General features: G+C 40.4%; 7 protein-coding genes and 1 pseudogene across 11 annotated transcripts; 5 read left to right on the top strand and 3 right to left on the bottom strand.

The window, feature by feature from the left end:
• The first annotated feature begins 1870 nt into the window (after positions 1-1870).
• rnf180b (ring finger protein 180b) lies at positions 1871-27507 on the top strand. Of its 2 annotated transcripts, none has more exons than XM_052099485.1 (7): positions 1871-1925; positions 18691-18789; positions 19959-20051; positions 20197-20868; positions 24368-24581; positions 24960-25085; positions 25203-27507. In XM_052099485.1, the coding sequence occupies exons 1-7, from the start codon at positions 1896-1898 to the stop codon at positions 25394-25396; spliced, it is 1428 nt and encodes a 475-aa protein (XP_051955445.1). In that variant the 5' UTR covers positions 1871-1895; the 3' UTR covers positions 25397-27507. The 2 variants fall into 2 exon arrangements, with proteins under 2 accessions (XP_051955445.1, XP_051955446.1); XM_052099486.1 differs by lacking the exon at positions 1871-1925 and adding an exon at positions 18061-18227 and having other exon boundaries at positions 25203-27506.
• On the bottom strand, positions 15152-16393 carry LOC127624666 (5-hydroxytryptamine receptor 1A-beta-like). Its single transcript, XM_052099495.1, has 2 exons — positions 15856-16393; positions 15152-15825 (listed from the first exon to the last, which is right to left on the bottom strand). The coding sequence occupies exons 1-2, from the start codon at positions 16391-16393 to the stop codon at positions 15152-15154; spliced, it is 1212 nt and encodes a 403-aa protein (XP_051955455.1).
• A 15861-nt stretch (positions 27508-43368) lies between the features above and the next one.
• Positions 43369-56034, bottom strand: LOC127624658 (succinyl-CoA:3-ketoacid coenzyme A transferase 1, mitochondrial-like). The gene is made up of 17 exons (XM_052099480.1): positions 55847-56034; positions 54662-54773; positions 54322-54412; positions 53044-53179; positions 52073-52222; positions 51740-51846; positions 48176-48236; positions 47953-48060; positions 47704-47818; positions 45684-45778; positions 45536-45584; positions 45309-45381; positions 44995-45070; positions 44786-44875; positions 44615-44695; positions 44174-44275; positions 43369-43929 (listed from the first exon to the last, which is right to left on the bottom strand). Exons 1-17 carry the CDS (start codon positions 55943-55945, stop codon positions 43894-43896), a joined length of 1581 nt encoding a protein of 526 aa, XP_051955440.1. The 5' UTR covers positions 55946-56034; the 3' UTR covers positions 43369-43893.
• A 1447-nt stretch (positions 56035-57481) lies between these two features.
• Positions 57482-83801, top strand: LOC127624656 (growth hormone receptor-like). 4 transcript variants are annotated; one of them, XM_052099473.1, is made up of 9 exons: positions 57482-57757; positions 68542-68613; positions 73943-74078; positions 74318-74496; positions 74726-74910; positions 80462-80603; positions 80699-80789; positions 82136-82205; positions 82301-83801. In XM_052099473.1, the coding sequence occupies exons 2-9, from the start codon at positions 68550-68552 to the stop codon at positions 83171-83173; spliced, it is 1740 nt and encodes a 579-aa protein (XP_051955433.1). In that variant the 5' UTR covers positions 57482-57757; positions 68542-68549; the 3' UTR covers positions 83174-83801. The 4 variants fall into 4 exon arrangements, with proteins under 4 accessions (XP_051955433.1, XP_051955436.1, XP_051955435.1 ...); XM_052099476.1 differs by lacking the exon at positions 57482-57757 and adding an exon at positions 59145-59188; XM_052099475.1 differs by lacking the exon at positions 57482-57757 and adding an exon at positions 60676-60734.
• Positions 83802-87509: 3708 nt separating this feature from the next.
• LOC127624679 (coiled-coil domain-containing protein 152-like) lies at positions 87510-88216 on the top strand. Its single transcript, XM_052099511.1, has 3 exons — positions 87510-87633; positions 87868-87963; positions 88070-88216. The coding sequence occupies exons 1-3, from the start codon at positions 87532-87534 to the stop codon at positions 88193-88195; spliced, it is 324 nt and encodes a 107-aa protein (XP_051955471.1). The 5' UTR covers positions 87510-87531; the 3' UTR covers positions 88196-88216.
• A 1106-nt stretch (positions 88217-89322) lies between these two features.
• On the top strand, positions 89323-99543 carry LOC127624664 (serine/threonine-protein kinase NIM1-like). Its single transcript, XM_052099493.1, has 4 exons — positions 89323-89683; positions 89955-90245; positions 90420-90688; positions 98706-99543. Exons 1-4 carry the CDS (start codon positions 89674-89676, stop codon positions 99459-99461), a joined length of 1326 nt encoding a protein of 441 aa, XP_051955453.1. The 5' UTR covers positions 89323-89673; the 3' UTR covers positions 99462-99543.
• A 943-nt stretch (positions 99544-100486) lies between these two features.
• On the bottom strand, positions 100487-102051 carry LOC127624676 (growth arrest and DNA damage-inducible protein GADD45 gamma-like). The gene is made up of 3 exons (XM_052099509.1): positions 101643-102051; positions 101312-101519; positions 100487-101191 (listed from the first exon to the last, which is right to left on the bottom strand). The coding sequence occupies exons 1-3, from the start codon at positions 101783-101785 to the stop codon at positions 101078-101080; spliced, it is 465 nt and encodes a 154-aa protein (XP_051955469.1). The 5' UTR covers positions 101786-102051; the 3' UTR covers positions 100487-101077.
• A 2671-nt stretch (positions 102052-104722) lies between these two features.
• Positions 104723-105690, top strand: LOC127624681 (growth arrest and DNA damage-inducible protein GADD45 gamma-like; annotated as a pseudogene).
• Positions 105691-130539: the final 24849 nt, after the last annotated feature.

Raw genomic sequence — 130539 nt, 5'->3', positions numbered from 1 at the left:
GGTCTGTGCTGAAATAAATACAGTACTGTACACAAACAGATATTTACATTAATCAGAAATGTCAATGGAGTCAAATATATTTTTAAAGCGCTTTTCACAACAGGCGTTGTTTCAAAGCAGCTGTACATTAAATTATGCTATAACAGAAAATGAATAAATATAATGCCAATATTAGTTATTTACTGAATGTCTAGAACTATTAGTGGTTAAAATGAGTAAACTAAGTAAGTGTTGTGGGCCAATGGTTAAACAAAATTATTTTATATTAACTATAAGTTTTAGTTTTAAAGTCCTTGAAGTCATCCCGAATTGACTGAGGAAATACATGTAGATGCATTGTCCTTTGATTTTGGCAGATGAAGGCTTTTGTTAGTGGTTAATTAATTTCCTATGTAGTTCTTTTTTTTTAAGAGAGTGGTGTCCCTCCTTTGGCCAAGATGATATCGGTATCATTCAGTGAGGAGAATCTCATCCTCTGTGAAGTCTGTCTGTGGCAGCGTGGGCGTGGTTAAGTGCTCATCCGGAGAGAGAGAGAAGCAGTAAGGGCACTTACACCTGAGCTAAATTACAGTCAGGTCCATAAATATTGGGACATCGACACAATTCTAATCTTTTTGGCTCTATACACCACCACAATGGATTTGAAATGAAATGAAAAAGATGTGCTTTAACTGCAGACTTTCAGCTTTAATTTGAGGGTATTTACATCCAAATCAGGTGAACAGTGTAGGAATTACAACAGTTTGTTGAAAACAAAAATAAAAATTCTCTAATAATTTACTGACATTCATGCCATCCCAGGTGTGTATGACTTCCTTTCTTCTGCAGAACACAAATTAGGATTTTTAGAAAAATATTTCAGCTCTGTAGGTCAATTCAATGTCAAAATTTTGACAATCCAAAAAGAATATAAAAGTATCATAAAAGTAATTCATACAACTCCAGTGTTTTAATCCATATTTTCAGAAGTGATAATATAGTGATATGTGAGTGTGAAACAGATTTAAGTCCTTTTTTTTTTATTGAAATTCTTCTCCCTGCCCATTAGGGGGCAATATGCATGAAGAATGTGAATCACCAAAAGGAAGAAAAAAAAAGAATGTAAAAGTGATCTGTTTTCAACCCACACCCACAATCATATTGCTTCTGAAGATATTGATTTTACCACTGGAGTCTTTGGGATTACTTTTATGCTACTTATGTGAGTTTTGCTTCAAAGTTCTGATCATCATTCACTTGCATTGCATGGACCAAAAGAGCAGAGAAATTCTTCTAAAAATCTTCATTTGTGTTCAGCAGATGAAAGAAAGTCATACACATCTGGCATGGCATAAGGGTGAGTAAATGATTAGAGAATTTTCATTTTTGGGTGAACTAATCCTTTAATAATTTAGCAGTAAGGGACTTACAAATGAGGAACATCAGAAGCAATTATACAAAAGCCAACAATTTTCATGGTAATACAAAGCCATACCATTTCAAAAGTAAACAAGCGAAGTACAAATGCTAGAGGAGAAGATAAGAAAAGAAAGAACAATGAGGTTTTTAAAAAATGCCATTGTTAATGGAGGTTTAGTGAAGTGATGGTACAATATGGTACAACATTACTTGTAAAAAAAAAAACACTCAATCATACACTATGGGCTGGGCACCTGCTGGCAAGCCTGCATATTTTTGATAACTCTGTTCCTTCCTTTTACAGGAAAAGGAAGCGATACATCCTTTGCCAGATTCCTGTAGGCTGTAACCATAGAGATAGTCTGTTCAGCCATCCCCAGCCAAAACTCTGTGGACTGGTTTCCTGAACTCTCAATGAATTTCCTTCCCTAAGAAGATTTCTCTTCCTCATTATAGAGCCAAAGCTCTTTGTCGTTACACTCACTGGGAATATTTCTATGGAACATGACATTTTTTCTGGGGAAAATGTGAGTTTTTAATTTAATTTAAAGCTCAGTTTCTTTTATTACACAAATATGTACTGGTCTCAGAAGTTGTATCTGAAATTTACTATAAACTGTGTACTATACACTACAGTATGTTCTGCTTAGCCATCTGGTGTATGAATTTTCAAAGCTTAGAAATCATCTCAATTCAACAATGGACCCTTTTCACATTGGAATGCAGAAGTAAACTATAGAGGGATAAGCTTCTATTGTGGTGAATGGGAGACCAGAGCAAATATATATATTTTTTAAATTCCAACTTTCTCTAACAGCATAAAAAAAAAAGACTATTAGGCTTCCACGCCTTTCTTAATGTGAAAATAATAACATAATGAGAGATGGATTATGGCAGTCAGGGGAGAGAAATATGGCAAATTTACTGTCACTCCCTCAGCAGCTGTATTTGAAAAGCCATCACAGCATTTGTGACTAGATACATGAGACTTTTTTATAGAAGTATTACCAGGTAATATAACATGAAAAATATTCTATCAATTTATACTAAATAATACTGAAAACATTTAATATAAAAAAGCTTGTTAGATTTACCCTGCTAAATGAGTCAGAAACACATCATCACAATCTGTGAAAAAGAGGGTCCATTATGGGTTTTTTACTATTGAAGGAAATTTCCCATTGCATTTTTCAGTGGGAACCACTGAAGGTCGTAATAATTTGTATGAGATGGCAAAATCGTATGAATTTGCTCGTGCAAAAACATGACTTTTACTCCCAGCGAAAGATATCCGAACCATAGAATGATGTTTTTTTATTTTTCCCAAGTTTAACCAAGGGTGTAACCAGGAAATTACTTTGGGTGGGCCTGAATAAAATGGATGTGCCAAGTCTTTGGCGAACATCCATTTTTGCAAATTGTCCTTACCAACAGAGAATTGGTGCATTCAAACAGTTCTTTCAAACTTTTAGGAAATCAGAATATGTGAATTTTTTTAACTGTTTTACTAATATATATTTGAAGTCAAAAAATACTCTGTAATATTCTGGGTGGGCCTGGGTCTAATTTGGATGGGCACAGGCCCACACTTGGCTACACCACTGAGTTTAACCCCTTGCCCAAACCTAAACCTGACAAACCCCTTTCCCGTATATCGTAAACTTAACCATGATATTAATAGGAAAATCACTGTTGTGTACCATGGAAAAAAGAAAGGTTTGGAACGAGAAGAGAAGAGCGTATGCTGAGACCAGGCTGGTATTACAGGTTATTAACATAGATCAGTCTTTGTATTTGTAATAATTATTAATTAATTGCAATTACTTGTAATAATTAATATGGAATGAGTAACCATATTCACTGACATATTCATGTTCACTAATGATTGCTTTTTTCAAATAAAGTTTTGGATAGGAGGCTAGCTAAAATGTGATGACTATATTTAAAAATCTGCTTGTGGATTGTTTGTCTATGCACAAAAGTCATATCTTTTCATACAAGCTGTACGAAATCTTATGATTTCACCATCTCTTACGAATTATACGAGTTGTCATGAGACTATATTGGTGTGAACACACTACCCTCACTTCTTGTACTACAAAATGGCATTGAATAGTGCAAAAGTATCCGAAACTGGACAGACTTAGTGTAAGATTGTAAGGACCATTATGCAGCCTCCCAAGAGAGGTTGATTACAGAATGTTGAAAGGTCCACAGATATGACACACTTCATCTCATTGTAACAGCACAGCAGCCTCATAAATTGACTTCAATTTTGCCTCAGCCTGACCAGCTCTCTCGCCAGGCTCACCGAAGCCTTTGATTAAATTCTGTATTAGACCTGAGATCTAAACATGAAGGCCAGCTCACACAAGACTGATATCAGCAGGCTAAGAACATACATATTTCAGTCAGTCTTATGTACATTCATTCTGTCCCAATGCTGTATTAATTGAGCACTAGGAGTTTCTGCTAGTCCTTGATTCAGTTCATTGGATTACAACCGGGTTCTACAGAATAGATGTTTGGCCATGGAAGACTGCACTGCATTTGCCTCTGCAGAGACACTTCTCGCAGGTGAGACAAATACCGAAGGGTATCTCTGGAGTGACAGCAGCGATGCCAACTGAACTGGCCACTGAAAGTACCGCTCTGCAAACTCCAGCACAAACAGTGGACAGCTACAGAAACCTGATTGTTTTGAAGACAAGTGATGTACATGTCAGGAAGCTGTCTTCTTTTAATCTCTCATCCATGGGTTGTAGGACATCTGCTTTGCCAAGATCTGCTGGGGCTTAGAGCTCAATGTGGCAGTGCTGTTGATGGTCTTGGCTGGGCTATTAATCTTGGTGTTACTTTACCATGTGCTCCACAGACTCCGTGTTGCTCAGGCTGAGAATGCTCTGGAGTACTTTGGGTTCCACCACATGGCTCAGTATGATTTAAAGCAACCAGGCCCACTGCATCTACCTGAAGCAACTCTACAGGTTTCCACTTCTCCTGTTACCATTCCTTCTCCTCCACCCCAACCTCCACCTGTTATCAAACCTCTTTCCATTCATCCCCCTCTCCACCTCACTCCTCCACCTCCACCATCCCTGTTGTATCTATCCCACCAAATCATCCACACCACCCCACCCAGCCCCCACCCATCATGTGGTGCAGGCTCGGATGCAGAGGTGTACTCACGGGTCAGTGTCCTGCGGCCTTCCAGACCATCTAGTGTGATGGGATTTCCTTAAGACACTTTCCATTGCTTTGTTTCTCTCTGCCTCTTAGGACTTCAACATTCCTTTCTTTCTCACTCTCTGAACAACTAGCCCCATAAAAACTAATATTTTCCAGAATATGTGAGTGGATGAACAATTCCATGAAAGCCTTGAGGGTGTTTAATTGTGTGTACATTTATTTGTATTAATTTGGCAGATTCTTTTATCTAAAGCAACTTGCATTCATGGTATACATTTTATCAATATGTGAATTCCGTAAGAACTGAACATTGTTGTTCCACCGGTTTGAGCTACAGCCTACAGGAACCGTATAAAGTGACAATCCACTGCAACAGAGCACTTTGTCATCTCCAAAATATATGCGTCCCTCCTGTGTTAACATTCAAAGGTCAAAAATGTATTTTAATAATTGATGATTCTCTCTCTCACTTCCTTAATGTATAATTTAGCAATGTGAAAGAGTTGCAGAAGGTATATAATAATCGTGCATGAAAAGTTCAATACCTTGTCATAAACTTAAAACTTGCCATGATTTAGTGCATTAATCATGCTCTTGTCATTTCAATATGAATATTAATATTCCTTTTCTTTTTTATAGTTCTTTACTATTTTATATCCTCCATTCATGTTATGATCCCTTGTTGGGACAATCGTTCTGTTATAAAGTGGGAAGTCAAGAGAAGACAGACGGGAGGTGTGGATCCAAACGCGGCTTTATTTGGCAAGCATAGACAGATAAACAAACACGGGAACAAAAGAAAAGTCCACGATGGGAAAATAAACTAAAACACGGAAGAACATAAAGGGGCTACACAGGTTGGGGAAACATCCACGAAAGGCAGGGAAACCTCGAACGAACACGGAAAACCTGAGAAACATGAATAGCGAACATGAAACGATAACGATTGACAAAGGAAGGGGGAAACAGCGGGGTTTAAATAAACAGACACGATGATGACAAAATAATAATCAGGTGTGGACAATAACGCAGTGCTGGCAGTGAGGGCCGGGAATGATGGGAAATGTAGTTTTTACAAGGACAGTGAAACACGGGGCGGACAACAAGGAAAACGTGACATGGAACGTGATCAGTGACGAGTGAAACAGAAAACACGGGGCAGACAGCAAGGGATCATAACAATTCAGTTGCAGCCACAAAAATTAAATCAAACTTACTAACTCTAAATACTAGTGATGGCACCAATCCGATACCTAGATCAGTATCTGGATCCGATACGGGGTATTGGTCTGATGAGCCCGATCCAAATCCAGTCCCACATGTTGGTCATTTACATTACTGTCAAGCTCAAGTAATGACATAAATAACCTTCAACTCCCCATTAAAGTAGTCCATATATCTTGTGAATTTTATCCAGGCTCTTGCTGTCATCCAAAAGCTTTGTAAATTGCAAAAGGCTCTATTTAATAATAAATAAACAGCATGTCAAGTCAGCATGCAAAGCTAATTAGTCTCTGGCACCATGCTTTACTGAACGAGTGCCAGTCTGTAGGAATGTGCGGATCGATACTAAAGTATTGATACTTCCGATACTGATGTGGTATCAAGAATATCGATCCTCACATAAAAATGTCAATTCTGAAGTTTTTTTTTAACTAGTGATCTTATTATTTAGATAACATGAATATTAATGCATTTCATAACCTTTGAAGTGGAAAAAATTATATTAGCAAATTGTTGCTTGGCACTGGAACTATTTTTTCTTCCACTAATCTTGATGCGCTGAAATGCATTTGCAGTCAGACAACGCTCACCCTTTCAGTCAGCACCCGTTCATAGAGGGAGCAGTGCTTTTCCTGAGGTAATGACAGAAAAACAGCATCTAAATTAATAAATGATACCCTTATGAAAACTACCCATGGATTTACTGTAGTAATATTGTATTTGTTAGGAATTCCTTGTCTTGTTTCACTGTTGCCCTTTGTCTGCCACCTTTGCATTCCTTAGTTTTCACTTTTGTCTTTTGGTTAGCCTTCGTGTTCACTTGTCATTGTTTAGAACTACACTTCCCAGAATCCACCTGCCATCATCACTGCCATTTTGTTCATTGTTTTCACCTGTATCTCATTCAGTCATCACTCACTGTGTATTTAAGCCCTGCTTTTTGTTCACCCCTGGTCGTTCGATGAATGTTGTTGTTAGCCTGGTATGTGTTCCCTGCCCGTGTTTTCTAGTTTTATGTTTTATTTCCCCATTGAGGGTTTTTCCTTTGTTCCCGTGTTTTGTGTACCCGCCTTGTTTATTTTTTCTAATAAAGTTTAAACTGCTTTTGGATCCGCATCTCCTCGTCTGCTTCGCTGCCTCCATTCATAACAGAAAACAATGAACAAAATGGCAGTGAAGATGGCAGGTGGATTCTGGGAAGTGTAGTTCTAAACAATGACAAGTGAACACGAAGGCTAACCAAAAGACAAAAGTGAAAACTAAGGAATGCAAAGGTGGCAGACAAAGGGCAACAGTGAAACAAGACAAGGAATTCCTAACAGTATTAACCATTACTAGTAACCACGACTGTAGTAATCATGTTTTTATTTGTTTTTTGGCAGTAACCATGGTTTTGCTACAGCATTACTGTAGTATCCATATTGTAACTTGGTATTAGTAATAGTAGCTATATGATAATATCTATGGGTAATTGTGTGGTTTTATATGTTGCTTATACTTACACATTTTTAAAAGGTAAACAAAGCAGCCTAATAATTTTCTGCTTATGCCTATAAATATATAACAAATTTAAGTAATAGTGTTTACAAATTTTATCCAAAGAATTCATAACAAATGTATTTATTACAGTTATTGGTGATACTGGTGATATTGCCTAAAACTACTTGGTATCGTATCGAAAACAAAATAAGTGGTATCGCATATCCCTACCACTCTGCCAACACACACACTTATAAACATGTGCAGAGGCTTGTGATGCGCTGCTCAGCGCAATATGTGGTCACTCCACACAAACTCCATCTCAGATGTAGATGATCGATAGTTCGGTCTGCCTACAACATGCATTGAGAACTGCACCGGACAAGCATTTTACCAGATGTTGAATGAGATTATTACACTACTGTGAATTTGCCTACAAACAAACATTCAAATACAGACTTCCTGGAGCGCTCACCACAGGACTTTTAAAATAAAAGCCTTAAGAAATTACAACTGATATTTATCACCAATGTATTATAAAATTATTATTATTATTATTATTAGAAATTACAATAAAAACAAATTGGGTTCCAAAAATGACTGTGTGATTGAAAAGTGGATTGATATACTAATGAAACAATGAAATAAATAAATAATAAATATTTAACAGAGAGAGAGAGAGAGAGAGAGAGAGAGAGAGAGAGCTCTGAAGAGAGATCTGAAACCATTTACAAGTCCAGATACAAGTTAAATTATTGTTATTTTTGCTGCTGCATCCTGGAGACTTTTGCGAATGCTCTTATGTAATTGGTTTTTATTTTATTTTATTTTATAATGAAACAATGCATTTCATTATAGTACTCCCTATCAGTTCCACACAGTGAATTATAGATGTTCAAAACTCAATAAGAAAAAACAGCGCTGGACTCGGATCGGGACCGGTACCGGACGATACTGATATCAGGTATCAGAATTGGACTGAAAGAGAAACATTTTTATCATTCCATCCCTAATGAATAGAAAAAGTATTTTGTTTCCATAACTTGTGAAGTATTCAAGTCACTGAATACTTAGGTCCCTAAGAAACCTAAAATCACAGGACTTAATGACTACAGACCTGTCGCCCTGACATCTGTGGTCATGAAGTCATTTGAGAGACTGGTGTTGGCCCACCTGATGGACATCACTGGACACTTTCTGGACCCCCTTCAATTTGCTTATCGAGCAAACAGGTCTGTGGATCATGCAGTCAACATGGGTTTGCATCACGTCCTGCAACATCTGGACAGACCGGGACATATGCAAGGATCCTTTTTGTGGACTTCAGCTCGGCTTTCAACACAATCATACCAGATATACTCCGGACTAAGTTAAACCAACTCCCTGTTCCCACCTCTACCTGTCAGTGGATTACCAGCTTTCTGACGGACAGGCAGCAGCTTGTGAGGCAGGGAAAATTCACTTCCACCACCTGTACCATCAGCACTGGTGCCCCCCAGGGATGTGTGCTCTCCCCACTACTCTTCTCCCTGTACACCAATGACTGTACCACCTCTGTCAAGCTCCTGAAGTTTGCAGATGACACCACTGTCATCAGCTTCATCCGAGATGATGATGAGTCTGCATATAGAAAGGAGGTTGAACGGCTGGCTTTCTGGTGCAGTCAAAACAACCTGGAGCTGAACACACTCAAAACGGTGGAGATGATTGTGGACTTTAGGAGGAACACCCCAACATTGTCCCCCCTCACCATTCTAAACAGCACTGTGGCAGCAGTGGAGTCATTCAGGTTCCTGGGCACTACCATCTCACAGGACCTGAAGTGGGAGACTCACATCGACTCAGCAGAGGTTGTACTTCCTTCGCCAGCTGAGGAAGTTCAACCTGCCACCAGTGCTGCTGAAACAGATCTACTCAGCAGTCATTGAGTCTGTCCTCTGCACTTCAGTAACTGTCTGGTTTGGTGCAGCTACGAAATCAGACATCAGAAGACTACAAAGGACAGTTCGGTCTGCTGAGAGGATTATTGGTTGCCCCCTGCCCCCCCTTCAAGAACTATACACTTCCAGAGTGAGGAAAAAGGCTGTAAAAATCACTCTGGACCCCACTCACCCAGCCCACTACCTTTTTGAACTGTTGCCTTCTGGCTGGCACTTCAGAGCTCTGAACACCAGAACCGTCAGACACAGGAACAGTTTTTTTCCCTCAGGCCATCCATCTAATGAACAATTAAATTGCCCCATTGAGCAATAATGTGCAATACACAGTTTAATTTTAATTTATATTATCCAACATATCCACTTCTGCCATTACTTACATTGCTCTGTACATAATATACTGTTTTTTGTTCTTTATATACAGATTGTATTAGATTTCCACTACGTGTGTGTCTGTGTGTGGGTATGTATGAAGGTGAGTGTATGTACGTTATATGTATAATTATTTATTTTGTGTTCTTTTTGTTTTTAATTACCTATGTCTTGCTGCTGTTTTTGGTATTGTTTGTATTGTTGTATGACTGGAAGCTCCTGTCACCAAGACAAATTCCTTGTATGTGTAAGCATACTTGGCAATAAAGCTGAATCTGATTCTGAATCTGATTGAGTGTTACAATGTATGCTGAAAAGTTCATGTTTAAAAGGACCGTTCACCCAAAATAAAATTCTGTCGTGTACTCACTACTCATATTGTTGGAAACCTATATGATTTACTTTCTTCTGTGGAACACAAAAAGTTATTTGGAATATTTGCATATGACAGCTACGTTAACTATTTACTTTCATTGCTTCTATTTCAATACAATGAAAGCGAATGGTGACTGTCATTCTGCCTTTTGTGTTCCATATAAGAAAGTCACTAGTTTGGAACAAAATAAGGGTGAGAAAATGTTGTCAGAATTTACATTTTTAAGTGAACCAACCCCAACCACCTATTAATGCCCATAGCACTTGCTGGTCTAATGCACAAGCTCTATTGTTCCTGTGTTGTCACTGAAGTTTATGCCAATGTGGTTTGCATTTTTTATGATGAAAGTTGTTATTTTTGCTTCTAATAGCTTGCAATGACACCCTAACCGATTTTCAACATGGCTTTGGGACAGTGGTGGCTCAGTGGTTGAGGCTCAGGTTTACTGACCAGAAGGTCGGGGGTTCAAGCCCCAGCACCACCAAGATGCCACTGTTGGGCCCTTGAGCAAGGCACTTAACTCCAGGTTGCTCCGGGGAGATTGTCCCTGTAATAAGTGCACTGTAAGTCGCTTTGGATAAAAGCGTCTGCCAAATGCATAAATGTTCTAAATGTAAAATGCTTTGATTATTATGGCTGATGAATAAACTGAGCATCAAAGAACAAATTTCTCTGACATGGTGTTTAAAGTTTTTCTTTTTCATGAAACATCTGGTTACTTAGGTTACATAAATTTGTCATTTTAAAGAGTTCAGTGTTTATCAAATTTAAGTAATATTCATTTTAATCCTCATTCATTGAAGTATTTGAGAACACAGCTGGGTTATTTACTTCCACAATACTGATTTGTTCTCCATGTGTCTTATTCAACACAAACACTTTTTGGGGTCTGATATCACTTGAAGTGACAGGTGTAATTCCTGCTTAGAAAACAATCTGAAATCTGTTCACATCTCTGGAAATATTGTAAGTCTGTATCATTCTGAGTGTCTGATTTTACATCACTCTGTACATTTGTTATTTAAAACTCAACAGCCTGGGTTTTGATAACAGAAGTAAATATGTAAGATTAACAGTATACATTTTGTAGTGAAAAATAAGCATCTTGTCAGGGCTATTGTTTCATGTACTGATCCCACAATTTCCTTCATATCATGTCTCCTTTCAACTGTACATAAAAAAGAAGGATGAATAACAATTGTTTTCAATCTGGATGTATGTGGCCACTTTTTCCTCTGTTGATTTTGAATGAAGTGGTTCTGAAATGTTACCTTTCATATCACTTTAACAGAAGTCGGGTTATTGGCACCTGCCACCCTTGGGGCAGCTTTTATTGACATACACTCGAGTGATGGAACCACAGAATGCCTTAGTAATTGTTGTTTTGTTTTAGGTCTCCTTTTGCCAATTGTGTGCACAAGTCCAAAAACAAAGACCTTTCTTCGTTTGGTTGTACCAATTCTTCTGCAATTTAATTTGGATAGCACAATATATCTTTGGATTGAGCTGTGTTCTTGACTTTGTGTTAACCCTCTTATTATCTTGCCTGCTGTGATAATTGCCACTTGTGAATCAGACATATACTACAGTGCTCAAGGCATGTTGAGTTTAAAGGGATAGTTTACCCAAAAATTAAAATAAATAAAAAAATGTACTTACCCTCATGGTATTTCACACCAGTATGACTTTTTCTTCTCTGGGACACAAAAGTGTATGGAAGCCTATTTCCACCACATGGAAACAATGTGATTTGGTGAGTCATAATTATGAGATACCAAGTCATAAAGTAAAAATAATATATACTAAGTCATAATTTTGAGATAAAGTAATAATTGTGAAAACGTTATAATTATGAGATATTAAAGTCATGATATTGAGATTTTAGTCAAAATGATAAAAAAAAGTCATAATTATGACATAAAAAAATCTAAATGATTAGTAAGTTATAATTATGAGATATTAAAGTCATGATATTGAGATTTTAGTCAAAATGATAAAAAAGTCATAATTATGAGATACTAAGTCATAATTATGACATAAAAATCTAAATGATTAGTAAGTTATAATTATGACATATAAACCAAAATGATTAGTAAGTTATAATTATGAGATTGAAAGTCACAATTCACAGTCAAAAAAGTCATAATTATGACTAACTATATCATATTTTTGTCTTTTTATCTCATAATTAGGACTTTTTCATAATTTTGACTTCAAATCTCAATATTGTGACTTTAATATCTTGTAATTATAACTTTGTCACAAATGTTACTTTATCTAAAAAATATTACACATTTTTATCTCATAAAAATTACTTACTATCTTATAGCTATGACTTTATTATCTCAAAATTAAGACTTATTAATTAAGTATCTCACATTTATCACTTTTTATATCATAATTTAAAAATTTTTGATTCTAAAAAGAAACTTTTTAAACAGGGTTAGTTCACCCAAAAATGAAAATGATCGCATAATTTACTCGCATTCATGCCATCCCAGATGTCGATGACTTTCATTCATCTGCTGAACACAAATTAAGATTTTTAGAACAATATTTCAGCTCTGTAGGTCCATACAATGCAAGTGAATGGGTGCCAAACTTTGAAGCTCCAAAATTCACATAAGGGCAACATAAAAGCACTCCAGACGACTATTGTGGTTAAATCCATATCTTCTGAAGCTATATGATAGGTGTGGGTGAGAAACAGATCAATATTTAAGTCCTTTTCCTTCACTTTCTCATTCTCTACTACTTAAATATTTATCTGTTTCTCGCACACACAACTATCATATTGCTTTAGAAGTAATGGATTTAACCACTGGAGTCATATGGATTACTTTTATGCTTCCTTTATGTGGATTTTGGAGCTTCAAAATTTGGCACCCATTCACTTACATTGCATGGGCCTACAGAGCTGAAATATTCTTCTCAAAATCTTCATTTGTGTTCTGCAGATGAAATGCATCTGGGATCCCAGGAGGGCGAGTAAATCATGAGAGAATTTTAATTTGTCTGTGAACTATTCCTTTAAGTTTCTTAAAACTATGGCTCTCAAAATTATGGATCTCATTATTATGACTAGCCAAAGCACAATTATTTTTCAATGTGGTGTAAACTAGCTTCTTTAAGGGACTAAGGCTGACATTCTGTCTAACGTCACCTTTTGTTTGCCACGAAAAAAAAGACTTAGTCTTACAGGTTTGAAACTGCATGAGGGTCTACTATTGTTTGTTACAAACTCAAACTCTCTGTGTATCCTTGTCAGTAATCGCTCAAGCAATTCTGACACAGCTATCCCAAAATAGATAATGATGGACCATAACAATGTTTTTTGTTGGCAGTGATTTTTTGAGCAAATAACAATGTTTTATTTGCAAGGTTTTGGATATTTTTAATTGGTAATAAATAGCTGTGGATTATCAGGTTGCTAAATCATGCCAGCTGTGGGTGTGCTTGTGGGTCCTGTGTATTGTCCTAGGCCTTTGATCAGATAATTGCCCCTCAGTCCCAGAGTATGAAACATATGAGTGTCACTATGGTGACTAGCATCACTGTGTCTGCTCTGTTAAGTGGCTTTTAGTGATTCAAATGCAACTGGACTGTAGGGTGACTGTAGCAACTTTTTAATTCAAGACACCAATACAAGTGCATCCTTTTCCTCCCCAAAATGCCAACAATCATTCAGTTGATTGGTTACATTACAGAGACATTGTAGATTTTGAATATGAATGCACAAATCAAAATGTTGCCCAGTTGAGAGTTTTCAAAATTTTGAAAGACTTATCAAATTTTCAATTTCAGCAATGATGGGAAAAAATAAAGCCAATACAATACTGTTGTAAGAGTTTGTTCGGAATCACTCATTGTAAGGATAACACTGCATATTTGAGATTTCACCCCATCCCACCTGTTATTCTGTTAACCCAATCCATTCATACCCACCTTTTCTGATTGTACCTATGAGATATGCATTAAAATAACACAAGCAATTTGAACGTGAATTCATTAATTGACAATCAGTTACAGTTGGGGACCTTTTTGTATAATTAATTTGCATCAGCACATATCCAATCATGTAACAGTCTTGAAAATTTCTATCATCATTGAAATAAAAAGAGATTTGTGAAGACCATCTTGTTGTGAAAACATTTTATAAAGAGATTTGTGAAGAGGATCTTTTGCCCTGAAAACCCTCTCTGTTGCTCCTTTGTATCTATTGTTTCACAGAGGGTTTACACAGGGGATGAGGGCGCAAGTCAGAATTAATGGGTTTTAGAGTGTTTGGCAAAGAGCAACATTATTAAGATACATTTAAATGATGGACTAAGAGTCACACATTTAACAAATGTACCTGTCTATTGATGAGAAAAAAAGAAGCTGCCATGTACTGTATACAAATACTTAAAAAGCACATGCGGAGAATGGACTTTCTTGCAATGAATATACAAATGTGAGGATGCCACCTGTGATCTGGAATTTGTTAATTGCTGTTGTGTACACAATAGAAACAGTATGTTTATTTAACTGTAGATCTATATACTCTTTATTCATCTATAGTTAAAGTAAATAAATGCCTCCTAAATCTGTCCTAATTGTAACCATTTTAAAAATGACATTTGTACAGATGTCCAATATGATTTTACACGCTGTGCTGATTAACATTAAATCAAAACCAATTAAAATATTTTTTATGATCATTTCTATGCTTCATTCATGATATTACTATTTTTTATCACATTAATATGCATATCTGTCTGTGCATATTATTCGTGTGGCACCATATTTTTGTGAAGCTTCCTTGGAATGATCTACAAATACATTTGAATGGAACATTATTTGAATTCTACAACAAGCAATTGGACGGATAAGGACTTAAAAAAAATAATTGTGGCAGTTTAATTTTACATCATGGACATGTTTGACATGGACACGAGATAAATATGTTTTCTGTACACATTATGTAAACCTGCTATGACCATATTATAATCACAATTGATATGATAAATTAGATAAATGAATCAGTGTAAATCATTCATATTTATAATGGTATTACTACAGATGAGGTTTTCAGTGATGTCAAAGAATTTGAGAATAGCATTGTTGTTTTTTCTGAGCAGTTATTGCTGGTTAAACACATGTTTCTGACAGTAAAAATGAAATTAAGCATATATGTTTATGGTCTGCAAAAATGGCATTTAATGATTTTCTTGAACGCGCTCTGAAAGTCTTTGTTGAAGTATGCGTAAATTATGGGATTCAAAAGCGAGTTTGAATAGCCAAGCCAATTAATGACGTCTTTGAGCCATAAAGGCATCTCACAAGACGGACAAAAAGGCATCACCAGTGCTTTGATGAAGAATGGCAGCCAACACAGAATGAAAGTGCCCATTATAATGCCCAGGGTTTTTACTGTCTTGCGCTCCCGTGCCAAGGCGAGCTTCCTCTTCGCTTCGGTGTTCTTCTCATGTTTGTTCTCGAAGAGAGGCACAGGGTTTGGCGTGTTGGGTAGAGGAAGGTTGTTTTTGGAATGACTGTGAACTTCGATGATCTCCAGTGACTCGCCGTCCTCCACGTGCTTAATCGCTCCGTTTACGCACGCGGCGGGCTTGGGTTCCACTGCGCTTTTCCAGTTTTTGCCCAGCTCTCCATTTGCTCTCTTAAAAAGAGCAGGTGACACATTCAAACATTTCACCCTCCTTTTCTCTGTTTTGCGAACAGTTTTGCGAATGCGAAATCTTGCCGCTTTGAATATGCGTCCGTACAAGACCAGCATGAGAATGAGAGGTATGTAAAATGCGCAAAAGGTGGAATAAATAGTGTACCATGGGTCGTGGCTGATCATACACGCTTCGGGATTGGCCATGTCTTCTGCCTTACTCTTGGGCTGCGATTTCATGATCAACATGGGGGGAATTGAAATCGAAAAGCCAACCAGCCAGGTAACGGTGATCAAAAGCGCGGCGCGTTTTAATGTCCTTTTCTTCATGTAGCCTATTGGGTCAGTTATTGCCCAGTATCTGTCCAACGCTATTGCACACAGGTGCAGAATGGAAGATGTGCAACATAAAATATCTAAAGAAATAAAAATATCACAAGTTACCTGTCCAAGTGTCCACTTGTCTAAAAGTTGGTAAAGAGCCGCCATTGGCAACACAAGCACCGACACCATGAGGTCCGTCACGGCGAGAGATCCAATTAGGTAGTTTGCCACATTCTGGAGGGATCTCTCCAAAGCAATTGCCGCCACAACACAAGCGTTTCCAAATATGGAACATAAAATGAGCGCGCCGATTAAAAAAGACGTGGAGATCTGATAACTCAGTGGAAGCTTCACAAGTAAAGTAACATTGTAAAGTTGGTGATCTAAACCACTGTCATTCTGAAATAGTGAGAGCGTGTCGTTGTGTTCTTCCATGTCGTGGTAGAGCGTAGAATTCTCCATGAGGGAAGCCTTTAGTGAGCAACAGTACTCAATTCAGTGGAGCTCACACACTTCAGCGTGATACCAACCATCAACATTGTTACTGACGATTTATGACGAGATGGGTCGATTTATATCTGAGTGGACCAGACGTCAGTTACGCAGGTGTATTGGGTGGGCACGGCACAGAATATGCAAACATGTTGCCCTAGAACTTTTACTGAGAACCATATTCATCACTTCTGAATAGTAAAACCAAACTCCAAAGGAATAGTTCACCCCCATTCACTTGCATTGTATGGACTTACAGAGCTGATATATTGTTCTAAAAATCTTAATTTGTGTTCTGGTGAAGAAAGAAAGTCACACACATCTGGGATGGCATGAGGGAATGAGAGAATATTCATTTTTGGGTGAAATATTCCTTTAATATCGCACCATAAATATGAGAAATAATAAATTATGCAATATAAAATATCACAATAAATTATATAAACAAAAGATTATAAACAAACTGTGCTCAAAATCTGCTGAACACAATGATTTTTAGAAGAATATTTCAGCTCTTTTGGTACTGATAATACAAGTGAATGGTGGCCAGAACTCCAAAAAGCATATAAAGGCAGCATAAAAGTAATCAATACAACTTTGGTGGTTTAACCATCTGATCTGCTTGTCACCCACATCTATAAAATCACTTCTGAAGATATAGATTTAACCACTGGAGTCGTATGGATTACTTTTATGCTGCCTTTAAGTGCTTTTTTGAACTTTAAAATTGTAGTACCCATTCACTTGCATTGTATGGACCTATAGAGCTGAGACATTCCTCTAAAAATCTTCATTTGAGTTCAGCAGATGAAAGAAAGTCATACATATCTGGGATGGCATGAGGGTGAGAAAATTATGAGATATTAAAAAAAAATGGGGTAAACTATCCCTTTACTATTCCAACAGGTCATAACTGGACTAGTATAATGGCTTCACCGGAACATTTCAGGAATGTGTCAGGAAGAGTCGGCCGAACTTAATGTTTTCTTCAGAAGTAAACGAAATTAACATCGCTCAGCACCGCGGTCAGCGACACCCGCCGAGTTGAAAATGGTTTTGCTACTGCTTCCACCTGCTGTACCGTCTGCTGCTGAGAAAAACGGAACCTTTTGGCCCAGAACAATCTCATTCACCCTACCCCATGCACAGAGTGCAAGCCAGCTACCCCTTTCTTTTACATTCTTGTAGGGGTTGTGACTGACTGACTGACTGAATTAATTATTTTGTACGCACTGTAGTAGTGGTAGGCTACTCAATCTCCGCGTTTTAACCAATGGAGAGAGCGATATAGTCAACTAGCGTTTTACGACAGCAAGTCGCCGTTTGCGGATACATGGAAATGAATAGGGAGAACCGTAAACTGACATCTAACTGTCGCAAATTTTTCCACGTCTTTTATAAAATTTCACACATAGTTCAATCACAAATAATTGTTTAGTATAAAACATTTTGAAGATTAGCTGATAGGTGGTCAATTCATTAAGTGATGAACTTCTTCCTGACAAACGTAGTTTATTCAGCACAGTGAAGCATCTCCTCCATATACATCCATTCGAAACACGGCCTTTAGTCTCCTCGCCAGTGCACCACCTATAGAATGTACACGGGACTAAATTTGGTGTTGGTTTTACTTCGGTTCCGGGACTTCTGTTCCTTTGCGGCCTCCGTAGCGTGAGAAGCTTAACAGCCAAACTGGGAGCAATATAGTTTCGTTAATGTATTGTTTTTATCATACTAGCCAAACAAACAAGTACGTGAAATGGCTGCTTCTTTCACGGTAGGACATATTTTTGTTCACACACGGTCTAAAATGTTTAACCGAGACATAACAGGAGGCGTATGCAAAATATTTGTTAGCAAAGACTCTAGCCACAAACTATCGCTCAGGATTAGTACAAGAGAAAGCTACATTGTCAACAATATTTGTATGCAAACGGGACCTGAAATTGAGCGGCGAGTTACTGCAAGTAATGTTTTATTGTTCTGTTTTTTGAGGTTGTTTGTTACGACGAAAACCTGTGATATTTTTTGTAATGGCTTAATTAATGCTCAGACAAGTTGAACATGGAAAACAGTTCATATACAAGGCTTCAAATTAGCAGATAACGAAGTCATACATTTGTGATACATTAAAGATCCAACTATTTTTGCACGTAATTTTGACATTTGTTTGAAATATTCGTCTGGTAAAGGAGTTTTGTAGGGACAGAAATTATTACTTAAACACATATTTCCAACAGATTGTAGAGCAAGATCTATTGGAATCTCTTGAAGATCAAACAAACCTTCGGTGCAGAAAATGCCGCAGATGTCTCACAGACTCAAGAAGCCTCCTTAAGGTAGGTGAATGATGACACTATATATAGTAAAAATAGACTATTGTATTTTGTTTCCTCATGAAATGCTGACTTCTTGGGAACTGACAAATAAATTGATTAGTTGCTGAGTATATTATTGATCAGTGATATTTTTTATGTTATTTATATTTTATTGTGTTATGATGTTTACGATTTGGTTGTAACGATTTATATTCATCATATATTTTTATATATCTTGTCATTTTTTTGTGATGTTTTCCATGGCATAATTTATTATTTCTCCAAATTATGTTGTGATTTTAAAGGGATTGTTTGGTAAAAAAAAGTATTATTCTCTCATCATTTACTCACTCTCATGCCATCCCAGATATGACTTTCTTCTGCAGAACACAAATGAAGAATTTGTATTTATTTATAATTTATTTTTCTTCTAAAATGGAATGTCCAATTCCCAATTTGCTCCAAGTCCACGTGGTGGTGTAGTGAATCGCCTCAATTCGGGTGGCAGAGGACGAATGTCAGCTGCCTCTGCATGTGAGACCGTCAACCAGCTACAATTGACAATTTTTAGAAGAATATCTCTGCTCTGAAGGTGAATGGTGACCAGAACTCAGAAGGTCCAAAAAGTACATAACGGCTGAACAAAAGAAATCCAAAATACTCCAGCGGTTTAATCCATGTCTTCAAAAGCTATATGATAAGTGTAACTTAGAAACAGATCAATATTGAAGTCCTTTTTTTTACTAAAATGTTTTTTTTTCTTCTAAAAAAGAATAATTGCACTGGAGGGATGGTGAAAGTGTAGATGTATTCAAAACAATATATAAAAAAAGACTTAAGTCTGTTTTTCACCAACACCTATCTTATCTTTTCTGAAGACATGGACTTAACTACTGTAGTCATATGGATTCATTTTATTCTGCCTTTATGTGATTGTTTGGAGTTTCAAAGTTCTGGTCACTACTCACTTGCTTTGACTGGAACAACAGAGCTGACATATAAAAAAAAAAAAACATCTGTTTTCAGCAGAAGAAAGAAAATCATATACATCTTGGAAGGCATGCGTGTGAGTAAATGAGAGAATTTACATTTTTGGGTGAACGATCCCTTTTAAGGAGACTGATAATTTGCAGCATCATATTTCAAGACAAATTTTATGTTAATTTGACATTTGACATATATTAATACAGATAGTAACATCTGGGGAAGCTGCAGCCACATGCAATGTGTGGCATTTGAATGTTGAATCTTTGCCTGATTGGATTCTAGCAAGTGTTAGCCAGGTATGCGGTTTTCATATAAATATTGTTAATTGATATCTTTACATATTTTCCAAATGTATCCAAAATGGGCTATTGTCAATCATGTGGAAATTGTGCTATTTTTTTATTTTTATATCTATTCTGAGAAAATTTACCCTTTTCTCAGGTCCATTGGACAGTGGGGAAATTAAACTGCCACTACTGTGGAGCTCGTCTTGGAGGCTTCAATTTTATAAACTGCTCCAAATGCACCTGTGGACAGGATACAACAGTACATCTCAGTAAGAGTCGGGTTGATCAGGATTTACAGCCTTCAGTCCTCTTCACAAGACCAGGCAGGACTAGAGGACATACTGAGAGAAAGAAAAATGAGTTTTCTTTTGAGACAGTAGGCTCAGTGACTGAACTGCTGACAACACAAATACAGACCACCCATTTAGATGCAATGCCTTCTCCTTCCTTCACCCTTAACTCCTCCTGTACTCTGCCCCATGCAAACACTGCTGGTGATGTGAATGAAGCTGAGATAGTGTCAAGTGAAGAATCACAGATTCTTGGAACTGTTGAGATGACTACAGATGTGCCTTTACCTTCTGAATTGGCACTCCCACCACTGCCATCTGATTTTCGGGAGAACTTGGAGGAACGTCAACTGGGTTCTGCTTTCCAGATTAGAGCCTCTGTGGACATAGCAGTGTGTCCAGAGCCGTTGAGAAATACCTCATCCAATGCAGACCCAAAGTTTTCGAAGAGAGAAAGAAATCGCTTAAAAAGCCTAAGAAGAAAGCAGAGGAAGAAGGAACTTTGGATTCAGAGGCAGAAGGAGGTTAAAGAGCTGGTGAGATGTTTTAAAGTCATAGGTAGTGACTGTTTGTTTTTTGTGTGCTTTCAACAACAAACTAGTTTAAGGTACAAGGTTGGAGGCAAGCAAGAAATGGATGTACGTTATTAGATGAGGAGCTGTGTTGTACTGAATGGAGTCGTGGCGTGAAGTCAGAAATAGATTCATGGATTAAAGCAGGCACATATCCACATATTGGGCTGCTGCAAGAACCCTGAGGGTTTTAATGAGCCATTTAGAGCTGCATATGGATCTTGCGGCAGGTGTCATTAAATTATGGATTTTTTTTCTCAATTATGGAGAATTTCTCAAATTTGATTTATTATATTACAGGGTTCCCACACATCCTGGAAAATCTGGAATTTTGCAATGCAGTTTTCCAGTCATGGAAAAGTCATGGAAAATTTGTAAAAATACCTAAATTTCCTGGAAGATAATTATTTGTCCTGGGAAATGTTTTAGAATAATAAAATGTTTTGTCTGTGTTGCTAGCTCATTTATAAACAAATGGAATGACTTGGTACATGTACCAACCAACTGAATGAGAAGGGCATGTTGTTCATTTACTTCAGCATGTGAGTCTGCCTTGTTCATCACGGAGAGCAAAGGGCAGAAGAGCTATTAATGTGTAAAAGTGACTGATGTTTATACACGTTGAGGGGCATTCACATGACTCGCATCACCACTGCCAATTATACTGCCTGGCCATAAAAAAAGTCACAGTTTGGATTTAAATAAGAAGATACTTAAGAGCCTATGATTGGATCATTATTGAAGTGATTAATGAGTTTCAGCTGGCAACAATTATTTTAACCCTAACTGATGCAGTGTGTAGCTTCTTATTTCTTAAACAACCATGTCGAAAGACATATCCTGTGGTCATGGAAAACATATTACTTTGTTTCAGAAGGGGCAAATTATTGGCCTGCATCAATCAGAATCAGTATCAGAATGAGCTTTATTGCCATGTGTTCTCACATACCCAAGCAATTTATGTTGGTTATAGGAGAAACAAGTGCACATAGATCATTACAGTGAGACACAGAATATAAAACAAGGTAATAGTATAAATACTGTTTTGAGCGTCTTCAGCTCAAGGTTGTTTTGACCACACCAGATAGCCAGCTGATCAACATCCCAGACTTGTCACCAATGCGGTTGAGGACGATGACTGTGGTGTCATCTGCAAACTTCACGAGCTTCACAGTGGGGTCTTTTGCATTGCAGTCATTCTTGTACAGGGAGAAGAGCAGTGGAGAGAGAATGCATCCCTGAGGAGCACCAGTGGTAATAGTGAGGGTCCCGGATGTGAGTTTCCCCAGTCTTACTAGCTGCTGCCTATCTGTCAGGAAGCTGGTGATCCATCGACAGATTGGGATGGGCACCGAGAGATGGGTCAGTTTGGTTGAGAGTAGATCATGCATGATGGTATTTGAGGCTAAACTGAAGTCCACAAATAGGACCCTTGCAAAAGTCCCAGGTCTGTCGAGGTGATGCAGAATATAATGCAGTCCCATATTGATGGGAACTTTACACTGCTCCAGTGATCTGTTGAAGATCTGTGTGAAGATGGAGGCCAGTTGTTCAGCGCAGACTTTCAGACAGGCAGGTGAAATACCGTCTGGGTCTGAAGCTTTCCTGGTATTTTGTTTCCGAAGACCCGGTATACATCCTCCTCACAGATCAGGAGTGCAGATTGAGTATAGCAGGAGGGGGGGCGTTGGTGTGTGTGTGAAATGAAGATCAGAGCTGGGGGGAGGGGTGTGATACTGGACTTTTCAAACCTGCAGTAAAACACATTCAGTTTATCAGCCATTAGTTGACTTTCTACAGAGCGAGGGGGAGGTGTCTTGTACTTGGCGATGCTTTTTAGGACTTTGCACACAGATCCAGGATCATTGGCTGAAAACGTTTTTTTCAGCTTTTCAGAGTATCTTCTTTTAGCCACTTTGATTTCCTTAGTGTGTTCCTGGCCTGGTTGTACAGTGTTTTATCCCCACTTCTGTAAGCATCCTCTTTGGCATGACGAAGCTGTCTTGAGTTTTCCTGTAAACCTAGCAAGGAAAACAACTAAGGAGATTGCTGAAATCACTGGAATTGGGTTAAGAACTGTACAGTGCATTATTAAAACCTGGAAGGGTAGTGGTGAACGATCAGCTTTGCGGAAGAAATGTGGTCAGAAAAAAATCTTGAATGACCGTGATTGGAGATCACTAAACACTTTGTGAAGTCGCATCAGAAAAATCAACAGTAGAAGTTTAATAATGAAAGTAAGAGCATTTCCACCCGCACAATGCAACAAGAACTAACAGGATTGGGACTAAACTGCTGTTAGGCCACAAGAAAGCCACATGTTAGTGAGGCTAAGCTAATGACTTCAATTTGCTAGGGAGTATAAAGATTGGACTGTGGAGCAATGGAAAAAAGTCATGTGGTCTGACGAGTCCAGATTTACCCTATTCTAAAGCGATGGGCGCGTCGGGGTAAGAAGGGAAGCGTATGAAGCGATGTACCTGTCAGGCATAGTGCCCACTGTACAAGCCTCTGGAAGCTGTGTTATGATCTGGGGTTGCTCCAAATGGTTAGGTCTAGGCTCAGCAATGTTATGCAGCAATACAAAGAAGTCATCTGACTACCTAAATGTCCAGGTTATCTCATCAACTGATTTTTTTTTCTTCCCTGATGGGATGGGCATATTCCAAAATGATAATGCCAAAATTAATCTTGCTCAAATTGTGAAAGATAGTTCAGGGAGCATGAGGAATCATTTTCACACATGAACTGTCCACCACAGAGTCCTGACCTTAACCCCATTGAAAGTCTTTGGGATGTGCTGGAGAAGACTTTATGAAGTGGTTCAAATCTCCCGTCATCAATACAAGATCTCGGCCAAACATTAATGCAAATCTGGACGGAAATAAATGTTGTGACGTTGCATAAGGTTTTCGAAACAATGCCTCGACAAATGTGTGCCATATTCAAAGATTAAGGCAGTTCAACAAAATATTTGAGTATGCAACTTTTTTTTTTTTGGCCAGGCAGCATACATTGAAGTCTATGAAGTGATGTGTCAGCACAACCTCGGCTCCAACTTCAAACCAAACTGTTTTTCACACACGATTTTGCCTCACACAAATGGTGTCTTTGAGAGTACAAAGCTACAAGAAATATATTAAAACTGTCCAAATTCATGAAGTGATATTGTATGTCTCAATTTTATTTTAATGAATTAATCGCTAAGATAGTGGAATTTGGCTGGTCATGTGATTCTAACCTGGCAGCCCCCATGAGGGGACCCTCTCCAAAGTAGAATAAAACAGCTTTTATAAGGTTACTAATCAGACTGGAGTCCTCATCTCATGTGAATGCTCATGATTCTATACATCTGTTTTAAAATTACAATTAATTTATTTGGGAGAAAAACTTGTTTAGTGAGGAAAAAACGACTGAGTTCACCTTTAAGAATGATTTGTTTTGCGTGTCTTCCACTTATCAGGCTATGAAGTCGGACCTAACAAGCAGTGATGATGAGGAGAAGGAGGGATACACATGTGCCGTGTGTTTAGATGTATATTACAGTCCTTACAAGTGCCATCCCTGCAGTCATGTGTTCTGTGAGCCCTGTTTGAGAACACTGGCTAAAAATCGGCCAAGCAACACCCCCTGCCCTCTCTGTAGAACCCTCATATCACATGTGCTCTTCCAGGAAGGTGAGTGGAACAGATAATTCCATCTATCAGTGGACCACCTTTTTTCTTTCTTCTCTCCGCTTTTTCTCCCCAATTTGGAATGCCCAATGCGCTTTAAGTCCTCGTGGTGTTGTAGTGACTTGCCTCAGTTTGGGTGGCGGAGGTAAGTTTTCTCAGTTTCTGAGACTGTCCGTCCATGCATCTTATCACGTGGCTTGATGAGCTTGTTACCTGGCTGGAGTCACTAAGCACACCCTGGATTCAAACTCGTGACTCCAGGGTTGGTTTTCAGCATCTTATCTCGCTGAGCTACCCAGGGTGGACCATCTGTCTTTGTATTTTTTTTATATATTCCATATCCAACAACAATCTAACCACCTGGTGTACCTTTTGTTGCAGAGCTCAATCAAACTACAAAGACTGTCTTCCCAAAAGTATATCGGTCTAGACATGAAACCTTTCAAAAGACCAACTACTCCAAATGGCCTCTGCCCAATTGTCCGAAGCGGTTCCGTATTTTTTGGGGTTTGTTATCTTATCTTATGCGATTTACTCACCTGCTCTAAAATGTGCAAGATGTTACAAATATTTTTAGGTATGAGTTGATGTTACCCACTTATTCCTATTTCTTTGTTATTTCAGGGTTTCAGAGACATGGAGGCCCTGCTAGTCGCTGGCAGTTTCCCCGCAGAGCATTTGGGCTTGATGCGTTGGACTTGGGGGACATGTGGGGCTGGCCATTTGATGTTGACTTTGTCATCATCTCCATCTACTCTCTGCACTGGGTCCTGGCATTCATAATTTTCTGTTGCCTCTGCTACTTCTTCCTCCTCTAATATGTAGAGGGTTGGATCACACTGTGTGTTGTTGCTGGACAATTTAATGTTGTTGACTGTGCTCATCTCATCAAGTGCCTTGTTCTTTTATTGCAAATGTAGCTTCAAATCTGATGAAATATGATCAAGGTATTCTTTTACCTGTGGAACCCACATTTGTGTGCTTGTTTTTGGTTGAGGTCTTACAGGGTTTGTGCAATCCATAGAAATTGAGTTGAGCTATTACCTAACCTAATATCATCTGCCTACACTTGATGTAATGCTGTAGAAAAAAGCAATAATACAGGACATGATGCCAAATCAGCTGTACAGTTTAATAAGTTGCCTCTATTCCTGCTGGTGTTATGTTTAGGTTTTGAGGAGCGTGGTTAAAAGTTGTGATGTGCTAGTATCCAATTAACTATTTCTTCTGCTTTAAGGAATATTCCGGGTTCAGTACAAGTTAAGCTCAATAAATAGCATGTGGCATAATGTTGACTACCAAATAAATAGAGACTTGTTCCTCTTTCTTTTAAAAAGCAAAAATCGGGGTTACAATGAGGCAGTTACAATAGAAGTGAATGGGGCCAATAGGTAAATGTTAAAATAATCACTGTTTCAAAGGTTCAGCCACAAGACATAAACAATATGCATGTTAACATGATTTGTGTGTGATAAAATTGCTTACTAACCTTTTCTGTGTATTATAGTAATAGAACCAATTTTTACTTTGTTGCCAAGACCATGTTACACTGTAATGCCTAGAACAGAAGTCTGCCGCAAAGTGATGATTTAAACAACTTAAAAGCACAAACAATACACAAGTTTTAATAGAGGAATTAATGTGCTTTTATATTGTAAGCTTCACATTTTTGCATTTAAACCATCCAAAAATTGGCCCCATTAACTTAAATTGTTAGTGCCTCGATTCTTTTAGAAAATTGTTTTAGATGGTTATCAACATTGTGCCACAAACACTATCAACTGAGTTTAACTATTGAACCCAGAATATTTATTCAGTACCAATTTGTAGAATAGTTTGAAGTCTTCTATTACAAGTTTGAGAACTTTTGCTGCTGTGCCATATGAAACATTATTTAATGTTGCTTTGGAAATGACTTAGAATGATAGTCCAGAATCTCGTGCTCTTATCTAAGACCAAGTATGTATTGGTTTGTGCCCACTTGATGCTACCATATAAGCATTATGAGATAAATATTTTTACTAAAGATTTGAAACAGATATTCATGTGCAGTGATGTTTTAGATGTAGATTACAAATAAAATAAATTTTGTGAATAATTCCCTTCCTTGAACCTGAGCGATCGTGCTTCTTTGGCAAAATGGACTATCCAGTGAATGTGCAGCCCTCATCTGTCGGGTATCGACTTCGTGCATGAGATGCTGAGGAAGGGTCGCGGACGCTCTCTCGGATCCGTCTCATCTTTGACAGCATCCGAGGATCGACCTGTTTGCGAACAGCTGCAAGGACAAATGGACTGAAAAGATTTTCAAAGTGAGGTGGTTTTGGTCGTGAATGCGTATGCATGCGTTCTGCAACGAACGGGCGAATGAACCGCCCCAGATCCGCAGCCAACATTTTTCAAATCTGCAAGTCCTCACTACGAGGTCCAGAGCACCGGTAGAGCACCGAGAGCGGGCGGAGAGCTCAGTGGGCGATGGATTACTGTAGAGCGGTGAGTCTGCTCATGGGGGTCAGACGAATTACCGGTGCTGTTGTCCTTAATATTCAACTAAATTAATTCTCCTGCACGTAACGGCAGGTGTTACAGTTTTGTCCTTGTGCTATTGTTTTATCATTTCTAGGGTTGATTGTGTTTGCCGTATTCTTGGATAACTATTTAAATTGATATTTGACATAATAAACATTACTGACATCCGCACGGACCATGATTGAATAGAAATGTGGTAACACTTTAGAATACTTTATCTTACTTAATGCATAACTAATAAGGAATTACAGCAGAACTAGGTAATTCTTCATTACCTATTACACTTAAAGTCACTACTATTAACTACTAAGGAAGATGTGTTAACTAATCAGTATGTAATAGCATTTTATAGTTGTGTTAAATACAATTAGCTAATCAATAACTATTGAATTCAGTCATGCCTCCTGATGAACTACTTATAATTATCTACTAATTCAGCTTCAGGAGAAATAACTATTGAGTAACTACTAATGAACTGTCGATTAATTACAATTACAATAATATCATAACAATTAGCCATTACAATATTCAGGTTGTGGCCCTTTCTTCTTCCTTCTAATGTTATTATTATTATGGAAATGCAATACGCATTTCGTGGAATGACTACACTCCCAAAATGATCATTACAGCGAATTTAGTAGTTTTGGCCTGTACTATGGGCTGAAATATGTGCCACCAGAAACTGAATTTGAACCATTTATATTTGAATTTGAATGACTAAACTTGAATAATTGCATTGAAAAACTGAATTTGAATCACATAATTTGAAATTGTATTGTTTAATTAAAATTGAATTTATTCAAAAACTGAATCTGAATTGTATCATTTGAAATTGAATTTATTCGTTTGGAACTGAAGTCCAATAAAATTTGATCCTCACTGAAAATTAAACTCTCTATATATCTTCACATTCACTTCTCACAATTCAGATTCAGTTCTCAAATTCAATTTCAAGTTACTGAGACAGACATCCGGGTATTTGGAGGATGAAGGAAGAGCAATCGAGCGCAGATCGATAGATAGCGCTCATAGGTTGGTTTCACGTGACGCCACGCTGCTGCATCGCGAGCGCGCAATTCAGATGGAGGGCAGGAAGTGAAATAGCTGAGGATCTGCCGTCTGGCAAAATGCCAATGTTTTGTGTAGTTTACGGCTGCTCCAATCGTTCTAATCGAGAAAAGGGAAAGAGTTTTTAATAGAGTACCGAAGATTGTCACTCATAAAGGTGAGAAATGTAAAAGCTCACAGAACAACGCCGTAAAAGTTGATTTTTAACGTACGCCTGCGGTCGGGAGGAGCAGAGTCTGTTAATGCCCGTGTCTGCAGCTGACCACTTCGCCGGAGGTATGTTAGCTAGCCAACGTGTTTTTTGTGTCTGTGTTTATATAGCATTAGGTTGTCATTAAATGCTCATTTACTTAGTAATGCTTATTAAGTTACCGGTAGTCTAATATGGACTTGATTGGGGCTTTTTAGGTTGCCCTAGCGCTTGTCTAATCTTTCGGAGTCTATTGTCCCATTGGAGTAAGGAGGAGGGAGGGAGGGAGGGATAGGGATAATAATCAGTCAGTCCAGTACCTGAGCCCTCACACATGTAGTGTCCAATACCTGATCCCTGCTTCTTGGCTCTGATGATGATAAGTAAGAGGACATGGAGTAGTAGTACCTGAGCCCCGACACATATCAGTCTGTTAATATGTTTTCAACAAGTGTAATACTTTTATCCACTAGTCCAATTGTACTGGCTATATGTATTATATGTAATGAAATGGATTCTAATCTGTTATTGCACACCATGTTCTTGTTATTATAACAATTGTTGAAAAATCTAATCTTGTAAATAAACCACCATGTATAATTCTGTCTTCTCAATGGCATTTAATCTTTTCATTTAAATTATACAACAGCCAGAACTCACAAAGACCACACTCATAACAATAGTCAAAATGTAATCTTGTCTCATACAACCGTATTGATATAACAGCAATATCACACAGCCCACTTTCAAGAGTGCCTGGATCCTTTCATTACATTACACATGTGAGTTTGTAACTTGCTGTCCCAGTATTTCTGGAAGTATACCGTTTCTAAAAAAGCCTAACATCATCCTAAAGTTCAAGATCGGGCAAAATCCTTTCAACAAAAATGTCATTGTGGTTCCACACAACAAAATCACAGTACTCAGCGTCTACAATGTGAAGCTGTCCCTGAACTTGGTAGTAGTAGTCATGAGTCCGGTCCAGCATGACATTATCCCCATCATTGATGAGGCAGAAGCCCTTTTCCCCAGCACACAAGCGCAGATTGGCTTCATCTTGGTGAGAGTGTGGACACTAAAATCACAGAGAGAAGGACACGTGAACAATAGATTAACAAATATATTTTCTGCCTTTTGCTCAGTTTAGGACTTGAGACACGACTCAGTCTCGAGATTTAGGGACTTTACTACAACAGAGACTGTAATATTACCTTAATCTTGCAGATGACAGTTCCGTGACAGTCACAAGCAACAATCCCATCAGGGAGGACCCCATGTATGGCCACTTGGGGTTCAGCCAGAGACCACTGTCCATACAGGAGAAGCCTGCATGCTCCCGACCCATCAACTTCTCATAGACTCCTCTGGCTTGTGCTTCATGTTTGCATCCATAACTGTACACAGTACACATGCAAAACATGAAAAGGAAATGATTACTTAGTATTGGATGTGTAGAGCCAGTTCAGTGATTTAAATGCCATTTCCTAACCCCTATACTTAGTTCTACTCCTGCATAACCATAGTCTTATAACCCTATAACTAATAACTAACGTGCACCAAAGCAATGTGTTACTATACATTTCATTTAATATTCCACCAGTAAGATACATTTACTTAATAGACAAGCTTCTTTTTATCCAAATTATACCCTCTGTTGTCAGTGTTTCTTTTCTGAACATAAACACTGTTTACACGAGGCCTTACCTCTGCCTTACCCTAATTCAAACCCTAAATACCTTGTAGCGGCTGTGGTGAACCTATATGCTTCTGGGTAGCATATGGCCTTGATCAAGCTCTTGGATGGTTGCTGGGGTTGGTCTTAATAGCTTGTTTCAGCTTGGAAGCAGTTATGCGTCCAGCTCTTTGCCTAAACCAAATCCTGCTTGCACTCTGACTTCGAGTTGCCCTCTCTACAGCCTGGACCTGGGACATGATGAGCTCTTCTAGCTGGAATACCTGGCATAGCTCTCCAAGCTCTTTGGGGGTAGCTGCAGAGTCTCTGGTGTTCTGTATTCAAGAACAGTTTTAGGAAGCATACTAGATTTGGGGATGAATTCTTTGTAGTAAGGCTCCCTAGCCATCAGTGCTGCACTCCTTGGACAGTTTTTGCTTAAAGTCTCAAAAAACTAGCATATGTTTCTGACCCTCTCTTCACTCTTGGGCATGAAAGTGATTTCCCAACCTGGTTTTCAGTTGTCCTGCCATCAATAGAATGGTCAAGCTTTTTTTTTTGGCTTTAGCAGAGAAGTCGATCAGAGCTACTGGAGCAGCAGGAATCTGAAAATAAGTTAACACAAAGAAGATCATTAAGTCCACATTTCTGTGGTCCATAACCATAACATATCTATATGCAGTATAAATCTGGCGTTTATCCTATGGCTGTGAGCAAAACAGGTAAGGCTATCATCACAGGATTGAGATGCCAAACTGTGTTTATGTGGGTCTTTGCTGTCTTAGCTTCTCTTTGTCCAACAGGGAAATTGTGACTGACCACATTGTCACAAGCTACACATGTTAAGGCAGAATATAGAATAGAAATAATTTAATAATCCCCAACATTAGGTATGATGGAATATAATGAAAATCCCCTAAAAGAAGATGAAATGTAGGCTAGATGAAGACAAGCAATCTGCCTGATTAAGTAACCAAAGGGCACAATATAAACATTAATTTAACATCATAATTTAGCCTACAGTTACAGTGTCCAAAAAATACAGTGTCACCTTACCTTTTTACATGTGATGGCATCAGCCACTTGCACTGCTCTGTTGTGCAGGAAGCTGTATCGCTTTCTTTCGAAGTGTAAATGTGCTATTTTTGTGTTCTAGTCAAACGGAATTAACTAACTTATGCATTCAATTCAAATGAATAGGGCTAGTGCTATGGTGTAATTGCCCTGAAGTTTATGGCCTTACCTTATGCTAGCACCTGCCAAACACAGCGACACATAACTTACACGCTTACTACTCTCTCTCTCTCCCTCTCAGTAACGTTACTCTGACAATGACAACCACGAGGAGAAGTTATCGGAAAAAAATCACACTGAAGACATGACCAGTCTACTTGGCGGGCTAACACTAGCTACGTTTGCAACAACATTTTCACCGGAGGAAGAGGCAAACGCTTAGAAATAATAAACACCAGGCAAAAATGTTGTTACAAGAGCTAGTAGGCTACCATAAAACGTGGGATTATAGCTACTGTTTGCAACATCGGGAGAAAGATTTAATTTCCCTGTTTCTACAAAATAGCTATAACATTAACAACAGTTAAACAAAAGATCGTTAGATCGTAAAAAAAAAATTCATTACCGTATTTGTCCCAGCCGAATCCATGGTGGTGGTGGTCACGCAAGTCAGGCAAGCACTTCTTCTTTGTTTCATGGCGGTAACGTACTGTGCTCCAAAACATTGGTGCTGATTGGCCCAAGAGGAGTCCTATGCGCCAATGAACGCTATCTATCGATCTGCGCTCGATTGCTCTTCCTTCATCCTCCAAATACCCGGATGTCTGTCTCAGTAACTTGAAATTGAATTTGAGAACTGAATCTGAATTGTGAGAAGTGAATGTGAAGATATATAGAGAGTTTAATTTTCAGTGAGGATCAAATTTTATTGGACTTCAGTTCCAAACGAATAAATTCAATTTCAAATGATACAATTCAGATTCAGTTTTTGAATAAATTCAATTTTAATTAAACAATACAATTTCAAATTATGTGATTCAAATTCAGTTTTTCAATGCAATTATTCAAGTTTAGCCATTCAAATTCAAATATAAATGGTTCAAATTCAGTTTCTGGTGGCACATATTTCAGCCCATACTGTGTGGTCAATTACATTGTGAGTGTGGTCTGTAACCAGAAATCATATTCTATGATTATTCCCTGTATTTTCACTTTAGAATACTGTTCCAGGCTCTAAGTAATTCCCTCATAATTATGTGGTAATTCTTTACTCAGGGGTTCCCTGCATGTTCCCATCCCCTCAGTCATTGCCTTACATACAGGAATCATTTACCCAAATGTAATGTGATATGTGCTGAGGAAAACAAGAGACACACACGCTATACTGTATATAAATCATAAACCTGCCTGAGGTAAGTTGGCTAGTCACTTATAGTGGGGATGTGGTTCCATTCCGTTGTTGATTTCTGGTTACAGACCACACTCAGAAAGCAATTGACCATTGAAGAAGAAAGGGTCACAACCTGAATATTGTAATGGCTAATTGTTATGATATTATTGTAATTAATCGACTGTTCATTAGTAGTTACTCAATAGTTATTTCTCCTGAAGCTGAATTAGTAGATAATTATAAGTAGTTCATCAGGAGGCATGACTGAATTCAATAGTTATTGATTAGCTAATCGTTACTTAACACAACTATAAAATGCTATTACATACTGATTAGTTAACACATCTTCCTTAGTAGTTAATAGTAGTGACTTAAGTGTTAATGAAGAATTACCTATTAGTTCTGCTGTAATTCCTTATTAGTTATGCATTAAGTAAGATACAGTATTCTAAAGTGTTACCAGAAATGTTAACCAGCCGATTCAATCGATTTATTTGTGTGTGATAAATTACTGTTTTTATTATGTTTATCAATCAGGCATTATGTTTCCTTATGCCACCACAGTTTAGATTATTTGCTACAATCCCAAGTGTTGCTATTGTAACCCTTATATTGCGACTCTGCGTCGGTGAACACGCCAGTCTCCGTAGTAGGCGTGAATGAAATAAAATAAACACGGGTTATAACCCGTTGTATACAACTGTGTAATTCAACTTATCTTCTTTATTAGAAGTACCGTCCAAACAGCAATAACAGCAGCACCTGTGCATTCGGTGCACATTCAAGAAGAGCAAGAGCATCCGGGCATTGTTGTTTTGTGTCTGGCTGAACCTTCAATACTGTCAAGTCTTCTTTTCTGATCATTGATCAGTTAGCACTTCACTCGTCTTCTTTGTGTCTCTTCAACTTTTTCTAATCTAACTTGTCCCTGGACAGTCTCAAAAAGACTTAATAACTTGTGTTGGAGGGCAGAATCCCATTAACTCAAACCTCTGACTATAGTGGATTGAGTTCCTTAGTAAAACTGAGTAGTCCATGTTTAATTTCCAAGAGATCTGTTCTCTGTCATGAAAGCATATGATTGTATAAAAAAAGCAACTGAATGAAATATTGATATCCACATATAATAACATCTGTCTCTGTTTTTCTCTTTCTTTTAAATTTGTCATAAAGCAGGTTAGTTATTTTTTTGTTTTCAGTAAGAGGGCATGTTTAATTAAAGTATTGTTGTTTTTCATGTACTAGACTTTGATTGGTTTCTTAATTACTTTTTAAAAGGGTATACATTTAGTCACTGTGCAATTGTTTTTATTTGTCTTCCATAAAGGTTCAATCTTGTATAAATTACATTAGTAATTTTAAGGGCACAAGAGCTATATACATAATACAAATAAATGTAAATAAGACATTGTATTTATTACGATTGATTTCAGTTACTTTTTTTAAATCCAATCGATACATAACGTTTGTATGAATGGGTATCACAGTTTTGTAAGAGTTTGCAGGATGATTTCTGCTTTTCATGTCAAGTGTCTTTATATGCATAAAATTATAGCATGTATAAGCTATACATCACTTTTATATTGATAATAAAGATTTAAAAAATTTGAAAGAAATGTTATGTAGTTGATTTCTTTTGTTGTAAAATACAAAAAACAAACAAAAAAAAAAAAAAAAACAATATTTTTTAAATTAAGCCCTTAAAAAATGCTGATAAGAGAACAAATAGCTTTGTTTTTAATTGATGCTGGTTTCAAATTGAGGTTTGTATAAAAACAAAAGATACGAAAAAAGATAAAGCATAAAAACAACTTCTGTTTTGGCATGGAGAAAAACAACTTCCTTTAGTGATAAAATGTTATCCGTGTAATCGCATTCCAAATTCCCATGGACTAAAGCAGTGGGGTCGGAGCAAATGTCAAGGTGAAGACTTCCAGCTGCAGGGATTTACTGGAAACAAAGGAGGTTGGACAAATGATGAAAGAGTTATAGAGAGAGAGCTGAAAAGGAATTCACTAAGATCAGAGTGACGTTTTTCAGTGCAGCTGTTGCAATGGTAAGTGAGGACCCAAAAGCGATATAACAAAAGAGTCTTTTAATGTCAGTTCAGGAAGCAATAATGAAAAACACAAATGTTCTCCTTCAGAGAATGACAGCGAACATAAACAATCCGCAGAGAGGGCGATGCAAACAGAAGACTTCCTAGAGAACTTCAGTAGGAGTCACAAAGTAGCGGCCGGGGGTAGCAGTGAGCGGCGACTGGCTGCTGGTCTCCCCAGGGAGGGCTAGGGTCGAGAGAAAACACTTAGCTGTATCCAGCTCCTCTCGCTGCGTCTGGCGAGCTGGACAGAATACAAATAATGGGTAGTTTAGACGGGAACAGGTAGGAAAGCCAGGCGGATGCCTACAGGACAGGATTTGGACAGCGACAAACGAGACAGTGCTTGTATTCCTTTGCGGGAGAAACTCTAGTGAGAATCCGACAAAGGAAGCAGCAAGAACAGAGAAAGAAGTAGAGAGCTAATCAGAGGAAAACGGGAACAGGTGGGAAGAGAATTAGCGAAGTTTTCAGGGGAGATAAGGAACAGCTGGAGGAGGAGAAAAGAGGGAAAGGAGAAATGACCCGTATCCCTCCCAGTCTACCAGAAACTGAAGCCCACGACCCCGAGAACGCATATCCAGGATCCTGCGGACCCTGTAGATTGGAGCGCCCTCAACCAAAATAGGGGGGGGAAACAGGACGAGTGGAAGAGCGCACGGCGGGTTTAACACAAGAGACATGGAAGACCGGGTGGACACGCCGAAGGTGTGTCAACAGTCTGATTGGCCCGTTCGGCTTGACCGTTAGACTGAGGGTGGAAGCCGGACGAGAGACTGACGGAAGCACCAATCAAACGGCAAAATTCCCTCCAAAATTGAGACGTGAACTGCGGACCTCTGTCCGAGACGATGTTGGATGGGAGGCCATGAATTCTGAAAACATTCTCGACGATAATTTGTGTCGTCTCCTTGGCGGAGGGAAGCTTGGCGAGGGGAATAAAATGGGCCGCCTTAGAGAACCGGTCGATGACCGTGAGAATAAAGGTCTTGCCCGCCGACAAAGGAAGACCGGTGATAAAGTCTAAGGCGATGTGTGACCATGGTTGAGAGGGGATAGGAAGAGGTCTGAGAAGTCCGGCAGGAGGAGAGTTCCCAGACTTAGTCTGCGCGCAGACGGAGCAAGCAGCCACGAAACGACGCGTGTCATGTTCCCGAGTGGGCCACCAAAAACGCTGGCGGATGGAAGCAAGCGTACCCCGAACGCCGGGGTGACCAGCCAACTTGGCTGAGTGGGCCCACTGAAGAACGGCCAGGCGAGTAGGGACGGGGACGAAAAGAAGGTGTCTAGGGCAGGCACGAGGTGCAGGGGCGTGGGCGAGCGCTTTTTTAACTTGCCTCTCAATTCCCCAGACAGCCGATCCGAGGACACGCCCTCAGGGAGAATCCCTCGGGTCCGCGGGGACTTCTGAAGAATTAAAGAGGCGCGATAAGGCATCAGGCTTAGTGTTCTTGGAGCCAGGGCGATAGGAAATAATAAATTCAAAACGGGTAAAAAACAAAGCCCAACGGGACTGACGCGCGTTGAGACGCTTAGCGGAACAAATATACTCAAGGTTTCTATGGTCCGTCCAAATGACAAATGGAACGGTAGCGCCCTCTAACCATTGTCACCATTCGCCTAGAGCTAAGCGGATGGCGAGCAGCTCGCGGTCTCCCACATCATAGTTACGTTCAGACGGCGACAAGCGATGAGAAAAGTACGCGCAAGGGTGGACCCTATCGTCAGAGGGAGAGCACTGAGAAAGGATGGCTCCCACGCCTACCTCAGACGCGTCAACCTCGACGATGAACTGTCTGGATACATCGGGAGTAACGAGGATGGGCGCGGACGTAAAACGGTTCTTAAGGAGATCAAAAGCCCTCTGGGCGGAAATGGACCATTCAAAACGCGTCTTGACAGACGTAAGGGCAGTCAGGGGGGAAGCCACTTGACTGAAATTACGGATGAAGCGTCGATAGAAATTAGCGAAACCGAGGAAGCGCTGCAGCTCGACGCGTGACTTGGGTACGGGCCAATTAATAACCGCTTGGACCTTGGCAGAATCCATTCTAATACCCTCTGCAGAAATGACGGAACCGAGAAAAATAACAGAGGAGGCATGAAAAGTGCACTTCTCAGCCTTCACGTAAAGGCGGTTCTCTAACAGGCGCTGAAGAACGCGACGGACATGCTGGACATGAACTTGAAGTGACGGCGAAAAAATCAGGATATCGTCGAGGTAAACGAAAACAAAAATGTTCAGCATGTCTCTCAGGACGTCATTAATCAGTGCCTCAAAGACAGCTGGGCGCGTTATGAGGCCGAACGGAAGAACCCGATATTCAAAGTGTCCTAACGGAGTGTTAAACGCCGCTTTTCTCGCCCCCTCCCTAATGCGCCGAGATGGTAAGCGCTATGAAGGTCCAACTTGGTAAAAACTTGGCTCCTGCAAGATCTCGAAGGCCGATGACATAAGAGGAAGCGGTAACGATTCTTAACAGTTATGTCATTCAGCCCTCGATAATCAATGCAGGGGCGCAAGGATCCGCCCTTCTTTTAACAAAAAAACCCGCCCGGCGGGCGAAGAGGAGGGGACAATAGTACCGCCGCGAGAGCTACAGATAAATAGTCCTCGAGAGCCTTACGCTCGGGGCCGACAGCGAGTAAAGTCTACCCCGAGGCGGAGTGGTACCCGGAAAAAGCTCAATATTACAGTCATATGAACGGTGCGGCGGAAGAGAAGTGGCCCGAGACCGACAGAACACCGCCCGCAGATCGTGATACTCCTCCGGAACCCCTGTCAAATCGCCAGGCTCCTCCTGTGAAGAAAAGACAGAAGAAAGGGGGGGAATAGCAGACATTAAACATTCCACATGACAAGACACATTCCAAGAAAGGATAGTATTCTTAGACCAATCAATAGTGGGGTTATGCTGAACAAGCCAGGGATGGCCTAAGACTATAGGAGTGAAGGGTGACTGAAAAATAAAAAAAGAAATAGTCTCGTTATGATTACCAGAAACAGTGAGGGTTAAAGGTAGCGTTTCACGCTGAACCCTGGGGAGGGAGCTACCGTCTAAGGCAAACAAGGCCGTAGGCTCATCTAACCTCTGAAGAGGGATATCATGTTCTCGTGCCCAGGTCTCGTCCATAAAACAGCCCTCTGCCCCAGAGTCAGAGGCGATTGATGATTCTCCGCTCCTTCTCCTTAGCAGAAATGCGGATGCCCCCCAGCTGCATGGGCTCGGAAACCACGGTTATGGAGGAAGATGGTAGTGCTGAGGAAGAGGAAACAACAGTGAACGTGAAGTCCCTTCCACGAGTTCGGTGAAGCAGGTCGAACCTTCTCTCTATACGAGCTCAATCACGGAGTCCACACTCGAAGGAACCTCTCTCGAGAGAATCTCATCCTTAACCTCCGCGCAGAGTCCTTCCAGAAAACGGGCGAGTAAAGCCGGCTCGTTCCAGTCACAGGAGGCAGCAAGAGTGCAAAACTCAATGGAGTAATCGGTGACGGATCGCTTCCCCTGACGAAGTGAAGACAAGACCCGGGAAGCCTCCTGACCGAAAACAGAGCGGTCAAAAACCCTTATCATCTCCTCCTTGAAGTCCAGATAACGGTTGGTGCATTCAGCCTCTGCCTCCCAGATCGCCGTTCCCCACTCACGAGCCCGTCCGGAGAGGAGAGAAATCACATAGGCGATGCGTGCTCTGCACTGGGAGTAAGTAGAGGGCTGAAGAGAGAAAACAACGTCACACTGAGTGAGGAACGCGCAGCATTCGTTAGGCTCACCAGCAAAGCACGGTGGATTATTGATCCTGGGTTCAGGTGAGCAGGGAGCCCTGGAGACGGGCGTTGAATCGAGGCGAAGAAGATGTATCTGCTTGGTGAGGTCGGTGACCTGAGCAGCCAGAGCCTCGACGGCATGTCGCGCAGCAGACAGCTCCTCTTCGTGTCTGCCTAACATCGCTCCCTGGAACTCGACAACAGAGTGGAACGGATCCGGAGTCGCTGGGTCCATCTTGGTCGGATTCTTCTGTTGCAATGGTAAGTGAGGACCCAAAAGCGATATAACAAAAGAGTCTTTTAATGTCAGTTCAGGAAGCAATAATGAAAAACACAAATGTTCTCCTTCAGAGAATGACAGCGAACATAAACAACCCGCAGAGAGGGCGATGCAAACAGAAGACTTCCTAGAGAACTTCAGTAGGCGTCACAAAGTAGCGGCCGGGGTAGCAGTGAGCGGCGACTGGCTGCTGGTCTCCCCAGGGAGGGCTAGGGTCGAGAGAAAACACTTAGCTGTATCCAGCTCCTCTCGCTAGGCCTGGCTGAGCTGGACAGAATACAAATAATGGGTAGTTTAGACGGGAACAGGTAGGAAAGCCCTGCGGATGCCTACAGGACAGGATTTGGACAGCGACAAACGAGACAGTGCTTGTATTCCTTTGCGGGAGAAACTCTAGTGAGAATCCGACAAAGGAAGCAGCAAGAACAGAGAAAGAAGTAGAGAGCTAATCAGAGGAAAACGGGAACAGGTGGGAAGAGAATTAGCGAAGTATTCAGGGGAGATAAGGAACAGCTGGAGGAGGAGAAAAGAGGGAAAGGAGAAATGACCAAAGAGGGCAGCAGAGGGCGACAGAGAAAAGAGAAAGAACAGGGACAAGACATACCATGACAAAACAAAGATAAGACATAACAGCAGCTGATCAGTTACTCTTTCCTGCTGATTTTGATGTTTACTGATATTGGACACATGTTGGTTTAGTCAAGACTGCCTTCTGAATTCAGAGACTAAAAGCATTCAAACGTGAATTAGCATTTTATATGCTTTTGGAGGTGTCTGAAATCAATATGTGATTATAAATCAGATTGCTCTGATACAATACTATTGAGATGTGGTTCTATTTTGTTCTATCTTTTTTTATCCCCCTTTCTCCCCAATTTGGAATTCCCAATTCCCACTACTTATAAGGTCCTCATGGTGAGGTTACACACCTCAATCCGGGTGGTTGAGGACAAGTCTCAGTTGCCTCCTCTTCTGAGACAGTCAATCTGCGCATTTTATCACATGGCTCATTGTGCATAACACCGCGGAGACTCCCAGCATGTGGAGGCTCATGCTACTCACCACGATCCACACACAACTTACCATGCGCCCCATTGAGAGCGACAACCACTAATCGCAACCACGAGGAGGTTACCCCATCTGATTCTACCCTCCCTATCAACTGGGCCTATTTGGTTGATTAGGAGACCTGACTGGAGTCACTCAGCACACACTGGATTCGAACTGACAACTCCAGGAGTGGTAGTCAGCATCAATACTCGCTGAGCTACCCAGGCCCACTGGTGGTTCTCATTTTATAGAACAGGTGTCATTTCACATGTGTAACACTGGTGAAAATCAATATCTGTTCTACCTGCATTAAAAGGAAGAAATTGTAAAATAATCACATTCATGTATAGGTTCCCATTTAAATCTTAACAGAAAAAAAGAGAAGTTAACATACTCATCTCCCTCATAGAATTTGCATTCAGCTCCAGCAGGGCCAGATACTGGCCACCCGGTGAGCCCTCTGGCATGTAGTTGGGAACATAGCGCTGTATAAAGAGTCGATAGACTGATGGGTCCTTCCAGAAGTCTTCAGATAGAGGAAGAAACTCAGGAGCATTATTCTGGAACTGAGCCACCTCTATTTCATTCTTTATGATCAGTCAGAATCATTTTCAATACCAATCTAGAACGAAGTGATAGAAACCGTTATTTATTTGCCTAAGCAAAATGGTCTATATAATGGGATCATTCCAAATGCGTTTTGTATTGTCTAATCAATGCTTTATACATCTGCCACAATAATTCCATTTATTTCAAACTGAATTTCAATATTATATATTTATTATAGGCCCTGCATATTATATTTATAAATATTTGAATTATTATGCATTATTTATATGAATTATCTTTATTTGGGGGCCTTTCTCAGCAAATAATGGTGTATGTGATTAATTGCAATTAATTAGATGAATTAACTGGCATGTTCTGTAATTAATTTGATTAAAAGATTTATTCGATTGACAGCCCTAGTATCATTGGGCCGGAGCCTAAAATTAGAATTTCACTCTTGCTCACCTGAAAGGTATACCTAGGTACTTTTTTACATTGCCAACAAAGCTTAGAGTACTAATGACACCAGCTCTCAGCTCACCTGACAACACATCAAACCTTTTAAACATCAGTAATGACATTGTCATGTGTGCTGTTATTATATTAGGCTTATAGTGTTTGAATACCCTTATTATTATAGGACAGTTTATACTGTAAATTAGACATATTTTACCCTCTTCCTATGAGGTCAGTTAGGTGGTGGCTTTTGCTCATTACACACTATAGTGGCATATAGTCTTCACAAACATAATCCCTGATACAAACCAAAGATGCACTGATGCACTGACCTACAGACAAAAACAAAACTTATTGTGAAGGAACATATTGTGATTAATGAGAATGCTTTCTCTCTCTCTTTCAAACACACACACACACACACACACACACACACACACACACACACACACACACACACACACACACACACATTGGTGTGACTCTTGGCATAATGGTTTTTATACTGTATGAACTATAGATTATATCCCCTATCACTAACCCTAAACCTAACCCTCACAAAAAACTTTGTTTAGTATATTATTTAAGCTATTTGAATTATGGGGACACTAGAAATGTCCTCATAAACCACATTTATAGCATAATACCCTTGTAATTACCAGTTTGGAACCTAAAAAAATAGAATTGGTTTAGGATTTCAGGAGCTCTGAGCACTTACAAGTACAAATTATATTATCAAGAAGAAGCTAGATAGCAAAAATAAAAAGAAACTTTATGTTCTGATTACCTCACTTTTGTGCTGTACATGTTGTAGGCCAGACAGCTTTTGTGTTTTGGCAGATAAAGAGATGGACCCTGCTCATATACAGCAGATTTTGCAGAGATGATGACATCACTGATATACCCATGGACAGGAGTTCCTAGCATGACTCAACACTTCTATCAGGTGCTGGACATTCAGTGCAGCACACTGAATGTTGTACACTGGTGGTGGTTAAGAAGAGTCCCCTGTTCACTGTGTAAAGTGCTTTGAGAATAGTGTCAGAAAAGCGCTATATGAATGTAACATTCATTCATTCATTCATTCAGTGCTGCTATTATTATTTCACCATTTCATAATCTGAATGGGTTTTTAAAGTATTACGTTTCAGTAAAAAGTGTGTAAATGTCACTTTGGAACTCTGTCTTCAGTAAGTTGTGCAATATTTGTTGTTCAGCTCAATGACCAATCCCTTGGTAAAACAAGGGTCAAAACTCTATTGAGCTGAGATCTATTGAAAAGTGGCGATTTCTCAGGGCCAGCAAAGCCTTCTCTGCTGGCCTAACATGCCAAATAAATAAATGTTTTTCATCATTTCATTCTCAATCACCTTTTTGCCTTGCAAATGCACCTTTGCATTTTTAATCACTTTCAACTCTTAATTAATCTACAAACAAATACAGAAAAACAAAAAGTTTATCCAGACAGAATTTATTCCTTGCTTACAAGCAAAGTGTGATAACTGTTTCACAAATCACATGCCTGAAGTCATGCTCATTAGCCGAAGAAGCTTGTGACTCTGAGCTCCCCTTTTCAGGCCTTCATAATTTCTGTAGAATCCCTCAACAGTGCAAATGAATGGGCAACTAAAGTCAGATTGTCAGATTCATCAGCCAATCAGATTGATTTATTTGTTCTTGGTGGGTGTGATCTGTCCCGGTGGAGGCCTTCTAGCTGGCCTTGAGTGACGCAATCACACTTTAAGTGATGTATGTAATTCAAGTGCGAAAAGCATTAGATCAAGCTGTCTGACGAGTCAGCTGTCATCACTGCTGATAATGCCATTGAGAAAGAGATCCTTCTGGATTTAAAAACATAAGATGTTCTGCATGACCGTGTGATTGCTTAATTTATTAAACAGGAAAGGAGGACTGATTTTCACTTTAAGTAAATTGGTAAGTGCTTTTTGCACTGCTATAGAACATCAGCAGTTTTTTAAGTGTAAATTAGGCTGCTTGAACATTCTTGTTGGATCAAGTTATGAAAAGTAGTGCTGCGTTCCATTCAACTCGGAAAGTCGTTTTTTACAACTTCCTACTTAGAAAAGTGCAATGGAATGCATCTTGAAGTCAGAATTACAACTTGTAGACTTGTGCAGAAATTCTTAACCCGATTTTGCCGAGATGAAGGTGCATGATGTGATAAACATTCACTTTATTAAGTAATATCGATACATGAGTTTGTAAAGCAACATTTAAATCACAGATATTATTAGATTTTTTTCCAGATATTATAGACTTCCTTGGTAGATTCATATGAAAAATTATGATTTTTGAATGTCTGTTTGGGAGATATTCGTTTCACAAAACAGTCATGCTGCTGTTAAAATTGTACTTTCTTGAGCATTAAGTTTTGTTTCAAGTTCTGGCTTTCATGTGTGGATGTGTTTTTTAAAATGTCAATTGGTATTATTAGTTAGCTGCAACATAATGTACGATGCCCATAGGGGGTCTTATTCATTGTGAAACTGTGTTTTCTTAAGGGCATGAATCACACTGAATGCTTAGACTTTTGGCTTTTGACTAGACTGCATGGGCCACCACTGCTATTGAATGAAATCTAGTAACAACTTTGTGCACTTGTGTAAAATTATTTATTATGTAGAAAAAGTAAGAAAAAAACACACACCACACACACACACACACATAAATGGAGCTTGTTTCTAGATTTGAAAAAATTGTTTTATTTCAAATGACATACATTTTAAAAGAGGAGTCAAATCAATGCAAGTACTTGTTATTTAGCGCAACATTGAAGCTCACTTTAGAATCAACCAATAAAAAAATTTGATCAATATATTTGTGCTGTACATCTGCAAAACTGGGTACACTGAATGCACTAAGCAATAAAATACAGCATTGATGATTTTTTTTTCTTAAGCCAAACTTTTGTCAAAATGACAATGTAATTTAAAATTCATTACAATATTGCTAGGCAATTAACCTTAAAAGATTACATATCCTAAGTGTTCTAGCATCCTACATTTAGACTGCAAGGTCTATAAGGATATCAGTCTAAATTAACATGATGAAGAGAGACATGTATCTATTAACTTAGAGTTCATGCACTGTTCCTTTGCCACATCCCACCTAATAGTTTGCATGAAATGTTGAAATCAACTCGGTCCAGTCATCCATCCTCCTCATCTCTGGTCCTGTAGTTGCATAGGCTACTGGCTAAACACTGGCACTTTAAATCCTCTGAATGTCCTCATATCTGCTGCATTGGTTTTAAGTGTTTGGATACCTGTCAAATACCATAGAAAATTACAATAGATTTTTTGGTAACACTTTAAAATAAGGTTCCATTTGTTAACATTAGTTAATGCATTAGGTATCATGGACAAACAATGAACAATATATTTTTTACAGAATTTATTAATCTTTGTTAATGTTAGTTATTAAAAAACCCTTGATCCTTTATTTGTGATACATTTTGTTTGGCTCATCAGGTCGAGTTCAGAGTACATTGTGGTACACTGTCAGCTTACCTGAAACTCTGTCCCAGTGCATGCTCTGATGTCATCTGGGGTCAGCCCTTCCCAAATCTCAATGAGAGTTAAACCCTTACTCTTATCTACATCAAACACTGCCTAAAACAGATCACATCACAAATCAGGCTGTTCTTGAAAAGATGTATGCCATTTTAATAAACTATTCTGTCGTGCAAGGGCAAAACACACTAACTAAACATATTGTCAAAACTGAGTTCCGATAACTGAAATCAGGTCTATGATCTGTCCTGTGACAGGTGAGTTTGATGATCAGAATCAGAGAAAATGGAGTGTGAGGATTGCAGTTACTACAAGATCCAGTCTATCCAAATAACTTTGAAGCAAAAACATTTTTTTACAGTTTCAGTGTTGGTGTAGTTACTACATTTTTGCCTTTGTAAGGCAGTACTTCTTTTGAAAACACTATCCTTTACTAACCTTTTCAGTGATTATACGATCAACACATTGTTTTCCAGTCAGAGGGAGTGTGCACTTCTCCAGAATTTTATGTTTTCCAGCCTATGAATTTAATTGTTCACAAAAAATGTTAAAACACATTGACAGAGTGAAGATTTGAAGAGTATTTCCTCAGAAATGGTGTTGTTGTACCTTGGCAGAATGTTCCATAGTGACGACTACTTTTGTGGCAGCACTAGATACCAAGTCCATGGCTCCACCCATGCCCTTTACCATTTTACCCTGTAAGCATCACATTGCACATATCAACTCAAGCAAATGCCAAAGAAACATATCTGCATAATATGAATGAATGAATGAATGAATGAATGATACAGTAAAAGGCAACATGAAAATCATACTGGGATCATCCAGTTGGCCAGATCTCCATACTTTGACACCTGCATTGCTCCCAGCATGGTTAGGTCAATGTGACCACTAAACAAAAGAGGCATGAAATGTGAAGGTAAATGTAACATTTATGGAATGACAATAATATTTTTTTATTTGCCCAAACACTGCATTCCTGCATTAACTGTACATTCTTAATTGGGAGATACTTACAATAAAAAGAGAGACTTTACTTATTTAAAAAAAAAATCTAATTTTGTCTGCGCTAACAACAAAGAACCTTATAGTTTTATCACAGATGACTGATGTATTTATATATACTAACCCTCTGATCATGGCAAAGGACTCATCACTGGAGAAGTAGGCAGCTCCTGGATACACAGTAACTGTCTCCTTTCCTGAACACAAGCAGCACCATGATTTGAGTTGTATAAAGTGATTTTCAGTAAACATACACTTAAAAAGACCCCCAGAGGATATAAATTAATAATCCATCAAGAAATATAGAATAGTTAACAGACAGGGAAGTATGATACAAAGATGTAACTGCACCAGCATTGATTAAATCAGGATCCACGTCTCTCTCTGTGGGATAAGGACCCTAAAAGGACAAAAAAGATCATGGTATCACAAGGGGAAATTAATTTAGCTGAAAAATATTATTTAACATAGCTCAGGTTATTTATCGATGGAAGCTCACCAGTCCTAAAATTCCATTCTCACTCTGCAAGTGGACTGTGATTTTAGAGCTTATGTAATTGCTGGCCAGCATGGGGATTCCAATACCAAGATTTGCTTGGGAGTTAGAAGTCAAGGCATGTTAAAAAGTATGACTCAATTATGACTCTATCTGTCAATCTATCTACAGTGCATTCATATACTCTTCAGAACCCTTATTTTATTTTGCAGCCTCATGCTAAAATGCTTTAAAAAAAAATTAAAAAAATATCCCATCAGTCTACACTCCATACACCATAATGACAAAGCAAAAAACAGTTTTTTGATACATTTTCAAATTTATAAAAACTTAAAAACTTAAATATCACATTGACATAAGTATTCAGACCCGTTGCTATGACACTTGAAATTTAGCTCAGGTGGATCATCTTTGAGATGTTTCTACACTTTGATTGGAGTCCACCTGTGGCCAGGGGTGAAAATTTCATCAAAATGTTGGGGGGACAATAAACATAACATTTCTCAAGAGCAATTTTTGAAGGGGACACCAAGGGTTTTTTTTGTCGTTGCCCTGTTTGCATTTGTATTATTTTATTTCTTAAACAATTATTTTAAGGATATATCATTGTATTATTTACAATACAAATATTTTAATGATATTTTAGGGGGGACAACCCTCAGATGGGGGACCCCCCCACCGACCGCCCCGCGATTTCCGCCTACGCCTGTGGCAAATTCAATTGATTGGACATGATTTGGAAAGGCACATACCTGTTTATATAAGGTCCCACAGCTGAAAATGCATATCAGAACAAAAAAAAAAAAAAAAAAAAAAAAACACAGCCGGCAGAGCTCAGAGACAGGATTGTGTTGAGGCACAGATCTGGGGAAGGCTACAAAACATTTCAGCTGCATTTAAGGTTCCCAAGAGTACAGTGACCTCCATAATTCTTAAGTGGAAGAAGTTGGAACAACCAGGACTCTACCTAGAGCTGGTCGCCCAGCAAAAATGAGCAATTGGGGGAGAAGGGCTTTGGTAAGAGTAGTGACAAAGAACCCAATGGTCACTCTGGTTGAGCTCCAGAGATCATGTGGACATGGGAGAAACTTGCAGTAGGACAACCTGTTATGTCTTCATGTAGACAAGAAAGACTAAAAAGATATTCCTTCAGGAAGCTTTAATCAAAAATGCTCAGAACCAACAGGACAACTAAACATGCACATGTGCAGCATTCTCATGGTTCTCTTCTCCTCCCTCATTACATAACTACCACCAGGATACTGCTTGCCATCTAGTGGTGTATTAATGTAAGGACATCACACAGCCATCACTGCAACACTCCACCGATCTGGTCTTAATGGCAGAGTGGCCAGATGGAAGCCTCTCCTCAGTGCAAGATGTATGAAAGGCCACATGGAATTAGCAAAAATGCACCTAAAGGACTGAATGATGAAATGAAGATTGAACTATGTGGCCTCAGTTCCAAGCGTCATGTCTGGAGGAAACTAGGCACTGCTCATCACCTGCGCAATTCCATCCCAACAGTGAAGCATGGGGATGGTAGCATCATGCTGTAGGGGTGTTTTTCAGTGGCAGGGACTGGGGGACTGGTCAGGGTTGAATGAAAGCTGAACGCAGAAAACACAGAGATATCCTTAATTAAAATCTGGTCCAGAGCACTCAGGACCTCAGACTTTACCAAAAGTTCACTTTCCAACAGGACAATGACCAAAGCACAGAGACGATCGAACATCTCTGGATAGACCTGAAAATATGTCAGTATCATATTTCAGTTTTTTCTTTTTAATAAATTTACAAAGTTTTAAAAATTCTGGTTTTGCTTTGTCATTATGGGGTATGGAATGTGGAAAGAAATAAAATAATTTAAAGCGTTTTAGCATAAGGCTGCAACATAACAAAATGTGCAAAAAGTGAAGGGGTCTGAATACTTTATGAATGCACTCTATCTGTCTATCTGTCTGTCTGTCTTCCAACCAGCCAGCCAGCCAGCTTTGTCTGTGGCCAGGTAGCTAAAGGATACCATACATCCCATCCTCAAATTCGAGGGCAGCTCGCCGGATGATCCTCTCACGGGTTAGATCTGTTTCATGCTTGATTTTAGGCTTCTCTGCCTGGTTGGACTGAACCCTCCTTTTCTGTAAATGAATGCATTAGACTAGAATGGACATCAATTATTATTATTTGCTGTAAAGTTAAATACAAGAAATCATTCTGATATAAATCACTGAAAAAAGCTCCTCTGATCAGAGCAGGTAAATCTGTTTCTCACCTCAATTCGTTTTTCATAGCTGGCTCCTTTTACTATCCTGTCTACATAAATGCTGGGGACGTGAATGTCTTCAGCAGCAAAACTTCCAGTATCAACAATCTCCTCAACCTGTGGGCCACAGACAAAAGTAAAATCCTTTTCATCCTATTTATAGCAACAGACACCCAATATCTAAACTCACAAATGACAATGCCACAAACTCACAAATTGAAAAGTCACAAACCTCCACTATTGTGACTTTGGCTGCTTTACACATGGGCTGGTTGAAGTTTCGGGCAGTTTTCCTGTTAAAAAAAAATTGAGCATGTGCACCAAAGTTTTTAAAAATGTGGATAAGGTTTTGTGATTGTGTGTGATTTTCTAGAAATACAGTAATTGACCCTTCGCTAAGCCCCGCCTTAAAAGCACTTCTGACCAATCCTGTATTAGCGGCTGTTGCCCTGCCACCATTACTCTGACATGTGAGAGCCTATGGAAGAAATGTTGGTTTGAGTACTTTTAAGTGGAATTTTATAGAAAAAAATCCAAAAAATGTAAAACGCATTGTTGCCGGTGTTATGGTATTCTGGATAAACTGAGGATCATGGTAACTGGGGATGTGTGCTTGCATGTGAATAATTTTACTTGTCTTTTCAGCAGATCCGTTCAATGTGAATTGCCAAGGAGCACATTAAGACAAAAGACACACATTATAACAAATTGTTGGTATCATTATTAAGCCACATTGTTTCATAAATAATAGGCCTGTCGGTCTAGTGGTAGCATGTCTGCTAACCATGCATATTGACCTGGGTTCAAATCCCATGTATGCATGTGCAGACAATGTTGTATGCTTATGACTACCCATGACACTGCCAAAAGTTGATCTTTTAAAACAGTGGCATTTTTTTTTCTAGAGAGCAATTACAAAGGCCAAATTGATGGGTGAGAATAAATAAGAATAAACTCTGAGAAAGCATGAGAAAGTTCTTCAGAAATTTAATGATATTGTTTGCTTGGCCAAATATTTTGAATTTTAAATCTTTAATTGGTTTGACAATATATAAAATCCTCTATGTATGTTTAAATGTATTTTTCAAATTTTTGTCTCAGTAATTCAAGCATTCTCATACAATTCAACAGATTATACTGTAATTTTGTTTTACAAAATTGTTATATCTGTTAAAAATACATTCTGTCTGACCTGGATTTGAACCCCAGTCAATATATGCACCGCTAGAAGGACCAATATCCCAGTTTTGTTTGTCTTGCTATGATTTTCAGGTTAATCAAGTCATTTTTTAAAGTGTAGTATTGAAACATATCCTCAGCCTATGATGGTTTAGTGTTGCAAATAAAATAATTCCCCTTGTGATTTACTGTTCTGTAATCGGCAGTTCCCATTCAAAGAAATGTTCCCTTACGACTCAGTACACTTGACATTACATTCTGCTAACGCAAATGGGAGTGTCCTTCTACACAACCTTGTTGAAACCTCTCTACAATAATGGCAATATTCTAATATTGGCTATGGTGTTTGAGCAAAGCTCAAAGCTCAAAGCTTTTAGGCGCAAAGCTGTCCACTATAAAAGCAGGCACGCAAGCACCATTCTTCAGAATATCCTTCTTTCACAACAGCGATTCATCTCTAGTCTAGGGGTGAATGTGGCTCAGGTGGTAGAGAGGGTTGGCCACTAATTGCAGAGTTGGCGGCTCGATTCGAGACACTGAACCCCAAGTTGCTCCCAATGGCAGGCTAGCACCTTGCACCTTTCATACCTGAAACTCATACATTTCTTAAGAGTGATCAGACGCAGGGCTCACTCTGTCTATGCTCAAAGTTTATGTTGCAAATTTATCTTTACCTGAATCCGGCACCTCTATAGGAAGACATGATTTAATCATAATTCCTAGGGGGCGGGGTAGCTAAATCCCCCTTACCCCCCTCTTCTGTCATTGGTGTGTGAATGGGTGAATGAGACACAGTGTAAAGCACTTTGAGGCAGCTAAATCCCCCTTGCCCGGCTACAGCCCCGACTTGGGACCTAACTTGGTCCTAAAAGTGCTCTCGGGGCCTCCCTTCAAGCCTCTGGATTATGTTGAATTGCGTGTGCTTCCTCTTAAGACTGCATCACTGCTGGGTTTGGCCTCAGTAAAATGGGCTGGTGATTTGCAAGCACTGTCAGTTAAACATTAATGTCTGGAATTCGGTCAAAACCACTGTCAAACCCAGAAAATGTTATAGGTTACAACGACACTCTTCAGAGCGCAGGTGGTTCAAGACTTCAAAAACTGGATCAATGCTACGGTCACCCTGGCTTACAAGTCGCAGGATGCGAATTGTCCGATTGGTGTTAAAGTACAGTCAACCAGAGGCGTGGACTCTTTATGGGCATGAACGAACAGTGTGTCCTTAAAAGACATATGTTTTGCAGCAGGATGGTCATCTCAAAACACATTTGCAAGGTTTTACAACCTAGACATAATGTCTCTCTCAAAACAAGTCCACTATGTCTAGAGCACTTGCTATTTTATTGGCCAAATATATACTTATATCTTTTAAAGTACGGGCTTCCTGTCACTTTACAGAACCACCAGCCTTTGGACTGTTGTGCTCCCAAAGTTGCAAGCACTTCATTAAAAATAAACATTCTTTCCAAATGGGTTCGTGAAGGGGTTGATCACAGTTCATATATATATATTCTGAGTCTTCCCCTCCTGGCTGACCATGAGGGGCATTCTCTTGCGGCATACTCATGTCGTCGCCATCCCGTGAGACTGCTGCGTCATGTTTCCTCTCTAAGAAGGTTATGTCGTGTAGTGCGGCATGATTCGGTTCCCCATATGCATTAGCAGAACACAATGTCAAGTGTACTGAGTCGTAATTGAACATTTCGGTTCCGTATATAAATTCGGTTCCCTTAGATGAAGGGAACAAAACATTGCGAATGTTGGCCGCACTACAAGACTCAAGAGTTATTTGAGTTGCGAGCGATGGGCCCTTTGTCCCTCAGTCAGGAATGGCGTTTGCGTGCCTACTTTTTATAGTGGACATCTTCATGCCTAAAAGCGCGGGGGCTCAAACACCATAGCCAATATTAGAATAGATGTTACTCTGTGAAACCGTGAAAATCACACTTAAACTGTATCAAATTCATTAGAACAGACATCAATGAAGCAACTCAGTTTAATAATGATAGCCTACATACCAGCATTTTTATAATGTGCAAAACGTCTCCTCTTTGCTCCTTGGCAATTTACGTTGAACGAATCTGCTGTGTAATTAAATGTTTTTCTCTTTACAAGTGACTGTAATAATGGTTTGCATTAATTCTGATTCACAGTCTACACAGCTTTTAATCAAATTACTGTGTAATTTAACAATTTCTTTTACAAAAAAAAAAATATGATAAATATGCATTACAATGTCACTCTTCAAAAAAAAAAAACAGGTAAAAATATTCCGTTTATTAGAATATTTTGCCAAAACACGCGTCTTCACTGCTATCTCCAATCTCACATTCATTCCAATGGGGAGTTCTGCAGAGCTTGTCAGAGCCAGCAACCATATCTAATGGGAGCAGAGCTAAGCAAAGGGTCAGTTCTATGGATCGCTATGCAGATGAAGACTGACACTTAGTGGACAATTTATGGAACAAATTTTAGGGCTTCTTAACAAAGCATTTAAATTCAAGATAAAATGGAAAGATATAAAAAACAATGATAGAGAAAAATGGTATTAACAGACAAACAACAAACTAATCATATCATAAATTCTCCAGCAAATATTTCAATGTATGAACCATACCTGAAAACAAGATTCCCTGCGTTGTCACATTTCCAGGCCTTTATCAAAGCAAAGTCACCAGTGATGGCTTTTTCCATAACATAATATCTGCCACAGAACTCTTGAACCTGCACCAAACAATCAAATGACAAAAATTTTCATGCACTTTTTGTATTTGTGATTTTGTTTCTAATCCAGAAACAAAAAACCTAAAATAACATTGAACCTCCCAACCACAATTTCAAACATTTAAGTTGTAATAGGCTATTTCAGATGTATAGCTTGTATAACAGAAAACAAAGCAAAGGTGATTAGAATGTGACAATTATTGACAGTGATATGTTATCACCACACCTCTCGGCTCTCACTAGCGATGGCAATGCTGCCATCTTTGTTATATTTTATGGGTGAGCCGCCCTCCTGGATGAGAGTGCCGTACCCGGTGGGAGTGAAGAATGCTGGGATGCCTGCACCACCAGCTCGTATCCTCTCTGCCAGTGTGCCCTGTAAAAGAAATGTAAGCGCAGCGTAGTTCTAGCGGGAAGACTAGCAGCTGTACATCACACCATTAGCTGGGTAATTCCTTGCCAATCGCATGTAAGCTGTTGCTTTATAAGTCTGCTCACAATCTATCACATTGCTGTTTCAGTGTGCTAACACGGCAACCTCCACCACCCCACCACCACCAGTTGAGCCCCGTCCCGCGCACGGGGGTAGGCTCCTCGCCCCTGCCTCCTATCTCCGGCAGGATATGACGGTTCCGAGTACAACTCCCTCGGACCGCCAAACGGGGCCTAAGCCAAAGAGAGACATTACATTTCTGTTTTATATTCATCAAATAAATGGCATCTTAAACCTCACTCAAGCCTGCGTGTCTTCCCGATAGAACCAATATCATTATAGTTTATGGATTGTACTTCAAGCTACATGCTTAAAAATAAAGGTTCTGCAATGCATCTCTGTAGCATTTTAGGTCCAGCAAAAAAACATTCTATAATTACCATAATAAAGTGACAATGTAGTTCTTCACATCAGTGTATTAGATTCTAGCATATATTTAAATGGTATTCTAAAGAACTAGAGAATTCAAAGTAATTTGTGGACATTTATATCACAACTAGCTGTAAAGTTAATTTATATTATTCACTAAGAGTGTAATACATTTTAAGAAAGTAAATATTTAGTTGAGATATGAAGAGTAAAAATATAAAGGGAGGACAATATAAAGAGAGGCATGGATTAGATCACTGGATCCATTACATTTAGGTATGAAACAAAAACAATCTTCCAGTTAGTAAATTAAAGCAATTAAGGAAGTGTTTTACCTGAGGAGTTAGCTCTACTTCCAGCTCGCCTGATAGATATTGCCTCTCAAACTCCGCATTTTCCCCAACATATGATGAGATCATTCGTTTTATCTGCTTGGATTTCAGAAGCAAACCCAGGCCAAAGTTATCAACCCTGTCATCAGAAACAATTACAATCAAGATATTTAGTCACACTTAAAATCACATTATGCATTGGACCAATGTTCCTTTGAATACAGATTTTATTCCTGAGGCCCCATTCCCTTTCTCCCTAGATCTGATAAGATTATTTTCCACAAAAGTAACAAAATAAAATGAACAGCACACCTATAAAACACCTAAAAAAACAGACTTTGCGCTGGATGCTTGAAACATGACAATTCTATTTATGGGCATTTTCTGCACTGAAAAAAATTGGAGTGGGGTTTACTTAAAAAAAACCTAGTAAACAATTTCTATGACATTGCTGGTAAATTTAACAGACCATATTTTCAAGTATGCTACACACATATCTTGGTGGCTTGAATTAGAAATTCTCAAGTAAAATTTACTTTGCAATACTCTGCTTCAAGTAACTTGTCCTCTCTCTTTCTTCACACATTCTTCTCAAACAATATAGCACTGAATTAAGCCAAGCCTTTAATGCTTTTTTTTTATGTACTTAGTCATGTACCACATGACTTACGGAAGCCTTCCGCAGGGGATCCTAGTGCCTGCTATGTAGTCTATCCTGACCTTGCTTTAATAGCGATATTAATATTCCACGCTGGGACACCAGCTTCGAAAAGTGAAGTCAAATGTACTTATTTTGTTTATGTGTGAAATTTACTCGAATTTGCAAATAAATATGACATGGTTTTTTACTTAAGAACTGATACATGATGCATTGTAAAGATAACAAACGATTGTAAATAATATTTACTTATAGCTAGAGCATACATTTTTACATGTTTGAAATGAGTACAAATTAATTTACTTGGTATTTTTAAGTTCATGCTTTTAATTATTCAATGCAGAAAGTACTTCACCACATTTCTTTTTTTTTTTTTTTTGTGGGCAGTTATATACTTGAATTTTGTGTGTTGTGTTTGGATCCTGTACCCACATTCAGCATCTATTTTTGGATGTACATACCTTTTTTTTTCCTCAGATAATTTTCCAGACATATTGTTTAACAGTATTTGACAGGAACCGACTGTAAACAGTCCAGTGAGTTTGTCCACATAAGGGAATTCTCTGGAACCATTTTGCCCCTTCACTGATATTATGGACACATTAAACAGAGAGCTGTCTCACCCAGCATTGTTGCTCACAGCCGTGATGCCTTTTACTCCTGTTTTCAACAGACCACTGATTAAATTCTCTGGGATCCCACACAAACCAAATCCTGGAATAGAAAAAGGGGGAAATAAGCACACACAACAATACTGCTTGGCGTATTGTTCCAATAAATATATTTACTATGTTCTATCCATAGCTAAAAGATATCAGTGGAGGCAATACCAGTTAACTGTATGAATGCCTTATCAGATAGGACTGAATCCTTGTTGTTTAGAAATACTTGTATAGAGGCCACATTCAGTGGGCACCTTTCTTGAAATGGTATTGCTTTGAAAAGCAAATTTCCTTCTAATACCTCCGACAAGAAGCGTTGAGCCATCTGGAATGTCTCTGATTGCCTTTATGGGGTCTGTATAAAAACATGCACTCCATGACTGGGAGGTTGAGAATTGAGAGCTGTTGCATTCCTGTGGAGTGATATGACAGGGAGAGCATGACACTCTACTGTGGGTACAATTCAAGTGCATAAAATAGATGATACTCTTTTCTTTAAATGTGATACAATTTTTTCAGTGTTAAAATACTTTCTCCTATCCTGGCTTAAAGTGCAAAGACAATAAATTATAAGTAAGCCAGTCGATTGGTTGATATCCCTGAATAGTGTAATCACTGTCGGTCAGTGGAATTTTCATAACATTGCCCAGCAGCAATGGCTCAACCAATGGCATTACTATGGCGTCAATGGGGAGGGACTATCTGTTTGCCCAACCAATAGAATATGGTGAGAGTGTTACCTGAGGATACCTGTTTGAAAAATTTTAGAGTTCTATTTGGCGACACTAGTGCAGAAATGACACAATGCACCTGCAATGTAATTACTGCATTCTTGCATCTAAATATAATTAATTAATAATACTTCTGGAAAAACTCTCTGAGGAGAGGGTGAAACGAAAATAACACTCTAAGCAAAAGTTCAATTGGTACAAAAATTCAAGTGAGATGATATGATGTCACTCACATGTTTCTTTTAGTGTCTTATTAATAAAATTCAGAAAGAAAGTGATGAGTTTTGCGATTATATGTGCAACGGAAAATGTGCACAATGCCAAGGTTCATGCGTCACAAAAACCCTGAAAGTGCAATTTGTTCATGTTGACATGCAGGGATTCTGTACAAACAATGTTACTGTTTACACAATGAGTCAAGAGAATTTGTTTGACCTTATTTTAATCTGTCCCACTTTTAATTGAAAATACTGTATGTATTTTTACAATCATTTCTGTTCTATGTTAACGTTAACTGTTCAAATAATTTGTTTCAATATACCAGAACCAGTTAGGAAAAAAAATACAATAAAACTGTATAAAGATGCTTATATCTCTTTAAGATTTTTGTGGAATTGTCACAGATGAGTTCAGTCCCTTAAAACATAACAATAAATACGTAAACAAATAAGTGAATATGATTATATTAAGAATTGCTAATTTCAGGGACACAAAGTATGCAGTTCCCAATGTCTCAGCATGCTCGTGTTACTTACCTTACCATGACGAATACAAATATATCCCTGAGGTCTTGATAATATAAATTTGCCTTTGAGAAAAGTATCTGACCTACATAGTAATCTCTGAAATGACATTTTCAAAAACAACTTAAACTTTTTACGGAAAAGCAATCACTGTCTACCACTGGACCTGGATCGATACTGCTCAGTTTTAGCGGTGGGTAAAGGGCAGGGTTCAGGGGATTTAGGGACAGTTTGTAGAGTACTTGTGTACTGTGTCACTAGAGACTTTTGCAAACAGACATGCAGAGTGAATATAATCTTAACTTGCAGCACTTAATATGTCATAAGTAAAATGTAATCAGTTAATAGCTCCACATTTTACAAATAGATTAAGTTTCTTTTTCCCATAATTGGCTGCCATACATAAATAGAAACAAACATCTATTCCATATTTACGACAATACAATATCATAAATAACTATTTTCAGTAACTTTTTACTTTAAATGATAATCAAATTACAATTACATAACCTCTAGCAGATACATTTCATTATTGAGGGGTAATGCCTTAATACAATGCATTAGGAAATTTGTTTCAAAATTTCCACTTCCGGTGTGGGTACCTCCACTTGGTATATAGAGGTCTTTCTACTATGGAAGTTATAAGAGCAACCTTGATCACGTTTACATGCTAGTTAACATACTACACACACTATGGACCAGCAGGGTTAAAGGTAATTCCCTTTTAATGGGTTTGACAGCTGAAGAGATGTTTCCAGTGTGCCACAATAACAGCACTTGGGAGTGAAACGAATGCATTCTGACATTGGACACCACTGGTTAGTTAAAGACCAAAGGTATGGGCTGTTGACACACATCTGATCAACTGGGAGTGAAATTTGTCTGCCAGCCTGAAATTTGAAAAGAGTTGACTAAAAAGCTGCTAGTCAACAAATACATACAAAATTAGATCTGGTATTTTTGACAAAACTCAGGCACAGAGAAAAGAGAATACTAATATTATCTCTCATTGGGATTAATACACAAAGACAAATGTAACAAATGCATTGAGCTGTTATTTATGTCTGTGAACCAATAAATATTTGACAATAAAACAAAACGTTCTGAATACATTCTGAATCTCCCACCTTTGCCCCACAAACTTTTTACTACATGTGCCTGTTCTCAGTATTGTTGTTGAGTCTCAGTGGTGAGTTTGCACTGCAAGGCCCCTTCAAAACATGCTCTGCTTTAGTCACGTGTAACTATTCGCCACTGCATGGCCACAACATCAAACAAACAAACAAACAAACACATAAATAAATAAATATATCTGCAAAGAGATATCTTGGAATGAAATTGATGCCTTTCTAAAAACCTAAATACACCACACTAATTTTGCAAATATTTGCAGCTGTGGAGGGAGAGGAAATAAATCTCAACACTGACGGTTCATATTATCCTGTGGATTTGTCTAATAGCGCGCAACATGCACGTGACCACAAATGTTGATTAACGAATCGCGTGGCATTTTTTATATATCGAAGACAAGTTGTGGGAAAACGTGCAATGTGACGTTTATTAGGGCGGAGTCCCATTTACATTTCTTTCTTTCTTTATTTTTTTAGAGTGTCCCTACACAGTGATTTAGGGAAAAGTGACGCCCTTCTTCGCATGTGCCCTCGAGAAAAAGAAGAAAAAAAACTAGTATAGAATCAGATGCTGTTGTAGTTCTGGATAGTGAGAGCAGCAGAGGTCTTGATATAGGATCAGCACAGGACGCGTCGCGGCAGGATGTACGATATATTTTTATAAATTAGAACATCTACGGAAATGTAACCACATTGTGAATTATATCATGCGAGAAGCACAAGGTTCCAGGAGGAATACTTTAATCTAAGCGCAGGATCTACTAATCTGAAACATAGCCTACTTTTGGAAAAGGTGAGTTAATGTAGTTGGACAAACGTGGAATCAGTTATGGTGGAATTCATTATTCGACGTGGTTGCAAATAGCGGTGCAATAATGATTGAATCCGTTGCTGTTCAAGGATATATTTATATGACTATGGATTTTTTCCCAAGGCATAACAGAAGCATTCGTACCTCAACAAACAGATTTAGGGGGCGTTTAGAACGAACTTGTGAATGCTCTAAAAAACGCAGTACAACGCATTGAACCGAACGCAGGTACCCAGAGAAGTGTTTTAACATGTGAAGATACGTTTTTACCTTTTATTTTGTCTAAAAAGCTGAAGAATAGTGAGACGCGTTGCAACGGCCAAAAGACGCCAGTTTAGCGTATGTTTACAAAGAAAAACATATGGGAAACAGCCCGGACGTTCGCCACAACCCGTTCGATGTGAACAGCCCCTTACTGTTAAAGCTGTTTAGATTGAAACACGTTTGTTTAAGTTAGTAGTTGAACTGTCACGACGAACAATAAGTTCTCCGTCTCACTCTTTCTCTTTCAGGAAATCATATCAAACACACAGCACTTATGTCAACTTTCTAATTATGCATTTTGACTTTGGAGAATGTCTCTGTTACTTACGCCTCGGTTCCCTGAGAGGAAGGGAACGAGACGTTGCGTTTATTAAACATGGGAGTGCCTTTTTACACGACCTAGTGGAAACCTCTGTACAATAACGCCAATATTCTATGTAATACTGGCTATTCTGTTTGAGCCCCGAAGCTGTCCGCTATAAAAGCAAGTGCCATTTTCTCCGAATTTCTGACTGAGAACAAGGAGCGCATTGCTTGAACCGCAAGAACTCTTGAGTCTTGTAGTGTGGCTAGTATTTGCAATGTCTTGTTGCCTTCGTCCCAAGGAACCAAGATTATGTACGTAACTGAGACGTTTCCTTATGACTCAGTGACATTGCATTTAATAATGCATATGGAGAGCAGAATCCCATCAAGCCGCAACATGACACCGCAGTCTCGTGGGACATGGACTAGCATGAGTATGCCACAGTGAGTGACCCTCTTGTTGGGCTTGGAGATGGACATTCCTTTCGTGCATGCTCCATAGCATACAAAGAGCTTATCAGATAGTCTGAACTGGCATGTACGCTCAACGTATGCATGTAGCAACCACACAGGGCATAACAAATCCGAATTAAATGGAGGAGGGAATAAGGCCTTTGAAAGATCAGGGCCGAACTCCAGACATTAATTGTCAATTGATAGTGCATGCAGGTCAACGACCCGTTTTACTGAGGCCAGAGCCAGCAGTGTTGCAGTCTTAACGGAGAACGCTCGACGGAAGTCCAAAGGCTCAACGGGGGTGGCTCGACGGGGGGGTTGTGCTGCGAGAGCCTTTGGACTTTAGGACTAAAGTTAAGTCCCATGTCGGGACTGAAGGCAGACGAGGTGGGTTTAATCAGCTTACTTGACTCTTTTAAGGAACTATAAGATTAAACCATGCTTGCCTAGTGGTGCTGGCTTTTTCCCTGAATACATGACATTTGCTTATCTACGGTATTGAGAAAAAAATGCTACAGAACGGAGAATCTGACATGCGCGTTCGCATCTCCTTTCCTTCTAGACTGTCTGTCAGACTTGTCAATTTGCGCCACACACACACATGCAGCAGATGTCAGAGAGAAGCGAGGCGAGGGGGTCTGACATGAGTGTGTGTGTGAGTTAAAGCAGTGTTTCTCAACTGGTCTATTCGGACTGGGTCGCGGACAGCAGGGAAATAACAATGCCATGGTAACTTCTCCCATTGAAGATATTTCGGTGGCCGCCCAAGTGATCGACTATTTAGGACTGCCGAGGCAGATTTAATGATAATCTCGCAAACAGCTAAAGACTTCTCATCTGCACTTTCGCGAGTGTAACAAGCTCGCGCTAGAGAACGCCCTTCTCTCTGCCGCGCGCGTTCAACAACTGGGCTTCCCTCGATATTGCGGAGTGCAGACATCAAAACTGTAACCAATTTCAATTCTAGCGAGACTTTTCTAGTTTAAAGTGTTACGGAGATTGTCAATTCGAACCGCTCAAACAGTAGCAGCCCTGACATGCCAAACAGCACTGAGGAGGAAAAGAGCAACACTGCTATGCGCCAAAAAATAAATAAATAAAATATTACACACCATCACCTTTACAAATTTGTTTCAAGATTTTACATGAGTAAAAGTAACTTTATATTTTAACAAAATGTTATAGTTTCATATTAAATAATCTAAAGGTAAAATCTATTAGACCTCATTTTACATCAACAGTGGCAGTTGTAGTTAAAGTTTCAAGATGTGTTTCAGCTAGTATTTATTTTTCATAAATACATTAATTTATTATTATTATTATTATTATAGCACACTGACCTAACCATGGTAATGAGGAGACTTTCCTTCTGTGTAATATGTGTATTAATATTTAAGATTAGGTAACAAATGGGATAATAATGGGCCCATATAAGTAAATATGCTCTTAAATTTTTAAAAGGGGGAGAGACAACTTCCTGTAGATTTTGACATCAACAACAAAAATAATGTCACTTGAGGCTTGTCCTTGTACTGGAAAACCATGAACAAAACTATATAACATAAATGGAAATGCAACCCAGGATACATTAAATACAGGTTATGTTTAATCTATGGCAGGTCGACACTTGAATTCCAATGTAAAATCTGTCCTGAAGCAAAACCAGTTGAGAAGCATTGAGTTAAAGTTACAGACAGAAGCAGTCTGGCCTCGCTGTTGCGCACCTACAGTATATCAACTGTTAATAATAATAGGACATTACTTTAAAAGCTCACACAGCTGATGTTATTTTTCATTTAGTAGTTCATTTTAACATGTAAACTAACATGCTTTAGTTATATTACATGTTATAGTTGCATGCTATTTTTTATCATGTTTATAATTGTAGCACTCTTTAAATGATGGAGGACAGGAAACAGGTCTTCGGGGCACGGTAAGATTTTAATTCTCTTTTTTTTAATGACAGTATTTGCAATCATGTAGAACACAGCAGGGACTTCAAACGCTGAGTTTGTTGTTCCGTCTTCCCCTCCTCTGTGGCTGCTGGCTTTTTAAACCGCTCTCCTCACTCTACTGCAATTAGAGACAGGTGTTAGACATAATTTAGCCCAGGTGTGAGCGCCTACCGCTTCTCTCTCGGACGGGCGCTTGACCACGCCCGCTGCCACATACCCCCACCGCCCGACTCAGGCCGGGCGTCATCCGCCTGCCTACCACTCCCCCATTTCTGGAGAGGAAGTCGGCGGCAGCCATCTGCACCCCGGTCTGTGGACCACCTTGAACTTAAAAGGCTGGAGGGCCAGATACCAACGGGTGATCCGGGCGTTAGTATCCTTCATGCGGTGGAGCCACTGCAGTGGGGCATGATCCGAGCAGAGGGTGAAGGCCCGCCCCAGCAGGTAGTACCGGAGGGTGAGGACCGCCCACTTGATGGCCAGACACTCCTTCTCCACGGTGCTGTACTTAGTCTCCCTTAAGGAGAGCTTCCGGCTGATGTACAGCACCGGGCTCCTCTCCCTCCACCAGCTGCGAGAGTACGCCCCCAGCCCTCTGTCTGAAGCGTCCGTCTGTAATAAAAAGGGAGAGAGAAGTCAGGTGCATGCAAAAGCGGCCCCCACAAAGTGCAGCTTTAATCTGCGTGAACGCCTGTTGGCACTGCTCTGACCATTGGACCGGATCTGGAGCCCCTTTTTAGTGAGGTCAGTCAGCGGGCTGGTGACGTCCGAATAATTAGGCACAAATCTTCTGTAATAGCCAGCCAGCCCCAGGAACTGCCTCACCCCCTTTTTGGTCTTAGGTCTAGGGCAAGTCGCAATCGCCACGGTCTTGTCAATTTGGGGACGCAGCTGGCCATGACCCAAGTGGAACCCCAGATACCGTACCTCCACACGCCCAACCGCAAGCACTTCTTGGGGTTTGCTGTGAGCCCGCCGCCGCAGCGATCTCAGGGCGGCCCTCAGATGTTGCATGTGCCGCTGCCAATCATTGCTATAAATGATAATGTCATCTAAATAGGCAGCGGCGACGCTGTGTGCGGTCTGAGGATCCGATCCATGAGTCGCTGAAACGTGGCTGGTGCCCCAAACAAACCGAAAGGAAGCGTCACAAATTGGTGTAATCCAAACGGCGTGGTGAAGGCGGTTTTCTCACGGGACATTGGTGTCAAGGGGATCTGCCAATAACCCTTTGTTAAATCCAAGGTCGAATAAAATCGAGCAGTACCTAACCGATCGAGCAGTTCATCAACACGGGGCATTGGGTACGCGTCAAATTTAGACACAGCGTTGACTTTTCTGTAATCCACACAGAATCGAACAGACCCATCACTCTTGGGGACAAGAACAACCGGGCTGGACCAATCACTGTGGGATTCCTCTATTACGCCCATATCCAGCATGGCCTTTAATTCTTCCCGGACTATTTTCTTTCTATGTTCGGTAGGCGATAGAGCGGCAACGCACCACCGCGCCCGGCTCGGTCTCGATGTGGTGCTGTATGAGGTTTGTAGCGGCCCGGTAGAGGGAGAATACATCTGCAAATTCCCTTTGTAATTCGAAACCTCTGTGAGCTGCCGCGGTGAGAGTTGGTCCCCACAAGTAACCGGAGTGTCGAGATTGTAATTTTTATTTATCTCCGGTCCGAGCTCCGCCCTCTCCGAACTACCGTGGCTAACGTCACAGAGGCCGCCTCCTCCCTCCACAATTTCAGGAGGTTGAGGTGATAAATTTGACGCACGCCCTCTATCGGCACGTTTAACCTCATAATCGAGATCCCCACTCGTCGTGGTGACCTCAAAGGGTCCTTGCCACCTGGCGAGTAATTTAGAGCTTGATGTTGGGAGTAATACGAGTACCTTATCTCCGGTGCAAATTCCTTAGCCGAGCACCCCTGTCATACAGCCGGCGTTGGCGTTCTTGAGCTTGGAGCAAATTTTCCTGTGTTAGCCGCCCCAGTGTGTGGAGTTTTGCTCTAAGATCAAGAACGAACTGAATTTCATTTTTACTATTAGAAGGTCCCTCCTCCCATGCTTCGCGGATGACGCCAAGGACACCGCGGGCGTCGCCCGTACAGCAGCTCAAACGGGAGAACCCGGTGGAGGCTTGCGGACCTCTCGTACTGCAAATAACAGGGGTCTAGCCACTTATCCCAATTCCTAGCGTCATCGTGGTACGAATTTACTGAATCATGTTCTTGAGCGTTTTATTAAATCGTTCCACTAGGCCATCTGTCTGAGGATGGTAAACGCTAGTGCTGAATCGATTTGATGCCCAAGAGCTCGTAAAGTTCAGCGCAGTGTCCGTGACATAAAAGTCGTGCCTTGATCGGTGAGGATTTCCTTGGGAATCCCCACCGGGAGATTATCTTGAAGAGTGCCCCTGCAACACTACGTGCGGAGATGTTGCTCAGAGGCACTGCTTCCGGATATCGCGTCGCGTAATCCACTAGGACTAACATGAAGCGATGTCCGCGTGCTGACCGTTCTAATGGCCCGACGAGGTCCATTCCAATTCTTTCGAAGGGGACCTCGATTAACGGTAGAGGGCGCAATGGCGCTTTTGGGGTGGCCGGTGGGTTTACCAACTGACATTCACGCACGCCGCACACCACCTGCGGACGTCACCGCCAATGCCCGGCCAATAGAAACGGGCTATTAGACGGAGAAGTGTTTTCCGTTCCCCTAGGTGACCGGCCATGGGATTATGGTGAGCCGCCTGGAAAACCATTTCCGGCGGCTCCGTGGAATCAATAATTGGGTTACTTCCTCCTTTGTTTGGGCGTCCTGCGTCACCCTGTATAACCGATCTTTAATAAGTGAAAAATACGGTATGAAACGGCGACACCCGGCCGGAGATGTTGACCATCGATTACTCGCTTGGTCAAAGGCGTGCTTAAGGGTTTCATCCCGCGACTGCTCCAAGGGGAAGTCCCCTCCGAGAATTCCCGGAGAGGAGGAGCGCCCACCTCGCCCCTTCCCACGTCACTCGGAGCAGCAGAGGACGGCCCTGGCTCCGCCTCCCGCCAAAGCATCGCACATCACACACCCCTTCACTTTCACGCAGGACCCATCCGCACAAACTCCCTCCAATAACTTTCTAAAATTCGGCCAATCCGTACCCAAAATTAGCGGATGGGTGAGGCGGAACTAACCGCTGCCTCTACACTATGTTTTTCTCCCCTGAATTTGATCGCCAGAGTCACCACGGCATATTTGTGAACATCCCGTGCACACACCTTACCCTCACCAGTTTAGCTGAGCCCAAAGCCCGGGTTGAACCAAGCGTTGGTGGATGGTGGTCTGGTTACAGCCGGTATCCAACAAAGCTTGGTATGTACCCCCTGGATTCTTACCGAATCTGCACGCTCCAGCCCGATCGGGGCAGCCTGCGGAACATCGGAGACCCGCACCACTGCCCCTATTTCCATCAGCGGACACTGATCCCGGAAGTGGTCCGGGTCTCCGCACCTCCAGCAGACCGGCCCAGGCGCTGCGGCCGCACCCGTGCTGGCGGGTGCCCCCACCTGAGGAGGAGAGCGGCTGAAGGATGGGGAAGGGCTTGGCGGGTGTTCCCAAGGCCGGGAGCTGGGCGCAAACGCTCAGCGCCTGCGGGGGCAGGAACGGACCCTGGGGAGAGAGCAGAGCGAGAGGGAAGAGGGGAGGGAAAAAAACAGGGGAAGACACAGGGGAAGGGGAGACAGACAGAGAAGGCTCATCCGCCCTGGGAATCGCCGCCATGTGGTCCTCCAGCGAGTTGGACGGCTTCCTCCAGCGACGCCGGGCGGTGGCACTGGACCCACTCGGCCGTCTTCCGGGCAGACGCTGAACAAACTGCTCCAGTACCACCTGGTCGATTAGTTCCTCGACGCCGCGGTCCCGCGCGAGCAGCCACCTCCGACAGGCATCACGGAGCCGCTGAGCTGAACGCAAACGGGCGGTCGGACTTATCGAGCTTCAGGGCCCGGAAGAGCTGGCGACTTTCCTCCGGGCTCCGACCAACCCGTTGCAGGATGGCTTTCCTCAGGTCGTGGTAGGCCAGGAGGCTTGTTGCCGGCAGTTGTTGGGCCGCGAGTTGTGCTTCCCGGACAGAAGAGGGACTAGACGGGCTGCCCACTGGTCTTGGGGCCACCCCCAAATTTCCGCCGTGCGTTCGAATAGGTCGACAAACGCTTCTGGGTCATCTGCCGACCCATCTTCTGCAACGCGGGTGGGGGCAACGTGGCGCGGGTGTCCGGGGTCGCGGCTGCGGCTGGAGCGGCCTCCTGGCTGAGGAGGCTCCGGATGGCAAGCCGGTCCTCTGCTTGAGCCCGCATGATCTCAAAGAAGCGACGGTCCTGGTCTTGCCGGAGCTCAAGCAGGGATTGTTGGTGGCTCTGATGGAGTGTGGCGAGGGACTGGAGGACTTCCGCCAGCTGGGAGGACTCTACGGGGCGATTCTGTTCCATCCTTTGACGGCAGGTGTTTCCTAATAACGATCCCGGGTTTCGGCACCAGTGTAGCACTCTTTAAATGATGGAGGACAGGAAACAGGTCTTCGGGGCACGGTAAGATTTTAATTCTCTTTTTTTTAATGACAGTATTTGCAATCATGTAGAACACAGCAGGGACTTCAAACGCTGAGTTTGTTGTTCCGTCTTCCCCTCCTCTGTGGCTGCTGGCTTTTTAAACCGCTCTCCTCACTCTACTGCAATTAGAGACAGGTGTTAGACATAATTTAGCCCAGGTGTGAGCGCCCTTACCGCTTTTCTCTCTCGGACGGGCGCTTGACCACGCCCCCGCTGCCACAATAATTCTGTTAGCTTTCTTATTTTTTCTATTTATTTTATTTTCAAAAGGAAGACTTTTTTTTACACATACTTCAATAAAATAAATGGTTTCAAGTTTCAATTATAATTAAGTGTTTGCTCAAAAATAAATAAATAACCCTTCTGTTTTCACTGATAATAGTAATTGTGTAATACCAATTGTGTAAATGTTGTGAACTTCGGGCAGGAATGGGGCAGATTTGCGGAAGGCATCCGCTTGACAACGTCTGAACCATTTTTCATTTTTCAATCATTTTTATAATGTATTGTTTAACAAGAAAAGTGCAGAAGTTATTACTGAAATATGACATTGAATATACAACTTTTTATATTGTATAATATTTACAATGGTGGAGAAAAAATGCAACAAAAACAATGCTAGTTCCTAGATAAAAAAAATAACATAATTTGAAATTCCAATTGCAGTCCATCTCAGTCAAACCAGAAGATCTGTAACAGAGAGGAGGTGTGTGTGTGGACAAAGGACTACTGAACAGAAACTCTTCTTGAATGTCCATGTTTTTCACATGCCTCGCATATGTTAACAGCTGTGTGCAGCTTGCTACATAAGTGGATTCGTTGATCTGGAGGGCAAAAAATGGGCTGTGCCTGATGCTGTCAAAAACTTGCCCTTTCACATCCTGTCCCATGTCAGAGATGCGCCGACCCACTGTGTTGTCAGAGAGTGGAATAGAATCAAGCTTAGAAGCCGCTGCCTCTCCTACCATCAAGGAACACATATCTTTGGCTGCCTGCAGATTCAATGTCTTTCCGATGTTATGTGCTTTTTCCGCCTTGGCAATATGTAGCGCAATGTGATATTGAGCTTCAGTGGCCTTTACATTTAATTTGACAAATTCTCCGACAACTTTTTTTTTTCTGACTTTGAAAAGCTTGAAGTTTTCTTTGGAAAAACTCAGGAGGTTTTCCCGCTACCTCAGCATGCTTGGTGTCAAGGTGTCTGCAGAGTTTAGCAGGTTGCATACTGTCATTACTTAAAATCTCCTGACAAACGACACAGAAAGGTTGTGGTGCATCATCTGATCCTGTCAATGTAAATCCTAAACTAAAATACTGCTCATCGTATCGTCGTCTTTTGGGTTTGACCCCTGAAACTGAAGGATTTTAATTCTGGTCTCTGAAACCGCTCCATTGTAATCACAGACTAATACGTCACGTCTGCTTTATTGGCGGGATTGACAATTATCAAGAATCTTCACAAAAATTCTTGATATATATATATAGATATAGATATAGAGATATATATATATATATATATATATATATATATATATATATATATATATATATATATATATATATATATATATTTATTTATTTTTGCCTATTATTTTCAGAAATTTTAAAATAATATTTTAAATATAATATAATATTTAAACTCAATATATATATATATATATATATATATATATATATATATATATATATATATACACTCACCTAAAGGATTATTAGGAACACCTGTTCAATTTCTCATTAATGCAATTATCTAATCAACCAATCACATGGCAGATGCTTCAATGCATTTAGGGGTGTGGTCCTGGTCAAGACAATCTCCTGAACTCCAAACTGAATGTCAGAATGGGAAAGAAAGGTGATTTAAGCAATTTTGAGCGTGACATGGTTGTTGGTGCCAGGCGGGCGGTCTGAGTATTTCACAATCTGCTCAGTTACTGGGATTTTCACGCACAACCATTTCTAGGGTTTACAAAGAATGGTGTGAAAAGGGAAAAACATCCAGTATGCGGCAGTCCTGTGGGCTGAAAATGCCTTGTTGATGCTAGAGGTCAGAGGAGAATGGGCTGACTGATTCAAGCTGATAGAAGAGCAACTTTGCCTGAAATAACCACTCGTTACAACCGAGGTATGCAGCAAAGCATTTGTGAAGCCACAACACGCACAACCTTGAGGCGGATGGGCTACAACAGCAGAAGACCCCACCGGGTACCACTCATCTCCACTACAAATAGGAAAAAGAGGCTACAATTTGCAAAAGCTCACCAAAATTGGACAGTTGAAGACTGGAAAAATGCTGCCTGGTCTGATGAGTCTCGATTTCTGTTGAGACATTCAGATGGTCGAGTCAGAATTTGGCGTAAACAGAATGAGAACATGGATCCATCATGCCTTGTTACCACTGTGCAGGCTGGTGGTGGTGGTGTAATGGTGTGGGGGATGTTTTCTTGGCACACTTTAGGCCCCTTAGTGCCAATTGGGCATCGTTTAAATGCCACGGCCTACCTGAGCATTGTTTCTGACCATGTCCATGCCTTTATGGCCACCATGTACCCATCCTCTGATGGCTACTTCCAGCAGGATAATGCACCATGTCACAAAGCTCGAATCATTTCAAATTGGTTTCTTGAACATGACAATGAGTTCACTGTACTAAAATGGCCCCCACAGTCACTAGATCTCAACCCAATAGAGCATCTTTGGGATGTGGTGGAACAGGAGCTTCGTGCCCTGGATGTGCATCCCACAAATCTCCATCAACTGCAAGATGCTATCCTATCAATATGGGCCAACATTTCTAAAGAATGCTTTCAGCACCTTGTTGAATCAATGCCACGTAGAATTAAGGCAGTTCTGAAGGCGAAAGGGGTCAAACACAGTATTAGTATGGTGTTCCTAATAATCCTTTAGGTGAGTGTATATATATATATATATATATATATATATATATATATATATATATATATATATATATATATATATGCATATTAATTATTTAATAATTTTTTTTACCACTCTGTAACTCCCCTGACATGATCTAGCACCCCCAAGGGGAGGCGCGCCCCACACTTTGAAAACCCCTGATCTAAAACAAATGACCTGATTTGGAACTTTTTCTATTACTCATAATGTTTTCTGTTAACAGATTTCATATTTGTGTATATATTTTCGTCTTCACACAGACTTTACCATGGACACTGTCCTTTTCATCTGTATCTTGTTCATCAATGCTGGGGCCATACAAACAGTGCAAGGTTTGTGGTTTTTATATACTGTATATACGGTCATCTTGCACTAACCCAAAGTCTCCAAAGAGCTTGTTGTACTAGAATGTAGCTAAACAATAACAGGATGTTTTCACTGCTCCACCTTGTTTGAATAATGAGGGAAAAATGCATTGATTGCTGTGAGAAACACTGCAGGAGCTCCTTGGCTTTCTGGAAATGCTCAGAGAGCCCAGTCCGGACGTCCACAAGGGTTTGCATTCAACCTTAATGGCCTTTCAGCATGTTCTCTATACTTATTTACATAAAAAGTGGACACATTTGTTTTACCCCCTTCAATATAAGCATATTGTATTTAACTTTTAGTGCCAAAATCCACTACAAACAGGTTGCCTTTTATATAAGAAATAAAATGCATTTCAATAAAAGGACTCATGATGTAGGCTTCAAAGAATCTGTAGATAAACCTGTTAAGATATGTTCCCCTTCTGTCACTCACTCGACATTGTGTCGAATGAAGTGACACAAGGGGTCTTCCTGGGATGCCAAACATAACTCTGAACCTGAGAAAAGGCCAATGTCAAGTTGGCAGACAGAATTAGCTTTGCCCTGCCCCAGACATACGGGTATAAAGGGAAGCGGGGCAGCGAGTGCCAGTTAGAATTTTTCTTCGGAGCCGAACGGTTGTGCAACAGCAAGCTGAAGTTCACAACTGTTTCACTCACCTCTGTCAGCGAGAAGCATTGCTGTTGGATTTACGGCGCATTTCCAGCTGATGTTCTCGCTCTCTGCATGCTGTGCAGTCTACGCACCTGGCTTTTCACTAGTGCTTTTCACTGTTAAAAGAGAGTTCTCCTCCTAAAAGAGTTTTGATTTCTCTAAAAGAGTTTGAGTTTTCCACTCACAAAAGAGCAATACACAGCGGCATTGAATGACCTTTACAGGACGCGTCTTTTTCAAGATGCCTTTCCGCCCCGGTTTTGTTCCTGTCCTCCAAGACCAACGGCCATAGACGCTGCCTTATGTGCCTGGGCAGCGATCACACTGAGGCGGCGTTCGTGGATGGTTCATGTACTCATTGCGAGAACATGACCATGGCAGCGTTGCGGTCGTGGCTCTCCTTCCTCAAGGTGAATGCCACTTCAGCCGTCCCCCTCGTCTTCCTGGACTTAGATGATGACATCGCCGCTGCATCGGAGAGTGTCCAGACATCTGACGCAGAAGTCTCGACTGGGCTCCCGCCTTCGGGCCAGCTCACCCAGTCTGAGGCTGATGCGCAGATGGCCGACATGCTTGCCCGGGCTGCCTTGAGCGTGGGCTTGGACTGGAACCCTCCGTCCTCCCCACAGCCTTCGTGGCTTGACGACTGTGCCCCTCCGGGGCGGTTCACAGGTACACGGAAGTCCCCCAGGTGGATAGGGTGGTTGCGATCCACCTGTGTCCCGAGAATGCTGCCACCTGGCGGGACCGCCGGTTCTCCCCTCCAGAGCCTGTAGGATGACGTCATCATTGACCTCCAAAGCCTACAGCGCCACCGGACAGGCCGACTCCGCCCTGCATGCCATGGCTCTCCTGCAGGTCCATCAAGCCAAGGCACTTAAAGATATGCACCTGGGTAGTTCCGACCCCGACGTACTGCAGGAACTGCGCTCTGCCACCGACCTCGCTCTCAGAGCCACGAAGGTCACAGCGCAGGTACTCGGGTGGGCGATGGCCACCCTCATGGTCCAGGAGCGCCACCTCTGAGTGAACATGGTCGAGATGCGCGACGTTGACAAGTCACGATTTCTCAATGCCCCTGTCTCCCAGCTCGACCTCTTTGGCTGACTTCGCCCAGCAGTTCTCAGCGGTGAAGAAGCAGACGGAGGCGAGTTCTCACATCATGCCGTGGTGCCACCCAACCAGCATGCCCCGCCTGCTCGCCGAGTGCGTCCCCCTGCAACCGAACAACAGACAGCTCCGCCTCAACCTGGGCCCAGCTCTCAGCCCCAGCGTCGAGCACCTCGCAGGCAGCGTACGCCCCCCGTCTCCAGGACCCCTTACAGGACCAGGAAAGCTCTGAAGCACTCCTGAGACGGGCGACCCAGGCAGTCAGATGTTTGCTCCGGAGCTGGTACCAAGACCACTTCATCCTCCGGTGGAGGGCTGGGAGGAGAATCCTTGTTTTCATTACTTTCATTTGCCGCAACGCCTTCGGACTGAGGTACCCACATTCTCAATAAAAGATCAATTTCCTCCAGCTGGTGCGTGCCGTTCTCACAGCACCCTGGCCCCAAAACTCTACAGTCCCGGCCCTGGCAGGCCAGCGCTGACGAGTTACAAAGATGCCTCTCTAGGACCTCTTCCTCAGTCTGTAACCCGCCCCCTGCCGGGTGCGCGGAGCAAGGTAAGTGCTTTGAGCCTTTTCTCAGCACCCAAGCCTCGGGACGCTCTTCTAACTCCCGATGTGCTATTACCTGCTCCCCGTGCGTGGCGAGAAAGCCAGCGCCTTACGAGCAGAGATCACGACCTTGCTCCTCAAGGATGCGATCCCTCCAGCCGAGATGGAGAAGGGTTTCTACAGCTCTTCATCATACCCAAAAAAAGCGGCAGGTTGTGACCAATGTTGGACCTGCGAGTTCTCAACCGGGCCTTACACAGACTCCCGTTCAAAATGCTCACGCAGAAACAGATTCTTACCTGCGTTCGACAGCTAGATTGGTTCGCGGCGGTAGACCTAAAGGACGCATACTTCCACGTCTCCATTCTGCCTCGACACTGACCCTTCTTACGGTTCGCGTTCGACGGCCAGGCATATCGGTACAAGGTCCTCCCTTTCACGTCCAGACCCACTACAAGTCACAGGTGCTCTGTACTGGGGTCGGGCTCCACGGGCTTAGTTCCCTTTTCAGGCAAACTCCCCTTGATTTATTTCCCGCGGTACGGTCCCCCTGTCAGTGGACCCGTGTTTCCCCTGTCGCCATGCTTGTAGAGTCCCCCCTCATTAGGCTGGACCTACCACCACGCCATTTCCCACGTACGGCTTCACAACCCTCATGGTGTATTTGCCACATGTAACCTCCCCCTAGACTGGGCAGGATGTGGCCTCCGCAGGGTCTTTTCCCCCTAAAAGAATAGGACCAGGAAAGACCGCCTTCCCTGACGCATTTCATAGCGTTAAGATAGCCCCAGCCACTTCACGTCCTATGTGAGAGACATAGTGAGAGAGAAGGCCGCGGCTGCCAGGCTTGCTCCCATGCTAGTCATGTAGCTCCTGTCCCACCCCTCAGGGGTGCGGGGAACCTAAGGTCTGTATGTGACATCTCTTTGGGGGCGTTGGTCAGGGTTACGTGCAGTCGACACAGTTGCCTCTAGCATGCAGTAGCCTGCTTGCACCTGTCTCGACAGTTCACGTAACACGGTCAGTGAGTGGCATTTTTATATGGGACCCCTTGTGTCACTTCATTCGACACAATGTCGAGTGAGTGACAGAAGGGGAACGTCATGGTTACTGTTGTAACCTACGTTCCCCGAGGGAAGGAACGAGACGTTGTGTCCCTCCTGCCACAGCAGACCTACCACTGTAAACGGCCGTACCTTATTTTCGGCTTCTCATGGCAAAATCCTTCCCTTTATACCCGTATGTCTGGGGCGGGGCATGCAAATTCTGTCTGCCAACTTGACATCTGCCTTTTCTCAAGTTCAGAGGTGCGTCCCAGGAAGACCCCTTGTGTCACTTCATTCGACACAACGTCTCGTTCCTTCCCTCGGGGAACGGAGGTTACAACAGTAAACATGACATTCTCCACGTAGTTAAGAAATCTGTTACTAAACAAAAAGCAGATTCCTTTCAGAAGAGATGTGCACTGCACAATGCAAATTTCTTTCATCCTTCACCCTGTGACATTCCAATTCTTCACAAGCCCATTCCCAAATGCTTTCATTTCTAAATAAGTGCTTTTAGCATTTGTTTTCTAACAGAGAGAAAGTGGGTTGCAGTAAGTGGGAGGGAGTCCATGTTGCTGTGAAATCGATGTTTTGATTCACTACATTAATGTGCAAGTGTGCTATACATCAGTTTCTATGGGAACAAATTTCAGTGGAAGTACATCTCTGATTCATATCCTTAATAAGGTAGTTCATTATTAGTTTACGAACAACTATTTCAGTCCTAAAAAAAATTACCAATTTGTTTCATTTTTAATGTATATATATATATATATATTTATTTTTTCTTTAATTGAGTAATTTGTTAAATGCAATGTTATACAAAGTGCAAACCTAAATTAAACTCACAAACATGAGAGAACATTATTGCAGATATTTTACATAAGCTATTTTTGCTCTTATGTAAGTTATTTAGTATGTTACTAAATGGTAATTGGGAAAATCAAAAACTCAAAAAGACATGCACAAACAATCCCAGATCATAAACCAAGCTAGTGTTGCATGCTTCCTCCAAATATCATTACCATGGCTCTTAATGATCATTTCTCTGTAATCTTTATCTATTTTTTTCCGGAATGAGAGAATTGGAGACAATGGAGAATTAGCTTAAAAACACCTTCCACAAATTCCAGTGTCCATTATCTGACCAGACTGAAAGTGTAAGATCTACAGTATAGTTGCCAATGAATAAAACTTCTGTGGGTCTTACACAGCAAACCACATTGATGAATCTTATCAATGGGAACTATGTTTACATTTGCTGTTTGTTCAAATAATCAATTACACTTTTATTAGTATTGCTGTCTAAAATGCTAACTGATTAGATCAAGGGAGCGCCGTTCAAAGAGACTGAATGTAGTAACCACATACTGCCACTCAAGTGCTTCTACATGTGAAAAATGCCTGCACACATTTCCAGGAAAACACAGCTGACAGCCTCACAGCTATGGCTCAACTGGGATTTATGTTACATCCTGTTAGTCCTAAGGTTGTTTAAACCAAAGGGCATTCACAGAATTTGTTTGACTTTTTTAGAATATTATAATAGCTGCCAAAGATTTGGTTATTATCAGCTGTGCCTGAATAGCATAGATGAATCTGTATTTATTGTCATTTATGAATTGTTACAAAGTATTAGAACATAGAACTGCAATATTCAGTTTAGACAAATTTAGACAAATTAATATATTTCATATAATGCAGCACTCATTGGGTTACCAATCTTCTATTATCCTGCTAACTGGATTCTTTCTCTTTGCCTTGCTGTAAATGTAGTATAAATGTGAAATGGAACATGTATTAATTTAGTCTAATTAAAAACTTGACATTCCTGTTATTTTTTTCTGGTCCATCAGACTTCTTGGAAAAAAAACCCTTAAAGCAAGTATGCTCAATATCAGCAAGATTGTCAGTATTTTTTTCTTTCTTGCAGGCCACACTACCGTTCTGCCTCACCTGACTGGCTGCTTTTCTCGAGAACTAATTACTTTTCATTGCCAGTGGGAGCCTGGATCTCTCCAGAATCTCACAGAACCTGGAGATTTAAGACTTTTCTACATGTTAGAAAAGTAAATACTGTAGGAACACAAACACAAAATTAAAGACACTGCATGATTAGTCTTATTTGATAACACAATTCTCTTGCACCTGTAAGCAAAGATAATTCTGAGAAACAGATTTCTGCTCTAGGCCATAACTAGGACATTTTGCTTGGCAGAAATCAAAGCAGTGTAAAAAAGAGCTTAGTGCTTGGACAGACAAATGATCCTCTGTGTTCATTATTAGCAATGTTCTCCCTTCCCTGCAGGGATTCCAGGAAAAGCGAGAGAAAATGGAGTGAATGTCCAAATTATAGCTCGTCGAGGAAAAACGAGTGTTACTTCAATTCCAGCAATACCATTATATGGTACCCTTATGGGATCCAACTACGTTCACGCTCTCTTGATATTGTGTACGATGAAATGTCCTTCAATGTGGAAGACATTGGTAAGATATGTTGTAAACAAACTCTAACTATCTGACTTTCTTGGCATGATTTCAAGCACAGGTCAACTACACAATGACACGCTAATAACCATAAACATTCACACCAGGCTTATTTCCTTATCACAGATAAATAAATTACTGTTTTGATGTCATATAGGCTGCAGAATATTTGCCTTGACAGGCAAGCCAGTTATAACTGTTTACTCATTGCTGTTCATTATTTTCTTAGTGTTTCCAGACCCACCTGTGGGACTCAACTGGACTCTTTTGAGTATGGGCTCATCTGGGATAATCTGTGATGTGGTTGTGAGCTGGGAGCCACCCCCCTCTGCAGCAGAGAATGTGAAGACAGGATGGATATTGTTGGTGTATCAGACACAGTACAGAGAAAAGGGTTCAGAACAGTGGAACTCAGTGAGTCTCATGCAATGTTTTCAAAAAAACTGTGCCATACCAGTCTTAAAGGAATAGTTCACCTAAAAATTTTAATTCTCTCATCATTTACTCACCCTCATGCCATCTCTGAAGATTTTTAGAAGTATATCTCAGCTCTGTTTGTCCTCACAATGCAAGTGAACAGTGACCCGAAATCAGAAGGTCTAAAAAGGACATAAAGGCAGCATTTAAAGGAGACCTATTATACCCCTTTTTACAAGATGTAATATAATTTCAAGTGTCCTCAGAATGTGTCTGTGAAGTTTCAGTTCAAAATACCCCACAGATCATTTATTATACCATGTTGTAAATGCTTATTTTTTTTGGTTGGAATCAAAAACAAGCTGTTTTCATGTGTGTCTATTTAAATGCAAATGAGCTGCTGCTCCCCGCCCCCGACATAGCTCTGGTCTCCGTGAAAACAATCAGAGACAATGGTAACTTTAGCTGCATTAGCCGTGGAATCAGCTAACAAGCACATTCGGAAAGGCGATGGGTGGAGTCCGTACCAGTCATGTTTTTGATTAATAGAAATATAAGAAAGAGGAGTGAGTGGACTTTTAACATTGTTGGGTGGTTGAGTACACACACTGCCGACTCACATTTATGTACAAACACCATGTAAATGTGAATTTGGCATAATAGGTCCTATTTAAGTAATCCAAAGTCTACAGTTTTTAAATCCATATCTTCTGAAACTATATGATAGGTGTGGGTGAGAAACTTACTGTTACTCTTGATTAACGAGGCAGACGAGGAGATGCGGATCCAAACGCAGTTGAACTTTATTTGAATGACTAAACAGGGCAAAACACAAAGTAACAACCCACGATGGGGAAAAGAAACATAAACTGGGTAAGCAGATCAAGGTAGACATGAACTGGGAACACGAAAGGGAAAGACACACCAGGTTTAACATCAAACGACGATCGACAAAGACAGAACAAAGACACGGGGTATAAATACACAAACATGGGATAGGTGGCCAATGAAAGAACAGAACTCAAACAAGATAACAAGGTGATTAACAGAAACCAAAGGCAAATTAACAAGGGCAAGTGTAAACAATGAACAGTGAACACGAACGCTAACAAGGACTATGGAATTACATAAGGGACTAAAGTGAAAACTAAGAAGTGCAAAAGTGACAAGATGGAAAACAAGAGGGCAACAGTGAAACGAGACAGGGTGGACTATGGAGTTAAATAAGGGACTAAAGTGAAAACTAAGAAGTGCAAAAGTGACAAGATGGAAAACAAGAGGGCAACAGTGAGACAAGACAGGGTAATCGTTACATAGCCCCCTTAAGGATCGGATACCAGACGATCCAAAACAACAAAAAAAACACAAAAGACAAAAAGACCCACAAAGAAAAAACAAAATGAGGGCACCAGGGGCAAACACACAGAGACAGTTCACGGGGGTACAAGGGGCACTGCGACAGTCCACGGGGGCCATTAGGCAGTCCAGGGAGGTGGAGAGGGTAGACAGGTAGACCATGGAGGCCGAGAGGGCAGGCAAGCAGTCTATGGGGGTGTGTCAAGGGACCAGGGTCAGGTGGCCTGGTGGACATCCACTGGGTAGGGACTGGGTCAGGAGGCCAGGAGAGAGGACTCAGGACGGGAACAGGGGCAGGAGGCCTGGGTGGAGGCCACAGGACGGGAACAGGGTCAGAAGCCCTGGGAGGAGGCCACAAGACAGGGACCGGGTCAGGAGGCCTGGGAGGAGGCCACAGGATAGAGGCCGGCTTCGGTGGCCTGGGAGGTGGTCGTGGGCCAATGGCCGGTTCAGGGGACCTGGGAGATGACCACAGGGCAAGGGCTGGTTCAGGGAACCTGGGAGGTGTGGCCACTGGGGGAGCTGGTGGAGCCGCGTGAGGCAGAGCCAAGGAGGACCTCTGAGGCGGGGCAGTCGAAGACTTGGGTGGCGGCGCCGCAGGAGGCATAGGCAGGGCCGCAGGAGACCCTGGGGGCGGAGCAGTAGAAGGCTTGGGAGGCGGCGCCGTGGAAGGCTCGGGAGACGGAGCCGAGGGAGGCTCGGGAGGTGGAGCCGGGGGAGGCGATGGCGTAGAAGGCTCAGAAGGTGGAGCTGAGGGAGGCTCAGGAGGCGGAGCCGAAGGAGGTTCTAGAGGCGGAGGCCTGGAAGGCTCTGGAGGTGGAGCCGAGGGAGGTGGCGCCGTAGGATGCTCTAGAGGCAGAGCCCTAGAAGGCTCTGGAGGCTCTGGAGGCGGAGCCGTAGGAGGCTCGGGGGGCGAAGCCCTGGAAAGCTCAGGAGGCGGAGCAGAGGGAGGCTCTGGAGGCTCAGGAGGCGGAGCTGAGGGCGGTGGCGCCGTAGGCAGTTCTTGAGGCGGAGGCCTGGAAGGCTCTGGGGACGGAGCTGAGGAAGGCACAGGAGACGGAGCCAAGGAAGGCTCAGGAGACGGAGCCGCAGGAGGCTCTGGAGGCGGAGCCGTAGGAGGCTCTGGAGGAGGCTCGGAAGGCAGAGCCGTGGATGGCTCGAGAGGCTTGAAGGGTGGAGCCCTGGGAAGCTCGAGGGGCTTGAGAGGCAGAGCCCTGGAAGGCTCGAGAGGCTTGAGAGGCGGAGCCCTGGAAGGCTCGAGAGGCTTGAGGGGCGGTGCCCTGGAAGGCTCGAGAGGCTTGAGGGGCGGAGCCCTGGAAGGCTTGAGAGGCTTGAGGGGCGGAGCCATGGTAGGCTCGAGAGGCGGAGCCCTGGAAGGCTCGAGAGGCTTGAGGGGTGGAGCCCTGGAAGGCTCGAGAGGCTTGAGGGGCGGAGCCCTGGGAGGCTCGAGAGGCTTGAGGGGCGGAGCCCTGGGAGGCTCGAGAGGCTTGAGGGGCGGAGCCCTGGGAGGCTCGAGAGGCGGAGCCCTGGGAGGCTCGAGAGGCTTGAGGGGCGGAGCCCTGGGAGGCTCGAGAGGCTTGAGAGGCGGAGCCCTGGGAGGCTCGAGAGGCGGAGCCCTGGAAGGCTCGAGAGGCTTGAGAGGCGGAGCCCCGGAAGGCTCGAGAGGCTTAAGAAGTGGAGCTCTGGGAAGCTCGGAGGGCGGAGCTCTGGAAAGCTCGGGAGGCTTGAGAGGCAGAGCCCTGGAAGACTCGAGAGACTTGAGAGGCGGAGCCCTAGGAGGCTCGAGAGGCTTAAGAGGTGGAGCTCTGGGAAGCTCGGAGGGCGGAGCTCTGGAAAGCTCGGGAGGCTTGAGAGACGGAGCCCTGGAAGGCTCGAGAGGCTTGAGAGGTGGAGCTCTGGAAAGCTCGGGAGGCGGAGCTCTGGAAAGCTCGGGAAACTCGGAAGGCGGAGCTCCAGAAAGCTCGGGAAACTCGGAAGGCGGAGCTCTGGAAAGCTCGGGAAACTTGGAAGCCGGAGCCCTGGAAAGCTCGGAAGGCGGAGCTCTGGAAAGCTCGGAAGGCGGAGCTCTGGAAAGCTCGGAAGGCGGAGCTCTGGAAAGCTCGGGAAACTCGGAAGGCGGAGCTCTGGAAAGCTCGGGAGGAGGAGCCCTGGAAGACTCGAGAGACTTGAGAGACTTGGGAGGCGGAACCCTAGGGGGCTCGAGAGGCGCTGGCTCTTGGACGGTCACGGCCATTGGCACTGGCACTGGCTCTTGGATGGTCATGGCTACTGGCACTGGCTCTTGGACGGTCAAGGCTTCTGGCACTGGCTCTTGGACGGTCACGGCTACTGGCACTGGCTCTTGGACGGTCACGGCTACTGGCACTGGCTCTTGCACGGTCGTGGCTTTGGGCACTGGCTCTTGGACGGTCATGGCTACTGGCACTGGCTCTTGGACGGTCGAGGCCACAGGGGCTGGCTCAGGGACGGTCGAGGCTACAGGCGCTGGCTCAGGGACGGTCGAGGCTACAGGCGCTGGCTCAGGGACGGTCGAGGCTACAGGCGCTGGCTCAGGGACGGTCGAGGCTTGCGGCACTGGCTCATTGACGGTTGAGGCTAGCGGCACTGGCTCACTGACGTCTGAGGCTACAGGCTCTGGCTGGGTTACCGTGGTTGACGAGGATTCGGGCTCGCTCACGGTGACATGCGTGGGCTCTAGCTCGCTCACCGTGACATGCGTGGGCTCTAGCTCGCTCACCGTGGCAGGCGCGGGCCGGGAGGTGGAAGCCCGTCTTCTCTCCCTCCTCCGAGCAGACGCAGTGGGCCGTTGTCGTGGAAGGCAACTGGCGTGGGGACGGGCTCGCTGACAGGTGGGGCTGGCGTGACAGGAAGCGCCAAGGACGACTGGGGAGTCACCACAGTGGGGAGAGAGGTGGAATCCTCCTCGGCGAAGACCACGGTGTAGGGTGAGCCGCAGACCAGTAAGGTCGCCTCCAGGAAGTCGTGGAGAGTCCACCCAAGCGTTGCCGGCGGTAGACGCTCCCTGAGCGAACCGTGTAACGTGTCCCTGAAGAAAACCACCAGGGCTGAGTCCGGAAGTCCGTGAACTTCGCCAGCCGAGGAAGTCGCTGATGTGGTCTTCAACAGGGCGGCCTTCTTGTCTAAGGTTGAGCAACCGGCAGTTGGCCCGTATAACTGCTGGATCCATGGGTGGTCGATCGTTCTGTTACGCTTGATTAACGAGGCAGACGAGGAGATGCGGATCCAAACGCAGTTGAACTTTATTTGAATGACTAAACAGGGCAAAACACAAAGTAACAACCCACGATGGGGAAAAGAAACATAAACTGGGTAAGCAGATCAAGGTAGACATGAACTGGGAACTCGAAAGGGAAAGACACACCAGGTTTAACATCAAACGACGATCGACAAAGACAGAACAAAGACACGGGTATAAATACACAAACATGGGATAGGTGGCCAATGAAAGAACAGAACTCAAACAAGATAACAAGGTGATTAACAGAAACCAAAGGCAAATTAACAAGGGCAGGTGTAAACAATGAACAGTGAACACGAACGCTAACAAGGACTATGGAATTACATAAGGGACTAAAGTGAAAACTAAGAAGTGCAAAAGTGACAACAATGGTAAACAAGAGGGCAACAGTGAAACGAGACAGGGTGGACTATGGAGTTAAATAAGGGACTAAAGTGAAAACTAAGAAGTGCAAAAGTGACAAGATGGAAAACAAGAGGGCAACAGTGAGACAAGACAGGGTAATCGTTACACTTACTTTATGTCCTTTTTGGACCTTCTGTGTTCTGGCAACCATTCATTTGCATTGTGAGGACAAACAGAGCTGAGATGTTCTTCTAAAAACCTTTGTTTGTGTTCTGCAGAAGAAAGTCATACACATCTGGGATGGCAATAAATGATGAGAACATTTTCCATTTTGGGATCCCTTTAAGTCTCCAAATGTATTATTTACATATCAGTGCATCCATACTCTATTCTCTGCAAGTTAGGAACAGACGCTAAGTCAGATGTGCTTCTTATGGAGCTCTTTTTAAGCTTTATATCAAGTAATTGCTGAGAAAGCTTATGAGCCATTAGATTTGATTCACCAGAGCAAAGTCTAATTACAGTATCTTCAAGGTTGGAGTGTTATGCTCCCCATGATGTACTTTAATCTTGTTAATCTCTCTACAGCTAGAGAATGGTAAAGAAACACTTGCGTATCTCTACGGTCTGCGCAGCAACACTGAATATGAGGTCAGAGTGAGATCGAAAATGAGAGGCTACAAATTTGGTGACTTCAGTGACTCCATCTTCTTACTCATTCCTGACAAAGGTCTGATTTAAGATGACATCTACCAGTCTGTGGGTTTTAGAATGAAATTAATTGATTTGTTCAGTGATGTTTTGAATGTCCTATTTCAATTTCAGAATCAAGAGTTCCCATTACAGCTGTTCTTATCTTTGCTGCTGTTGGTATTGGGATTATCTTGATGCTTGTTGTAGTTTCATGTCAACAAAAGTAAGTATCAACTCTCTTATATCTACCCGATTATACAGTCTGCCAGCACAAATGTTTTTGGAATGTATCAAAACACAGTACAGTGCAATAGTCTTTTGCACATTAGATTTTTCACAAAAACATTTGTCTTAAGATGGTTAATTTATATTTGTTCCTATATTTATACTTTATATTTTACATATGCTTTAGAATGCTAAAAGGAAATATCAATTTTAGATGTCCATACATTCCTTTTGCAAATAGAATAGAAGTAGAACAAGGAGTCCTGCAACAACAGGTATCAGGGCCATTTCTGACCATTCTAGTGCCCCAGGCGAGATTCCTGTTGGCACCCCTGTTGGGGGTTGTTATTGGCATGCATGGTGGTGGCCTCCTCTTTGGTGCCCCGCAGCAGGTTCGCCTATGCTTAGAAACGGCCCTGGTAGGTACTATATGGCTCTCACAGAGTCCGCATCTCAACATCAGTCTCTTACCAAGACACAAGATTGTTCTATGAAGTTCATTTATAAATAAAAAGTATTCATGGCAATATTTTTGAAATCCTATAAAACTTTACCGAACTTTTGCACAGTACTGTATTTAGAATAAATAAACTATATTAGCACTGCACAATTAAGCAAAAAGAAATAAATATAAATAATCAAGATTATAATTATGTCTGCCACAATTAACAAATCATGAAAAGTGCCAATTACAGAATTCCCTTTAGGAATGATCCAGTCGTGCCCAGATTTTTTTATTTACAATGTTTTGAAACATTGAGCATTGTAACAAATCAAAGAAATGCCAGTTGTGTGAGTGCATGTTCTTACACCGATTATACTTAAAAGCCGAGAATGTGTGTGGTCATGTAAATGCATTAAATGGTGTTCCTTTATTGGTATACGGTCATAAATGGTGTTAGAATAAGATTGATGCATAGATTTTTCTGCCGTTCTTATCAACATATGCAATGGGCACACGTGCTGTATGCATGCCTCTTCACAGTTTGACATCAAAAGCGGAGACTAACATGATTATTTCAAATGACTTGTAAACTGATTTCTTCAATAAACTGATTTTTTGGAGTAGTCAGCTTATTGGTGTGCAGGTAAACTGGCTCAGTGAATGCTGTGAAATATCTGTACAATATCTGACTTTTATTTTGTTATTATCCGTGCTGATGCTGTTGTAAAATCTATTACATTTTATGAAATGGATTTTAACATGTGAAAATATATTTCTCTAAGCAATGTGATTAAAATATAAAGGAAAATAATCGATATTTGTGCTTTTTTTGTGGTGTAATTAAAATCTTTTACCTGACTAAAACAGCAAAGCTTTGACTTCAATGTGATTAATTCTAGACTAATGGTGATTTTACTTCCACCTGTCCCTGGACCAAAAATCAAAGGGATTGACCCAATGCTTTTACAGGTATTTCACCACACACCTGTTTTTTGTACTTCTATTGTAAGTGTTTCTTTCTTTTCTATAAATGAAAGCTTTTCTATCCATTTGTTCCTACACAGAAAGGCAAACTGAGTAAATTCACATCAATCTTAGGCACCCACACAGGCTTGCGTCCGGAACTGTATAGCAATGATCCATGGGTCGAGTTTATAGAGGTGGACATTGAGGAACCACACGAGTGTCAGGAGGAGCTCCTAATTGCCAACTCTCCGGTCACTGACTCCCCGCAAATGTCAAGTGGTTTCAGGGATGATGACTCTGGTCGGGCTAGCTGTTGTGACCCAGACCTGTCAGATCATGATCAAACAGAGCTTCATCACTTTTCAGTCAGTGAACATGATGGTTTCCTCCCTCTGTCTCGTGCTCCTTCTGGTACACCACAGCCTGTGGCTATCGTTCCACAAGACATGACCTGGACTAACAACCTATACTCACAGGTCAGTGACGTTACGCAGCGTGGTGCAGTAATACTCTCTCCCGAGGACCAAGGAATACTTTGCAACACCACCTGTCATAATGAGGCTCTTAAAGATAATGAGAACAATAAGAGGAAAGAACTCCAGCGGTTGGTGGTGTTCCCTGGTGAAAGAGACTACACCTCTGTGCTTGTTGCCAGTGTAATCAGTGCCCAACACAGCCAACCTACAACAGACTATTCTACCTTCACAGAACAAAGTCAAGAACAACACAGTGCATTCAGAGAACTTAAAAACATGAGCACTGAAACAGTCACTTCACCTCTGTCCACAGCATTTCCCATTCTTGCAAAGCCTACCAGTCCCGAGTACACCATGGTGGATGGGGTGGATTGGAAAAACAGTCTCCTCTTGAAACCAAATACACAAATAGCCCCACAAGCAAAAGCAGTGCTAAAGACTTGGCCCACTCCTGAAGGATACTTGACTCCTGAGTTACTAGATAACCTTAACTAAAAGTGGAGTTTCTCAGAATGTGTCACAGATTAGGAATATGTTTGCTCATTGTGAGATATCTGACACGGTTAGTCAACACCCTACACGATGTGTGATCCATGAGGGCGTGTCAAATAGTAGCTTGAAACAATGCCAGTTGGGCCTCTCAAATGGACAAGAAAATGACACAAATCTCTTGGCAAGCTAATAAATGGTTATATATGGCTTGGAGTACATTTTATTCTCCTGATGCTGCTTCCATAATAACATGCACATTGTTTACTGTTTTAAAACGATAACAGTTTAGATTTCATGCAGCCACTTAAGAGATATGCCTAAAAGCTTCATTGGTATGATTTGGCTTCTTATATTAACCATAATATGGAATTATATAATCTATACCATTGGAAAATATGTTTCCCTCGAACTAACCATTATGTCTGTGTAAAAGTCAAAATGCTGTCAAATAAATACTGTCATCTTCTTATCATGACAAGCCATGACCACTTAGTGATGTGTTTGCGCCATGGTTCATTGTTGTGTAACATACATTGTATGAAATGGGACGTTATAAGCTATAATGTGTCTTTATAATGTACAAGACTTTTCTAAATAAACGGCAGCGATGAACTCTGAAATACTTGGTTTGTACTCTATGTCCTGCCACAACGCAGTACAGAAAAACAGCCTTTGGGCAAAAAGCTTTTTCAGTTAGAGTAGTGGGGTTGTGGAATTCCCTACCTACAAACATTCGAAGCCTCAATAGCTTCTTAATTTTTAAAAATAAGCTTAAGTACTGGCTACTATCACAACAGATCTGCAACCACTAATGATTGTGTTGTACATTATCTGTTTTATATTATGGTTTTAAATTTTATATTCTGTACATGTATGTATTGTGATGTTTTATGTGGGGTATATGTAATGTATGTTATTTTATTTGTTTACCTGCCCAGGGACAGCAGATGTAAACTAGCTATTAGCTAATTCTGGTGCAATTACTTTTAATTGTGCATTGTCCCTGTAAAAATAAACAATAAAATGAAAAAAATAAATAAATAAAAAATGAAATGAAAACTCCCATTATTAGATCGTTTACCACAGCGCGGCCACACGTCTTAACAGAGATCACGTGCTTACATTTTCGAAGAAAAGTCCTGTCAGTTCATTCAACGTTTAATCTGGTCACCCCTCCACCCACCGGCTCCTTTCCAGGTGTTGGTATTTGAAACAAACATACCGTAATAAATTATATACGTTGTTATTACTTTTTTCTTCTTCTTGAAAGTCAAGTTTAAACCTCGCTTATTTTATCACTTGTTGCCCAGTTAGACATTAGCCAACATGAAAAAGCTCACTGCAGTAGACTTGGATAAAATAATTAAAGATTTCATCCAACTGGAGCATGTAAGGACTTTAAATGTATACTTCAGATATTAAGAATATTAAGAAATAGGCCCTCTGAGGACCGTAGTGTTGTTATGGTCTACGAGCGCGCTAATGTTGAGGTAATTTACTGATTTGTGTTGAAGAAAATAACGGCGATGAAAGGGGAAAATAACGCTCTTGAAATAAAACTAGACGAGACCAGCAGACTTCTAAAACTCGCCCAGAACAAGGAGAAGCAGTTAACTGAAGGTGAGACACAAATATGAGGTAAAATTTATTTATAAAAGATATTGACTTCAGTTTATGTTTTGAATGACAGACTTTTTTGAATGTTTTGCTGCCCTCTAGCGGTGTATTGTAGGACTGAGTGAGATGTTTTAGGTGTTTTAAGGACAGGAACAGTTCACCTAAAAATTTAAATTCTCTCATTTACTCACATCATGCCATTCTAGATGTGTGTGACTTTCTTTCTTCTGTAGAACACAAACAAGGATTTACAGAAGAACATCTCAGCTCTGTAAGTCACTTGCATTGAATGGTGACAAAAACTTTGAAGCTCCAAAATGCATATAAAGGCAGGGTAAAATTAATCCATATAACTCCAGTGGTTTAATCCATGTCTTCAAAAGTTATATGATAAATGTGGATTAGAAACAGATAAATATTTTATTCCTTTTTTTACTATAAATCTCCACCTTTGACCAGCCTTTACCAGTAGGTGGTGATACGCAAGACGAATGCGAATTCCCCCAAAAATGTGGAATTGAAAGTGGAGATTTTTATGAGATTCTCTCATCTCATCATTTAACATGAGTAAAGTCCTGTTCACACCAAGTCCATTTTTATTTTCGCTACAACTGGTCATTCTGAACAAGCTTTTGTACGGTAACAATGGATTCTGATGTTTAATTTTTCACGGACTTGGTGTGAATAGACTTTCCATTGTAAGTTTGTCTTGCAAAATCGTCACAGATTTGGTGTGAACAGGCCTTGAATGAGAGAATTTGTATTTTTGGGTGAACGATTCCTTTAACTGTTTTATATCTCCATTCTGTTTGACAAACGGCAGACAGGGGGCATATTCAGAGAGCTGTTTTGAAAGCGAAGTTTATTTTTGCAATTATGTTTGGTGGCGCTAATGGTGCAGAAAATACATTTTCAGCTTTAAATTCTAATGATAAAATTTAGGTTCCCTCTACTTGTTTTTTTTACATTCATTATTGCAGTATAATTGGAACAAAGCTCTTTTGTTGACATGATTTTGTTTCCACAGAGAGAGATGGACTCTTGGAAACTGTCAAAGGTCTGCAACACACTTTACAACAACAGTGCGACCTCAGAGGTACAGAAATAACCAAAACCCACACTTATAGATGAATAGAACACATTGCATTCCATTGCAATCCCTGTCCAAATAAAACTCTGCACTAACATGGTCACAACCTGATCTAGTTGACAACGAGAGGCTGAAAAATGCTGATATTCAGATGAAGAAAGAAAATGAGGCACAACTGGAGGTAAAAGAGTAAATGAGTTGTATTAAAATATGCTGCTGTTGACATGAAAGGTAAATGTTGTAAGAGAGTTTTGGGTGTTTGTGCTCAATTCCGTCTCCTTGTGGTTGTAGGAAAGTAAGGCTCAGTTTCAAAGACTGGTAAATGAGATGAGAGCTTTAAAATATCAACACCAGAGGGAGTTGGACGATCATTACAAAGAAACACAAAGACAATGTGAGTAAAAGCACTGCTAATTACTCTACTATTGGATCTATCAATAGAAATAGAAAAGACTATTCTTGGGATTTGGTAATATTTCAGTCCCCCAGGCTTTTTAAAGTGGTGGTACACTAAAATTAAATATTAAAAGCTTTTTACAAGATGTTGATATGTCTATTTTAATTAAAATAATTATTGCATTAAAACAGTCTTTATCATAAAAGAATGTCTCTTTCTATCTTATACCAAGCAATTTGTCATGTACCTGAGGCACTTCTCTAAATTTATACCAAGAAAATAACTAATAAAATGTGTGCATTGTCTCTAATTTTTTGTCATTTATGTAACCATTTAAACGTGTTCTTTTGCTGAGAAAGATATTTTACAAAATAAAATAAAAAATGCACAGTTTTTCTAAGAAAAGGTCTATAAAGTTTTGTCTTTCATTCTGAACTCAACCCCTTCACACCAACTATTTTCAGCCCATAAACATTTTAGATCCACCCATATGCAAAATTTTTGGCTCCACCCATATGTGACATCATTTAGCTTTCTTCAAAAGCATGGTGCAGAAACAGGTAAGAAATATCATACATTGTTTATGTGTAATATTGTCAGGTGTGAATCATCAAGCTTAACCCTGTCACATGAAAATAAAGATAGTAAATCAGTACTTTTCAAAATGGCATTTTAATCCATAAATATACATATGCAACGTATTAATGTCATGCATGTTGTCTTCTGTCCTACACCACACGAGGAACAGTGGCCATTTTCATGAAAAAACAACTCCATCACACACAACCCTGTCACATTTTATTTTTTTGAATTTTTTTAGATATTTGAAGATTCATCACTTAAAAATGAGAAAACTGTCATAAATATTATATTTGTAATCATGAAATTGATATGAGGGCCACATGAGCAGAAGATAATGTTTATTTTATAACCAGTATCGTGTAGAATAATTTTCAAATCACTATGTCTGTTATGGGATTAAGAACAAAAACTCTCTAAATCAGAAAAAAAATAATAATAATAATAAAAGGTGGGGAAATATGATTTCTTGGATGTTAAATATGTGCCTAATGTTGGGCAGTATTCAGACAATTAATCAAATGTATTTAAAAATTACAAATTTAAATATTACAGAATCCCAACAATGACCCTAGTATAGTTTGTTACTGTTATATGTTTTGTAAGATTGTTTTCTTTTTGAACGCTTATTGTTTTAATCTTGTTTCCTAAGTGGAAGATAAAGATACTGAACTGAAAATGGCTCTTGAGAAAAATGAATCCACTTTAGAGGAGATGAGAAGGCAGATGAGAGAGAAGGAGAAAGAAAAGCAATGCCAAATCATTAAACTTCAAATGGAGGTAAAACAAAAGAAGTTTCATTCTGTAACCTATCAATTCTTTGTAAATGAAAGACACTAACTCTAGGTTTCTTGTTTTGAACCATAGAACATTTGATTATTATTAGTAATTTTATTTAAATGAAAAGGACTGGTCATTTTAGAGTTGTTAATTTTATAGTGGTTTTATGGTTGTTAAAAACTTGTCAGAAGTCATTTTTTTTTTTTTTTCCTGTGTTCTACCGTCACTTTGCAGTTTGGTGCTAAGCTTGCAAGAGCCCAGAGCATGTCGCTAAAGAGTCAGCCACAGACACAAGCTTCAGGTCCTCTGCCACAGAATATCTTCAAAAGAGTGAGTCGTACTGCAGTGTTACTGGCAAAACGCCATAACTGGTCGAGTCTTGGAAAAGCTAGGTTTCGGATTAAACCTGTATCTTCAATGCTTGTTGTGTCCTCAGAAGCTCCAGTTCATTCAGGAAGAGAAAAACAAAGAGATTGAGGCTCTGCGTCAGAGGGTGAGAGAGCTGGAACAGCAGAGCCTCCATGGACTGATAGACTCTCGTCAGAAGAGGAGGAAAAACTAACGAGATCTGCGCTTTGTAACATGTTGAGGGCGTCAAACGTCACACAGTTTTGTGTCTTTGAAAATGTATTTTCCTCTCAGTATTTTCTAAATATTTTTGCATTTAGTGTTCTGTGTTGAATTCTTAGTTTCAGTGTACACATTGATGCTGTTCCATTGTTTAGCACTGAAAACTGTATAGACTGGTACAGGGGAGGTTATACAGAAGGAGAGGATTTGGCAGGTGACATGGACATCCAGGGATTACAGCCTGGCTGTTGCTCTGTGGGGTCAGCGCACATGTAAACATATCTGCCATGTTCCAGACAAAGCTTATAAGCTCATCAATAGATATGCCTGTTAATTTGGTGCCTTCTTCAGGCATGCACACATGCTCACAAATGCACAAAGGAAGTGCCTTACTCATGACATCAAATACCACGAAAATGCTGATCCATTCAGAGAACTACACTAGTGGATTAAGTGATGTTTTACTGTATGTACAGAATTTTGATCACAGTTACTTAGGTGAAGCAGTGAAAAAATCAACAAAAACTTAGTATATCTGCTTATCAAAGTAATTTGTGCAAGGCTATGAAGCATGTTATTTTGAACCTTAGAAGAGAAATTAATAAAAATGTATACACAGAAAAGAACATCATGCACCTTGCAAATGTTTGTTTTCCCATCACAAGAGTGGCACACATACACACTTGGCCAAGAATGTACATTAAAGCCTCATCGTTCACTTTAAATGCTGGCAGACCAGTGATAATCATATTATCGGCCAAACCCCTTTATGTGTCAAGGAGGGACCACACTAATCTCATTTAGTGATACTGTTACATAATGTCTGATCCTACACTGTACGTCAGAGATCAGTCTCATTGAGATCACAAACAATCATGTCTCGGGGGTCTTCCAACCTGCTGTATGATTACATCCAGCTGGCAATGAGCTCTTCAAAAGAATCAGTGATGCATATGCTTGCCAGTTACTCAATCCTCACTTCTTTGTGGTTATTGCCTTTTGTGCATCAGGGACATCTTCTTGGACAGAGGGGAGGATTAGGGTAGCTCTAAATAAAGCTGGCAGATTAGGAAACATGATACCAGCATGTTTTGTTTCACTTTGTCAGAGAGTGAGCTACTGAAGACAGGAGAAAATATTCTGTGGAGACAATTAGACTATCTAGGACTGAGACTAAAGGAAATCAAGGACATTAGATTGAGGAAACCACACAAATGCTTGTTATGCTTGTAGTTATAGAACACTAATAAAATTTAAATGAATAGCTGCATGTTGGTCATACTTGACCTTAACAAAAACCTAATGTCTACTACCTGTGGAAGAGGCACTCGTTAGTGAGGTACACATTTTCCCTCATGTGTTCTTATTTAGGACTCCAAATCTTAAAAAATATGGGCATTTGGATGTATTCACTGACTTCTAATTCTATAAAAAAGAAGATGAGCTATTCTTTGGTCTACTGAAAAAGGAATGCACAGAGGTATGATTATTTTACACTTGAATTATGCATTGTATAACTGTTTATCTATGTGATTAGTAAAAGTGTGGCCTGTAAATATGTTTTAAATTAAATCACACCAGATGCCTGCTTAAAGTCACATACTAATTTTGAGGTCTTTAGATATATTACTTACTAAGGTTTTAAGATTTAGCTTATTGTGGAGTTAAATTAGTTATGCATTACACATTACAAATTAGTTATGCATGTCTGCATCATGTAATTTGCCTCTCGGGTTTTGTTTCAATTTCAGCCTTAAACAGCCACAAAATGCCTACAAAGGAAAGTCAAGTGTCTCCACAGGTGCAACGGTACAACCTTTACACTCTGACGGACAGCTCAGAATGTGGGTCAGAGAAAGAAGAGGTAGACCTTTCCAATCGCCTGACACCCCTGGAAAAGTTAACACTGGAGATGTGCAATAATGAAAACACGATAAAGGAAATAGCCATGGGCAGAAGGATAGGCTTCTACAATGTCCGTGGTCAAATAGGCTGTGGGAACTTTTCGAAAGTCAAACTGGCCTTCCACGCCCTCACCAAAGGTACAGATATTTAAAGAATTAGAACAGATTTAATTGACAAAGAATTATCATGCTGGTCATGACTGAACAGTTGGCTCTGTAAAAATGTGTAAAAGTGTTTCATAAAAAAAGAGAGTAAATGGATTAATATGTAATGACCTCATCTAGTATTCTCTCTGCGCACATTCCCTACAGACAAAGTTGCTATTAAGATCCTGGAAAAGATGAGGCTTGATCTGCAGGCACAGAGGATGCTGTTCAAAGAGATATCCATCATGGAGAGCTTATATCACCCAAACATATTGCAACTCTATGAGGTTGTGGAGACGCCAAGTCAGTTGTACCTGGTTCTGGAGCTTGCAGGAGGAGGAGACCTCCACACCAGAATTAGCACTGGAGGAAAACTCTCTGACAGCGACAGCAAGATCGTATTTGCCCAAATTCTGTCAGCAGTCAAATACATGGTTAGTCCTGTGCCCCATTATAGCAATCAGGGGTGTAAAGTAACAAATTAAAAATACTCACATTACTGTAATTAACTAATTTTCCCAAGAATTGTACTTTTTTAAGTAGTTAAAAAATGTGATACTTTTACTTTTACTTGAGTACATTTTAAGTGCTGTACCGTCTCTGTTACTGACGTAACCTCCAGGGAACGAGACGTTTTGTCGATGAGTTGACACTAGGGGTTGCTCCTGCGGAGCCCAGACATCTATGATTTTGAGAAAAGGCCAATGAGAATTGCCGTGTGGAATTTACATGCCACTCCCCCGGACATACGGGTATAAAAGTAGTGACGCTGCAAATACACATCAGGTATCGCACTGAGGAGCCGAGCCAAAGACCTGGCGCTTTCAGCAGATGGTTCAGTATTGTGGCTGGCGGGACACAACATCTCGTTCCCTCCATCAGGGAACGGAGGTTACGTAAGTAACCGAGACGTTCCCCGTCTGTCACTCACTCGACGTTGTGTCGATGAGTTGACACTAGGGGTCCCCATGGAAAATGCCACAGAGCTGAACCGAGTTACGCCGACTGCCGGTGCGAGACGGGCAAACCTCTGTGTGCCTCGTAGCCAGTGAAGCAAGCCGTCGCATAACTACCCCCAACACACTGGCAGGCATGAAGCAGTCCCCTACACCTAGGGGAACGGCTAACTGCTCAGAAGTATAAGGACTGGCTGGCCCAGCCGGGGCCTTCTCTCTATTATTCTCCCCTGTAAAAGGAACTAAATCGTTCGGCTGGGGGCCAAATATATGGTCCAAGTTGGGGGTGTCCCTCCAAAGGGGAGGACACCGCGGAGACCACACCCGGCCCTGAGAGGATGGGGGGGGGGGTTTAGGTGGAATACACACACGGTCTTACCGTTTAACAGCGGAAGCACATCATGTGGAACGGCATCGTGGTAGACCCTACCCAAAGGAGGGGAGGGGTTACTACAAACACGGCGACCCAGGGCAGAGGGCCCGCTGTCCAAGGAAGACGCGGTTTACCAGTAGGGAAACAGGCACATGTGGAGCACTTACCTCAGTACGGGGGCCTAGTGACGCCCCGTCTGAAAGGCGCTATGCACAAGCAATACACCCAGCCAGCTGACCCGAACTTACCTGTTTGTGTCACTTGATAACACACGGGACGAAACTGTCTCAACCCTGAGGATATAGAACCTCGCAAAGGTGTTAGGTGTTGCCCAACCCGCGGCTCTACATATGTCTGCTAGAGAGGCGCCATGGGATAATGCCCATGAAGCCACAACGCCCCTGGTAGAATGGGCTCGTAGGCCAGCAGGGCGGCACGTGCTGGGCGTGGTATGCCATCGTGATGGCATCGACGACCCAGTGGGCGATCCTCTGTTTGACGACAGCGCTTCCCTTCCGCTGCCCGTCGAAGCAAACAAAGAGCTGCTCGGAGCTTCTAAAGCTCTGCGTGTGGTCCAAGTAGATGCGAAGAGCACGCACCGGACACAGCAACGCCAATGCTGGGTCTGCCTCCTCCTGGGGCAGCGCTTGCAGGTTCACCACTTGATCCCTATAAGGGGTCATGGTAACATTGGGCACGTAGCCCGGTCGGGGTCTCAGGATGATGTGAGAGTAAGCCGGACCGAACTCTAGGCACAGTTCGCTAACAGAGAACGCCTGCAGGTCCCCTACCCTCTTGATGGAGGTGAGCGCCGTCAGGAGGACGGTCTTCAGTGAGAGCGCCTTTAGCTCTGCTGACTCAAGGGGCTCGAAGGGAGCACTCCAAAGGCCCCGATGGACCACGGAGAGGTCGCATGAGGGAACGAGGTGTGGCCTAGGGGGGTTTAACTTCCTCGTGCCTCTCAGGAACCTGATGATCAAATCGTGCTTCCCTAAATACTTACCTTCCACTGCATCGTGTTGTGCCGATATAGTGGCTACATACACCTTCAAGGTGGAGGGGGACAGCCGTCCCTCCAACTTTTCCTGCAGAAAGGAAAGCACTGATCCAACTGCGCATCTCTGGGGGTCTTCACCACGGGAAGAACACCACTGAGCAAACAGACACCACTTCAGGCCATAAAGGCGCCTCGTTGAGAAAGAAGGTCCTTCCTCAGGGGAATTCGCCAGGGGGGGGCTGTCGCGAGGAGCGTGAGGTCCGAGAACCAAATCCGGGAAGGCCAATAAGGGGCCACTAGGAGGACCTGCTCCTCGTCATCCCTGACTTTGCAAGTAGGCTCACTGGGGGAAACGCATATTTGCGAAGCCCCGGGGGCCAGCTGTGTGCCAGGGCATCTGTGCCGAGGGGGGCCTCGGTCAGAGAGTACCAAAGTGGGCAATGGGAGGATTCCAGGGAAGCGAACAGGTCTACCTGTGCTTGGCCGAATCGACTCCAGATCAGCTGAACCACCTAGGGGTGGAGCCTCCACTCTCCCCTGGATGTAACCTGCCGCGACAGAGCATCCGCTGTACTGTTGAGGTAGCCTGGGATGTGAGTGGCCCGCAGTGACTTGAGTCGGTGCTGACTCCAAAGGAGGAGACAGCGGGCGAGTTGTGACAAGCGGCGAGAGTGTAGACCGCATTGGCGGATGATATACACCGCCGTGGCTGTGTTGTCCATCCGGAGCAACACATGCTTGCCCCGGATCAACGGCAAAAGCCTCCTCAGGGCAAGTAGTACTGCCAGAAACTCGAGGCAGTTGATGAGCCAATGCTGTCGCAGGTCAGTCCAAGGGCCGGCGACTGAGTGCCCGCTGCCCCTGTTGGGAGGCATCTGTCATGACCACGACGTGCCTGGAGACCTGGCCTAGGGGAACTCCTGCCCGTAAGAATGCTAGGTCTGACCAGGGGCTGAGAGAGTGGCAACACGTCTGCGTGACGAGGACGCGGTTTGTGCTGTGGTGCCATGCTCGTCTCTCGACTTGGGTCTGCAGCCAGTGCTGGAGTGGTCTCATATACATCAACCCAAGCTGTGTAACCGTGGCTGAGGATGCCATATGTCCCAGGAGTCTCTGAAAGGATTTCAGTGGGACCAGCGTGTTCCATCTGAACGTACGGAGACAGCTCAGCACTGACTGTGCATGCTCACTGGTGAGACGCGCCAACATTGAGACCGAGTCCAACTCCATATCGAGAAAACTGATGCTCTGAACAGGGACGAGCTTTCTCTTTTCCCAGTTGACCCAAAGCCCCAAGCGGCTGAGGTGCCTGAGCACCAGGTCCCTGTGAGCACACAACATGTCTCGCGAGTGAGCTAAGATTAGCCAGTCCTCGAGATAGTTGAGGATGTGGACGCCCGCTTCCCTCAGTGGGGCAAGGGCTGCCTCTGCGACCTTCGTGAAGGCAAACCGGAGAAAGGGTCTGTGCAGAGTCCGGTTCAGAACTCGCAGGTCAAGGATTGGCCACAACCCGCCGCCTTTTTGGGTACGATGAAGTAGGGGCTGTAAAACCCCTTCTTCATCTCGGCTGGAGGGACAGGCTCTATCGCGCCCTTCTGTAGGAGGGAGGCGATTTCCGCACTTAAGGCAGCGGTGTTCTCGCCTCTCACCGTGGTGGGGTGGACGCCTTTGAACCTGGGCGGGTGCCTGGCGAACTGAATCATATAGCCGAGTCGGACGGTCCTGATCATCCAACGCGACGGATAGGGGAGCGCGAGCCACGCCCCCAAGCTCCGAGCGAGAGGGACCAAGGGGACTATAGCGGTGGACATACTGGCAGGCGGGCCTCGCTACGGGGCGGAGCCTGGGGTGTTGAGTTTAGGGACATCGAAGCACTTACCTGGCTCCCGGAACAGTCTGGGATGGGGGAGGAAGAATTTCGTCCTTGTGGCCCGTGGAGACCGTCGGGGTTGTGACACGGCTGGGCGCATGGAAGCAGAAGATCTGGTTCCAGGGCGCTGTACCTGCCAAAGAAATCCGGTGGCCGGCAGTCGTGATAACGACGACCGGGGAGAGCGGAAGTAGAGCCCGGGGGCTGAGGAAACTGGGTACCGCAGCCCGTTGGGCATGCGGCGAAAACATTTCAAAAGGAAATAAGGATTCTCCACCCACCCATCCAGCGGGGGAGGGAGTGGTCTGCTTACCAGCTCCCGAAGTGCAGTTTCCTGAGACCCAGGGCTGCCCGTCTCAGGGGATCTTCGAAGCCTTCTTAGGGTTCTTGGCGGCCGGTCGTGAGGCGGTTGGAGCATACGAGCATGGCGGGGAGTAGGAGTACCACTGAAGTCCCCATATCGCCCCCAGCGCTAGCCGACACTGCCTCATACCCGTAGGTAGAAGGACCGATTCGGGGAGCGGCTGGGTTGGCTCACGCTCTTACGAGTGCGAGCTGCGACCGCAACGTATCCATGGCCATGCTCTCGCAGTGAGGGCATGAACCAGCCACAAACGCTGACTCTGCCTGGGTATTACCCAGACACAAGAGGCAGCGATCGTGGCCATCAGACGGGGAGAGAGAACGACCGCAACCAGGAAACACACACAAACGGAAAGACATCTTGAAAAAGACGCTTCACTGTTTGTGCCACTCTTTTAGAGAAATATACTCTTTTATTGGTTTTTATATATATATATATATATATATATATGGGAATATAAATATATATATATATATAAACGAAGTTATTCACTCCGTAAGCTCTTTTATCAGCTGCTGAAGCGCCCAGGGGTGTATGCTCAGCACAACGTAGTATGCGAGGGGGAGGACCGCTGGAAAGCGCCCGTAAAACCAACAGCTTGCAGAGATGAATGAAACAGCAGAGGAATTCAGCTCTGTGACTGCTCTCTTGGCTCCAAAGAAGATATCTGATGTGTATTTGCAGCGTCACTCCTTTTATACCCGTATGTCCGGGGGAGTGGCATGCAAATTCCACACGCCAATTCTCATTGGCCGGGCTCCGCAGGAGCAACCCCTAGTGTCAACTCAGCGACACAACGTGGACTGAGTCACAGATGGGGAACCACTGGTTGGTTGATCTAGATGAAATATTAAGGATTTACTTTTTATTTCCAGAGGTCTGTCGCTGCGTGCTGTTTGATTGATTGATTGACATTTCTACATTATCAAATACACTTTATAATTCCACCAATGCCCGTCTTGATGAGGATTTAATTTAAACGCAGTCGTTAATGTCTAAAGTTCATTCAAACAGTGGGGCAAAAAATTTATTTGCGTTAAAATGTTGCACTTGAAGTGTAAATGTAACAGAATTGAGCACTCTCTATGTCATATAAAGGCTATTAATCAAACAACATTAACAAGGAAATGAGAAAACCACTCTCTAATTTTGGCTGAATAACTTGAGTAGCTTTAAAAGTATTAATATAATATAATACATTTAATAATAATATTTTTAATAATATTGTTAGTTTTTTTATAAAACCGACCACTGATGTAGAGAGAGTGCTAATTTGTATAATAAATTACCAGGAAAGTAGAGATGATAAACTAATTTACAATTATGCTTAGCCTTTATCATGTTTTTTCTAATACCTGATAGAAAAGTATCAACATTTTCAGAGCAACAATTCAGCAGAATATTCCACAGTCACAAACTTCAAAAAATTATGCATCATGCATTAGAATGAGAACACAACTATTGCTGGGCTTAAAAGATACATGAGCTAAATCAATGTGAAACATTGTATCTCAAAAGGAGGACAATGTGCCCCCCATCCCCCCATGTGCTACTAAAAGAAATAGTTCACTCAAAAATGAAAATTATCATTTACTCAACCTCACGTCATCCCAGATGTCTATGACTTTTTTCTTCTGCAGAACACAAATTAAGATTTTTAGAAGAATATTTCAGCTCTGTAGGCCCATACAATTCAAGTGAATGGATGCCAACATTTTGATGCTCCAAAAAGCACATAAAAGCAGCATAAAAGTAGCCAAATCCATGTGACTCCAGTGGTTAAATCCATGTCTTCAGAAGTGATATGATAGGTTGGGTGAGAAACCGATCAATATTAAAGTTTATAATACTGGAGTCAGATAGATTAGGCTAATTTCATACTGATTATTTTTGCAGCTTCAAAATTTTGGCACCCATTTACTTGCATTGTATGGACCAAAAGAGCTGAAATATTCTTCTAAAAATCGTATTTTTTGTACTGCTGATGTACCAAACAACTGCTCTACCGCCTCTATTGTGCCAAGTGACCCTGCTTTTTTGTGTGTTTTTTTTAGCATTCCATGCATTGTTTTTAGCATTCCTTGCATTGTTTTTAGCATTCCTTGCATTGTCCTTGCATAACTCGCTCAGTCGGCATTCAGGGAAATTTTGACCCTGCACATAACCTGATTTTAATGTGTTTGTTTCATACAGTACACAATGATATTGAAAAACAAATTTGTATCTTTTCATTTCTGTAAGCATGTCTCCCTTTTATTTATTCTTTTTTAAATCAAATTCATGTAGTGTTATAGATAAGTGATGTATTTTAAAAGATGTCTGTCACAAACACCTATAAAATACCTAGATTTTTTATTCTTTCTGGCAAACAGCCATGACAGGGAATGTAAATTAGGGTATGTGTGCTACATTTTTAAATTGCAGCAGAGTTTTTACTATAAAGGGGCATAGCTTTCACAACTTGGTACTCAATACTCATGAGTACTTTTAAATGAGATACTCATTTACTCTTACTTGAGTAGTTTTTAGGACAGGTACTTTTATTCTACTCAAACTACATTTTAAGAAGTAACAGTACTTTTACTTGAGTATTATTTTTCATTACTCTTTCCACCCCTGATAGCATTACATTACTGGACTTTCTATTTTGTGCTCTAGACCAGTGGTTCTCAACCAAGGGGACGGGACCCTCTAATGGACCGTAACAAACTTCCAAGGGGGCTGCAAGATGACTTAAAGGGATAGTTCACCCAAAAATGAAAATTCTCTCATTATTTACTCACTTACTCATGATATCCCAGGTGTGTATGACTTTCTTTCTTCACCAGAACATATTTTAAAAAAAAAATAGAACAATTTCTTAGCTCAGTTGGTCCTTAAAATGCAAGTCCAAAAATCACAGACAGTCAGCATAAATGTCATTTATACGACTCCAGCTGTTAAATTAATGTCTTCTAAAATTATATGATTGCTTTTGCTGCAAAAAAATATAATATAAACCAATGCTTCAGGAAAGGGTGGAGTCCAAGCAGTCTCTCGTGTGACGTATTTGCGTTGCCATGGGGTTATCTCACGCTCTTCACTTGGTTAAGACTACTAGGATAAGCACACAAACGCACCATTGTGAGTAAAGAAACAGATAATAACAGATCTAAACCAAAATCAACAAAGCAACTGTACAGCATTACTCCTTTTCATTTGTAAATATCGCTGCTCTTCAGGCTCTGACCCACGTGCGTCAGTTCTCCCATGTTTTAAATGCCAATGCAATTACATCCGCTGCCGACCTGAAGCATGATTTGGAGTTAAAAAAGTACTTAAATATTTATCTTTTTCACACCAAAAGTGATTGTGTTGCTTTTGGAAGACATTCATTTAACAGCTGGTGTTGTATGGATGAAGTTTATGCTGACTGTCTGTGATTTTTGGACCTTCAAAAGAGAAATCGGCATAAGATATTTTTCTTCAAATGTGTTCTGGTGAAGAAAGTAAGTCATACACACCTGGGATATCATGCGGTTGACTCGAGTAAATAATGAGAGAATTTTCAGTTTTGGGTGAACTATCCCTTTAAAAAAAATTTAAATAAGTGCAGCATTCAACCTTGGCAAACAAATTACACACATTTTTTATTTGTTCCATCAGAGACTTTTAATTACATCGAAGGACATACAGTTCTTGAAACTTTTGTAATCATTATTATTTGTGATTCATTGTGAATATTTTAATATATTGACATTTTTTGGGGCTTCAAATATTGTCTTGATAATTAGGAGGGGGGCTTGAAAAGGTTAAGAACTACTACTATTGATTGTAGGTTTTCTGCCAAATAATTTTAATAACTGAATGAATTTCCTTTAGATTATTTATCTACATTTGTGTTTATTTCAGCACGAGAACAACATAATTCATCACGATTTGAAGGCTGAAAATGTTCTCTATACCACCAACACCTGCGTAAAAGTGGCTGATTTTGGCTTCAGTACAAGGGTTATTAATCGCAACCAAGCCCTGGACACTTTTTGTGGTTCTCCTCCTTATGCTGCTCCTGAGCTCTTTAAAGATGAATCTTACATCGGGCCCCCTGTGGATGTGTGGGCAATGGGTGTCCTCCTCTTTTTCATGGTGACTGGCACCTTGCCTTTCCGTGCTGATACTGTAGCCAAGTTGCGGCACAGTGTGCTGGAGGGGGCCTATGTCCTGCCAACCTGGGTATCAGCTCCATGTCAGCGGTTGATTAGGGGGATCCTGAAGCCAGACCCATCAGAGCGATGTGCATTGGATCAGATGTTGGGCTGTGAGTGGTTGCTGCCTGTGGAACTCTTCCGCCCGCTTCCTCCCTTATACCAGCTCAACCCTGTTTATCTAGTGGAGGCTGGCCCAGGGGAATTAGATAGAGACCTGGAGGAGGTAAAAGCTCTCCTGGAGGAACTGGGAGTAACTCAGGAACATATTCTCAATGACCAGGGAAAGAGGATTCACAGTCCCTTTACAGGGATTTACCGCATATTATTGCATAGAGTTAAAAAAAGCAGGGGAACAGAGTGTCCCCCAATGATCAGTGGAGTTGTCAAGGATCCTAAAAGAGATGGTCTCCGTGCATACAGGAACCTACGTCACTCCTCAAAACTGTGTGTCCTCTCTTAATCACTTTTCTGTATTTACGTTACTGTATTTCAGTTATCATGACTTGCAGTCATTTTATATTGGCCATGCATTGTTGTCACTAGTCAGCAATTAAAATAAGAAAAAGTCCTATTGTTTTTTTTATTCCTGTGTCTTATTGCAACATTGTAATATACATCTTTTCACAATGTTAAACTAGAAACATTCTTTTGACAAAAGTTAATTCTAGACCATAGTTTGTGCTCTCAGTAACAATTGAGTATTCAATGAGAAAACCTGCTTATTCATATTGTTTGACTTTCACCGTACTTTTAAAACAATTTACTTGGCCAGTGGCCTACTTCTGTTCTTCTAATAGGAAATTTGGACTAACTAACAGTGGCTTCATTTATTCAGTTTTACAATGTCAGGCAGTTGTTTTTTTGTTTGCTGTTAATTTATGCTCCTGCCCAACACCGGTTTTCTTTAGTTTTTTATTTTAGTTTTGTTTTTAGACAAAATCCATAGGTGGTTTGTAAATAATACAGCAACTGACAGGGAGACATACAAGTGCCAGCCCAACACTCACCCCCGCCACCGCCTCAACCTCCCATCTGTGCAGTTTGGCAGATGGAGCAGTGTCGTAGCTCAGACATCTGCCAAGGAAACAATGGGTTCCTTGTGCTATAGGGCCCCCAATTTAACCAGACAGCACGCTACTATTGTATTGTAGCTATACACATGCAGATCACTGGCTGCTGCAGAAGGCAGCTGACACTATCTGCTGACCCCAAAACACAGTTAATTTATAATGAAAACTTTAGCAATACCATGACCTAATAACTGCGGAGAGTTTGTGTAGTGCAGTGAATTGTCTGCCACTTGCAAGAAAGTAAACACACATGACAAAGATATATTTTAATATTTTTATTTTTTATGCATCAAGTCATTTTATACACTGACAAGTTTTTTTTTTATTTTTTTTTAGCATATTTACTTCATTTTTCATATCAGATATTTCTAAAGTCATTTTACTTTAGATGTTTAATTCATATACATTTTTCTTAAGGGAAACCTTTAGAAATGTAAATTGGCTTTCCCCCCATGTTTTCCATTTTTCTTTCTTTTTTTTTCTTTTTTCATATAAATTTTTCTAAAGTGAAACCTTTAGAGAATAAAGACAATTCTGGAAAGTGGAAAGCACATTGCCGACAATAAGGTACGTTATATTGTGCAACAATTTCATTTTTTAAAATGTCCATGGTTGTTAAAGTCCATTTTTAAAAACGTTGCTTCGACGCACCGCCGCGTCCCCTGCGTGTCCAACGCATGCGATATTTGCTCTGTAGAAACAGACGCAAAACGCTCTTCTCCTTCCTCTCCAAACCTCATCCGCACAAAGAATGAGGGCCATTGTGTCGTTCTTGTGGCATGCCTGACCTCATTCACATAAAGAATGAGGAACATCTTGGCATGGACGGGACGAGAAACGACGTAGAGACGCGAGGGCCACTCGGGCCTGCCTCGCGCTGCCTGGACAGATCGGCCTCCTCAGGAGCATCCAGGGATTTGGAATCATCATCATCCTTGATTCAAAGGATGAGTCGAGTATTCCTCAAGGTTTACAGCATCTCAACAGAGAAGAGGAAAGTTCCAGATCAACGCTCGGGGAGCGTGATCTCAGGAACCCACTCGTTGTAGCTGCGACTTTCCTCACAGAACAGGTGGAGCTTTTCCAGAGCTGGATCCTCACACGAACCATCCGCTGGGTTCTGTTGTGATCAAATAAATGCGCAATTAATACAACCGCAAAATAAGCTGTGAATGCAAACATTATTATTTTTATTATAGCCTATATACATTTTTAATATTTTTGTTTCTTGTATACATACCGTGATGAGCACACAGTGAGCATCCTCAAGTTGTCCTGACTTGTCGCCGACAGTCTCAACGAGACGCTGAATGTCATTCACTCTGACGATGCTGATATCGTTGTCAAAACAGAAGGCTTGGATAAGAGTGAAGTGAATTTGGAGAGCGATGTCACACTCAAAGTCCTCATCCATCGCCAGGACGCAGAAAGTCACACTGTCTGGGTCACTGAAATACAAGCAAAAACAAGATATTAGCATCATTTTTAGTATAGCCTACAGAATCATTCAACACTATTGCTTTAAACGTTGAAGGTGTTGAATAAGGAGGGAAAACGAATAGAATACTCACACATTCATAACTTTGGCAGACTCATAAACCCCAATGGTGAGGCATTCGGTAGCTTTGGCAGAAACCAAAACTTCTTCGAGGGCTTTTCCAGTGCACTGAGCTCTCTCGCTGGGCTTCTGGATGAGAACTTCCTCAAGAGTCATGATGCTGGGTGTTATTCCACAAGGGAGCTGGTTGATGACTGAACTGCAGTTGGAGGTTATCCGAATGGATTGGTGGTCAAACAGAGTGTGCTTGCCGGTTTTATACCCCTCTGCTCGTGGTGGCTATGAAAGAAGCGCCATCTGATTGGTTCATCTGAATGGTGCATTGGTATGCTAATGTTATTGTCACACTCTGGCTCGTGGCAGATTGATGGGGACTGTAATGTCGCTTTTTAAAACTTGCGGACTTTAAGTAATTGTTTTGATTAGCCTATTTCTGTTTGATTCATTTGAATTATTTCATTTTAAGAAATGAAACTAAAATATATATCATCAATACGTCTTTTAAAGAGCTGTTTTTTGTTTAATTAACATTTTGTTTTATGGTTTGTTTTTGTTTCATTCATAAACGTATAACTAGTTTTAGTCTGCTAGTGATTAAAAGTTTTGGTTTGGGATAAAAACACTCCCTTTTGCTATAGCTAAATGAAACCTTACACTGCAACAATTTTGTTGAGTTTTTCAGTGAATTTCAGTTCATTTTATTTATTTAGTAAAGAATTTAATAGTGAAAGTGAGCAAATGTGGATAAAGGATTGCATCCCCCCGCCCCCAGCAAAAAAAGACAGGTGGCGTGTGGCCATCTGTGGACAGTGGACACACTGAAACGGCCTATTGTGAGTTTAGAAACTTCTATTAGACGCCTTTACAAATGCAAATAAGATGCGCGTGCCCTGACGCCCCGCTGCCCAATCTGGCCTGCTGCTAGCCATAGACCACGTGAAAATATGCGGTTTTGCATAAGTAGGACACCCAGCAAATTCAGTTTACTGTTATATTGTTTCATACAACTTTTCTCCGCGTGCAGAAGCAGTATAGCACCTAAAACTAAAAATGGTCTGCAAACAAACAGATGCAAAAGCAAACAATGCTTTACATGCATTCATGTTTTGGTCACTTTGTGAATCTAAGTTGATATGCAGTGCAATGTTTTAAGATATAATATAATAAAACAGTTACATTTGATGGTGAAGAAATGCTTCACAATTACAAATAATTTCAGATTGCAATCTTATATAGAACGTGTGTTAGAAGGTCTATTGTTATTTTAGAGGGTCAAGATAACAGGTTGACGGTGACTGATGCTGGCCCATTGTTACCATGCAGAACAGGAGCAGATGGAGAGGCCTCACTTTAGGGTGCCCCCACTCACCCCTCTGAACCCAGTAGCACGAATCACTATTGTTTGCAAGTTTGTTTTCTTTTCTTCCCTTTTTTGTGTCTACTTCAGAATGGAACAAATAATAGGTATATTTAACCTTTTTCTTTGGTGAAGCTAAAGCAAAGTTGACTGCATTTTTTTTTAACGCATAACACAACTCCATCAAATTGAATGGAGTAATCTTTAATACAATAACATGCAAACACTAGATATTTTAAGCTTTAATAATTTTTTTTGGTTAAACCTAATTATGAAACAAAATTACATTTTAGAATTTTCTTGCTGCTTTTTCCTCAAACGTAGCTTCTTAATTCTCTATATCTGAAAATAAAAGGCTTTAATATTTGTTTTTGTGTATTTGATGTTAATTGCAGATTGAGTGTTTCATATGCAAAAATGAAACATTCCTTTAGAAAAATGTCATTTTATTTATACCTACAAAAAGAAAAATAATACTGGTTTCAAATAGCAAAAAAACTTGCAACGAGCACGTTGCATTGTTCTGGTATATCACATCTGCAGTCCGGACATCTCTTTGCTACCCCCAGCTCCCTTAGTGCGCGAGAGTGACAGGTGTTCCAAGTAAAACCTGCTAGAGCGCAAAGCAAACTAATCTAACAATTGCTTTTACTTAGTCCCTCCTGTAGCTGCAAATTAGCACAGTCATCTGTCAAAGCCATTTTATTTTTCTCTATAGATTACTTAAAATCATCAGAGAAATAAAAGTCAATAAAAGTTTACACAGATATGATCACGTGTTTTAATGAAGTAAACAACACAAACTAACAATTAATGCACTAAACAACAAATATACATAATATTTATATATACATATACAGACCCATAATATAGGCGATTTAAAATTCAGTTAACTATGTATAATTACAAAAAATAAAAACGGAATCACGAGAAAACAAACGTTTTGAAAAAGCTTTTAAAGGGACCACAAGATGTTATTTTATGTTAATTATATATATATATATATATATATATATATATATATATATATATATATATATATATATATATATATATATTTAATTAACATAAAATAACATCTTGTGGTCCCTTTAAAAGCTTTTTCAAAACGTTTGTTTTCTCGTGATTCTGTTTTTATTTATATATATATAATGTATTTGTGCCTACAGGCATAGATGTTTATTCAGATTGCTAAATACTGCCGAAATTTCCTTAGCTGATCTTTTATCTTATCTATCAACAGATGGGGAGAGTTTCCATAGCAAAAGAGAACCATGTCCAGATGCCACGCGCCGTCTTTTCTTTGGGCATGCATATTAGCCACGCGTGTCTCATACAATCAGCAATAGATACATAACTTTATCCATAGACCTACTAAATCAATACCAAAAATGTGATCATTAAACGAATTTGTGACCATTTTAGTCTATACTGTAGGCTATCTTTATTATCTTAACAAAAATGCTCGCGCATGGAATTTAAGCGGTCTTTTAAATGAATAGAAATATAAGGTTTAGGTCTCTTTCATTTTCTTGTCTTTTTTATTCTCTCTTGAGAATATAAAAATAAATAAAAAACACACAGAAATGTAGGCTAGGCTACTTCATTTTTACAGTAAATATGAAATGCTTCTCAGAATGTTAAGTTTAGTATGTGTTTTAGCAAAAGTTGGCCTATTTAAGGGCATTAGTGAAATGGATCAAAGTTTGATCCTTTCTTAGATTTCTATAGATGTCATGCATGTCTCTAAAGGCACGCGTCTTGGACACGTCCGCTTCTTTATTGTTCTGGACAGCCAATCAGATTGTGCGGTGCAAGCGCGTGCCGCTATTCCACTATAAATACTGGTCGCGTGTCAGGTAGAATCTCACTCTAAACTTATTTCGCTCTGCTCGAGCTACTACTGTATCTGTACTGTATCAAGTTGCTACAGTCAACTTTACTCCAAAACAGGATGGTTAATGAAGGGAAAATCCTGTCCGAGGCTCTGCTGGCTGCCAAATCTGAGGGTCGCCTCACTGTTGGTGTCTATGAGAGCGCGAAAATAATGAACGAGTAAGTCTTGAAGAACACCTTACATTCAATAATCAATGTACTGTTCGATCTATTCATCCATAGTAGGCCTCCGTGCACGTTAATTCACTTGAAACCTACATTTTGTTTTAACAGGGATCCTGACAGTGTGTCTTTCTGCCTTTTGGCTACTGATGACTTTGAGTGTGACGTCGCTCTTCAGATCCACTTCACTCTGATACAAGCGTTTTGCTTTGACAACGACATCAGCATCGTCAGAGTAAACGACTTGAAACGTCTTAGTGATCTTGTTGGTACCATGAGTCAGCTTGAGGACGCTCACTGTGTTCTCATAACGGTAAGCATGTGTGCTAATCAAAGACAACATTTAAATGAACGCTTAAACAGCACTAACTTAACCTCGCTTAACTAGACTCATTCACAATGCTTGATTTTGAACGTTTCCGTTCTGTTTTACCAGAACCCAGCGGATGGTTCGTGTGAGGATCCAGCTCTGGAGAAGCTCCACCTGTTCTGTGAGGAAAGTCGCAGCTACAACGAGTGGGTTCCTGAGATCACTCTCCCCGAGCGTTGATCTGGAACTTTCCTCTTCTCTGTTGAGATGCTGTAAACCTTGAGGAATACTCGACTCATCCTTTGAATCAAGGATGATGATGATTCCAAATCCCTGGATGCTCCTGAGGAGGCCGATCTGTCCAGGCAGCGCGAGGCAGGCCCGAGTGGCCCTCGCGTCTCTACGTCGTTTCTCGTCACGTCCATGCCAAGATGTTCCTCATTCTTTATGTGAATGAGGTCAGGCATGCCACAAGAACGACACAATGGCCCTCATTCTTTGTGCGGATGAGGTTTGGAGAGGAAGGAGAAGAGCGTTTTGCGTCTGTTTCTACAGAGCAAATATCGCATGCGTTGGACACGCAGGGGACGCGGTGGTGCGTCGAAGCAACGTTTTTAAAAATGGACTTTAACAACCATGGACATTTTTAAAAATGAAATTGCTGCACAATATAACGTACCTTATTGTCGGCAATGTGCTTTCCACTTTCCAGAATTGTCTTTATTCTCTAAAGGTTTCACTTTAGAAAAATTTATATGACAAATAATAAATAAATAAATAAAACAAGGAAGAAAAAAAAAGGGGGGGACTAAAGGTTTTACTTTAGAAAACTTAATATGACTAAAAAGTTAGAAAAAAAAGAAACTTATTTAAATCTATAAAGTTTTAACTTTAGTAATATTTGATACTAAAAAATGAAGAAAAAAATATTTAAAACTGCTCTTTTAATCAAGAAATAATGAGAAAATGACTAACTTTGTGTCTAAAGATTTCACTTTTTGTATGTTTTGTATCAGGAGAAACAATTAAGCAAATAAAAGATTGAATTACACTTGTTTGTGCAGCAAACTTGTTCTTGTCATGACTATAACTGATTCATCAACTAGAAACACCCATCCTGGAAAATTTCTTTATAAAGTGTATGCCTTACATATTTCATCTTTATGTACATTTGTAGGAGAATAGTTTAAGCAGAATATTTGATAAATGTAATATGTCATACTTGGATTTACATTCACACAATCATTTCTATATCTATATGCCCAAACGGAAAGTGGCATATGCATGTCATTTCGTTCTATGCTAACAATTATATTATTATAATTTGATTATTTTTTTAATCTATTTCTAGATATAAAATGTCTAAACCTATATGTAAATTTATAATGACTCTAAATCAGCTTGACTGGTCTGTAAGATCCCTTGTGATGAGTGAGAAAGACACAACTGACTTCTTTCAAAATTGTGAGCAGACCACACAGTAAACTCCTCTTGTTACTAGCACACCACCATACACTGGAAAAAATTAAATGGCTTGAGGCACTATTTGAGGTACCTCACATGCCACACAGTTGGAAACCTCTGAAGATCTTCAATAGGGCACCATTTAAATAACCCTCAAATATCATATTCATGCACTGAAGGAACTTCAAAACATAGTTAAAGTTCCTCCAAGCCTTTCCCTTATGATGGGATTACTGAAGGAACAGTTGACAGTCCTTAATTCATAGTTTTTGAATAAGCACTAAAAGTAAGTTTCTCAGAGAAGTGAAGGTATATCTAAATGATCTCAAGAGGGTTGTCTGTGGCAACCAAATTCGGCATCGAGTATCTTTTCATTTTTAGTGTACACTGTTAAAAAAAAAAGGAAAATTCCAAGCTCACTACAAGTTAAGCTCAACTAACAGCATTTTGATTACCTCTTCAAATTAATTTGGACTTTTTATTAAAAAAAAAAAGAAGCCAAAAACAAGGTTCAAAATCAATCTCCAGACCTGAACCCCCATTGAAAGCCTATAGAATGTGATCAAGAGGAAGATGGATGTTAACAAGCCATCAAACAAAGCTGAGCTGCTTGAATCTTTGCACCAGGAGTGGCAAAAAGTCACCCAACAGCAACGTAAAAGACTGGTAGAGAGCATGCCAAGACGCATGAAAGCGAATTATTCAGAATTCAGAATTTTTCGACCAAATATTGATTTCTGAACTCTTCCTAAGTTAAAACATTAGTATTGTGTTGTTTAAAATGTATATGAACTTTGCAGAATTCAAGGTCTGAAAACTCTGCATCTTTTTTGTTATTTTGACCCGTGAAATGCAAATAAATGCTCTAAATGACAACATTTTTATTTAAAATTTGGGAGAAATGTTGTTAGTACTTTATAGAATAAATCAAAAATGTGAATTTACTCAATCACATAGTAAATCCAGAGAAACTGACAAATTTATAGTGGTCTCTTCTAGAGCTATTTGTTGGTATGTGTTTGAGTAAAATGTATATATAAGTTTTGTATTATTTTACAGGATATGATATAATGGTCACATTCATCTCAGGCATATTTCTGTGCATTTTCAACTGACATTTAAAATGTCCCACAAGAGTATTAGGTAGAGAAAACCTGGAAATGAGATCCTGAATTAACTGTGGTTTTAATCTGCAAATAAATAGTGACAGAACAATAAAAAAATAAACAACTGCCTATTTTTTGTGACACACATCTACATATATTTTGCTTCCAATGAATCTGACAAAAAAAAAACATGTACTGAAACGAATCAAACATCAGAATCAATTTGTGCTATGAATCAATAGAATCACTAACACTAACTGAACTTCCTTCTGCTAATATTTGTATACAGTGATTTCCTGTGCTCAGCTCAGATGACAGAGGGTTTCCCTTAAGCTTTCCTGACAACAGCTTCTGATTGGTTAAAAAAGTGCCATCTGGTCACCCTCCCACACTTCCCCCATTCTATCTCAAACTGCTGGTCCAACAAATAAATCTGCTTTGGAGATGATTACATGAAAGTTTATTCTACACACTACTGCATAAACTTTTTTTGTACATGCAAAGTTACAATACACACTACATAAGTGGTGGGAAGTAAATGGTTGCATAAGTTGATATTACCAAAACTTGTCAAGGGTAGAAGCATCTCTTCCACTAAATTAAGTGGTACATTTGTTAACTAACTAATTCACATTTTATTTTTATTTATACCTTCTTGCCAACTTTAGAAAACATTGTATGACCCTGCAAGAGAGTGTGGCTGAACCTGCTTTGCCCCTTCATCTCCAGCTTTGTACTAGACTACCAAAAGGTTAAAGCAATAAAATAAGTCTTTGCAGAGCAATACATCCACATGCAGGCGGGCCCTATTGCACTCTTTCAGACAGCCAGTGCCTGCAGACTACAAATAAAGCCAGACCCTAAAATCTCTAGTCTACCCAGATACTAGGCCACAACAAACTGATCCATCTGCTCTTGTGCATAATGAACAGGAGTGTAGGTGTTAGCAGAGGGAGGAGGAGAGAGAGAGGGACAGGGCCACCCTGTGCCTGGCACAAGCCAGTGCCTATACAACCATTCTCCCCTGGGATATCTGCCCCCAGCCCAAGCGGGAGCCTCCAATGAGGGTGTGTTCTGCTGGTGATGAAGACTGAGGGATGGTTTACAACATTCCAGAGATAAGGTTTGCTGTCATGTCCAGAAACTGATTAATATAAGACCATGCCATCTGCTGTATGGACGAGTGCCACTCTACATACATGCCCTGCTACCTTAGTCTATAAGAGGCTTTAAAGGTACACTGCGTGCCCAATTATTAGGCAAATTGTATTACTCAGGATTCATTTTATTGTTGAACAAACACAATGCTCACGGTCAATCTAAAATGTTATTGAACCTCAAACCTGAATGTTTAACAAAGAAAAAGTGAGTTTTGTCTTTCTCAGGGGAATATAGAAGTGTGCACAATTATTAGGCAACTAAATTATAAAAAAAAATTCTCCCAACTCAAATGTTTATTCTCAATTTTTAGAGTATGTGCTAGAAATAAGTAACAAAAAATGACAATTAAATAACATTTATGGCCTTTCAAAAATTTTCAGTGAACAATATAGCCACCCTTCTTTTCAATAACTGCCATGAGCCTTCCATCCATGAAGCAGCAACCACAGCCTCCCAAATGCTGTTCAAAGAGGTATATTGTCTTCCCTCACTGTAAATCTGATCTGAGAAGGGCCAACAAGTTCTCAGTAGGATTTAAGTCAGGTGAGGAAGGGGGCCAAGTCATTTACATTTATGTATTTGGCAGACACTTTTATCCAAAGCAACTTACAGTACCCTTACTGTACATCCCCCCAGAGTTAAGTGTCTTGCTCAAGGACACAATGGTGGTTGCTGTGGGGCTCGAACCAGCAACATTCTGATCAACAGTTATGTGCTTTTGCCCACTACGCCACCACCATAATTCATTATTTGGGCATCTTTGAGGCCCTTGCTGGCTAGCCAAGCAGTGGAGTACTTGGATGCATGTGATGAAGCATTGTCCTGCATAAAGATCATGGACTTGAATGCTGAGGACTTCTTCCTTTACCACTGCTTAAAGAAAGTACTTTCCAGAAACTGGTCCATCTTCAACTCGAAAAGGTCCAACTACCTCATCCTTAATGATAGCAGCTTATACCAGTACCCCTCCTCCACATTGCTGGCGCATGACTCAAAATGGTGCTCTGTGTCCATTAGTGATCCAGCCACAGGCCCATCCATCTGGTCCATCAAGAGTCACTCTCATTTCATCTGTCCATAAAACCTTTGAAAAATCTGTCTTCATGTATTTCTTTGCCAAATCTTGACGCTTCAACTTGTGAATATTATAAGAGGTGGTCGTGTTTCAGCCTTCATGACCTTGGCCATATCTCTGACCACTTGACACCTTGTACTTCTGGACACTCCAGGTAGGTTGCAGCTATAGAATATGGTAGCATTGGAGGATAATGGGTTCCCGGTAGCTTCATGTTTAATTCTTCTCAAGTCTTTTGCAGATAATTTGCACCTTTTCTTCTCCATGTGTTTTTTGCACCCCAGTTGACTAATCGCAAAAAAAAAAAAAAAAAAAAAGTTTAGATGTTTGGAGTTGGAAAATGTGCATGGAAATAATAAGATCAGAATACACACATGCCTAATAATTGGGCATGCAGTGTATAGCTCACCCAAAAACAAAAATTATTTTAATATTTACTCAACCTCATGTTGTTCCAAACTCGTATGCCTTTCTATCTTCTGTGGAACAGAAAATAAGATGTTAGATAGAATGTTCAGCTTCAGCCACCATTTACTTTTATTGTAAGATGCAAAGAAAATGAATGGTGACTAAGAGTGAACATTCTCCCTAACATCTTTTGTGCTCCACAGAAGATTAGTCATACAGATTTCGAACAACATGAGGGGAAGTTAATAATAATGCTATCATTTTTTAATAATTTATCACTCTTGCCCTGCATCACATGGCTTTTTAATTGCCTTTTCAGTTAACCCTCCCATTCCAAATGCAAACTGGAGATGCCCCAGGAACAGCAGCAGATGGGGATGAAGGGTGAATTAGGAAGGGGTTTTCTGTTGCCGAGGCTACCACCATCAGTATTTCTGTTGTCCCAACAAACACCTTATCACAAAACAGCCTTAGGATGTTAAAAAACGATGAGGGAACAACTACATGAAGGAATGTTTCGATTGTGATGTCAACAAAATCAGCAAGCTTCTCAATGAGCTAGGCTGTTCATTTTGTTTGTATATACATTGTACTTCTACCATACAAACATCACTTTATGCTAATTAGTGTATTAGCAAAATGCTATCAAATTTGATTTTTGAATATTTATAAATTAGAATGAAACATATATCAATGTACACAGGTTGTGAATTTTATAGATTTTTAAACATAATTTTATTAAAAGTTTCCCCCTTCATTTTACCCTGTTGATTTTGCAACATTAACTTTATAACTACATTCAGAAGGTAGCTGGTTCGATCCCCACTGCCACCTCCATTGAGTCTTTGAGCAAGGTACTAAACTCTTGTCCCTGTAATAAGTGCACAGTAAGTCGCTTTGGATAAAAGCGTCTGCCAAATGCATAAATGTAAATGTAAATGTAATCATAGGCTTCTTAATTAATTAAGTTTTGCCCCTGTTGCCCTGGCTGGCTGGAGAGTAGGCCTGCAGATTACAGTTTGCTGTAAGAGAGACTAGTCTGCAGTGTATGGTAATTACTCATTATATGAGCCAGCTGTCTTTATGACTAGGGTCAGAGGTTCAGCCTCCTGCCTAATGCTGACGCCCCGCACAAGCACCAGGGCCTCTTTTCCTCCATATCACCTGCTCAAACATTCAACTACATGTGGAGGTTTATTCTTATAATTTTTGATTTTTTAAGAATTTTTTTGGAAGAAGCAAGAAGTCCTAGCTGCTGTATGCTTTCTTGTTTTATAATGTGACAAATAATGCAAACACAAGTTTTTGTTGATGTTGTTGATGATATTTATTCCACTATCCATGGAAGGATATCTGTCAGTATTAGAAAAAAATTCTTCATAGTTGCATAGTTAATTCTTCATAGAGTGTGGGTTGTTAATTTATGGCTAATAAACAATGCTGGTAAAGTTTTCAAACCGTTAAACTACACATCTGCAATGCCATGCAATAGTAAAACACATTATCTACACATTTTGTCAAAATTATTACAAAGTTAAAACCAAAATCATGTCTCTTAGACAATGATCTTTGACAGATGGGTTTGGCTCAACTACACTCTTTCAGAGAAAACTGCTGTAACTATAAAATGCACGATAAACCAAAGTATCTTTAAAGCCATTTTCCTCAATTTCAGGTACAAGTTAAGCTCAACTGACAGCATTTTTGGCAAAAATTGCAGCGAGATATTAACAGTGAAAGCATATGGAGCCTGTTCATACGCAGTTCATTCAAATTCACACTATGTAATTATTATAGCCACAAGATGTAAACAATATACATGTTAGCATGATTTTAGTGTGACAAAATCACTTACCTTATCTGTGTTAAGCTATATCCATTTACAACTTAGAGCACAATGCCGGTAAACCCTGTAAGTGATTTTTACCACACTAAAATCACAATATCTTGTATAATGTTTACGTCTTGTGGCTATACTTTTCAAACAATATGCATTTTAATGTTTAAGGGCTGGCCACATTCACTTCCTTTGTAAATGCCTTACTCTAATCACAATTTTTGCTTTAAAAATACATATATAAATGAGGAAAGATTCAAAATTATTTTCTGTGGTAATCAATATTCTGCCACAAATGCCGTCGATTGAGCTTAACTTGTACTAAACCCGGAACATTCCTTTAACCAGTGTTGATCACTCCTTGTATCTTGTATATATTGCTTCTGTCTCTGCACTTTCATTGATGTAAATAAATGTATGCATGTGTAAACAGACCATTGTCTGATTTCAAGCAAATCATCTTCCTATCAGCACCAGATCAAGAGTATTCAGTGCTAATACACGCTGGCAACTGTTGACAAAATGCAGCTCTGTCTGCCAGACTTTGTTATGACTATTTGAAATTGCTGCAGGCTTACCACCCTCTGCAGTCAACCTTGATGGTGCTGGACCAGGCTGGTTGTGGTTTTTGTTACTGTGTTAGGGGGTTTTGGTCAGAGAGTTTGTCTTTAGTGACCAGCTGTGCTGTGGCTCTGCTGTCGGGTGCAGCTTGGGCCCAGAGGGTTGCAGAGAAGCCGTATCAGATGGCTGAAAGGAGGAGGTGCAGAGAGGCGCCCCTATACACCAGTAGACAAAAGATGCAGCCTCCTCTCCTGCTCCTAATTCAAAGAGAAGGGGAGTGGGGGGAGTCAGGGATGGTGTTAATACAAAAGTGTGCAGAGCCCCCCTGTCAAATGGAAAAAAGGGAGAAAAAAACTCCCATCCCTTTGTTGAAGTTCTGAAAGAACAGTGTGGTAGCAGTGGCAGCTGCTGCGCCTGCACAGGACATTTGAGATGCTCCTTTTCATAAATACGAAGTCTGGAATCGGTGGGGGTATGTCGGGACAAGGGCCATTGTGGATTTGTGTTCAAAATCAAAGGCACACTTTGCAGATACAACCATCCCGTGGCAGAAAAGGGAGGGGGGGATGGAAGGGTGAAGGATTGGGGATCAGATCTGCCAAAAATAAGAAGAACTTTTAAGGATGTTAACGTGAGTATCCATCACTCCACAAAAGAGTCCCAAGGGACAGCCATATGGGTACAGGATCCTCTGCTTTTGTCTGGAAATCACCTGTACCTTTTATCACAGCTTAAACAACCACTAAGTATTCAGCAAACAAAAGTCTTTGTAGTTAGCTTTGGGGTTTTTCTGAGTTTATTTTCCTTCAAAGCAACTTATCTGCCACAAAAAAGTGAGTGCAAGTTGTGAAGTCTCTAGTTTTAATGTTCTTATCATGTGGAATTAAAAGTTGATTTTTATTTTATTTATATATTTATTTTAATAATTTCTATTAACATAAGCAGACTTTCAAGAATTTAATACACAATGAAATAAGCCTAGCTTTAAAAAAAAATAATTAAGTGAAGAGAATTGTCTACATTAATTCTTCGTGCAGTTTGTGCTGTTTTAGAGAAAAGGTGTGCTGGTATTTTTAGAAAAAGGCAGAGATTCATAGAGGCCAATTAATGAACCCGAACCACCTTGAAGAAGCTTGACAGATCAAGTGTGCTTAGAAATAAAACTTGCTCTAATTTTTAAAGGAATCGTTCATCCAAAAATTTTAATTCTCTCATCAAGTACTCTCTCTCATGCCATGCTAAATGTGCATTACTTTGTTTCCTCTGCAGAACACAAATTAAAAAAATTAAAATAATATTTAAGCTCTGTAGGTCCATACAATGCAAGTGAATGGTGAAAAAAACCTTGAAGCTTCAAAAAGCACAAAAAGGCGGTATAAAACGAATCCATATGACTCCAGTAGTTAAATCCATGTCTTCTAAAACATCAATTTTGGGAGAGAACAGGCCAAAGTGTAACTTCTTTTGCACTATAAATCTTGACATCAGGAGTCTCCTTGGAAATCATGATTTTAAGCTTGATTACACTCCCTACTGCCATGTAGTGCTCTGCACAAGCATCAAGTAATAGGAAGTGTAATCAAGCTTGAAATTGTGTTTGTACCTAGAGACTGCAATGGCAAGATGTACAGTGAAAAAAAGAGTTATCTTTTGGTCTGTTATAACCCAAAACCAATTATATAAATTCCGAAGACATGGATTAAACCACTGAAGTGGTGTTTTTGTTTTGTTTTTTGCCTTTATGTGTTTTTTGGAGCTTTAAAGTTCTGACCAACATTCACTTGCTTTGAATGGGCCTACAGAGCTGAAATATTCTTCTAAAAATCTTCACTTTTGTTCTGCAGAAGAAAGAAAGTCATACACATATGGATGGCATGATGGTGAGTAAATGATGAGACATTTTTCATTTTTGGGTGAGCTATCCCTTTAAGTGGCGCCCTCTTGTGTTATTTCTGTAAAACACAGGTCTGTTCATTTACAATCAGATCTTTTTCCCAAAATAAACTGACTGAACAAAAATATTTTCTGTACAAATACCTTATATATGATGTTTGCAATTATTATTTTTGTTTATATTTTAATATTTTTCAGAACAGCAACTTTTCAGATTTAATGAGTGTTTAATCGTGTTTCTACAATAGACTACATAGCGCCAAGGTTAAGAGGAGAGCTGATATCCTATTACACGGACAATAAATGGATGAAATAAAAAAAGACAGATCTTAGTATTTAAAAATTTTCGACAGATACGAAAGTATACATATAAATATATTCACATATTTATTTATATCCCTTATTTTAAAATGATCCACGTCTCTTAGAATGGTTTGGACTGGAGCCTTGCTTCAGTCAATAGTGAAATTCTGCAATATTGTGTCTCCACCTAGTGGTTGCAAATGCAACATGCAGGTGAAATGCAGAAGTATACAAGTGACCATTATTACCATTTGATGTCAAACGTATTTTCATGGGGATCGTAGGGATCAACGAGGGTAATAGCGTTAGATATTTCGGTTAAATACTAAATGAAAACAACTTTCTTTTACACTCATTCGTTTAGAAGTCATTTCACCCCAAATGTGACTTATAAATGAGGAAAACAACTTATGAGTAAATATGTGGCTATCAACAGGGGACCACCATGATGTGATCTTTTCACAAGTGTAGTAGACGGCGTTCCAGGCAACTTCTATGGAAAGATGCTATGCTTTTTATAATGGCCATAATAAAGCCTGTAGTTAAGTCTGACTACCCTGCAAGCAGCCACTAGCTTGACCACACAGCCTGCTGTTCTCAACAACACTGAAGCTATCGTGACAAAAAGCGCACTACTACAGAGAATACATGGAGGTCAATGAGGCCACTGCTGGGAACAATTTGCTATCATGTGTAAGACCGCGGTAAAGCTAGTTTGACGTTCGACATCCGTTGGACATTCGGTTTCGCAGATGTAAGGGACCGCCTGAAAACTCCACTCACTACGCTAAAACATAGGAGATGTCCACTCATTCATTCAATTGACGTGCAAGGTATACATGAAAAAAAAAAAAAAACAGTAAAATAAATGTTCACATTCAGAATGTTCTATTAACTTCCCAGAGGACAGACAGACATACTACAGGTGAGATTATTACAGTGTGGTCAAGTATATAAGTACAGTAATCAATTATTTTAGAAAAAAAAAAAAAAAAAACACAAAAAGTAAGATGGACTTACTACTTGTGAGAGTATTACATTATCATGAATTATATACGTACATGAATCAATTATTTTAGAAAAATAGGCTCAAACAATTTATGCTCAAACAAGCCTGCCTGATAAAAGTCCTTGAGGGCGATCTCATTCAAATCCACCTTGCTGACCAGAGCACGGAAGTCTTCCACATATTCCTCTTGGAGCGGTTTCCCTTGGCATGAACTCAGGAGCTGAACTGATGGGTTCATTTTGTGGTCGAGTGTTCTGTAACGTTGAGACAGGCTGAAGACAGGAACAGACGATGATGATGATGATGATGATGATGATGATGATGATGATGAAGAATGAACCCAAATGCAGTATATTAACAATGTGAAATCCAAAACGAAACAAACAGAAACAACTTGACTTGACTTGACTTGACCTGACTTGACAATGTTACACCAAAACAATACTTGACAAAACATGAGGGCTTAAATGAGGGCTTAAATACATAAAATATGGCGGGAACAGGAAATCACATGACAAGAAAGTGGAAACATCATTCTCAGAGGACAGACAGACATATAGGAGGTAAGATTATTACAGTATGGTCAATTATATAAGTACAGTTATCAATTATTTTAGAAAAAATATTCACTACAATTCACCAAAATGATATTTTCACATTCTAAAGGTTGTAGTAAATGTAGATAGATGGACTTACTTCAGGTGAGATTATTACAATATTTATAACAATATGAGTACAATAATTAATAGTTGTGCTTTTCCAACTCCAACCACATAATTATTGTGCAAGTGTCTTCTTTTCCTCTATGAATTTATACTCTGCCTGTTATTAAGCTTTTTGCTAGATCAACATTTGTTAGATCATCTGCTTTCTGTCTGTTCCTGTTACTTGTTCAGGGAGTTTTGGACATATTAAAATAGTCACAGGGTGTACTGTATATTGAATTATAATTTATAATTTATAAAGGTCTGGCCATAAATTGCTTCATAAGATCTGGCTGAAAAACAAACAGGACTTATACTCTTAACAAATAAATCATTTTTGATAAACTTTACTATAAAACACAAGATCATTTTACAATTTTAGGGCTATTGTTTACAAATTATGAAAACTGTGGAGGAGCATTTAGATCTTCTAAAGCCCTCTCACATTATCAACACACATATGAAAACAATGGTCATAAAGAAATGTCATGTTGACTTAAGAATGCATTTAAATGTTATTATCTTTTTTTCAAAAAGAGAGATAAAATTTCTATTCTTCCATTTCATCTGTAAGGTATCATCCTATTCAGTGAGGAAAAAATTAGTCCTGCAAATATTGTGAATTTGCACACAATAGCCAGTGCAGAAGCCAGAGTTTTGTGTAGGCAATCAAAGGCAAAAGAAGAACAAACTGAGTTGATGCTGTTTGTGATTGAGTTGGCTGACTCACAGCTGATTAGAACCAAATATAATCAGGATATTTGCAGGTTCAATTTCACAATACAGTTTTTTTCCAAGCCCTACAGACCATGAACAGATGAGACACAATCGTTTGACACTTCAAGAATGGTGAATAAAAGCAAACTTTTCAGTGCATTTTAGTTGAACGGTCTGTTTTCAAAATCGATTTCTCAAATGCTCACCTAAACAGTGCGATCCAACAGGGCTGTAGTATAACTAAACTATCGCCAGGAAAGCTTAAAAGCGCACTCCGGTCCGCACAACTGATGAGTGCTGTTGCATGCGCTATTGAGCATTGCTAAACTCACTGCCTATGAACGCTGAGTTCTGCACAGAGAGCGCTCTAGTATTTCAGATTGGAGGGCCAGACAAAGATGATTGGCGGGTCGGATTTGGCCCGCAGGCGGCCAGTTGACAAGCCCTGCCTTAGGAAGTCTTGATTCGTACATTATTTTTCTCTCCACACATTCAAACCAAACTGAACTAGCAACTGTGTAGCTTAACTAGTAACTTGCAACCAAGTATACGGTGAAATAACACAAAATGTCTGAGCAGTTTGGCTAACTTTCATCTGTTTTACAAACTTGTGTAGATGCATAAAAAACTTGGAAATATTCCACTACAGCCTGATCTGATGGGGAAAGGGGTTGCTTGCATTGATGGTGTGAGAAATAACAGCAATATCAATCGTATTGGTGTTGTAACTGTAATTTTTTGTAAAGCTTGGCTTCTGGAAGCCCTAGGTGGATGCCTAACTTTGCCTAGTGCCAAGTCCGCCCCTGTTCTGATGTACAGAAGATCAAATGAATTCTTGTGGCCTGCTGTTTGGTGCTATATGGATGGTCAGTGTGGGAGTACACATGGACCACAGCTATCGTACCACTGCAGCCTGTTGATAATTATAATCTTTCATTTCAGGATGATGTCGACTATGTCTACAGAAAGTAAATTTAGCGGCAAAGCTATGTTTGCATGGCAATGTATCATACAGAAGAAGAAAACGTGTATATTGGGAATGATGCATGTCCATACATATGACATCATAAGCAGGATGAATGCCATTGCATTTCATGCATAATGCATATGTAAATATTATTTTCATACACTGAGATGATGTTAGCTTTCATCTAGGTAATCACAAAAAATACCCTTTTCCTCCACATGTTTTGCTTTCTTGTCTATGACATTTACATTTGCAAGTCGCAACACTGGGGCACTGTTGCAGCAGCATAGATTATTTTTCTCAAAAGCAGGCAAGCAAGACAGACAGTCTTAAAACTTCATGTATGTTTACACATATAAATAAAGTCTTAAACTCAGTATATATCACAACAAAGAGTATATGATGGCCCTGCCAGCACAGCACATCATCAAATTTACTGTATATTGTCCTTTCAGTGATGAAACTGCGAAGGCTGCTATTGTTTAAATGATAGATTAAATCTGAATCACACAACATATCAACCGTCTTAAATGATTTTTTCTGTTTGCACTTCAAACACCTGCTTCTAAAAGTTTCCTTTAAGTTCAAAACCATCAACTCTTTAATGTCTTTAAGCTTATAAATGCTGCATTAGGACTGCCTGAGATGCAAAAGTTCAACTGATGTCATATATACTGTGATCAATGTTCATACTCGTGCATGTCACTCTAGTCAAACAAATTAGCCCATAAGCGAATGCTTTGAATGCCATGGCCATGTCAGATGCCTCATCTTACCAACAGCAAATGATTCCGCATATAATGTGAGCTAATAATGTGACCAGCAAATTATGCAAAGAGGGGGTTCGGAAAGCATCTTCCTAAACGTTGGCTGGCTAAAGCTAAATAAATAAACCCTGATGAGTTCTCTTGGACCTGAAGCAAGCATCTAACAGCCCAGAGGTCAGGTTGTTTAATGAGGCAGTCCTAATGGTAGCGTTTATAAGCTTAATTAGAGACATTAAAGTGTTGATGATTTTGAACTTAAAGGAAAACTTTGATAAATGTCCATTTGCTTTACAGAGGCTTTTAGAAGCAGGTGTTTGAAGGGCAACACAGAAAAAAACATCTCAAATGTTTGACATGTTGTGTGATCAAATATTTTGTGTTTTTAAAATTCTGCATTAGGAGGAACCTAATAAAAAGAAGGGATATAGCCTCATCTTTTTTAGTCCATTTGATAAAACCATTCACTATTAAACCTGCAAATCAAACTGTTTCTTTTGTCAGCTAAATTGTTACCATTCTGTTTTATTGTGTTGTTTTTCCTTATTTGTCAACACACTGGAGGCACAGTTTGCCTTGAGGATTTTCAAGAAGCCAAAAAACACACCACCTATATATTCCTGACATTTTACTTTGTTAATATATTCAGGAGCTACAAGCCCCGTAATGACATCAGTGATAAATGGCACCAAAACAAATGCAAACTTGTTGCATATTTCATAATCCGATAAATGCTGATGTCCATTATTACCGTACTGAAATGCAGCCCTTCATTTGCAGTGAGGAATGTTTTTATACCCTGGGCATCATAAATTACACACACATTCACACGCTTATGGATTCGTGGGGGCTGTAATAAAATAAGCCCCCAATAAGAGTTTTTAGTCTTTCATTACATCATAATTCTTTGGAGAACCTCTCGGTAATAAAGCTTTGAGTGTGAAATGTATTACCGCTCAACTTATGTATGTGTGAACAATAAATAAGCGATAAAATACTGTGAATGTGAAGCAATTGGATATTTTTTGATGTATTAATGTGAAAGGTCATTGTAAAATACAACAAAGATGCAAAGGACTACAGTTCAAAATGTTTCTGTAGGATAATGACCAACATGTGTAGCGTCTATGAAGCCAAAGAACCAAACGGCAGCCAAACAAAACTTTGCCTGACATTACATCTATGACAGCTACATCACAGTGTGAGCAGTCACTGTAAGTCTAACAAAGTATACAAGAGTGTACTCTTGTCTAGTTTGGAAAGAAGCATTCTTACTTCAGTAACCCCACTATGTGGGACAACAATATTCTGTAGAGTGGGGTTCAAAAGTACACTCCATTTAGCATTTTTCTAATTGAATAGAATTGTAGCCATTAAAAATTAAATTATCAGCACTTTGTTGGTTCACCCAAAAATGTAAACGCGCTCATCCTTTACTTAACCTCATGCCATCCCACGTGCATTTCTTTTTTTTTTCTTTCTGCAGAACACAAAGATTTTTAGAAGAGTATCTCAGCTTTGTAAGTCTATAAAATAAAAGTGAATGGTGAACAAAACTTTGAAGCTCAAAAAGCTTATAAAAAGGTAGCATAAAATGCCTCCAGTTGTTTAATCTGATGAGCTTGATTACATTTCCTGGTGCTTGATATATGTGCAGAGCACTAAATGGCAATAGGAAGTGTAATCAAGCTCGAATTCATGATCGCCATGAGACGATATCAACATTTATAGTGAAAAATAAGTTATATTTTCGTCTGTTCGCACCCAAAACCAATGGATTGCTTTAGAAGACATGGATTAAACCACTGGAATAGTATGGATTACTTTTGTGATGCCTTTGTGTTTTTTTGGAGCTTTAAAATTTTGGCCACCATTCACTTGCTTTATATGAACCTACAGAACTGAAATGTACAAAAAATATTTGTTATGTTGTGCAGAAGAAAAAAGTTATACACATCTGGGATGGCATGAGTAAATTATGAGAGAATTTTCACGTGTGACAAGTTGAAATAAATTTTCACACTGGCCATTCTGTGTCTACTCAATCAGAGGGTCTTGGCTCAATTCTGTGTTAGTCATTTTTTCACTGGTGAAAAATAAACAAATAATGATACAAAACAAAATATTAAATGGATCAACAGCTGCATAGCTGAGTAACCCATTCTTGGGGGAGTCATTGATTTAAAGCAAAACTATAAGTAAAAAATAAACTTAAAAAGGTGGCTGCACCATTATTTTATATTTAAACAGAGGTAAGAAAGTTTGACTAAAATCATCTCACTTCAGTACCCCTTGTGGTATTATATGCCAATGGGTCCAAAAGTCGAAGTGCATCTAAATCCAGAAGTATTAAAGGTATCTTAATGGAATTTTCAATACAATTTAAGCTCAATCAACAGAATTTGTGGGATATGTTGGTTTCCACAAACATACATTTCGACTCACCCGTCCTTTAAAAAAAAAAGCAAAAATCGAGATTACAGTGAGGCACTTACAATGAAAGTGAATGGTTAAATTTTTTGAGAATTTAAAGGCAGAAATGTGAAGCTTATAATTTTACAAAAGCACTTACATTAATTGTTCTAAAACTCATGTATTATTTTAAGCTGTAAAGTTGTTTTTTATTGTCATTTTTACAGTCATTTTAGGGTTTGTTGACATTATATCGACATGGCAAAACAATTTTAAAATTGGCTGTAGCGTTACACAGAAACGGTTAATAAGTGATTTTGTTACACTAAAACCACGTTTCCACAAATATAGTTTATGTTTTGTGGCTATACTTTTGAAACAGTGAGTATTTTAACGTTAACAAATTGGCACCCATTCACTTCCATTATTAGTGCCTCACTGTCACCTCGATTTTTGACTTATTTTAAAGTAAAGGAGGGGCAAGTAAAAATAAACGTTTGTGGTAATCAATATGATGCCACAAATGCTGTTGATTGAGCTTAGCTTGTATTGAATCCGGAATATTCCTTTAATAAGATTCTGGTTCTGGACAAACTTCAAATCTTCATATTGAAGGCCCTATACGGTTAAATCCCAGAGATACGGGACTCTCAGTGTGGCTCCACACATAAATAGTTGTATTTACACATTTTCAGTGGTAGAAAACCAAATGTGGTGTTATGCTAGTTTTTCTTGTCCAACAAAACAAAGGTCTGATTAGCTCTACAATGTAATCTGTTGTCCCAGCACCAACACACTTTACAATGTGTAATAAGAGAAAAAACAATACAAATGCACGAGAAAGAAACAAAGACTTACCACTAAAAGAACAAGAAAGTTATGCAATGGCTTGATGGGACTTGCTGCTAGCAATTTGATGTTTGGTATCAAGGTTTTATCTTGAAGGAACTGTACTTCATAAGATTTGAACTCACGCTTTGCATACTTTCTCTTTCTTTGCACGGAGTTGGTGAGAACTTCAACTCAGAGAGCGATGTATTGACTGAAATAAAAACAGCGACATTCTCACGGTTGCACATATGGCTTCATGAAGGCTGAAATAACAACGGCGATTTGTGTACACTAATAGATGAAGTGTGGCAGGCTCTCCCTTTAGGCAGCTTTTATTGGTTTGGCCTTTGTTTTTCTTTGCTCTCCTTGGCTTTGTATGGCTCAGTACTCTAGGTGGAGAACTGATGGACTGAGTGAAATAATTTATATATGGGGGGGTGGGGATCTGAGAAGCGTTCCACAATAAATATAGGTGGAATTCTGGCATGTGTGGGTAAGAGGGTTAGTACAAAGTACACACATTAAAAGATTTAATACAGGAGAGATGAGGGGTGTTCAGCTAACTGACAGAGTGTTTGGCAGCTCCTAAAGCCAGCTAATCAGAGCCCTATTACTGCCTTTCTGCATCAGAACTACATTGCTCTGCCAAATGTACAAGAGCGAAAATGCAGAGTGCACATTCCACGGGTCAGTGCTGAGAACCGCATGCTTTCCAAAAAGCTTTGAATTGGGTTTAAAGAGCAGGACCACATGGTATGCGGCCTGATCTTTGGCACTAAAATCCATCAATGTGTTTGGATATGGTCTTATTCTGCTACATGTCAGTCAGTTATGAGGGCAATACTACATTCAGTTAAACTACGGCCAAAAACTGGCCTTTTGATTAATACACAATATTCTCTAGGGGGTTTGCTTTATTCCATCTGGACACACATTTTCTCATTCATACATTTGGTAATTTTATTTAATGTGTACATACTGTATACCAATTGTTGAGGACGACATGTGTTATTCTATACCATGTGGTACAAAACAAATGAAGGCTAAATCAAGCCAAGCATAAACATTATAAACATATAAAACCTATCTTGTTAAAGATGTTGTAGGTTTATTGTGCACACTGGATAAAATAAAAGCAGGTTACTGCAGTCTGACCAGTTTTTAATGGGAAAACCGATAGGATTTATGGGTAAGACAATTTACCATAATATGCAGGGTTGGGGAGTAAAGAAATACATGTAATGGGATTAAGTATTTAAAATAAAAAATATAAGTAACTGTATTCCACTACAGTTACAATTTAAATAATTGGTATTTAGAATACAGATACATTAAAAAAGTATTTTGATTACTGAAGAAATGACTTTTCATTTATTGTCATTTTTAGTCCTTTCAGATGGAAAACGTTTATACATTCAATTCAAAATTCTAAATACATTTTATTTCGGTCCTCAATGTCCTCAACAAAATTTAAGACATGTAATTCAATAAATAATATGTCCATTTCCATTTATGCATTTGTTGGTTCGTAATAGTCTACCCTTTTTACAATCCTTATTGCTCTCTTTTGTAACATATATATTGGATTTATGTTGGCTTTATATGTATGACCCCATACCTCCACACAGTAAGTAATGTATGGAACTATTAGCGAACAATACAGTATATATAATGAGTTTTCATTCAAAATATGTTTTGTTCTATGTAATATTGCAATGGATTTAGACAATTTTGTTTTTACATTATTTCTATGTGGTTTCCAACTTAATTTATGATCTATTATAACACCCAGAAATGTATTTTCATGCTCTCTTTCTATTTCCTCATTATTAATTCTAATTTTAGTTACTTTTTTTTTAAGACTATCAATTCAATTTCCACCGGAACAACATCAATTTGTGTCATCTACAAACAGGATCATTTTTAATACATTAGACACTTTACATATATCATTTATATACAGTACAAACAATTTTGGGCCTAGCACCGAACCTTGTGGAACCCTACAAGTGACTTTCATTAATTCTGATTTAACATTATTTATTTGTACAGATTGATATCTATCAGAAAGGTAACTTCTTAACCAAGAAGAAGGCTTTTCCTCTTATACCATATCTCTCCAGTTTCAAGCCGTGGTCAATAGTGTCAAAAGCTTTTTTTAAATCTAGGAACACCCCCACAGTATAGTCATTATTATTATCCACAGCAGTGGAAATCTCTTCTACCAGTTCCATCACCACCATTGAGGTTGACCTATTAGTTCTAAAGCCATATTGATGATCACTCAATAAATTGTCTTTATCTATAAAATTATCAAGCCTATGTACAAATCATTTCTCTAAGATTTTTGAAAACTGGGAAAGCAGAGAAATTGGTCTATAACTGGAAAAGAGATGTCTATCTCCACTTTTAAAAATAGGAGCTGTTTTCATATTACTCAGAAATATACCTGTTAAAAAGACTGATTACATATATATGTAAATAGTTTTACAATATATTCTATAATGTTTTTTAATAATGACATGTCAATATCATTACAATCAGTAGAATTTGTATTCTTACAATTATTAACAATGTCAAGTATTTCCTTTTCATCACCTAACAAATATTGATTGGATGTTACTAGGAATATTCACTTCATCTACCCTATCCCCAGTTCTCTGCTCTACAATCTCTTTAGCTAACTTACATCCAATATTTACAAAATACTCATTAAATTTATTGACAATATCATTCACTTTATTTATAATTTTTGTATCATCATTTACAATATGATTTGGATAGTCTACTTTTCTAGTAATCTTTTTAATTATACTGTTAAGTACTTTCCATTACATCAACATATAAATGATGTGATCCAAAGTGCATTTGAACAACGGTGAAACAATTTCTTATGATGTGTTACATTCTTACGAGCAGACAGAGAAGTAAGTTTGAAGTAAGTTTGGGACAGCAGAAATAGAAGTATACCTTGTGTAAATTGTAAGCTTTACGCTAAGCTAAAATGCTATTTCTAGCCATTTTACATGCACATGTTACCAGACAAGATAAAAATTCACGTTGGATCATAATGAATTTTTTTCTAGCAAGATATTGATATTAGGGCAAAAATCGTATTCTTGATAATACATTTTTGTTGTTTTCCTGTAAAAATATCTATTCGATTCTGTAAAAATATCTATTCGGTTTATCTTGTTTTAGGAACAACACTGCGTTAGGGCATTCAATTATTTAATTTATAATATGTTGTTCCAATGTCGCTGTTTGACTTTTGTTATTTCAGGGAACCCAAAAGGTGAATCTTTAAAAACAGTCTTCACCGATTTCATTGCCATATAATGAAACGGACTGTTCTCACAGTGAAATTGAAAACAGTAGGTTGGCTTTTCTTTAGCTGAAATCGGTCTTGACTTACTAAAAAGCAAAACACTGCCCCCAGTGGCCAAAGTGGTAACTGTTGTTGAGTGTTTGGGCCTGTGTGAGCTCCACTTTCCTTTTTTTCTAGGAGATAGTGCTTGTCGCTGAGTCGGCATAATTAAGCATAATAACGGGATTAAGCACTAAAGGTGAGCTGACATACGAATTTAGCTGCAGTGTGTACATGGCCTAAATAGACTACGGTTTATTTGTGATTACATGTCAACAAACAATGTGAAAGACTGGCTCGTCCCTCTTGCCCATTATTGCATTTCACAGAACAGGGGAAAATAGCTGAAAAATAATGATGAGACAGCAGTTCGGAAGATGTGGGTGATGTTTTTATATTAAAATAATTTTTTGTCTGCTGCCTGGTTTCCAATGTCTTTGACTCCATTTCATACAATTTAGCCAACTTGTATGAATTCTTACAATTTCTCCCTGAGAGTGTGTTGGCCGGTCTCTCATTTGTCGGGATAGTGTGCACACCCAATGACTCGTCAGACAAATTTCAAGGTGTGAGACTTCTACTGGCAGAGAAAACAGATGGAACCACGCATATGAGATGCTTGATAGGTTTCTTAAACAATAATCCTGCTATTTGTGCCGCCTGACCATCACGTGTGGTGAGGAGAGGAGAAGCGGATATCTGCACTCTCACAGAAGATCTCATGTAATCAGCCTGGACCAGCAACCTGTAGTTATAGTTAAAATAAAAAAATGAAAAGGCTTGGATAGATTTATTCTAATTAATAATGTATTGCTATTAAATAAAAATGATGAACAATGCTTTAAACACATAAAAGGTATTTAATATAATCAGTTGAATTATTAAATTTGATAACATACTGTGTTTTGAAAGAGAACCAATATTTCTTTATTGTAATTTATTTTCTTGTGCTTGAAAGAGGTCAGTATTTATCATGATAATAATGCCATACAAAGACTGTAAATACACAGTACACCAACAAAGAAGTTACTTGATTTTAGTGTAGATTTTGCAGTTACTACAATTTTCTCAAAACCTTGTTATAATTAGACCTTTCTGTCACCGTACATCTTACATTCTAAAAACAATTTTTTTTGTCAAAATGTAAAGAGACTGTGTTTTGCCTTTGCAAAGCTGAATAATCAGTAAGAAAAAAACATTTTGGAATCAGATCATGACTCCCAGAATAGGAAAAAATCATGAGATGCCTAAAGATTTTCACCCCTAGCGGCTATGTCAAGAACCTCATTGCATGCATAGTCTTGAGAACCAATATGGACATATTTAAGTGCATTATTACTGTAAACATTTAATTTTGAGGGTAAAAAGAGTAAAAATATTTGAGGGATTTTCAGTTTTGTTTGAACTATTCATTTAAGTTGTGCTATTTTTGCCATGAGAGTGTGGAATAAATAGCATTTAGAGTCATTTTTCATTCTTCAATTTATTCACAAAGAGCAAGTACAAGCAGTCACAGGAATTTCTGAAAGTCACCTTTAAAAACTGAAACATACCCTCACAGAAGACAGTGAAACTCAACACTTTTCTAAATCGAATTAACAACCACTCGAATGTCAATCCTCACTTAACTGTGATGTTTAAGGGCCACTCATAAACCCTTACTCACAGGTGCACAGGGGTGCGTTATAGATACATTCTCTGAGCAGCTCTCAACCAAATGTGAATGTAACCTACCATTTACAGAGAAGATCTAACCTTCAGTGACAGCTAAAACAGCCCTTAGCTGCGGTTTTAGTTTCATTTCGACTCTTTGTTAACAATATCGGGTAAAAACAAAGAAATTCTTTCTCTCTTCATCTACGTTCGAGTTTGTCCAGACGAGTCAGCACCCTTGAGTGTACCAGACATTTACGTAGCAAATGTATTTAATTTCCCTCTATACTAGCATCTGCTGGGCTGTTTAGAAGTACAATATGAGTCTTAACAAAATGCATTTCAGACATTATTATTATTCTATTTCATGTTTCTTCACTGTTTACCTGGAGTTTTTTGTATCTGCGGTGGCAAAAGGGAAGCATTACTTGATCCATATATGGGCCATTATCTTTCTGGCCAAGAGTGAACTAGTGCCTTATTGAATACGCACGGTGCCAATACACAAATCATGTTCTGGGCTAATCACCTTGTAGGAAGCCGAGGTTACAGACCCTGCAAAAGAGCATGATCAGAGGCCAGCTTTCAAAAATGATCTTGAGCTCTGCTCTGACTAAATGAATCATATCAATAATAGATTTCCTAACAAACAATGGTGGGAGGTGCTGTTATCTTGTGTGCAAATATTGAGATGTCCGCAGGGTAAGCACATGCATAGGTTAAGAGGACTGGATGCACGAGGGCTAAATGGGATAATTTTATAGTTTAAGATGAAAATTCCATCATCATTTAATCACCCTCATGTTTTTCCAACCCCATAAGACTTCCTTTCTTCTGTGGAACAAAAAAGGATATAATGCAAGTAAATGGTGTCTGAGGCTGTCACACCCTGTATACACCGGGCACGTCTGTTGACGTGCCGCAACGGCTTGAGGCTGTCTAAACTGGACGTGTCGACACGAATGCTCTTAACCATTTAATTTGTGTTGTAGCACCAGTGTGTGCAGTGAAAAATGGAACGCAACACCCGTTTATTGTCGGCGCGATGAACGCGCTGCAGCAGATGCTTCCAGTGTAGACAGCATCATTGATTATAATGTGGCTCTATTGCTTTTGATGCAACGCCGCTTGCATTCAGTTAAGACAGGGTGTCAGGTCCTTGCATCTCTTTTTGTGTTCCACAGGAGAATGTAAGTCATAGGGATAAGTTCCTTTTAAGTAAAAAAAACAAACAACGGAAAATAGACAGCTAGCAGAAGCACAAGTTTACATTAGATGCACTACAAGATCTGTTTAAGAGCACATATGTATGTTATTACCAGTAGCGGTTTTAGGCACGGGCGAACCGGGCATTCGCCCGGGGCGACATTTTTTCATGTCACATGGGGGGCGGCACGAGCAGTTATATAATAAATATAAAAAAAAAAAATCCTCTGCGCCGCGAAGTGGTTTTCTGCATAGAGGTTTTCTATTATCTATCATTTCACTGTGTGGGGAATTGGCAAATTGGCGCCCCTGCGTGCTGAGAAGGTGCCGTGTGTGAGTAGGGGAAAGGGGAGGGGGGCGCAGCAGGCAGGGGATAGTTCACCTCTGGGTGACTGACTGGGGGGGGGGGTCCACTGTATAACAGAGAAATACTCTAATGAAATTAGTGGGCTAAATAAAGTCAGTCACACTCGACTTTCTTCCAAATAACGCACATTTTATTCATAATATTATAAATACAGGCCTATAGTTCCTGCACATTTTTGTTTTTCTGTGTGAAATGGCTAATAAAAATAAGTAATACGAAACGATTATGTGGTCACCTCACCAAGGTGAATTGGTTTAGTCTTGACTTCTGGCCGTGACTCGTAACGTGAGTGACAGTGTTGGGGGCGGTGATGGGAAATCTGTTGATTGTCGAGTGCCAAATAAACAGGGATGGATAGGAAAAGGTCAAAGCCATCAGGTGCACAATTTAGAAAAAAAAGAAAAGAAGAAGAGGAGAAACGAGCAAAAGATAAAGGTATGCAACTATGTTCTCTCTGTGATATGATTACGGTATCCATGTTGTCATGAATGAAGGGCTAATGTTAATTGTTGGTAACTCTTACGTTTGTTAGCCTATTTGCTATGATGCTTGCTATGCTTATACAACAATAATTTGGTTTTAAGTCAACAAACACGAGATCTAATTTCACCATAATATTGTGCTTTGCAACCAAACTGTTACACGTTCAGTTATTATTTTTTTCCATCAGTTGGGTTACGTTAGGCCCTGTAATTAGCCAACAGATTTTTTTTTAAATCTGTAGGTAGTTTCAAAGAGACGACATTTGCTATTTATTTACTACTTATTTGCTACATGACACATGCCATGAATATGAAGGAGGTTTTTATGCATGTTTATGACAACTGTAATTAAGTGTCACATTAAGTGTCAACGTTGTCGTTGATGCAGCCACGTCAGCCATCAAGGAGAGATTTTCCACATTGGAAAATGTGGGAAAGAAATTCGGGGTTTTGACAAATTTCCCAAGTCTTGCAGGTGAGGAGCTGGCAGAGCAATGCGAGGCACTAGGCAGCACACTGCACTTTAAGGGGCACTCTGATGTGGACAGTAGAGAGCTTGTGCAGGAAATTAAGAACTTCCCTGAACTGCCATCAAAGACCATGAGCCTCCTTGAGCTTATCACTTTTATGCATGATAAGGATCTATCGGAGATCTATCCCAATTTTTGGACTGCTATCAGGATTGCACTTACTCTGCCAGTCACTGTGGCTCAAGCAGAGAGGAGCTTTTCAAAACTAAAGTTGATCAAGTCATACCTGAGATCAACCATGTCCCAGGAACGGCTCACTGGCCTTGCCGTCATCAGTATCAATCACTCAATAGGGGAGCAGATTTCATACGATGGCGCTCAAAGGTGGTCTCGCCCAGGGTGCAATTCAATGTAGAACCGCCACTGGT

Source organism: Xyrauchen texanus, chromosome 31 (genome assembly GCF_025860055.1).
Source record: "Xyrauchen texanus isolate HMW12.3.18 chromosome 31, RBS_HiC_50CHRs, whole genome shotgun sequence".
Lineage (NCBI taxonomy): Eukaryota > Metazoa > Chordata > Actinopteri > Cypriniformes > Catostomidae > Xyrauchen > Xyrauchen texanus.
This window is presented reverse-complemented; position numbering and strand designations above follow the sequence as displayed.

Excerpts from the sequence above, each read along its gene's own strand:
- LOC127624664 (XM_052099493.1), top strand. Across the intron at positions 90,246-90,419 it reads CTTCCACGCCCTCACCAAAG|ACAAAGTTGCTATTAAGATC; the intron begins GTACAGATATTT and ends CATTCCCTACAG. Across the intron at positions 90,689-98,705 it reads TGTCAGCAGTCAAATACATG|CACGAGAACAACATAATTCA; the intron begins GTTAGTCCTGTG and ends TGTTTATTTCAG.
- LOC127624679 (XM_052099511.1), top strand. The coding sequence starts at position 87,532 with ATGGCTCTTGAGAAAAATGAATCCACTTTAGAGGAGATGAGAAGGCAG. Across the intron at positions 87,634-87,867 it reads TCATTAAACTTCAAATGGAG|TTTGGTGCTAAGCTTGCAAG; the intron begins GTAAAACAAAAG and ends GTCACTTTGCAG. Across the intron at positions 87,964-88,069 it reads CACAGAATATCTTCAAAAGA|AAGCTCCAGTTCATTCAGGA; the intron begins GTGAGTCGTACT and ends TTGTGTCCTCAG.
- LOC127624656 (XM_052099473.1), top strand. The coding sequence starts at position 68,550 with ATGGACACTGTCCTTTTCATCTGTATCTTGTTCATCAATGCTGGGGCC. Across the intron at positions 80,790-82,135 it reads GTAGTTTCATGTCAACAAAA|ACTAATGGTGATTTTACTTC; the intron begins GTAAGTATCAAC and ends GATTAATTCTAG. Across the intron at positions 82,206-82,300 it reads TTGACCCAATGCTTTTACAG|AAAGGCAAACTGAGTAAATT; the intron begins GTATTTCACCAC and ends GTTCCTACACAG.
- LOC127624666 (XM_052099495.1), bottom strand. The coding sequence starts at position 16,393 with ATGGAAGAACACAACGACACGCTCTCACTATTTCAGAATGACAGTGGT. Across the intron at positions 15,826-15,855 it reads CATGAAATCGCAGCCCAAGA|CGTGTATGATCAGCCACGAC; the intron begins GTAAGGCAGAAG and ends CCAATCCCGAAG.
- rnf180b (XM_052099485.1), top strand. The coding sequence starts at position 1,896 with ATGGAACATGACATTTTTTCTGGGGAAAAT. Across the intron at positions 20,869-24,367 it reads AGAAGGAGGTTAAAGAGCTG|GCTATGAAGTCGGACCTAAC; the intron begins GTGAGATGTTTT and ends TCCACTTATCAG. Across the intron at positions 25,086-25,202 it reads GCGGTTCCGTATTTTTTGGG|GGTTTCAGAGACATGGAGGC; the intron begins GTTTGTTATCTT and ends TTGTTATTTCAG.
- LOC127624676 (XM_052099509.1), bottom strand. The coding sequence starts at position 101,785 with ATGACTCTTGAGGAAGTTCTCATCCAGAAGCCCAGCGAGAGAGCTCAG. Across the intron at positions 101,520-101,642 it reads TCTGCCAAAGTTATGAATGT|TGACCCAGACAGTGTGACTT; the intron begins GTGAGTATTCTA and ends CTTGTATTTCAG. Across the intron at positions 101,192-101,311 it reads CTCACTGTGTGCTCATCACG|AACCCAGCGGATGGTTCGTG; the intron begins GTATGTATACAA and ends TGATCACAACAG.
- LOC127624658 (XM_052099480.1), bottom strand. The coding sequence starts at position 55,945 with ATGTCATTTCAGAGATTACTATGTAGGTCAGATACTTTTCTCAAAGGC. Across the intron at positions 48,237-51,739 it reads GCAGGGAATCTTGTTTTCAG|GAAAACTGCCCGAAACTTCA; the intron begins GTATGGTTCATA and ends TTTTTTTAACAG. Across the intron at positions 44,696-44,785 it reads CTATGGAACATTCTGCCAAG|GCTGGAAAACATAAAATTCT; the intron begins GTACAACAACAC and ends TTAAATTCATAG.